The sequence below is a fragment of the Neoarius graeffei genome, chromosome 24 (assembly GCF_027579695.1).
Source record: "Neoarius graeffei isolate fNeoGra1 chromosome 24, fNeoGra1.pri, whole genome shotgun sequence".
Lineage (NCBI taxonomy): Eukaryota > Metazoa > Chordata > Actinopteri > Siluriformes > Ariidae > Neoarius > Neoarius graeffei.
Window position 1 is genome coordinate 30,027,051 of NC_083592.1, and position 144,179 is coordinate 30,171,229.

The 144,179-nt window shown below is 42.1% G+C and overlaps 2 protein-coding genes across 5 annotated transcripts; both read right to left on the bottom strand.

Moving 5' to 3' along the window:
* Nucleotides 1-12,222: 12,222 nt before the first annotated feature.
* si:ch211-117c19.1 (myogenesis-regulating glycosidase) lies at nt 12,223-28,961 on the bottom strand. 3 transcript variants are annotated; one of them, XM_060907010.1, is made up of 4 exons: nt 28,910-28,961; nt 27,228-27,384; nt 16,730-17,141; nt 12,223-16,611 (listed from the first exon to the last, which is right to left on the bottom strand). In XM_060907010.1, exons 3-4 carry the CDS (start codon nt 17,005-17,007, stop codon nt 14,820-14,822), a joined length of 2,070 nt encoding a protein of 689 aa, XP_060762993.1. In that variant the 5' UTR covers nt 17,008-17,141; nt 27,228-27,384; nt 28,910-28,961; the 3' UTR covers nt 12,223-14,819. The 3 variants fall into 3 exon arrangements, with proteins under 3 accessions (XP_060762993.1, XP_060762995.1, XP_060762994.1); XM_060907012.1 differs by lacking the exon at nt 27,228-27,384 and having other exon boundaries at nt 28,910-28,958; XM_060907011.1 differs by lacking the exon at nt 27,228-27,384 and having other exon boundaries at nt 28,891-28,957.
* Nucleotides 28,962-39,867: 10,906 nt separating this feature from the next.
* mamdc2a (MAM domain containing 2a) lies at nt 39,868-103,500 on the bottom strand. Of its 2 annotated transcripts, XM_060907013.1 has the most exons (14): nt 103,220-103,500; nt 102,389-102,508; nt 85,645-85,895; nt 83,661-83,745; nt 83,429-83,566; nt 80,824-81,080; nt 74,346-74,439; nt 73,009-73,155; nt 69,990-70,255; nt 65,860-65,956; nt 50,163-50,318; nt 49,639-49,898; nt 42,605-42,689; nt 39,868-40,656 (listed from the first exon to the last, which is right to left on the bottom strand). In XM_060907013.1, the coding sequence occupies exons 1-14, from the start codon at nt 103,248-103,250 to the stop codon at nt 40,595-40,597; spliced, it is 2,049 nt and encodes a 682-aa protein (XP_060762996.1). In that variant the 5' UTR covers nt 103,251-103,500; the 3' UTR covers nt 39,868-40,594. The 2 variants fall into 2 exon arrangements, with proteins under 2 accessions (XP_060762996.1, XP_060762997.1); XM_060907014.1 differs by lacking the exons at nt 39,868-40,656; nt 42,605-42,689 and having other exon boundaries at nt 49,758-49,898; nt 50,167-50,318.
* Between the last annotated feature and the right edge of the window lie 40,679 nt (nt 103,501-144,179).

Genomic DNA, 144,179 nt, shown 5'->3' on the forward strand with positions numbered 1-144,179 from the left:
GATACATTCTGAGAGAGCTTCGTATAACATCACTCTGATGTCCTTCCAGAAGAATCTATAAAATTCAGTTGTTAAACCATCCAGGCCAGGTGACTTTCCAGAGGACATCTTCAGTAAAACTTTATCTAACTCTTCAATTTTTAAATTGTCCTCCAAAGATTGTTTAAAATCAGTATCAATGATTTTATTACATTCCCGGATGGTATTGAAATGAAAAAGACAATCCAAATCAGAGTGATAAGACTGGTATAATTTGCTATAAAAATCTTTTATTTAAATTATTAATTTGGGCTTGGTTTTCGACGATGCCATCTATTTTCAATTTATGAATTTTCTTTTTTGACTGTCTATGTTTCTCAAGGTTGAAAAAAAGGCGTTTTTTCCCCTTCTTCAATCCAGCGGGCTCTAGATCGTATAAAGGCACCCTTTGCTTTTTCTAAATATAAACTGTCTAATTCACTTTCACTTTTTTAATTCAGCAAGTTCCTCTTGCTAAATTAAAAACCAAAAATCAGGCACCAAATTGAAGTCTCCTCCAATTACGATTTTGTCAGTTGAAGATCTCATACAATCTTTAATTAATTTACACAAGTCTGGGATAAATGTTTTGTATTTACCCCTCTCATTATAGCCATAAACACAAATCAAAATTATTTTATCTTCATTTATGTCAGCAATCACCATCAACCAATGACCGTTAAATGTCATTAATGTGGTTGATTACTTTTCCAGGAAATCTGTTAAATATGATCATAACACCCGCTGAGTGTGATGTCCCATGACTGAAAAAAAAAAATCACCCCACTGTCGCTTCCAGAAATTAACATCCTCTTCAACAAAATGAGTTTCTTATTTAAAAAAAGTTAGTTTTTTGCTCTTTACAAAAAAGAAAAACAGCTTTTCATTTCACATTGCTTTTTAGCCCCCTAGCATTTAACGACATAACAGGCACCAGAACTGTAGTCTTTGAGTAAAGCGTAAGAATTTACAGACGCACAGGAATGAGTCTTTATCTTTAACAGAAAAAATAAGTTGCAATTTACATTCAGAACTTGCCCAATAAAACAAAACAAAAAAAGAAAACATTAGAAAATGCTTGTGTGAGTGAGCTTTGCTTACTTAGGGTCCGCTCTCTGATTGTTAATCAGTGCATATCCTTCTTTTAGGAACGCTCTTTGACCTCTCTTTCTAGCATCCTGTACCAGCGGCCATAGTTTGGAGAAATCCTCTTTAAAGTGAATATGCATCTCCTTACAGACCCTGGCATCTCTGAACCTCTTCCAAACGTCATCTCGGACCATTCTCGTCACAAACTGTATAATAATTGACATCGGAGTGCTATTTGAAGTGACAGCATTGCCTCTCTTACCCAGATGATGTACCGTGTCAACACACTCGCTAAGACGCTCCACTGATATGGGGATCCCTCTTGTCAAAATCCCGATGACGACCTCCCTGGTATTTTCCCCCTCTTTTTCAGGCAAACCGTTCAACCTTAAATTCCATCTCCTTCTATATCGCACTTGTTCAGCAACAGCTTCTTTAAGCCGCATCTTTTCCTCTCAGAGCTCGGTTACCTTTTTCTGCAGCCCGTCAATGTTTTGCTTGATGTCTTTAATAGCTTCTGAGTTAGCCTCAATTCTTGTCTCAAACTTCTTGAGAAGTTCTGTCTGTTGATCCATCTTCAGTGTTTGAACTGCATGTAAAATGGTCTCACACATGCTTTCATCTGGAGGGTTTTGGTCACCTTTCTTTTGTTTTTTTGGATGGGGAGCTTTCACTGGAGTGTGTGACAAGTTAATCTTCTGATCCTTAGGAATTTGCTCATCTAATTCGAGGTCAGCTACATCTTGATCATCACATGCTTCACGAAGAGCGGCCAGGTCATAGTCATGGTCAGCCATAGTAGCTTACTCCCCTGCACTTGATGTAAACTTCTTTAGTGAGCAATAAATATTGTATTTTAGCTAAGAACTTCATAAATGTCATTTTCTTGGTTCGTTCTGAATTGTAAACTGTGTAAAAATCACTTTCAAAGACTAAAGACAAACTAGTTTCACCGTAGCCTGCAATGTGATTCTGCTTACTCCGCCATCTTGGATCCTCTGAGGACTGGCAATTACTAACACTGGCCATTAGGCAGTGTGTATGACTGGTAATTACTAATACTGACCACTAGGCGGTGTGTATGACTGGTAATTACTAACACTGGCCACTAGGCGGTGTGTCATCTCATCTCATTCATCTCATTATCTCTAGCCGCTTTATCCTTCTACAGGGTCGCAGGCAAGCTGGAGCCTATCCCAGCTGACTATGGGCGAAAGGCGGGGTACACCCTGGACAAGTCGCCAGGTCATCACAGGGCTGACACATAGACACCGACAACCATTCACACTCACATTCACACCTACAGTCAATTTAGAGTCACCAGTTAACCTAACCTGCATGTCTTTGGATTGTGGGGGAAACCGGAGCACCCGGAGGAAACCCACGCGGACACGGGGAGAACATGCAAACTCCACACAGAAAGGCCCTCACCGGCCACGGGGCTCGAACCCAGGACCTTCTTGCTGTGAGGCGACAGCGCTAACCACTACACCACCGTGCCGCCCTAGGCGGTGTGTATGACTGGTAATTACTAACACTGGCCACTAGGCGGTGTGTATGACTACACTAGGCGGTGGGTATGATGGCAGGCACGCAGAGGGCCGAACCCATCAGAAAACAGCTCGATGGGTTTCTTTATGTATCCACACTCTATGCCTATGGGGCTCTGCTCATATGGGCCAAAGGTCCGCACAGGAGCTCAGCTACAAGCAGGTTGTTGCTAAAATGTGCTTATATTGTAATTTGTAGATTGGTGTATCATTTCATTATTAACATTAGAGATCCTCTGATTCATTCATTTTCTATACCATTTATCCATTTTGGCGGCACGGTGGTGTAGCGGTTAGCACTGTCGCCTCACAGCAAGAAGGTTCTGGGTTCGAGCCCAGTGGCTGACGAGGGTCTTTCTATGTGAAGTTTGCATGTTCTCTCTGTGTCTGTGTGGGTTTCCTCTGGGTGCTCCAGTTTCCCCTACAGTCCAAAGACATGCAGGTTAGGCTAATTGGTGGCTCTAAATTGACTGTAGGTGTGAGTGTGAATGGTTGTTCGTCTCTCTGTGTCAGCCCTGCGATAATCTGGGTGTACCCCACGTCTCGCCCATAGTCAGCTGGGATAGGCTCCAGCTTGCCTGCAACCCTGTATAGAATAAGCGGTTACGGATCATGGATGGATGGATGGACTTATCCATTGTGGGTTGCAGGTGATCTGGAGCCAATCCCAACTGACATTGGGTAAGAAGCAGGGTTATACACTGGACAGGTCACAGACAGCTATTCACACTCACATTCACACCTAGAGGGAATTTAGAGTCACCACTTGACTTATTCCGCATGTCTTTGGACTTCTTGCTGTTTGGTAACATTTCTAACCACTGCACCACTGTGACGTGACAAAACTACTCGCACACTTAGATGGCCTGTCAGAGTATACTGACAACCACCAAGATATATTCTGCTCCATTAAGAAATAAAATATTCCTGTCAGGTGTCGTCACATTAAAAAAAAAAAAATTGAGAAGGCTTCTTAGCTTCCTTAGACAGCACCTAAGGCCTCTGGGGGCTGAGTTCCTCATACCTTGATGTTCTAGAAATGCCCCTGATGCTCTATATCTAGGGAATGGACACGATATTCTATTTTATTCTATCCACATTCCCTGGATATAAGCAATTGTGAGCTCTGATTCGCTACTCTACTAGTAGGCTATCAGTTCATATACCATGAATAGAGAAAAACAAAATGGTGGTGTGCAGACCCGTTGCAACAAGGTAGGCAGACTTGGCAATTGCCTAGGGCCCCAGCCCTCGAAGGGCCCCCGCTGCCGAACGACTGGTTATGTATTCAATAGCAATGACAACTTTTTGAGCGCGGCAGCGCAGCGCCTAATGACACTTGTTGAAATACCCTAGTTCCAAGGGGAACTAATGCACAACAGCGCCTCCCTACATGCTTTGGCCAAAAAGTGCAATGACAGTCTGTTGTCAACCCCTCAATGCCCATCTCCGTCCAGTCAAGTGGTTGCAGAGCTCATCTCATCTCATTATCTCTAGCCGCTTTATCCTTCTACAGGGTCGCAGGCAAGCTGGAGCCTATCCCAGCTGACTACGGGTGAAAGACGGGGTACACCCTGGACAAGTCGCCAGGTCATCACAGGGCTGACACATAGACACAGACAACCATTCACACCTATGGTCAATTTAGAGTCACCAGTTAACCTAACCTGCATGTCTTTGGACTGTGGGGGAAACCGGAGCACCCGGAGGAAACCCATGCGGACACGGGGAGAACATGCAAACTCCACACAGAAAGGCCCTCGCCGGCCCCGGGGGTCGAACCCAGGACCTTCTTGCTGTGAGGCGACAGCGCTAACCACTACACCACCGTGCCGCCGTTGCAGAGCAACGTGGCAAAAAAAAAAAAATGAAGCGAAATTACCCCTCAGGTAGCCAGAAGAGAAAGAAGAAAAGGGAAGAGGAAGACAGAAAAAAAAGACACTGGTAAGTGAGAATGTACACACTTATTAATACCAAGCGGGTCGACAAGCGGGTCAAATCTGCTGTCCACACTTTCCCAGATAATGCATCCACCTGCCCATTTGACATGCTTGACTACATATACAGTGAGAAGCTACTAGACTTGTACAGCAATTTAAGCATTGCACTACGTTTACTTCTTACACTTCCTGTGTCAGTTGCCTCAAGTGAGAGGAGCTTTTCAGCTCTGAAGTTTATTAAGAACTATATGAGGTCCGCCATGGGCCAAGAGAGGCTCTCCGGACTGGCACTGATGTCAATTGAATGTGATGTCCACAGGTCTTTGGACATGGAGGGTATTGTGGCTGCCTTTGCTGAAGCCAAAGCCCGCAAGCAGCAGTTTTAGACATTTTGCCCATGATTCTAGTTGTGTATTCTTAAATTTTTATGTGTTTTTCTATACCTTTTGCACTTTTCTGTGTGTGCTGGTTCTTATTAAGATTCTTATTCATGTTTGTAATCATTTAATCACCATTTGAAGTTATTTCTACTTGTGTATATACTGTAAATATTTAGTGTTGTGTTATTTGCACATTTTATATTACTTTGTCTTATTTTCATATTTGAGATATATATGTGTGTGTGTGTGTGTGTGTGTGTGTGTGTATTTTGTCTATTCTTGTGTTTAATTGGGTTTGATAATTATTTATAATAATGTAAAGAGTTCATTTATTAAGTAAAAATCGTAAGAATGATTACAATATGTGTGATGTTTATTTATTAAGTCTTCAGGGGGTAGGCGGCCATAAGGCCTTTCGTCGAGGGGGGGATAATTATGGGCCCCAGATCCCCCTTTGCCTAGGCCCCCCAAATAGCTTGAAATGGGCCTGGTGGTGTGTTGCTGAACCAACCAAGGATGAAATTAAAAACTCAACTTGAAAACAAAACCCTAAAAATACAAAAAAAAGCAACAAAATATGGAATGAAAGTATTTGATGGTAAGAACATATATTTTTTATTTTTCAAGAATTATTATTATTATAGCATTTTTCACAAATTGCTCCTGTCATTTCGCAGGTTTGTTTACATTCTAAACGGAAATAATTTTGTTGGACGTTTTGTATAAAGTTTTAATTTATCGAATTTGCAAAAAAAAAAATGCTCCCTTTCTCAAAATCCAGTGAATGTGGATAGAATAAAAGTTATTCCACTCAATTTCATCGTACATGGCTTGTAGCCGACACTATGCTATTCACCTCGTCAGGTATCAGCTCATGTACGACTCGATTTCATGGAATAACTGTTAAATATGTCTGCAGTTATGTGTTACTCCTTAGTATTGTAGAATAAAAGACAATTTGCAATAAACTAATCCATCTGTAGTGGTATAGCAAATAGAAGTAGAGACATACTGCTTTCTCAAGTAAAATCAATTATAAAACACAAATTTGATTGATTGATTGATTGATTGATTGATTGATTGATTATTTTATTCTGAACAATAAAGAAGAAAGATATAAAAATAAAAATTTAAATAAAAAATACAATAATCAAAACATCATCATAAACAAACAGAATAGCGTAGCCACAAGGCAATAACATAATGTTCAGAAAGGATTAGGAAGAAGTAATAACTTATCCAATCCTAACCCTCTATACCACCGCTAATCAAATGTCACTTTCCACCATAATAAACTATATATACAAAAGAAAACAAAAGCAATAAACAAAAAAGAAAACATACCAACATATCAAAACATACCGACATGGTATAATATCGACCAAATCAAATCATATATACAGATACTTATGTTATGCATATATACACACATACAATACATATATACAGTACATACATATACACATACCTATAACTATACACTAAATACAAGAAGACCAGTCACAGACTTACTCTCAATTTCATCATCACCTATATAGTCTGCCTGTCCTCATTCTCATATATTTTTATTAACATGTTTTTATATAATTTTTTAAATAGTTTTATGTTGGTGCTATTTTTGAGCTCATTATCCAGACCATTCCACAATTTCACCCCACAGACTGTTATGCACATACTTTTCATAGTTGTTCTAACATTTACTCTCTTAAAATTCATTTCCCCTCTCAGGTTATACCCACCCTGCCTTTCCATAAACATATTTTGTACCTCACCCGGAAGAAGGTTATGTCTTGCTTTATACATAATTTGTGCAGTCTTGTGTTTAACCAGATCAGTGAATTTCAGAGTGTGTGCTTTTACGAATAATGCGTTTGTATGCTCAAGATATCCCGTATTATTGACAATTCTTATTGCTCTTTTTTGTAATGTGCATAACGGCTGCAGGTTAGATTTGTAGGTATTACCCCATATCTCCACACAGTAGCTCAAATATGGAAGTATGAGTGCATTATACAGAGTATGTAGTGATTTATAGTCCAGAATGTGTCTTGATTTCCCCAAAATTGCAGTAATCTTTGCTATTTTTGCTTTAACATGATTAATATGCACACAAATTTGCACACATAAATAAATAATAGCATGCAAATATAAATTATACATCCAGCATGGGCGGCACGGTGGTGTAGTGGTTAGCGCTGTCGCCTCACAGCAAGAAGGTCCTGGGTTCGAGCCCCGGGGCCGGCGAGGGCCTTTCTGTGTGGAGTTTGCATGTTCTCCCCGTGTCCGCGTGGGTTTCCTCTGGGTGCTCCGGTTTCCCCCACAGTCCAAAGACATGCAGGTTAGGTTAACTGGTGACTCTAAATTGACCATAGGTGTGAATGTGAGTGTGAATGGTTGTCTGTGTCTATGTGTCAGCCCTGTGATGACCTGGCGACTTGTCCAGGGTGTACCCCGCCTTTCGCCCGTAGTCAGCTGGGATAGGCTCCAGCTTGCCTGCGACCCTGTAGAAGGATAAAGCGGCTAGAGATAATGAGATGAGACATCCAGCATGTTCTATTGATAAAACCAGCATTAATGGAATTCATAATTTCCTACAGTCCCATAATGATCCTGTGTCTAATCCACTAGCCCCAAACTGTTCTTTGATTCACAGACATTAATTTTGAAGCCTGTGCAACGTATCTGGACAACATGCCAAGGATAGCTGAAAGAGCAAATGCCCTCTTTAAAAACTCTCCAAAAGGGACTCTGAGGTGGATCAGAGAAGACCTGCTCGTGTTTGTCAAGGGGATGGACACACAGGAAGTGTTCATGTGCTCCACAATCCACCTGGCCTTCTCAGGGGATACAATCCAGAGGAGAGTAAAGGGTACTGATGGACAATGGACAGTCACAAACATTCATTACCCCACTCCCATTTTGGAGTGCAACAAGCACATGGGCGGAGTCGATCTGTCCAATCGGCTTCTACAACATTACTCTACCCACAGAAATCTGTATCATGTTCCTCCACTTTTCAGACATTTCTACAACAAATGTCTGTATCCTCTATTGTGAAATCTCCAACACATGAGGAAAAGAGCAAATGAGCCACAAAAATGTCATTGTTGAACTGATATGCCAGTTTGTGGAGTGGAAAGAAAAAAAAAAAGGAGTTCTTTGCAAAAGGAGCACTGATCATGTTCTTGTGGCAATCACCAGATGAAATAGATGCCAGAAAAATGAAGCCACAGGAAATGTCATCACTGCAAACAAATGAACACAAGTGTTGCCAAGCAAAATAAACCTCCCCTGGCAGCACTTATTTTATACCTATATGTTGATAATGGGCAGCACGGTGGTGTAGTGGTTAGCGCTGTCGCCTCACAGCAAGAAGGTCCAGGTTCGAGCCCCGTGGCCGGCGAGGGCCTTTCTGTGTGGAGTTTGCATGTTCTCCCCATGTCCGCGTGGGTTTCCTCCGGGTGCTCTGGTTTCCCCCACAGTCCAAAGACATGCAGGTTAGGTTAACTGGTGACTCTAAATTGACCGTAGGTGTGAATGTGAGTGTGAATGGTTGTCTGTGTCTATGTGTCAGCCCTGTGATGACCTGGTGACTTGTCCAGAGTGTACCCCACCTTTCGCCCCGTAGTCAGCTGGGATAGGCTCCAGCTTGTCTGTGACCCTGTAGAACAGGATAAAGCGACTAGAGATAATGAGATGAGATGAATGAGATGTTGATAATGGTAATATTTCTCAATCATCAGCTGTCAGATTATAGCTCTATGAAAATCCATGACCTTGAGTTTGACATTTCAAAGATATCCCTTTCATGGTGCCAAATGAAAGCCCATATGGTACTTCCTATAAGTTGATAACGTTAAATATCTGTCTACCATCAACTGTTTTCAAGTTACAGCCCTCTGAAAATCCATGAGCTTGAGTTTGACTTTTCAAGGTCACTCAAGGTCAGAGATCATGGTGCCAAATGAAAAGCCATATGGGAGTTCCTATATGCTCATAATAGGAAACATTTGTCTATCAGAAACCGTTTTTGAGTTATAATGGAAAATGTGTTATTTTGACTGAAAGGTTGACCTTTCTGGTGACCTTCACCTTAACCCAATTATCCCCAAAATTTAATCAGGTAATCTCCAGACCATTGCCCATCTACTCTGAAAATTTTAAGTCAACTGGTGCAACTGTCTAGACGCTAGATTGTTAACAGACAGACACACACAAAAACAAATTAAAGTTTGAAAGAAAACTATGAGAGATATCCCATCATGTAGCATATCAATGGAAGTAGAATTGAAAGATGAACATTTTGGAATTGGTTTACAGTAAATATGATGAATATGAAGGAAGATATCACAGAAAAAAAGATTTTTACCTTTTTGATGACCTTGACCGGATGACCCTCAAAATCTTGGAGGTTCTATTTGAGACCAGTGCCCATCTATCCTGAAAGTTTCATGAAGATTGGTCCAGCCATTTTCCTGTAACGTTACTAACAAAAAAAACAAAGAAACCCCACCGAAAACAATACCTCGCCCCCTGGTGGACTCCATCCCGGGCAAGGTAACAAGAGCCCTGGAAATGTAATTCTTGTGATGTGCCTCTGTCTGATTGCAACAGAAAAGAGGAGTGGCACAAAAAGTATTTTCAAGTCCTCCCCCCCACAAACACACCATCTTACATACATTTAAACGCTCTCAAAAGGATACATTATGCATGTTTGTGGTTTTGAATAAAGTGACTCATTTTGAAAAAAGAAGTCAGAATTTTCTGCATCTTATTTTCTGTGGGATGGGCTCCATCTACAACAGGCTATTAAAGTGGCCGATGAGTGTAGATCATCTTGTTAGGAAGATGATCTCCTTTTTCTCTAATCCTATTCCCATTTTATCACTCCCAGAATTGAGGATCGTTCTTTTTGTAGATATTATGATTGGGCGATTTTCTCCAGCAGATTATGCACTTTATAGAGTGAGAGGAATGTGAGATGGATTTATAACTCAACAATTTCAAACCCATTTCCTCTCAAGGTTTCTTCCTCGTGTCGTCTGATGGAGTTTATCCTTGCCACTGTTGCCACAGGGTTGCTCACTGGGGATAAATTAGGGATAAAATTAGCTCATGTTTAAAGTCTTTAATTTTCTGTAAAGCTGCTTTGCGACAATGTCTCTTCTTAAAAGCGCAATACAAAAAAATTGACTGAAAAGCCATCTTTGATCTGCACCACATGCGTACAATCTCTTTCTGATTGTAGATGTATGCACTTTCACACCAACAGTTGCAAGAGTTGCCTGGAGATCCAGTGATGAAATTTTGGTGTTCTTGGAGACGTCTTTTAGCATCAAACCCTCTGCTTCTGGGCTGTGTTTGCTGGAGCAGCCAGTCCTGGACAAATTGGCAGTTGTTTGAAATCTATGCCACTTGTAGATGATTTTCCTTACAGTGTAATTCATTATTTCTGATAATTTAGAGATCTTTTTAGATCCCTTGCTAGATTCATATGCATCCACAACCTTTTATCTGAGTGCCTTAGAGAGCTCTTTAATCACTAAATCGGCATTTTATTACCTAAAAAACATTTCCAAACTAAGAGGACTTATGTAAAAAAAATGATCTGGAAAAACTTATACAGGGCGGCACGGTGGTGTAGTGGTTAGCGCTGTCGCCTCACAGCAAGAAGGTCCGGGTTCGAGCCCCGTGGTCGGCGAGGGCCTTTCTGTGTGGAGTTTGCATGTTCTCCCCGTGTCCGCGTGGGTTTCCTCCGGGTGCTCCGGTTTCCCCCACAGTCCAAAGACATGCAGGTTAGGTTAACTGGTGACACTAAATTGACCGTAGGTGTGAATGTGAGTGTGAATGGTTGTCTGTGTCTGTGTCAGCCCTGTGATGGCCTGGCGACTTGTCCAGGGTGTACCCCGCCTTTCACCCGTAGTCAGCTGGGATAGGCTCCAGCTTGCCTGCGACCCTGTAGAACAGGATAAAGCGGCTAGAGATAATGAGATGAGAAAAACTTATACACGCCTTCATCTCTAATAGGGTTGATTACTGCAATGGCCTTTTCACAGGCCTGCCAAAAAAGACCATCAAACGACTTCAGCTGGTTCAAAATGCAGCGGCTAGGGTTCTCACACGAACAAAAAGAACAGAGCACATTACTCCAATTCTAAGGTCCCTTCACTGGCTTCCAGTAAGCTACAGAATTGACTTTCAAGCATTGCTGCTGGTGTACAAATCTCTAAATGGTACAGGGCCCAATGACCTCTCTGATATGTTGCAGCGGCCTAACTCAATCAGATCTACCAGATCGCAGCAGCAAAATTTACTGGTAAAACCTGTTGTTAAAACAAAGTGTGGTGAAGCAGCTTTTAGCTACTATGCAGTACAGCTATGGAACCAACTGCCAGAGGACATCAAAAATGCTCCTGCTGTTGGCAGCTTCAAATCTAGATTAAAGACCAAGCTGTTTTCAGATGCTTTCTGCTAAATTATTAATATCATCTTTACATGTTTTAAACTTTACTTAACTTTTACAGTCTCTGCATGTTTTAAACTTTACTTAACTTTTATTCTATTTTATTCTGCTGTTTTTTTTACTGAACTTTTACTTCATTTTATTATTTTATTTCTACTATTGTTGAATTCTTATTTTTTTCTCTCTTCTTCCCCCTTTATTTTATGTAATTTTATTTTCTATTGTTTACGGTTTTGCTTTTACCTCTGTAAAGCACACTGAACTGCCACTGTGTATGAAATGCGCTATATAAATAAACTTGCCTTGCCTTTAAATCTTGGTATGATGACACCACACACTTCAATAGTGAAGAGAGCACCAGACCTAAGATGGCAGGTTTAAATAAGGTGGGTTCCATCTGCAGGAGGTTTGAATCAATGGCACCAAATCTGGAACATCTAAGTCTAAATTTACAGATTTGAAAGTGTGATAAATGTAAGGGTGCATGTCCTTTTTTTGACTAAAATATTTTTATTATGATTGAGCGACTTTCTCTTGCAGATTGTGCACTTTAGAGGGAGAGAAATGTGAGATTTATAACTCAACAATTTCAACCTATTTTCCTGCAGACACTGCAGTTTTATTTCAGCTTCCCTCATTAATCTTTGACTTAACCATTATGCTTCACCACTGAGCATTCCTCTGTGCCATCCACCCATAGCTTGACTTTATTTTGGCCCTCGGAGTCATATAAGTCATTGCAGTGATATACTATGACACACTGTTACCTGCTACACACAAAATGATCTTGAAAAGTAGGTTTATTTGCAAACAATCAACAATAAATAGACTTGACAACTTTCCAGTTTAAATCTGACAGGGAAGGATTATATTACTTTGTTACAGAGGATGGTTCGATTATCTCTTGCTGTTTAAATAATCTGGAAAGGAATTTAATTCACAGTACCATCAGTGGAATACAGACATCATTTTTCTCCCCAATTCAGGCTTCTAAGCCACTTCAGATTTATTATAAATAAATCTTACTGCTCGGTCATTCACCTTAAATTGTTGAAGCAACGGCAAGCAAAAAGCACACAAAACAATATAAAATGCAACTCACAAAATTAATAACCAGCAAGACGGGAGGAAAAAAAACCCTGAACATGAATAACTTGTTTACATATTCACGGTGATGCTGTATACTATGTACATCATGTGTCTTTAGAGCAGTTTCAGAATACTCGCCCTCTGTATGGCATGGTCAGTAGTTTTTGGACATTTTCAAGAATACTAAAGAAAACAGAAAAAAAATACACTTCTGTTTCCTATTAACTGAGGTCTGATGTTTCCTATTGTGCTTTCTTTTTAATGCATTGCTGGTCAAACCAGGTAGTAATGTACCATCATATGTAAAACTCCCAGCGTTCCACTACAACATTCACTTTCCTTGTGATAATGGAATGTGATCAGAATTTACATTTGTCCCTCTCCATTTTGTAGGTTCCTTTCTAATACAGTGCCATTCCAAAGTTTGGACACACCTTTTAATTCAATTTTTTTACTTTATTTTTATTAATTAAGAGACACTTCATGTCTTAAAGTAATGATGGATGATGTTTCTCTTTACTTAGTTGAGCAGTTCTTGACATAATATGGATTACTACAGTTGTGGAATAGGGCTATTTACTGTATTTTTATTATTTATTTGATCTCAAATGCATTAAGAAGGCAGGAAATTGCACCAGTTAACTTTTGACAAGGCACAACTGTTAATTGAAAAGCATTCCAGGTGACTCCCTCACGAAGCTGGTTAAGATAATGATAATAGTGTGCAAAGCATCAAGGTAAACGGTGGATACTTTGAAGAATCTAAAATATGAGACGGATTTTCTTTAACACTTTTGTTTATTGGTGGTATGGTGGTGTTGTAGTGAACACGGTCGCCTCACAGCAAGAAGGTTCTGGGTTCAAGCCCAGGGGCCAACAGGGGCCTTTCTGTGTGGAGTTTGCATGTTCTTCCCATGTCTGTGTGGGTTTCCTATGGGTGCTCTGGTTTCCCCCACAGTCCAAAGACATGCAGGTTAGGTTAATTGGTGGCTCTAAATTGACTGTGTGTGAATGGTTGTTTGTCTCTGTGTCTGCCCTGCGATGATTTCGTGACTTGTCCAGGGTGTACCCCGCCTCTCAGCCATATGGCCCTTTTCCACTACCCTTTTTCAGCTCACTTCAGCCCGACACGGCTCGCGTTTCGACTACCAAAAAACAGCACGACTCGGTTCGCTTCAGCCCTGCTTAGCCCCTAAAACTCGCACCGTTTTGGAGTAGGGCTGAAGCGAGCCAAAGCGAGCCGAGTGAGGCTGGGGGCGTGAGCAGACACTCCCCTGTGCACTGATTGGTGAGGAGGAGTGTCCTCACATGCCCACACACGCCCCGCGAGCACGCTGGGATCTGTACACACCGCAAACCCGGAAGAAGAATAATTACGAATTACGAGAATTTCTGAAGCCTTATGCGCCTCGCCTCATCTATACGCTCTTGCCAGTATCTGTTGGCGTTGTCGGTGACGACAAGCCACAGCACCAAGACCAGCAACACTAACGACTCCATGTCCTCCATGTTTATTGTTTACTATCCGGGTCGTGAGACTACCGCTTAAAAGCTCACTGATGTCACTGTTTGCGCTGCTTAACGACATCACGTGACGTCCACCCACTTTCGCTAACTCCACCCAATGTGTCCACCCACTTCCAGCCAGCACGGTTCAGCGCGGTTGTAGTCGAAATGCAACTCCAACAGCCCCGCTCAGCTCGACTCAGCTCGACTCAGCACCGCACGGCTCAGCTGCGTTTGTAGTGGAAAAGCGGCAATAGTCAGCTGGAATAGGCTCCAGTTTGCCCGCGACCCTGCACAGGATAAGCGGTTACAAATAATGGATGGACTTTTGTTTACCACATAATTCTATACATGTTCTATGTTATTTCCTTAGTTTGATATCTTCAGGATTGTTTTACAATGGAGAAAAATCATACAAATTAGTAGGTATGTCCACACTTTAGACTGGTACTGTACAAAATTAATACATTTCCAGGACTACCAGGAACATGTGACAGAACTTCAATCTTAAAAGGATAAAGCGTACATTTCTCTCAACAGGTAAAATCAAAAGTGGTATCTTCCACTGTCCCAATTTCCATTTCTGAACATTTTTGTTTCTAATGAGAGGTATACAAATTTGTTAAACTGTAAGAAAACATTCAAATATAATTTTACGAATGCTAGTTACAGTGGCATACCAAATACAAGGCACACGAACATGAGGAAAGAAAGTGTGCTTGTTCAGTAGAAGTGAAACAGCCATTTGGGTCTGTTGTACAAACATTTCCCTTTTATGTTTGTATCATCCTGACCACACAAAGTAGGCAATCTCATCCAAGTCCACAGGGTAGTCAGTAAGATGCATCGGCCCTTTGTCAAAAAGTTCACCCTTGTAGCTCCTCCATCTGCCTGCTGGGAGGTAAATATCTCTCTCTTGCTTGCCTGGCTCAAGAACTGGTGCTACCATAAGGTCGTCCCCTATGAGAAACTGTGAATCGATTTTGTAGGCAGCCTCATCGCCTATAGCGATCCACCACAGAGGGCGAATGATAGGATCTCCAGTGTCCAACACTTCTCCAGCAAGTTCGAGCACTCGAGGGGCCACCAGGGTCTCATGAAGTCTTGTAAACTTCCTAGCGATCTCTACAACCTCATCGTCATACAGCCATGGTGGGATGGAGAACTCCATAGTTGGCATAAATGCTAGCAGTTCCAGCCAGCGGATGTAGAGCTCCCGGTCAGGGAGTCCCCGATTTCCTTCAGTGCGGTTTGGGTAAGCATTTCCACCAATCATGTCTGGGAGAACAAACTGGTAACCTAGAATGCTAACAGTTAGCACAGTAGGGATGATTGACTTGAGCCCCAGGCCGTAGCCCCAGACTGAGTCACGGTCAGTGATCCGGAAGAAGCAGGAGATGTTCTGGGATTGATACCCAGCACGCAGTTCAGCACGGTCACTGAAGGGGATCGCCATCTCGCTGTAGCGGCGAGTGAATACACTGGGATCATGCAGGGGCATGAAGGTTCTGAACTGCTGGGGCAGGTAGCTGGTTTCCCCAGCATCAAACTTGAAGGAAGCTATCACGTATTTGTTCTTTAAGGCACGGAGGTGTGAGGCATACCACTCGCGGGTTTCTGGATTGGTGAAATCTAAAATGCCACCAATACCATTCCACCACCGAATCAAGGCAGGCAACTCGCCAGTAGGTTCTCGCACAAAGAGCCCCCTTTCCACTCCAACTCCAAAGTTAGTGGAGTTGTAGTTCACAAAGGGATGGGTCCAGAGGGTGACTTCAAACCCATCATTTCTAAGTTTCTGAAACATACGAGTTGCATTAGGGAACTTGACTGGATCAAATTCGAACTCTCCATAGCTTATCGTATATCGATCATCCAGCTCCAGATGACTGCAGTTGAAGCCATGTGCTTGAATCTCAGACGCATAGGTCAGTAGCTTCTCCTGGTCCACTTCAGTCTTGTGCAAGGCCCATGTGGACCAAATTGGCCACCTAAAAACCGCCTCTGAAGGAACTTTATTGGGTTTGTTAAAATAACGACGGACCATGTATTTATGTATAGAAGTGACATCATACCCAACACAAACCCGATAGCTCAGCTCAGCATGGACAGGCAGTGCAGGGTCAGGCTTATATGGACTGTTGTCGTACCGTGCCTGGAATCGCAGCATCTTGCTGTTCTCATCCCAGCCAAGATGGAAAGGGACCGAGTCATTGATTTTGATAGCAGTTGCATTGGAAGAGAGCCAGTAGCGCTCCAGGATGCCCCCAAAATCTGGCTGATTCGAACTGACATCACTAGTAATGAAAGGTTTGGGTTCCTGGTTTCCCGCAAAAACAATCGGCCAGTGCTGGGACCAGGACTCTGCCCCACCATACCAGTGAGAGCCATTATAGGCCATGGCATGTTCTACAGCACGGTACACATCAAGCTCCTCCCAGCGCACACGGTAACACATCACTGTGTCCTTGGGTCTCACAGTTTCAATGAAGAAATTAAGCTTTCCTCCACTGGATCGGCTGCAACTCAGAATTCTGCCTTCCTTCGAGCACGAGTCCAAATCAAGGGAACCTGACCTGATGAGAGAAAAAAAAAAAATAAACCACCAATCGTGACTTAATTGTACTTGTTCTAAACAAACAAACAGACTGCACGGAAACATGTAAATGAATAGTACCAAATGAATTCACGTACCTAAATGCCATTCGGAAGATGACTGCTCCAGCTTGACTGTGGATGACAAAGCCATCTTTGTTGAGTTCTAGCAGTTCAGTCTTCAGCAGATCTGCCTTACGGAGAGACACAAAATAATAGCACCAAGCTGCCACTGCTGCAATGACTAGCACTGCCCCAAACAAGCTTGATGCAATCAGCTGACGTCCACGCCGATCCACTCTTTTCTTTGGCGGCATGTACTCGCGCATGCCACCAAGGCCAATATCCCCAGCTGTCGCTGGTACAATTTGGTACATCTTTGTAACCTCCAAGAGATACTCTGAGCATTCAGTAAAAGGCTTTTGTTCATTGGTCGGAATGGATGTGCAGGCAGGTACTGCACATTACTTGCCAACACCTTTCTGTTTCACATTCAGAAATCAGCGTATTTCTGTAAGAGACAAGAAAAGGATATTAGCAGAAAGCTACATTTATTGTTACTATTTAAAAATAAGTGCATTATGAAATAAATAACCATAAACAAACCATGACTGATAGCAGGTACCAGATGTAATTAAAATGTTTATATTAAATGTACTTGTTCTTACATTTGGCATGTAACAATTCACTCAAGTCATGATTCAATCCACAATATTGGGTTCATGATTTGATTTACCCATATTTGTATTTTTTTTTGGGAGGAAGGAGAGAGATTAGTAAAGAAAATTATTTCCAAAAAAAAGTCAACATTTATTTTCATATTCTCAATTTCAGTTTTCCTTTTGTTAAATAAATTTAAATAAAAAAAGCCACACATTTCTTTTACTTAATAAACAAACATTCACCAACATTTATAAAGTTTGGAGTAAAATAACAGCCTATTAACTAAAATATTCCTTTTATTAAATATGACAAAATATTAATAACCAGAACTTCAAGGCCATAATGGCTCATCTGGACTGCCATCAAAACCGCCATGACAACCAAAACATCAAACAGAACTGAAATGTGACAACGTGAGAGAGGACCGACCTCCACGACAAATTGTTTACAACAGGAAAATCAAAAGGACTAAATTTTGTTTAAGGGAAGATCGGCCCAAAACATCAATCAGAACTGAACTCGCATGATCAATGAGAGAGGAGATACAATTCTAGTCAGAAGAAAATGTGTTAAGTTGACCTAAGTACTCATGCGTTCGCAAAGATTTGCAATACAATGACCAAGTTTTGTGCAGAAGGTCTAGTTCTTTAAAAAAAAAAATCAGAACTGAAATCCATTGAGAACTGAGGGAGGAAACACAATTTAACTGAAAATAAACAGTTGTAAACAAATTGTTTACAACAGGAAAATAAACAAACAAATGACCAAGTTTTGTTCTTCATGGGAAGAACTACCCAAAACTGAAATTGGATGAGACATGAGAATTCCAGTGAGAGGCCTGGAAAATTCGTTAATTTGGCCTAATTAACTCCTTAGCAAAAATAAATAAATAAAAATTCACAAAACAACGGCTAAGTTTTGTGTGGAGTGATGAGTTCTTTCAAATGGAAATCCGTGGAGAACTGATGGAGGAGATACAATTTAAGTGAATTTTAGACAACAGACGCCACACCATGGTAATAACTCATCAGGCTTACGGACAGAGAGCTAATAACAAATCGGCCTTTCCTTAACCATTTATGAAAACAACTGCTTCCTTTTCTTCTCTTTTCCTCCCTTTTGCTTTCATCAGTCTGCATAAGGAGAGCTCTAATTTCTTATTAAATCTATTAGTGCAATCACAACAGCTCTTTCCTGTTTTAGATCTGTTTGTGTGCATGTGTGTGTTTTCACAGCATTAGAACTGCATTACTTCCACCTTGGGTGAAGTCACACGGATTCCCATTATTTTACATTATTGTGTCCTCTGCTGCCTAAACAACAATTACAGCTAGGAAAAACTAAAGTTATCCAGCCTGATGAACTGCAATTAATTTTTTATTTCATTTCACTGATTCACATTGTCATGAATTTGTATTTGCATTTTGTTTGTTTTTTTTTCAGAAAAAGAGAGTGAGAGAAAGACCAAAAAAAGTGAGGTCTGTAAAGGAATGGCTGTTGATAGTTGTTATAACACAAGTGATAAGGGGAGCTAGCTTGTCTTGTGGATGTTCCACAACGTTAAATGTAACTATAAATGGGTAATTAAAAAAAACAAACAATCTGACTTCATTTTAAGTGAAACACCGTAAATCAAATGCATAGAAAGGAAGCTCCTGACTAGGTCTAAAGTTTATTTGCAAATGCTTTACTAGCAGAATGGACCTTGGGCCATGAATTGAGCAATGTTATTTCACACAGTCCCATGACGGAGCCTCATTGATTTTATAGACCTGTGCTACAAAACAGTCTCACACAGACTGAAAGTCAGCTGAGAAACTGCTTCAGAAAAGATCACAGAGAACTATAAACAGCTCTCAGTATAATGGGCCGTTATGGAGTCCTTAAATAAAGGACGTGGATCTGTGGAAAGTTTACTGGGCAGTAATGGGAGGAGTTTCTAAACCCCGAACGCCACTTTCAAGCTACTCAGCAGAGAAAAGGTTTGTGTCAGCAAATTTCCCCAATCACAGGCATCCTTATTTTTGAAAGTGCTCATTTGAGACTTAGATAAACAGTGTTTATATACAGGCTTGTGTCATTGCCTATCTGACATAAACAAAGGAAATGTGAGACACCACAACAACCCAGAAACATGACAAATAACAAGCCAACACTTCATCCCGGCCCATTTTACTTGTATAGTTTATTTCTGGAAAAAAGTTGTGATTAAATGACGTTAATGGCCCTTTTCCACTACCCTTTTTCAGCTCACTTCAGCTCGCTTCAGCTCACTTCAGCCCGACACGGCTCGCGTTTCGACTACCAAAAACCAACACGACTCAGCTCGTTTCAGCCCTGCTTAGCACCTAAAACTCGCACCGTTTTGGAGTGGGGCTGAAGCGAGCCAAGCCGTGCCGAGTGAGGTTGGGGGCGTGAGCAGACACTCCCCTGTGCACTGATTGGTGAGGAGGAGTGTCCTCACATGCCCACACACGCCCCGCGAGCGCGCTGGGATCTGTAAACACTGCAAACCCGGAAGAAGAAGAATTACGAATTACGAGAATTTCTGAAGCCTTATGCGCCTCGCCTCATCTATACGCTCTTGCCAGTATCTGTTGGCGTTGTCGGTGACAACAAGCCACAGCACCAAGACCAGCAACACTAACGACTCCATGTCCTCCATGTTTATTGTTTACTATTCGGGTCGTGAGACTACCGCTTAAAAGCTCACTGAATCAGTGACATACAGAGCATCGTGGACGAGTTCGCGGAGCGCAAGGCTCGTCGTATGCCCTTCAAATAATGCACGCAGTAGGCTATTGATGTTTTATTATGAGCCATGTACAGTATGTCACCTAATGTTTTTTTGTTTCTGAGTTACATGTTCGTTTGAAGGACTTAATGTACAAAATAACATAGTTGCACCCCGTAGTGTTGAAATTGGTAAACACAGTGCATTCAGTGAGGTTTGCACCGCCCTCCTTTTATTTCTGACTCTTCCTGTCACCGTTGCAGCCTCTGAGCGCTCATTCGTATGCCCTTCAAATAATGTGCACAGTATAGGCTATTGATGTTTTATTATGAGCCATGTACAGTATCCTAATGTTTTTTGTTTCTGAGTTACATGTTCGTTTGAAGGACTTGATGTACTAAATAACATAGTTGCACCCGGTAGTGTTGAAATTGGTAAACACCGCAGTTGCAGACATTTTGTAGCCTAAAATGATGTTATGATAAGCTTTAATAAAGGGCCCGGTCATTTGCCCCGCCCCCGGCCCGGCTCTGACTTGTTCCGCCACTGTCACTGATGTCACTGTTTGCGCTGCTTAACGACATCACCTGACGTCCACCCACTTTCACTAACTCCACCCAATGTGTCCACCCACTTCCAGCCAGCACGGTTCAGCGCGGTTGTAGTCGAAATGCAACTCCAACAGCCCCACTCAGCTCGACTCAGCTCGACTCAGCACGGCACGGCTCAGCCGCGTTTGTAGTGGAAAAGCGGCATAATAGTGCACTAGGAATCAGGGTCATGATGGAGGTATGTAAGGCCAAGTAGACAACTGTATTATAGCGAGTAAGAGACTGAATGATGACTTGGTAGTTGTAAAATAATTAAACATCTGCTGTGTGCTGTGGGATAAAGCAATGAAATCACTTAGGCTGCGTTTACACTGACAAACAAACCCAGTCCCCCCTCCCCTTCCCTCCCACATCTGGCACAGATATTGTCGAATACGTGTAAACAGCTCGGATAGGATTTTTCCACATCAGTCAAACAAGGCTCCAAATCTGAAATGTTGCTGATATCTGGTTAATTTGACTCGCATCTAAATGCTCAAATCCTGTTAATTCTGAAGTCAATCAGCAGTGTTATACAGCAACTGTTAACAAATCAGCCAAAGTGACGCATTTGGCACGCAAACATACATGAATTGTAGAAGGTGGTCTGTGGATAGTCTGTGTAGTCCAGATTAAATAATTAACAATTATTCCACGAAATCGAGTCATACATGACAGGGCTGCAACAACGAATCAATAAAATCGATAAAAATCGATTATTAAAAGTGTTGGCAACGAATTTCATTATCGATTCGTCATGTCGCGCGATTACAAAGTCACAGACCGTTTGAACAAAGTCGTTCTATTTTTAAAAAAGTCTCTGGTTTGAGTTGAGCGCGGAGTTCACACTCCGGAGCAGAAGGTGGCAGTAATGCACCATTAAGCTGGATGCCAGCCAAACAAGCAGAGTTGAGCTCAGAGCGGAGTTGTTTAGAAACATGGCGGAAGCGGAGAAACCAGTGCGACCAAAATCATCTAAAGTGTGGGAGCATTTCACGCTAAACAAAACGAATAACGCCGCTTTTCCACTACAAACGCGGCTGAGTCGGGCTGAGCCGTGCCGTGCTGAGTCGAGCTGAGCGGGGCTGTTGGAGTTGCATTTCGACTACAACCGCGCTGAACCGTGCTGGCTGGAAGTGGGTGGACACATTGGGTGGAGTTAGCGAAAGTGGGTGGACGTCAGGTGATGTCGTTAAGCAGCGCAAACAGTGACATCAGTGATCTTTTAAGCGGTAGTCTCACGACCCGGATAGTAAACAATAAACATGGAGGACATGGAGTCGTTAGTGTTGCTGGTCTTGGTTCTGTGGCTTGTTGTCACCGACAACAGATACTGGCAAGAGCGTATAGATGAGGCGAGGCGCAAAAGGCTTCAGAAATTCTCGTAATTCGTAATTCTTCCGGGTTTATGGTGTTTACAGATCCCAGCGTGCTCGCGGGGCGTGTGTGGGCATGTGAAGACACTCCTCCTCACCAATCAGTGCACAGGGGAGTGTCTGCTCACACCCCCAGCCTCACTCAGCTCGGTTTGGCTCGCTTCAGCCCTACTCCAAAACCGTGCGAGTTTTGGGTGCTAAGCAGGGCTGAAGCGAGCCGAGTCGTGCTGTTTTGAGGTAGTCGAAACGTGAGCCGTGTCGGGCTGAAATGAGCTGAAGCGAGCTGAAAACGGGTAGTGGAAAAGGGCCATAAGTGTGTTACCACCTCAACACCATCTGAGCGTCTGTTTTCTGCAGCAGGAAACAGCCTCCAAGAAGAGAGCGAACCTGAGTCAGGAGCATGTGGACATGCTCACATTTTTGCATTGCAATGCAAAGTGTCTGAGCAAAGGGAGTGAGAGAGAGAGAGTGTGTGTGTGTGTATGAGTTTGTGCATCTGTGTTTTCTGATTTGTATTTTTCTTTATTTTTTTATAATTTATTTATTGTTCTAACCACTCAGATCCCTTTAAAAATATATACCTCTTTTTGTGCACTTTATTTTTAAAAAGCCTATATATTTTTTTTTATTATTTTATTTTTTTACTGCTCAGGGATGATCAAGGATCAACATGTTTTTGCACTAAAGATTTTTTGCACTGTGAATTTTTTTTTTGAATAAAGGGTTGGAAATTAATGCTTTTTTGTTTGTTTTTTATCTGATTCATCGATTAATCGAAAAAATAATCGACAGATTAATCGATTATTAAAATAATCGTTAGTTGCAGCCCTAATACATGAGCTGATAGCACTACGCGCCTCATCGGCTATGGATCTCACAGGATTGAGTGGAATAACTGTTTTATTCTATCCACGTTCACTGGATTTTGAGAAACGGAGTTGTTTTTTTTTTGCAAATTCAATCAGTAAAAACTTTATACAAAACGTCCAACAAAATCATTTCTGCTTAGAATATAAACAAACTGGCAAAATGACAGTAGCAATTTGTGAAAAATGCTATAATAATAATTCTTGAAAAATTAAAGGATACGTTCTTACCATCAAATACTTTCAGTCCATATTTTGTTGCTTTTTTTGGTATTTTTAGGGTTTTGTTTCTGAGTAGTTTTTTTTTTTTTTATTTCATCCTCTGTTGGTTCAGCAACATGTGCCACCATTTTGTTTTTCTCTACTCATGGTATATTAGCTGATATCCTAGTAGTAGAGTAGCCAATCAGAATGCGTGATTGCTCATATCAGGCGAATGTGGATAGAATAAGTTGTCATAAATTTGTGAGCCAATAACCATTCAAAAACAAAAACAACTCAGAGGAGCTACAGGAACTAGGCTGTCCATGAGGACGTTTCTCAGGCCATCGCAGACCAAGGACATGATCCTGGCTCTTATGCCAATGTAAAATTAAATACCTTAAGGCAAAACAAAGCAGATAAAGACCATAATAACCACAGTGGAAACAACAGACGTGTTTATTCTCCACTGTCAAAGGTGTCGTCTTGGGCCAAGTTTACATTAGACCGTATCTGTCTCGTTTTCTTCGCAGATGCACTGTCCGTTTACATTAAAACGCCTGGAAACGCCGGGAAACGGGAATCCACCAGGGTCCACGTATTCAATCCAGATCGTGTCTGGTCCGGTGCTGTGTAAACATTGAGAATACGTGGATACGCTGTGCTGAACTCTAGCTGGTGTCGTCATTGGACAACGTCACTGTGACATCCACCTTCCTGATTCGCTGGCGTTGGTCATGTGACGCGACTGCTGAAAAACAGCGCGGACTTCCGCCTTGTATCACCTTTCATTAAAGAGTATAAAAATATGAAAATACTGCAAATACTGATGCAAATACTGCCCATTGTGTAGTTATGATTGTCTTTAGGCTTGCCATCCTTCCACTTGCAAGTGGTAAGTGACGCGCATGCCCGATATGCACTGGGATCACACACACAGCGGCTCAGTCCCGAATCACTGCTTGTGCACTTCACTCGCGCGCTCTGTGAGCTGCGCAGGGCCGGAGTGCGCACCCTCCAGAGGGCACTCGCTGTTCAGGGCGGAGTGATTTGGAGCGCAGGATGCCTGCGGAGCTGAGCGTATCCGTGTATTGGCGTTGCTGTGTGCACGCGAATCGTGTATTGGCGTTGCTGTGTGCACGCTAATCGTCTTAAAAACATTAATCTGATGATCCGCTGATACGGTCTAATGTAAACCCCACCTTGGTTTCAACCACATTCCTCATGAGACTGAGGTGAACAAAAGTTACGTGATCCTTGACTTACAGAGCAGCAATAAGGGGTCTTTTACTCCTCGTTTGTCTCATTTTAAGGCTATAACTCATGATCATCTGAACTCTTCATACATTTTGAAGAAACTCTATGAAAATAACGTCTTCTACTTTAGGGCTCATGTTCAACCACAATGATACAAAGTTTCAGCTTGGTGCATTTTGTCAGGAGATTGATATAAACACAGTAATCGGATATAGGTCAGGTCCAAGGGTGTCGTCTCCGATAGCAGCTAAACTGTTGTTTTGATGACGTGCGAGCTATGTCGCACGTCAAACACACCTCATGAGTCCACCCACTCATTCACGCCTGTAGCATGCTCCTATAAGCATACATAGCCACCGTCCCACACGCTGAACTAGTGTAGCTACCGAAAAACGTAAGTTAAAAATGAGTGAACAGACACCACCAGCCTCGCAATCTACGTCATGAAATTTAGTTGGTAGGACCTCTTGATCACGTAGGAGGTGGTTTGGGTTTGAAAAGACAGACGTTGCTCCAAAGACAGCAATCTGCAAACTGTCAAATCAGCTGTCATTAAAGACAGCTTGACCATCTGCAAACTAACCGCCATACAGAATATGATATGACGAGTATTTTATTTGCCTTGAATTCAGGTCTTGTTTACATTAAAAGGGCCAGCTCACCCTTCCCAGGCTCCAATTATTTGTTTTGAAAGCATGTAGCCGCTACCTGCCTGCACCAAAACCTCTGCAAATTCACTATTAGTGACCTTTTTCCTTCATCTACATGTCATACGTAGAAGATTTGAACAAAACATGCCTTCTTTAATTCGCGGCTACCTGCGAGACAGCCGAGGTGGCTCAAGTCCATTATAATGGAATAACCATGTACAGAAACAGAACGGATCGTTTAAAAGAATTTAAAATACAAGATACTCTGATCAACTGTAATATGAAATTGAAGACAGTTTAAAGTGTATGGCGTAGGATGTCGCCAAATTGTAGTGGACTGTTTTTGGAATGGGCGGTACGGTGGTGTAGTGGTTAGCACTTGTCGCTTCACAGCAAGAAGGTTCCGGGTTTGAGCCCGGTGGCCGACAAGGGCTTTCTGTGTGGAGTTTGCATGTTCTCCCCGTGTCTGTGTGGGTTTCCTCTGGGTGCTCTGGTTTCCCCCCCAGTCCAAAGACATGCAGGTTAGGCTAATTGATGGCTCTAAATTGACCGTAGGTGTGAATGTGATCATGAATGGTTGTTTGTCTCTATGGTGGTGTTTACATTAGACCGTATCAGCGGATCATCAGATTAACGTTTTTAAAACGATTCGCGTGCACACAGCAACACCAATACACAATTCGCGTGCACACAGCAACGCCAATACACGGATACGCTAATCACATGACTAATTAGATGGCACGTCACATGATCCCAGTGCATATCGGGCATGTGCAAGTCACTTGCAAGTGGAAGGATGGCAAGTGAACACCTTCTCCAGCAGATAAACACACCTGGCTGTGATGTTCATGTTCTCACTGAGTTTAAGCGCCTGAAGGAGGTAAATAAGTTGAAATGTGTAAATAAACCTCAGTGCGGCTCAGCGCTTCCTCCTGCGCTCCAAATCACTCCGCCCTGAACAGCGAGTGCCCTCTGGAGGGTGCGCACTCCGGCCCTGCGCAGCTCACAGAGCGCGCGAGTGAAGCGCACGAGCAGTGATTCGGGACTGAGCCGCTGTGTGTGTGATCCCAACGCCAGCGAATCAGGAAGGTGGATGTCACAGTGACGTTGTCCAATGACGACGTCAGCTAGAGCTCAGCACTGCGTTTCCTCGTTCCTCAATGTTTACACAGCACCGGATCAGATACGAACTGGGTTGAATACGTGGGCCCTGGCGGATTCAAGTTGTTCCACCTGTGGAGTCGTTTCCCGGCGTTTTAATGTGCACGGACAGTGCATCCGCGACGAAAACGAGATGGATACGGTCTAATGTAAACACCACCTGAGTGTCAGCCCTGCGATGATCTGGCAACTTGTCCAGGGTGTACCCCGCCTCTCGCCCATAGTCAGCTGGGATAGGCTCCAGCTTGCCTGCGACCCTGCACAGGATAAGCGGTTACAGATAATGGATGAATGGATGTTTTGGGAATATTACTAGCATTTAAAATGGCAACTCGCTACTGCGAGGAGAGGATTCTGGGACAGGAAGACCAGCCCCTTTAAGAGGAAGTGATTGTTTAAAAATGCTTTCATTAGGAGTTTTTGTTGGTCTTTGTGCACATTTATACAAAGTACATCCTGTAGGCCACTTTGAAAGGGTTACTTGCATTGTTACATCTCAATAATACAAGCACTGTTTGATTTCAATGTTCACTTGGATGCTTCAGTTTTAAGAAAACAAATACAGACCCATTTTCCTTAATATCAGTAGCAAGTAATAGTTAATCTTATTAACAAGAGTGAGCTTGTACAAGACTTTTACAGAAACTTTTGAGAAGGAGGAAAAATATAATCTAATTATTGTTAAACAAAATCTCAGAAAATATTGAAATATATAATTTCTTTGCTGATATCACACACCCCTAGTCAGGTTTACATGTAAACAGACTGGAGTTAAAATATATATAAAATCAGATCCATGTACGTTTTATCTTCGTTTCAGCCATTATAACCACAAAGGAGGTATAGATCTGGAGGGTCCTCAGACATATAGTGTTTTGGTAAACTGGGATGTATGGATGCTGAGTCCCCCACTCGCTTGTTCACTCGAGTTTGTTGACGGTGTAGTGGCTGCTGCTTTATGTCCCGGGGCTCCCTCATGCCTGTGTTACCTTCTGGCTCTCCCCTTTTAGTTATGCTATCATAGTTTTGCCGGAGTCCCTGCTTGTACTCGGTGCAAAATGTATACCGTACCGACTTATTCAGGTGACATTGGGCATACCTAACAACCTGCGTTTTCTCTCTCTTCCCTCTCCCACTGTCTGTCTCTCTGAGTTACATGTCAATCCTGGGATCAGGATGCTGACGTCTTCTGCTCCTCAGACCTGCCTGATCCATCCTGGTGCCCTGTGTCTGGTTGGAGTCTCATCGCATCGCTCCTGTGGAGGACGGCCCAATATGGACAGTTGAAAGTCACACCTGGAGGACACTCTGGACACTTACAGTAATGCTTTTGGGGCTGAGGACTACAGTGGACTTGCTAACTTTAGTACTGCAGTTGTCATGAACAGTTTTGCACTCAAGTTTCCATTAATGAAGAGTTATAACATCAACGAAACTGACTTCATGTTAAAACTGTTAATGTTATAGTCATGTTGTTGTCCAGGTGAGGATGGGTTCCCTTTTGAGTCTGGTTCCTCTGAGGGAGTTTTTCCTTGCCACTGTCGCCACAGGCTTGCTCATTGGGGATAGATCTCATCTCATCTCATCATCTGTAGCCGCTTTATCCTGTTCTCTACTGTTCTACCCCAGCTGACTACGGGCGAAAGGCGGGGTACACCCTGGACAAGTCGCCAGGTCATCACAGGGCTGACACATAGACACAGACAACCATTCACACTCACACCTACGGTCAATTTAGAGTCACCAGTTAACCTAACCTGCATGTCTTTGGACTGTGGGGGGAACCGGAGCACCCGGAGGAAACCCACGCGGACACGGGGAGAACATGCAAACTCCACACAGAAAGGCCCTCGGCGGCCATGGGGCTCGAACCCGGACCTTCTTGCTGTGAGGCGACAGCGCTACCCACTACACCACCGTGCCGCCCCTATTGGGGATAGATTAGGGATAAAATTAGCTCATGTCTTGGGTCATTCAGATTCTGTAAAGCTGCTTTGGGACAATGTCTCATCTCATTATCTCTAGCCGCTTTATCCTGTTCTACAGGGTCGCAGGCAAGCTGGAGCCTATCCCAGCTGACTACGGGCGAAAGGCGGGGTACACCCTGGACAAGTCGCCAGGTCATCACAGGGCTGACACAGAGACACAGACAACCATTCACACTCACATTCACACCTACGGTCAATTTAGAGTCACCAGTTAACCTAACCTGCATGTCTTTGGACTGTGGGGGGAACCGGAGCACCCGGAGGAAACCCACGCGGACACGGGGAGAACATGCAAACTCCGCACAGAAAGGCCCTCGCCGGCCCCGGGGCTCGAACCCAGGACCTTCTTGCTGTGAGGCGACAGCGCTAACCACTACACCATCGTGCCGCCCTGGGACAATGTTTATTGTTAAAAGCGCTATACAAATAAACTTTACTTGAGACAACCACAACAACATTTCCCTCTGTTTATCTCTGACTCAGTGTGCTGTAAACACTTAGCCAGCACTGAATAATAAAGAAAAGTGCTGAAGCTGTAAAAACCTGCTGTCTTCTCATCCCTGTTTATATATTAAAGCTATAGACTCAGTGACACTGCAGTAAACAGCTGTTTACTACCTCGGTATGCAGCGGTTACTAGTTGTTGTCTTAACACGAAGCCCAGCTGACTTACAGAAACATAGTTACAACAAAATACATATCTGTACAAACAAAACAGTAATTAAGAGCCATAAATATATAAAAATAGAGCCGACTGTTATAAAGCCTTCTCACTTTGCGAAGCGGGACTCACTCAGTCACTGCGGTCCAGCTGCAGCAGCGCGAGCTCGGCAAACCTGTTCCGCAACTCTGAAGTTTGAGAAACATCACGTGACTTTTGAAGCTATTTCCCGGTGCATTGTGGGAATGGTAGTGTCCAAAACAACAAAATGGCGGTTATACAATCACAAAGTGTCACAATTCATAACAAAGCTGCACCTCATGTAGAAAGTATTAGATCATTACATTACATTACATTACATTACAGGCATTTAGCAGACGCTCTTATCCAGAGCGACATACAACAAATGCAAAAGTCAGGTACAAGAAGTGCTGAACTTCTAGAAAAGAAAGTTAGTGCCAACTGAACAAGCGACAGAATAATACTTAGTGTCATATTCTGTTGAAGTACCAATACTCAGCAAAGAGTCAAGGAAACAAACCACCCATACAAATGAATCGACAAAGTATGACTAAATAGAAGAAAATTATGAGTAGGGAAAGTGGGGTATTCAGCCCTGTGGGGTATTTGGCCCCGTGGGGTATTAGGCCCCGTGAGGTTTTATGCTCTGTGGGGTATTTGGCCCCTTGGGGTATTAGGCCCTATGAGGAATTATGCCCTGTGGGGTATTATGCCCTATGGGGTATTATGCTCTGTAGTGTATTAGGCCCTGTGGGGTGTTATGCTCTGTGGGCTATTTGGCCCTGTGGGGTGTTAGGCCCTGTGAGGTATTAGGCCCTGTGGGGTGTTATGCTCTGTGGGGTATTTGGCCCTGTGGGGTGTTAGGCCCTGTGAGGTATTAGGCCCTATGGGGTATTAGACTCTGTGGGGTATTAGGCCCTGTGGGGTATTTGGCCCAATGAGGTATTAGGCCCTGTGGGGTGTTATGCCCTGTGGGGTATTTGGCCCTATGAGGTATTAGGCCCTGTGGGGTATTAGGCTCTGTGGGGTATTAGGCCCTGTGGGGTATTTGGCCCTATGAGGTATTAGGCCCTGTGGGGTATTCGGCCCTGTAGTGTATTAGGCCCTACTACATTGAAAATGTATGTAATTTATCCCCAGCATGTCAGACATTATTGCAGATCACTCAGGAGCCAACTGGGAGGTGTGATAACTGAACCCAGTAAAATGAAATAGAAAGTGAAAGTCGGACTCCTCTGCTGGTGGCTTTGTGCCCCACACTTGTGAGGAAGCAGTTAAAAAGTTGACTTGTAGGAAAATTGTTGCACTTTTACCATTGGATTTGATGCCAGTTAATTTATAATTATGTCTGTTTGTTCTATTACACTGTTAATAAAGTAAAATTTTTTATACCATATATTTAAAAAGGGCGGCACGGTGGTGTAGTGGTTAGTGCTGTCGCCTCACAGCAAGAAGGTCCAGGTTCGAGCCCCATGGCCAGCGAGGGCCTTTCTGTGTGGAGTTTGCATGTTCTCCCCGTGTCCGCGTGGGTTTCCTCCGGGTGCTCCGGTTTCCCCCACAGTCCAAAGACATGCAGGTTAGGTTAACTGGTGACTCTAAATTGACCATAGGTGTGAATGTGAGTGTGAATGGTTGTCTGTGTCTATGTGTCAGCCCTGTGATGACCTGGCGACTTGTCCAGGGTGTACCCCGCCTTTCGCCCGTAGTCAGCTGGGATAGGCTCCAGCTTGCCTGCGACCCTGTAGAACAGGATAAAGCGGCTAGAGATAATGAGATGAGATGAGATGAGATGAGATGAGATGAGATGAGAAGATAGCGTGGGACCTCATGCCCCCCTTTCCCCTATTGGTTGGATTTCCATGCCAGTGACATCCCTATGTAGGAAAATAATGTATGACCACAACTGATAACACGTGGAAAGGAGGATAATACACATGGGCACAACTTATAAAGACTTGGGACTGAGATAATTACGTCACAGACACAACTTAAGAAGTTGTGGGAACTTAAGTCATCGACATGATGACTTGAAGGATGGGAATGAGATCAATAAATCATCATATGAGGAGTTGTGGGAACAAGATAATTAAATCATCTCAACTACTTTGTAAGGTGTGAGGATGAGATCATTACATCAAAGGCTTACTGAGTAATTAAGGCATGTGAAAGTCAGAATAAAGCATGGGAATGAGATACAGGAATGAAGTCATTGACATGATTTAGGAAGTTGTTCAAAAGAGATATTTAAATCATGTCTCTGATTTAAGGTGTGGGAATGAGAAAATTAAGTCACAGACATATAGTACCAATCAAAAGTTTGGACACACCTTCTAATTCAATGTTTTTCTTTATTTTTATTAATTAAAAGACACTTCATGTCTTAAAGTAATGATGGATGTTGTTTCTTTTTACTTAGTTGTTCGGTTCTTGATATAATATGGATTACTACAGTTGTGGAATAAGGCTATTTACTGTATTTTTAGAATTTACTGTTTGATCTCAAATGCATTAAAAAGGCAGGAAATTGCACTAATTAACTTTTGACGAGGCACAGATGTTAATTGAAAAGCATTCCAGGTGACTCCCTCATGAAGCTGGTTAAGATAATGCCAATAGTGTGTAAAGCATCATCAAGGTAAACGGTGGATACTTTGAAGAATCTAAAAGGTTAAACATTTTTTTGTTTACTACATAATTCCATATATGTTCCATATGTAATTTCATAGTTTTTATGTCTTCAGTATTTTTCTAGGTGGCATGATGGTGTAGTGGTTAGCACTGTAACCTCACAGCAAGAAGGTTCTGGGTTCAAGCCCAGCGGCCAATGGAGACCTTTCTGTGTGGAGTTTGCATGTTCTCCTCATGTCTACATAGGTTTTTTTGGGTGGTGTGGTGGTTAGCACTATCACCTCACAGCAAGAAGGTTCTGGGTTTGAGCCCAGCGGCCGGCGGGAGCCTTTCTGTGTGGAGTTTGCGTGTTCTCCCTGTGTCAGCGTGGATTTCCTCCGGGTGCTCCGGTTTCCCCCACAGTCCAAAGACATGCAGTTAGGTTAACGTGGGGCGGCCTTGGGCTGAATTGCTCCTGAGCAAGGTACTTAACCCCTGACTGTTCCCCAGGTGCTGTCATGTAGCTGCCCTCTGCTCTGGGTGTGTGTGGGTGTGTTCACTGTTTGAGATGGGTTAAATGCAGAGGATGAATCTCACTGTGCTTGGAGTGTGCATGTGACAAATAAAGGTTCGTTCTTCTTCTTCTTCCTCTGGGTGCTCCGGTTTCCCCCAGAGTCCAAAGACATGCAGGTTAGTGGCTCTAAATTGACCGTAGGTGTGAATGTGAGTGTGAATGGCTGTTTGTCTCTAGTGTCAGCCCTGCGATGACCTGGTGACTTGTCCAGGGTGAACCCCGCCTCTCACCCATTGTCAGCTGAGATAGGCTCCAGCTTGCCCACGACCCTGCACAGGATAAACAGCTACAGATAATGGATGGAGTATTGTTCTACAATGTAGAAAATAGTCAAAATACAGAACAAGTGTTGCCAGGCAAAACAAACCTCGCCCGGCAGCACTTACAGTGGTGCTTGAAAGTTTGTGAACCCTTTAGAATTTTCTATATTTCTGCATAAATATGACCTAAAACATCAGATTTTTATACAAGTCCAAAAAGTAGATAAAGAGAACCCAGTTAAAAAAATGAGACAAAATATTATACTTGGTCATTTATTTATTGAGGAAAATGATCCAATATTACATATCTGTGAGTGGCAAAAGTATGTGAACCTTTGCTTTCAGTATCTGGTGTGACCCCCTTGTGCAGCAATAACTGCAACTGAACGTTTCCGGTAACTGTTGATCAGTCCTGCACACCAGCTTGGAGGAATTTTAGCCCATTCCTCAGTACAGAACAGCTTCAACTCTGGGATGTTGGTGGGTTTCCTCACATGAACTGCTCGCTTCAGGTCCTTCCACATTTCCATTGGATTAAGGTCAGGACTTTGACTTGGTCATTCCAAAACATTAATGTGGCAGCGGGGGCGTGGTCAAGCACCGGTCTGTGACAGGAGGGCGGAGTTAGGGAAGGTAAGTGGCAGAATCACGTCACCTGAGAGCAATTAACCTGTGTTTGTGTGTCTTCCCAGGGACCGCGCCCTATTTAGGGAGGGAGAGCGAGAGCAGAGGAGATCTCTCCCGAACCAGACACCTGATGTGTGTGTGTGTGTCTGGTTTAAACAGATTGTGTTCCCTGAAAAGTGGAAGCAATAAAACGATTTGTTGAACCTGATCTCTGTCCTGCCGTCCTCTGTGCTCCACCCACACCTAGGGAAAGCTACAGTGGTGCCGAAACCCGGGAAATGGAGCACCAACCCAGCAGCCCCATGGAATCCTCCCCGTTCACCGACCTGGTCCACGCCCTCGCCACGGCTCAGCAAAGCCAGCACCAGGCGCTCGTCACACTCCGAAAGGAACAAGAGCGGCGCTTCGATGCCCTGGTGCTGGCCCAGCAAGAAGATCGCAAGGCGTTCCGGCGTCTCCTCGCGTCGGCGGGGCCCACCAGCGCTCCGGCCGCGGGCCCGTCTCCCCTCACCTTAACTAAGATGGGCCCGCAGGATGACCCCGAGGCTTTCTTCACGTTATTCGAGCAGGTCGCTGAAGCCTCGGGGTGGCCGATGGAGCAGCGCGCGGCGCGCCTCCTCCCCCTCCTGACGGGAGAGGCGCAGCTGGCTGCACTACAGCTCCCCGCCGATCGCCGGCTGGCCTACGCCGACCTTCGCCGGGCTGTCCTTCAGCGCGTGGGGCGCACGCCGGAGCAGCAGCGCCAGCGCTTCCGCGCGCTGCGGATGGAGGAAGTCGGCAGCCCGTTCGCGTTCGGCCAGCAGCTCCGGGACGCCTGCTGGCGGTGGCTGAGGGCCGAAGATCGCGACGCCGCGGGAATCGTCGATCAGGTGGTACTGGAACAGTTCATCGCCCGCTTACCAGCAGGAGCCGCGGAGTGGGTCCAGTGCCACCGCCCGGCGTCGCTGGATCAGGCAGTCGAGCTGGCGGAGGATCGTCTGGCGGCTGTCTCGGCGGCAGGACAACAGATGTCGACATCTCTTCTCTCCTCTTCTCTTTCTCTCTCTCTCTCTCTCCCCTCCTTCTGTGTCCCGTCCTCGCCCCATTCCCCCACCGCGGAGGCCGGCACCACCCCTGCCGGCCCGCCGCACCCGCGGTGCCCTCCCGTTTCTCCCTTCTGTGTCTGTCTCTCCCCCACCTCAGGTGAGTGAGCCCCAGAGCACCGGTGCAGAGGGGAAGCCCGGGCAGGTTTGCTGGCGCTGCGGGGAACCGGACCACCTTCAACAGCAGTGCACAGCAATGGAAGTGGGCGCGGTGGTTCGGATCCCCGACGCGCCAGAGGCCGCCCTCGATCGGGCCGGAGCGTATCGCATACCGGTGAGTATCCAAGGGGCTACATATCAGGCATTGGTGGATTCTGGTTGTAATCAGACCTCAATTCGCCAAAGCCTGGTTCAAAACGAGGCATTGGGGGGAGCACAAGGGGTGAAGGTTTTGTGTGTGCACGGGGATGTTCACAGCTACCCTTTGGTGTCGGTCCACATTATTTTCAGAGGGGAAAAATTTATAGTGAAGGCGGCGGTTAATCCTCGCCTTACCCACTCGTTAATTTTGGGGACTGATTGGCCGGGATTTCGGGGTTTAATGACGCGCCTAGTAGAGAGTGGGTCCTGCCAGTTGACAGGGGGAGGTCCCGGTGTCGTTTTGGCGGGAGCAGCTGTCGCAGAGCCGTCTACGTCATCTCCGCGTCAGGGTGAGGAGCCACCGGCCCCTCCTCTTTCTATTGGGGAATCCCTCGCGGATTTCCCATTGGAGCAGTCGCGAGACGAGACTCTGCGGCATGCGTTTGACCAAGTGAGAGTAATCGATGGTCAAACGCTCCCGCCGAACGCCACCCCGTCCTTCCCCTACTTCGCGATTATGAAGGATAGGTTATACCGAGTGACGCAGGACACTCAAACTAAAGAGCGAGTCACGCAGCTTTTGATTCCAAAGAGCCGCCGGGAATTGGTATTCCAGGCGGCTCACTTTAATCCCATGGCTGGACACTTGGGGCAGGATAAAACACTAGCCCGAATAATGGCCCGATTCTATTGGCCGGGGATTCGCGGCGATGTCCGTAGGTGGTGTACGGCATGCCGCGAATGCCAGTTAGTAAATCCAGCGGCCATTCCAAAAGCGCCATTGCGCCCTCTACCGTTAATCGAGACCCCGTTCGAAAGAATTGGGATGGATCTCGTCGGGCCATTAGATCGGTCAGCACGAGGGTACCGCTTTATATTAGTTCTAGTGGACTATGCAACGCAATACCCGGAAGCAGTGCCTCTGCGCAATATCTCAGCAGGCAGTATTGCAGAGGCACTCTTCCGCGTCATCTCCCGAGTTGGAATCCCGAAAGAGATTCTGACTGATCAAGGCACTACGTTTATGTCACGAACACTACGCGAACTGTATGGGTTATTGGGGATTAAGCCGATCCGCACCAGTGTGTATCACCCACAGACGGACGGTTTAGTAGAACGGTTCAACCGCACCCTCAAAAATATCATTAAGAAATTCGTAAGTGAGGACGCACGTAATTGGGATAAGTGGCTCGAACCCTTGCTGTTCTCAGTGCGAGAGGTCCCTCAAGCCTCCACGGGGTTCTCCCCGTTCGAATTATTATATGGGCGTAAGCCGCGCGGCATCCTGGACGTGCTGCGGGAAAATTGGGAGGAGGGACCTTCACAAAGTAAGAATGAAATTCAGTACGTTATGGACCTGCGCGCAAAACTCCACACGCTCACCCACCTAACTCAGGAGAATTTGCGGCAGGCCCAGGAACGGCAAGCCCGCCTGTACAACAAGGGTACGCGCCTTAGAGAGTTCACACCGGGAGATAAAGTACTCGTACTCTTGCCCACATCGAGCTCCAAATTAATCGCCAAGTGGCAAGGACCCTTTGAGGTCACACGGTGAGTCGGGGACGTCGACTATGAGGTGAGGCGAACAGACAGGGGTGGGGCGCTACAGATTTACCACCTCAATCTGCTCAAACTCTGGAACGAGGAGGTCCCCGTGGCATTGGTGTCGGTAGTTCCGGAGAAGGCGGAGCTGGGGCCGGAGGTTCAAAAAGGGAATTTGGCATCACGTACCTCTCCGGTCCCCTGTGGAGACCACCTCTCCCCGACCCAACTCACGGAGGTCGCCCAGTTGCAGGCCGAGTTTTCGGATGTGTTCTCGCCCCTGCCCGGTCGCACTAACCTCATAGAACACCACATAGAGACACCCCCGGGGGTGGTAGTGCGTAGCCGCCCTTATAGACTACCCGAACACAAAAAAAAAAAGGTGGTTCGGGAAGAACTTCAGGCCATGCTCGAAATGGGCATCGTCGAGGAGTCCCACAGCGACTGGAGCAGCCCGGTGGTCTTGGTTCCCAAGGCCGACGGCTCGGTCCGGTTCTGTGTGGACTATAGAAAAGTCAACGCGGTGTCTAAATTCGACGCGTACCCAATGCCTCGTATTGATGAGCTGCTCGATCGACTAGGCACGGCTCGCTTTTACTCGACACTGGATTTAACGAAGGGATATTGGCAGATCCCCTTGACTCCATTATCCCGGGAGAAAACGGCCTTTTCCACACCGTTCGGCTTGCACCAGTTCGTCACACTTCCGTTTGGGCTGTTTGGGGCGCCCGCTACGTTTCAGCGGCTGATGGACCGGGTCCTCCGGCCCCACGCCACCTATGCGGCCGCCTACCTGGACGACATTATCGTTTATAGTAACGACTGGCAGCGGCACCTGCAACACCTGAGGGCCGTCCTTAGGTCGCTGAGACGGGCGGGACTCACGGCCAACCCAAAGAAGTGTGCGATTGGGCGGGTGGAAGTACGGTATCTGGGCTTCCACTTGGGCAACGGGCAGGTGCGTCCCCAAATTAATAAGACAGCAGCGATTGCGGCCTGCCCAAGACCAAAAAGGGGGTGAGACAGTTCCTGGGGCTGGCTGGCTACTATCGTAGGTTTATACCTAATTATTCGGACGTCACCAGCCCGCTGACTGACCTCACTAAAAAGGGGGCGCCAGATCCGGTCCAGTGGACGGAGCAGTGCCAGCGGGCTTTCTCGGAGGTAAAGGCTGCACTGTGTGGGGGGCCACTTTTACACTCCCCTGACTTCTCTCTCCCTTTTATGTTACAGACGGATGCGTCGGACAGAGGGCTGGGGGCCGTTTTGTCCCAGCAGGTGGAGGGGGAGGATCGCCCGGTCCTATACATCAGCCGGAAGCTGTCAGTGCGTGAGGGGCGCTACAGCACGATCGAAAAGGAGTGCCTGGCGATCAAATGGGCGGTCCTCGCCCTCCGGTACTACCTGCTGGGGCGCTCTTTCACCCTCTGTTCGGACCACGCGCCCCTCCAGTGGCTCCACCGCATGAAAGATGCCAACGCGCGGATCACCCGTTGGTATCTGGCGCTCCAACCCTTTAATTTCAAGGTGGTCCACAGGCCGGGGGCGCAGATGGTCGTGGCTGACTTCCTCTCCCGTCAAGGGGGGGGGGGAGTCGGCTGCAGGCCGGACGGCTGCCCGGCCTGAGTCGGGCGGTGGGGGTATGTGGCAGCGGGGGCGTGGTCAAGCACCGGTCTGTGACAGGAGGGCGGAGTTAGGGAAGGTAAGTGGCAGAATCACGTCACCTGAGAGCAATTAACCTGTTTGTGTGTCTTCCCAGGGACCGCGCCCTATTTAGGGAGGGAGAGCGAGAGCAGAGGAGATCTCTCCCGAACCAGACACCTGATGTGTGTGTGCGTGCGTGTCTGGTTTAAACAGATTGTGTTCCCTGAAAAGTGGAAGCAATAAAACGATTTGTTGAACCTGATCTCTGTCCTGCCGTCCTCTGTGCTCCACCCACACCTAGGGAAAGCTACAATTAACTTTATTCTTCTTTAACCATTCTTTGGTAGAACGACTTGTGTGCTTAGGGTTGTTGTCTTGCTGCATGACCCACCTTCTCTTGAGATTCAGTTCATGGACAGATGTCCTGACATTTTCCTTTAGAATTTGCTGGTATAATTCAGAATTCATTGTTCCATCAATGATGGCAAGCTGTCCTGGCCCAGATGCAGCAAAACAGGCCCGAACCATGATACTACCACCACCACGTTTCACAGATGGGATAAGGTTCTTATGCTGGAATGCAGTGTTTTCCTTTCTCCAAACATAATACTTCTCATTTCAACCAAAAAGTTCTAATATGGTCTCATCCATCCACAACATTTTTCCGATAGCCTTCTGGCTTATCCACGTGATCTTTAGCAAACTGCAGACAAGCAGCAATGTTCTTTTTGGAGAGCAGTAGCTTTCTCCTTGCAACCCTGCCATGCACATTATTGTTGTTCAGTGTTCTCCTGATGGTGGACTCATGAACATTAACATTAGCCAATGTGAGAGAGGCCTTCAGTTGCTTAGAAGTTACCCTGGGGTCCTTTGTGACCTTGCCGACTATTACACGCCTTGTTCTTGGAGTGATCTGTGTTGGTAGACCACTCCTGGGGAGGGTAACAATGGTCTTGAATTGCTCCATTTGACAGATTGTGATCTGTCTGACTGTGAATTGGTGAAGTCCAAACTCTTTAGAGATGGTTTTGTAACCTTTTCCAGCCTGATGAGCATCAACAATGCTTTTTCTGAGGTCCTTAGAAATCTCCTTTGTTCGTGCCATGATACACTTCCACAAACGTGTGTTGTGACGATCAGACTTTGATAGATCCCTGTTCTTTAAATAAAACAGGGTGCCCACTCACACCTGATTGTCATCCCATTGATTGAAAACACCTGACTCTAATTTCACCTTCAAATTAACTGCTAATCCTCGAGGTTCACATACTTTTGCCACTCACAGATATGTAATATTGGATAATTTTCCTCGATAAATAAATGACCAAGTATAATATTTTTGTCTCATTTGTTTAACTGGGTTCTTTTTATCTACTTTTGGGATTTGTGTGAAAATCTGATGATGTTTTAGGTCATATTTATGCAGAAATATAGAAAACTCTAAAGGGTTCACAAACTTTCAAGCACCACTGTATTTTATACCTATATGTTGATAATGGTAATATTTCTCAGTCATCAGCTGTCAGGTTATAGTCCTATGAAAATCCATGACCTTGAGTTTGACCTTTCAAAGTCACTCAAGGTAAAAGATCATGGTGCCAAATGAAAGGCCATATGGGAGTTCCTATATACTCATAATAGTAAACATCTGTCTATCGGCAACCGTTTTTGAGTTATAATGGAAACTATGTTCTTTTGACTGAAAGGTTGGCCTTTCCGGTGACCTTGACCTTCACCTTGACCCGATTACCCCCAAAATTTAATCAGGTAATCTACGGACCATTGCCCACCTACCCTGAAAATTTGAAGTCAATCGGTGCAACCATCTAGACGCTAGATTGTTAACACACACACACACACACACAAACCACAATGATTACAACACTTCGCCCTGCTTACTCTGTCACAGGCGAGGTAAAAATCTTTGAACGTGTAGGGATGTATAAACTTTTGGCTGGTACTGTAACTAAGGCTTATGAGATCATTAAGTCATGTTCACATCTTAGTAAGTTGTGGGAACGAGATCAATTATGATAAAGATAAAAATGATAAAAGATCATTTCTGAGTTAAGCCAGATAACTTGACATAATTCTCAGATAAATGGCAAAATTCTCCCACTGGATGGCACCATCTTGCCATTTCCATTATGGCATCTATCCATGTGGAAGAGATGTTTGAGGGGCTAACAGTGGTTTCTTCATCTTTTTTCCCATAGCTGTATAGTAGGATTGCCATTTAGATTTCTAAAACCATTAACACCTGTACATCTTATAAGACGTGTACAAGTCACATGAAAACAGGTTTCTTGAAGGTTTCCATATCAAATGGTGTTTATTCATTTGATAGAATACCATAAAACGTACAACTCATTAACTTATCAAAAGCAAACTAAATCATACAATAGGTACAATGTTTAAAGTCTGACTTATTAATCAAAATGAAATGACCTGACATGATCAGTGACCATAGAAACAATACATTACAATATCATTTTGTTCGACATAAATACACAGTGTCAACAAGAAGTTTTATTATTATTGCTTTTTAAGTATTTATGATATTCAACCATAATCAAATCTTTCACTTCAGCAATATCACAAAAAAGGCAAAATGCTGACTGATGTCAATGAAGAAAATCTATCAAAGGTGCAGTCTGAGATACATCAAAGTGCTTCTAGATCTAATAATCACCTCTTCTAATCCACACTAGTGCCAAAGAATAGATCTCACTGATTTCTGTTTAATTTTTTTTAAATGCCCAGAAAAAATCTAGCTCTTCTTCTAAGGAGCTGTTCAGCCTTAAACTACAGCTTACAAGGCACATACAGTTTCAACAGCCAGGATCAGGGCTTGTCAATGTTTCCATTTCAGCTGCAATCATTCTTGTGGGCCAGCAGAGGGTGAGAAGAATGACAAACTGTGCCTTAAAAATACAAAAAGCATTTCTAAATTTAAGAACGGTTAAGCTAGATTTATCAAAAAATAAAATAAAACAAGTTCCCAAGCTGTCCTTGTGACTAAAAATTCTGGCAAATATTATGTCCATTCCACTAAGAAATCCAATGAAATGTGTCTCTCAGTTTGGTCATGCATAGCAACAAAACAAACAAACAAACAAACAAACAAATACTCCAAACACAGAATATTCCAGTGCTTTCCTCAGTACTCAATCTCATTGAAGTCCTCAGAGAAGCCTGAGTAGGAAAAGCTGTCTCCGAAATCTAAAAGAGAGGAAGAAAGTGTTAAAAGTAATGCATGATGGAGAAAATGAGTTTCTTGGATCTCTTACTGTGCTAACTAAGTACTACAGTCAAAGTCTAATAAGCAGGATGCAGACTTCCTGCTCTTCTATAACCTTGGCTGTTAAAAACTCACAAGTCTGTTGCTACGTCAGTTCTCCATGCATAAGATGCACCAGCATGGTCCTCAATCAATAGCTTGGGAAAGTAACAACCAGGAGTGTTACTCAACTATATGTGATACTGAGATGCAGGCCCATCTTTTGGAGCCCATACATTCATTCTGGCCTGTAGACAAATCCATTATACCCAATGCACTACTTCTGGATGTGACCCAAGCCCATATCAAACATCACCTGCTGCTATTAACAGTGAGTGGAGCTCAGGTCTATTCTGGAGAACCATCCCAGGCTAATATTCGGTTTATAATTTTGTAACGCAATATAAGTTTCTTTGAGATGTATTGGCAGTGTGTGCTATGAAATAATTCTGATCTAATATCTGTCGAGTCATAATAAATATAGTCTTAGAGAGTGATTAAATCATCATTGTGTGCCCTCCGTCCCCTAGTTAACTGGAGCTGGCAATGCCCCGGACACGAGTGCAAAGTATAAACAAGTGTCCCATTTAAGATTGTGAATATGGCGTTTCATTTATCAACCATGCATACACATATAGTTTTGTGTATAACCTGTGCAAGTTTAAATGCAAGGGATGTGATTTATGGAGTTTTTCTTGTACATGAGGAGAGGCAAATATTTACGCACACTCTGGATCAGACCTATGCAGGAACCCCTAGTGGTAGAAAAGTGTAAAATGCCAGTAAACTGATTGTGAAGAGCTCTAATCACACTTACTGTCAATCTTATCAGCATAACTAACAGAGTATTTACTGATTTCGGTGCAGACGGTTGACACAGATGAAATGCAAAGTAAAATCGTATAAAAGGCACATCTAAAGATGGACTGAAATGATTTCATTTGCCCAGTGTTTAGTATATTTCTATTTCTATATTTGCCCAGAGTTTAGTATATTTCTATTCTTGGGTTTTTAACCACGGAGCACATTTCAGTGAGAAACTGGAGACAAGTCTGGCATTTGCCAACCGAGTCAGAGCCAAATAATGACACATCTTACATACAGTCATATCGCTCACCCTGCAATACATTACATTTCCAAATACGGCAGCAGACAAGACAACGATTAGGAGGGATTCTCACATCACTGCAAGTTTTCCCAATGTAATTGGAGAATTCGACACATTTAGACATAAAATTAAACACACACACACTTTAAATTGATTTTTTTTTTAGAAACCACTCGAAGTTCCAAATAAACCTTTTTTTTGTTTTACTCCACTGTCTGTGCTTGTTAAAAAGATGTTAAAAGTATTGTACTTCTTCCCACTCCTTTTTTGAACAATGTGCGGTGTATTGTAATGTCTTAGCTCTTTATGTATTTTATTTATTAATTTTTTTGTCACTTTCTCGTGTTCTTTCTTTTGTATGTACAAATAGTTACATACATTTTTTTATATACATGTTCGAAATAAATAAATAAATTCAAATAAATTCAAAATTCAAATAAAAAGATGTTGATTACCATATATGGTGATTTGGGGGTGTTTTATTATGTAAAGGGGTGTGGCTGTGCACAAACAGAGCAATTTAGAATATATGGGCTTGACCAACATCTACTGTGTACGCCTGTGTATACAAACATATGATAAATGCCAATTTTCTTATGCTTACTGGTGGTTCTTACGCACAAACTTAGAACTTCTTCTGTGCAAGCTTGGATAAATGAGACCTGTTGAGTCATCTCTGTGGTCTATGTATGAAACTAGGTTGCTATTCATTCAAGCTCTATTTAGTCGAGACCTAACTTGGCATAGACGAGACTAGACTAGAGTGCAACACTCGTACATACCTTCACATGGTCCCAATTGGAAAACAATGTCATCAATAGCAATGTCACTTCTTAGTGAAGGGCCTCTGATGGCTTCAAATATAATCTGCCAAAAAAGAGAAAAAAAATTGGAGACAATGCAGACAATAAATGAGAACTCAATACAGTTTGAAATAATGATCAGAAATTGTTTTCTCTAGTTTTTGCCTCAGCCTTGCTTTACCAAGGAAAGTTTACAGAAGTAACCATGGTTCAACATCTGAGTGATGGACCTTCAGGTGGGTTTACTTCAGAACTAGTTGAGTCTTCTCATTTGCTTGTTTCTTTGTCAAGTGCCTTCAATTTTGTTATTTGTACAGCACTTTTAACAACAGACACTGACACAAAGCAGCTTTTATTTTTACAGAAATATACACATTCCAGATATCTCATCTCATCTCATTATCTCTAGCCGCTTTATCCTTCTACAGGGTCGCAGGCAAGCTGGAGCCTATCTCAGTGGACTACGGGTGAAAGGCGGGGTACACCCTGGACAAGTCGCCAGGTCATCACAGGGCTGACACACAGACACAGACAACCATTCACACTCACATTCACACCTACGGTCAATTTAGAGTGACCAGTTAACCTAACCTGCATGTCTTTGGACTGTGGGGGAAACCAGAGCACCCGGAGGAAACCCACGCGGACACGGGGAGAACATGCAAACTCCACACAGAAAGGCCCTCGCCGGCCACGGGGCTCGAACCCGGACCTTCTTGCTGTGAGGCGACAGTGCTAACCACTACACCACCGTGCTGCCCCATTCCAGATATACGTGTTTTCTTCCCCCCCCCCCCAATCTGTCCCTCTGAGTTACATGTTGATCCTGGGATTGAGATGCTGGCCTCTTCTGCCCCTCGGACCTGCTTGATCCATCCTGGTGCCCTGTGTCTGGTCGGAGTTTTATTGCACCGCTCCTGTGAAGGATGGCCCCATGAGGACAGTTGAAGGTTATACCTGTTAAAACTGTTAATATTATAGTCAGGCTGTCTGTTGTTGCCCAAATGAGGATGGGTTCCCTTTTGAGTCTGGTTCCTCTCGAGGTTTCTTCCTCATGTCATCTGAGGGAGTTTTTCCTTGCCACCGTCGCCACAGGTTTGCTCATTGGGGATAGATTAGGGGATAGATTAGGGATAAAATTAGCTCATGTTTTAAGTCGTTCAAATTCTGTAAAGCTGCTTTGCGACAATGTTTATTGTTAAAAGCGCTATACAAATAAACTTGATTTGATATACATTTTAAAAATATGAATTAATAACAAGATCAGCTGGGAGCTACTGCTCACTTACGTATCCCTCCGCTCCTGCTTATATCAGAATGCAAGCAATCAAAGGAGTAGGACACTTATTATGAATGTTGACTTCAACAAATAATTAACCCTGAAACAAGTAAGTAAAGAGCAGTGCTCTGCCCAGGGATTTCAAATAGCATCCTGGTAAAATGTCATTTTGAAATAGCATTTTGCTTCTTGAAATAGCGTCAAAATCCACCCTATATGTTTCATAAATACATTCAGTCAGTAAACAGGAAGTTGAAGTGCGACAGACCTGAAAACGGTATACACGGTATAAAACCCCAAGCTGAAATTTGGTACCAAGTACCGAGTGGCTATGATTTGTTGCTGCTGAGAAAAAGGGTGTTTCAGACGGACGGAAATACGGCGATATGGACGGACAGAGGTAAATAAATCAGCATCCCCACCCTTGGAGCAGGGGTATAATAAATTTATTCCTAATGAGCAAGCCTGAGGTGATGGCAGCAAAGAAAAACTTCCCTGAGACAGGAAGAAATCTTGAGACGAACCAGACTAAAAAGGAACCCATCCTCATTTGGGTGAAAACAGATAGTATGATTATAAATAACTGGCTTCTATAAGTGTGTCCTATATAGTTACAATGTACAACTGTGTCACCAGGAAATTCATTACAGTTTTAGCATGAAGTCTATTTTGTTGAAGGGATTACTGGCAGGCTGCCAGGTAGCTCCGCTGTGTGTACCGTAGTTGTTGATTTTAACAGTCCATCCATCCATCCATTATCTGTAACCACTTATCCTGTGCAGGGTCGCGGGCAAGCTGGAGCTTATCCCAGCTGTTCACTGATGGAGACTTGAGTGCAAAACTGTTCAAGACAACTACAGTCCTAAAGTTATCATGGCGATTGTAGTCCTCAGCCATCAAAACAATTCAAACAGATTAACTTCTGCTCTTCCACATTATTAGCTGATCTACCTCCTTGTAAATTTGCCAGTCCCAGGCACCAAACAGCACACACCAGTCCAATATTTAGGTAGCGCTTAAGACAGACAGTATCCATCTGTCCATTTTCAACTTCAGCCTCAATATTGCTTGCCGTTTTGTGCCACCTTTGTAGTCAATGTAAAATAGTTTAGTTTGTCCACACTAGTATACAATGGCAAACTGTTACTATTAGAGCTGGGAGTTCAGCTCAACCAAAACTTAGTCAGACACCAAAAAAGCAACAGGGCAAAGGATTTTGCAAGGGATTAGCAGCATGCTGCCGGGTCGCTCCGTTGTGTGTAGTTGTTGATTTTAAAAGTCCATCCATCCATCCATCCATTATCCGTAACCACTTATCTTGTGCAGGGTCGTGGGCAAGCTGGAGCCTATCCCAGCTGACTACGGGCGAAAGGCGGGGTACACCCTGGACAAGTCGCCAGGTCATCACAGGGCTGACACATAGACACAGACAACCATTCACACTCATGTGTCCTGCTGCAAGACTCTGCAGCGCATTGTGAGAGCAGCTGAGAAGATCATTGGTGTCTCTCTCCCTTCTCTTATGGATATTTATAACTCCCGCCTCACCCGCAAAGCCATCAGGATTGCAGGTGACCCCACCCACCCATCTCACAGCCTCTTCAGCCTGCTGCCGTCGGGGAGGAGACTGCGGAGTCTCCGGGCCAAAACCAGCAGGCTCAAGAACAGTTTCTTTCACCAGGCGGTCAGGAGGCTTAACTCCCTCCCTGTTCTGCCCCTCCTCCCCCCTCTGCCCCCTGCCACAGATTCTGCTCTAAAATTCAGAAGTAATTCTATTTGGAAAAAAAGATGAAAGACTCAGGATTACCACTATTCTTGACACAAAAGGGATTAAAACTAAAGAAATGGTTAAAAATCTTGGTGTTTTCATTGACAGCGAGCTAAACTTTGACAGTCACATGAAAGCAATCACTAAAACGGCATTTTATCACCTAAAAACATTTCCAAACTAAGAGGACTTATGTCAAAAAATGATCTGGAAAAACTAATACATGCCTTCATCTCTAGTAGGGTTGATTACTGCAATGGCCTTTTCACAGGCTTGCCAAAAAAGACCATCAAACGACTTCAGCTGGTTCAAAATGCAGCGGCGAGGGTTCTCACACGAACAAAAAGAACAGAGTACATTACCCCAATTCTAAGGTCCCTTCACTGGCTTCCAGTAAGCTACAGAATTGACTTTAAAGCATTGCTGCTGGTGTACAAATCTCTAAATGGTACAGGGCCCAATTACCTCTCTGATATGTTGCAGCGGCCTAACCCAATCAGATCTACCAGATCGCAACAGAAAAATTTACTATTAAAACCAGTTGTTAAAACAAAGTGTGGTGAAGCAGCTTTTAGCTACTATGCAGTACAGCTATGGAACCAACTGCCAGAGGACATTAAAAATGCTCCTGCTGTTGGCAGCTTCAAATCTAGGTTAAAGACCAAGCTGTTTTCAGATGCTTTCTGTTAAATAATTAATATTTTTACATTTTTTATAATCTTTACTTTCTCTGCATATTTTAAATTTACTTTAATTTTATTCTATTTTATTCCGCTGGTTTCTTTTTCTTTTTCTCCTTTTTTCTTTTTGGCGTTTTATTATTTTATTTCTACTATTGTTTAATTCTTATTATTCTCTTTTAATTCTTTTAATTAATTGTTTTAGATTAAAAATAAAATTATTTTATGTAATTTTATTTCTCTATTGTTTACTGTTTTTGCTTCTGTAAAGCACATTGAACTGCCATTGTGTATGAAATGTGCTATATAAATAAACTTGCCTTGCCTTGCTCGCACACACCCCTTCAGCATCTGACATGTCATCCTCACAGTTCCCCCCCCAACACACACACACACACACACACACATATATATACATACATCTCATCGTTCATTAACACACTGAACTCAGGGACTGCACATCTCACTTTACCTCGCCCATTTGCACTATTCCGCACTACCTCACCTTAACAGCTGCTAGTTTGTTTATTCTGCTTATTTCATGTTTACCTGCTATACCTCAAGTGCCCTTGACTGTTTGGTTAATTGTACCAATTTGTGTGTGTGTGTGTGTGCGCGTGTATGTATGAGTGTTTAGTCTAGTTAATATCTAGAGTGTTTATACTGTTTATATTGTCTGAGTGTTTAGTCTGTCTTGTTGTTATCTAGTGTTTATACTGCTTATTTATACTGTTTATATTGTTTGAGTGTTTAGTCTAGTTCATATCTAGGGTGTTTTATACTGTTTATATCGTCTGAGTGTTTAGTCTGTCTTGTTCTTATCTAGTGTTCATACTGTTTATTTATTCTGTTTATATTGTTTGAGTGTTTAGTCTGTCTAGTTCCTATCTAGAGTGTTTATACTGTTTATATTGTTTGTTTTTTTCAATTATTCTATTTTTATTTATTGCATTGCCAGTTTGCACCGTGGGTCAGAGAGGACTGATATTTCATCTGTGCTGTATGTCGAGCATGTATAGCATATTTGACAATAAAGTTGACTTGACTTGACTTGATATTCACACCACCGGTCAATTTAGAGCCACCAGTTAACCTAACCTGCATGTCTTTGGACTGTGGGGGAAACCGGAGCACCCGGAGGAAACCCACGCGGACACGGGGAGAACATGCAAATTCCACACAGAAAGGCTCCCATCGGCCACTGGGCTGAAACCCAGAACCTTCTTGCTGTGAGGCGACAGTGCTAACCACTACACCACCGTGCCACCTGATTTTAAAAGTAACTAAATAAATTACACAGGGAAATGAATACTTAAATCTGAGTGAAAAATACCGTAGCGCGTGTGTGTGGAAGAAGAGTCTGGAGACAGAAATCTTAGTTTCTCAGTCGTTAGCCTGTGCTCATATTTTAAGTCGTTCAAATTCTGTAAAGCTGCTTTGCGACAATGTTTATTGTTAAAAGTGCTATACAAATAAACTTCACTTGACATGCTCTCAATAGCACTGGCTTGACCACTTTATTAGCATTCACTTACACTACTGATGAATGACTTGCAGTTAAGCTCGCGTTGGCCTTCGAGAAGGTGGAGGGTGATAAGTTTTTGGTCCCTTCCACTATAAATCAAAATCTGATTGGTTAATTCATCTGTCACTTCCTACATAAACATGCACTGCCATGGCCTTTTGTCCCAGCGATGAAGTCCTAACCAATGAGTGAGCCGGCTCTAAACTCTTCTCAGCCTAGAGACAACAAACAAATCTCATTGGATAACTCGATTTTAATGTTTTCAGGACAGTAACCCTTTCATTTCTGAACCACGTTTGATAGAAAATGAGGCCATATTAGAATTAGAAGAGAATAATTATAATGAAATTATGAAAGAATGAAATAAATTAAATATAACATTTGAAATGCTGATATGTCTGGACCGTCTCTGAAGGACTACAAGGCCCTGACGGTTCCCCTCTGCTAGTATACATGACCCCTGAAAATGTTGCAGTCATACAGATTTCAATTTGATGAATTTAATATACAAACTCCAGCTCAGGTTTTTTTTTTAAGTCCTTTAGTTTCATTTCAAAACTACCAAACATCAACTTCATAGCAACAATCTGTTGTGAAGGGTGCAGGAAAGAAGCTTTCCTAAAAGAACAACCCACAAAATGCACAAAACCAACACGATCATGAACTTACCAAGTGTCACTGCAACGTGTGCTAAGAAAATTGGAACTGTGTACGAGGAAATGCTGTCAGATATGGTGGCAGATCATTGATGACTTGTGGCCGTTTTGTAGCTGGTGCTCTAAGGGCTCTTGTGAATATTGATGACATCATGAAATCAACTAAATACAGTACCATGAAATGTTCTCACAGAGTGGTTGCCTCTGCAAGGAGGTTAAAACTTGGCCATAAAGGACCTTTTAACAAGATGTCCTCAAACATAACTATTTTAACACAGGAATAATTACAGAAGCATAAAATCAGCGCTCTGCAATGGAGATCCCAGTCTCCAGATTTAACCCACTTTGAAAACATGTGTTCTGAATTGAGCAGTCCACATGCGCAAACCTCAGAATTGAAGTGGGTTCGAAAAGTTCTGCATAACCAAGATCCCTCTACAACTGTCTCCAACCTTATTATACATTACAAGAAGATGCTCAGGGCTGTTCTCTCCACAGGAGACTTCACTAAATAATAATTATGGGTGTGCCCATAATTATAAACTACATAAGAAAACTTGTATTTAAGAAAGCCTTTTATGTTTGGGGAAAAAAATTGAGTCAGCATGAAACTGTACATACAGCATCCATTTATGTTTAAGCTTAAACTATCGCTATATTATTTTATGTAGCATTTTATTTCTTTATTTATTACAGTACCATTTGTCCATTTTTAATGAAGGATGCCAGCAATACTCTTACCTCTTACCCCTGACTACACTATGATAAAATGTACTCAGATGACATATTTTCATGTTCAAACAAAACGAAAGAGTGCAAGAAGTGATTATTTTGCTCATTTCCACTAGCCTAACCACACTGATGTCTTATGTGATCAGTAGAGCATCAGGAAAATTCATTCTCAATGTTCAACAAACCATGAGTGAGTCCAAAATATTTCCTCCTTCTCACCATCCTAACCACTTTGATGTCTCATGTGATTGCTGGACCAATAACCTCTGGATCAGTGGACAAAATGTGTGTGTGTGTGTGTGTGTGTGTGTGTGTGTGTGTGTGTGTGTGTGTGTGTGGCGGTGTATGAGAAAATATGACTCCATGCTCTCACATTGTGCTTGCTAAAGCAGTCGTAATCCACAGTCGCCTTCATCCAGGAGATACTCTGCTCTCCTTGTCGTCTCCAGAGCAGCGCCTCTTTGACTTTGCCCTCCTGCCGCAGCAGGACGTTGAGGACGCCTGTTCCCGTACCATACATGTGGTAGTAGAAGGTTAAACACTGTGTCCTGAATGAACCCCGTAGCTCCGGTGTCACCAAGCGTGCTGAGTGTCCAGGCAACATGTTGGATGCCTCAATGTACATGTAGTACCCTTAGAGACATGGTAATGTCAGTTAGACTGCATTAGCTGGCATGATGAGACAAAATAAAATGCTGTCATTGTACTTAATGGAACTGGAAACAGTGGAACTGTAAATGTGACATAGATACAGATTTCAACAAAGGTTGTTGCCTTTAAATGTAATTTATGAATAGATTTGTCTTAATGCACATAATCAGCCTGTGAGAGATTAAAACAAGTAAACACAGAGGTCTGATGTACATTAACAAGCATAAGGTGGATATATTGACTCACCTACCCCTAAGGTATGGTCCCCCTTGGGCCCTGTGTAGGATGTGGGGGTCGGTCCCCTGTTCCGTAACCAGTGTGCTTTCTTATTCCTTTTTTCCTGAGTATATCCACAGTCTCCTGTCTCAAAGTAACAGTGTCCTGGCGGTGGTCGTAAAGGACCTGAAAAACATAGCACATTAATTACATGATCAAAATATCGTGAAAAAGTTCTTTTTTTTCATAATTATTTCAAAAAGGTAAATTTTCATATATTCTATATTCATTACACGTAAAGTAAAATATTGCAAGCCTTTTCTGTTTTAATTTTGATGATTATGGCTTACAGCTCATGAAAATCAGAAATCGAGTATCTCAAAATATGAGAACATTTCATTTCGAGTTTGAGTAAAACAATATAAATACCGTGTATCCCTCGGTCTAGTTCAGTACACACAACCACAGTCATGCTGTCCAGACTGCTGACTTGACAGCTGTCCAAAAGATGATCGTCGATGCCCTCCACAAGGAGGATAAGCCATAGAAGATCATTACTGAAAAAGCTGGCTGGAAAAGGTGCACAAACAACAGGGATGACCACAGTCTGGTCAAGAAAAGTCAATTCAAGAACTTGGGAGAGCTTCACAAGGAGTGGACTGTGGCTGGTGTCAGTGCATCAAGAGTCACCACGTACAGACGTCTTCAGGAAAGGGGCTACAACTGTTACATTCCTAATATCAAACCACTCCTAAACCAGAGACAATGTCAGAAGCATCTTACCTGGGCTAAGGAGAGAAAGAACTGGACTGCTGCTCAGTGGACTTGATAAAACACAGTGGACCAATACCAGCACATGAAATGGCAGCCCAAATCATCACAGACTACAGAAATGTCACACTGGACTTCAAACACATTGGATTCTGTGCCTCTCTACTCTTCCTCCAGATTCTAGGACCTTGATTTCCAAATGAAATGCAAAACTTACTTTCATCTGAAAAGAGGACTTTGGACCACTGAGCAACAGTCCAGTTCTTTCTTTCCAGTTACTGTATTAGGCTGCGGTCATCCCTGTTACTTGTGCACCTTTTCCAGCCAGCCTTTTCAGCAATGACCTTCTGTGGCTTACTCTCCTTGTGGAGGGTGCTGATGATCGTCTTCTGGACAACTGTCAAGTCAGCAGTCTACCCTGTGACTGTGGTTACGTGTACTGAATTAGACTGAGAGGTACATGGTATTTATACTGTTTTACTCAAACTGTGTGTGTGTGTATACACAGTACCAGTCAAATGTTTGGACCCACCTTCTATTTCAATAGTTTTTCTTTATTTTTATTATTTTCTACATTGTAGAAAATGCTGAAGGCATCAAAACTACAAAATAACATGTGGAATTATGTAGTAAACAAAAAAGTGTCAACGAAGCAAAACAAAATGTTTTATATTTCAAAATTTTCAAAGTATCCACCTTTTGCTTAGATGGCAGCTTTGCACACTCTTGGCCTTCTCTCAACCAACTTCATGATGTAGTCACCTGGACCTACCTCAGTCCTGAAGGAGTTCCCTTATATGTTGAGCACTTTTTGGCTGCTTTTCTTTCACTCTGTGGTCCAACTCATCCCAAACCATGTCAAATGGGTTGAGGTCAGCTGATTGTGGAGGCCAGGTCTTCTGATGCAGCTCTCCTTCACTCTCCTTCTTGGTTAAATAGCCTTTACCTAGTCTGGAGGTGTGTTTTTGGTCATTGTCTTTTTGAAAAACCAGTGATAGTCCCATTAAGCGTAAAACAGATGGGATGGCATGTCACTGCATAATGCTGCGGTAGTGATGCTGGTTGAATGTGCCTTCAATTTTGAATAAATTGCCAACAGTGTCGCCAGCAAAGCACCTCCACACCATCACACCTCCTCCTTTATGCCTCACAGTGGGAACCACACATGCAGATACCATCTGTTCCCCTTTTCTGTGTCTCACAAAGACATGACGGTTGGAAGCTAAACTCTCAGATTTGGACTTATCAGACCAAAGTACAGCTTTCCACTGTTCTATTTCAAGTTCAAAGTGTTTATTGTCATATGCACAGTAAGGACATGTCCTCTTGCACAATAAAATTCTTAGTTTGCTGTCCACCATGAATGCCAATTACAAATAAATAAATAGGCGGAAGAAGTAATACAAAGTAAAGGCAAAAATAAAAGCAAAGAAAGCAAAAGCAACAAAAACAAAACAAAAAAAAAATCCATGTTCTAATGTCCATCCCTTGTGTTTCTTGACCCAAGCAATTCTCTCTTATTATTATTCTTATTAGCGTCCATCAGTAGTGGTTTCTTTGTAGCAATTCGACCATGAAGGCCTGATTCACGCCATCTCCTCTGAAAAGTTGATGTTGGCATGTGTCTGCTACTTAAACTCTGTGAAACATTCATGTAGGCTCTGATGTGAGGTGCTGTTAGTTGGCAAACTCTGAGGCAGTGTTGTAGTTGAGTCACTAAACCTCGAGTCCGAGTCCAGTCTCGAGTCCCCAGTGTTCAAGTCCGAGTCAGTCGAGTCCACTATTGATCCAAGTCAAATCCAAGAACAAGACTCCAACCGCACCATTTGACGGTGGCTGTTTTAGCGCCATTAACGTTAGTTTGTTCCTGAATATGATGTATGAACAGGTGACTGTGCATTCTCTTTGTCAGGGAGTGCGAAGTATTCTGTCAGAGATGGTTGGGAGATGGATGTAAGTGCAGAAGGTGTGTTTATTAACACAAGTGAAGACTCATAAACAATCCAGAACAGCAGGCAAAATCGTAAAATGGTGAAACAGGCAATAGATCGAGCGAGGCACAAACAGGCTATTGTAGATTCGGCAGAATCAAAGATGAGGAACAGGAAATCAGGGATCAGGAAACCAAACAAGGAAATAAGGCTCAGTAATGTGTCAGCAATGCAATTCAATACTTCACAAAGTAAGTGTGTTTTCACAGTTTTTATATAGGTGCACTGATTGCGCCTTAATCCTGTGTAGGTGCGAGTCGTTAATGGCATGAGAGAGTCTGCTTGGCGTGCGCGCTGTCTGGAGCGCACCCAAGAGTCTATCTGATGCACGCACCACGGCGCGCAGGTGTGACACTCTTGCACAAAATTAGTACAAAATTAATGTACGTATAAATATCTTATGCCAAATTACAACCCCGATTCCAAAAAAGTTGGGACAAAGTACAAATTGTAAATAAAAACGGAATGCAATAATTTACAAATCTCAAAAACTGATATTGTATCCACAAGAGAACATAGACAACATATCAAATGTCGAAAGTGAGACATTTTGAAATTTCATGCCAAATACAGTGGGGCAAAAATGTATTTAGTCAGCCACCAATTGTGCAAGTTCTCCCACTTAAAAAGATGAGAGAGCCCTGTAATTTTCATCATAGGTACACTTCAACTATGAGAGGCAGAATGGGGGAAAAGAATCCAGGAAATCACATTGTAGGATTTTTAATGAATTAATTGGTAAATTCCTCAGTAAAATAAGTATTTGGTCACCTACAAACAAGCAAGATTTCTGGCTCTCACAGACCTGTAACTTCTTCTTTAAGAGGCTCCTCTGTCCTCCACTCATTACCTGTATTAATGGCACCTGTTTGAACTCGTTATCAGTATAAAAGACACCTGTCCACAACCTCAAACAGTCACACTCCAAACTCCACTATGGCCAAGACCAAAGAGCTGTCAAAGGACACCAGAAACAAAATTGTAGACCTGCACCAGGCTGGGAAGACTGAATCTACAATAGGTAAGCAGCTTGGTGTGAAGAAATCAACTGTGGGAGCAATTATTAGAAAATGGAAGACATACAAGACCACTGATAATCTCCCTTGATCTGGGGCTCCACGCAAGATCTCACCCCGTGGGGTCAAAATGATCACAAGAACAGTGAGCAAAAATCCCAGAACCACACGGGGGGACCTAGTGAATGACCTGCAGAGAGCTGGGACCAAAATAACAAAGGCTACCATCAGTAACACACTACGCCTGCAGTGCCAGACGTGTCCCCCTGCTTAAGCCAGTACATGTCCAGGCCCATCTGAAGTTTGCTAGAGAGCATTTGGATGATCCAGAAGAGGACTGGGAGAATGTCATATGGTCAGATGAAACCAAAAAAGAACTTTTTGGTAAAAATTCAACTTGTCGTGTTTGGAGGAGAAAGAATGCTGAGTTGCATCCAAAGAACATCATACCTACTGTGAAGCATGGGGGTGGAAACATCATGCTTTGGGGCTGTTTTTCTGCAAAGGGACCAGGATGACTAATCCGTATAAAGGAAAGAATGAATGGGGCAATGTATCGTGAGATTTTGAGTGAAAACCTCCTTCCATCAGCAAGGGCATTGAAGATGAAACGTGGCTGGGTCTTTCAGCATGACAATGATCCCAAACACACCGCCCGGGCAACGAAGAAGTGGCTTCGTAAGAAGCATTTCAAGGTCCTGGAGTGGCCTAGCCAGTCTCCAGATCTCAACCCCATAGAAAATCTTTGGAGGGAGTTGAAAATCCGTGTTGCCCAGTGACAGCCCCAAAACATCACTGCTCTAGAGGAGATCTGCATGGAGGAATGGGCCAAAATACCAGCAACAGTGTGTGAAAACCTTGTGAAGACTTACAGAAAACGTTTGACCTCTGTCATTGCCAACAAAGGGTATATAACAAAGTATTGAGATGAACTTTTGTTATTGACCAAATACTTATTTTCCACCATAATTTGCAAATAAATTCTTTAAAAATCAGACAATGTGATTTTTCTGGATTTTTTTTCTCATTTTGTCTCTCATAGTTGAGGTATACCTATGATGAAAATTACAGGCCTCTCTCATCTTTTTAAGTGGGAGAACTTGCACAATTGGTGACTGACTAAATACTTTTTTGCCCCACTGTATTGGCTCATTTGAAATTTCATGACAGCAACACATCTCAAAAAAGTTGGGACAGGGGCAATAAGAGGCTGGAAAAGTTAAAGGTACAAAAAAGGAACAGCTGGAGGACCAAATTGCAACTCATTAGGTCAATTGGCAATAGGTCATTAACATGACTGGGTATAAAAAGAGCATCTTGGAGTGGCAGCAGCTCTCAGAAGTAAAGATGGGAAGAGGATCACCAATCCCCCTAATTATGCGCCGACAAATAGTGGAGCAATATCAGAAAGGAGTTCGACAGTGTAAAACTGCAGAGTTTGAACATATCATCATCTACAGTGCATAATATCATCAAAAGATTCAGAGAATCTGGAAGAATCTCTGTGCGTAAGGGTCAAGGCCGGAAAACCATACTGGGTGCCCGTGATCTTCGGGCCCTTAGACGGCACTACATCACATACAGGCATGCTTCTGTATTGGAAATCATAAAATGGGCTCAGGAATATTTCCAGAGAACATTATCGGTGAATTGTGAAAATCTTTCACCCATAGAAAACATTTGGCGCATCATAAAATGGAAGATATGACAAAAATACTTAAGACAGTTGAGCAACTAGAATCCTACATTAGACAAGAATGGGTAAACATTCCTACCCCTAAACTTGAGCAACTTGTCTCCTCAGTCCCCAGACGTTTACAGACTGTTGTAAAGAGAAAAGGGGATGTCTCACAGTGGGAAACATGGCCTTGTCCCAACTTTTTTGAGATGTGGTGTTGTCGTGAAATTTAAAATCACCTAATTTTTCTCTTTAAATGATACATTTTCTAAGTTTAAATATTTGATATGTCATCTATGTTCTATTCTGAATAAAATATGGAATTTTGAAACTTCCACATCATTGCATTCTGTTTTTATTTACAATTTGTACTTTGTCCCAACTTTTTTGGAATCGGGGTTGTATTATGGCATGTTACAAAAAATAAAGAAAAAAATCAGAGTCCTCATCTCCAATTTACAAGTCCAACTGCAGTTAATGCACAAGTCCGAGTCCAAGTCCGAGTCATCAGTGCTCAAGTCCAACTGAAAAGTATGCCAGGTGACTGCCTCATGAAGATGGTTAAGATAATGCCAATAGTGTGCAAAGCATCACCAAGGTAAACAATTGCTACTTTGAAGAATCTCAAATATGAAACATATTTTGTTTCACACTTTTTTGCTTCCCACATAATTCCTTATACAGTTAGGTCCATATATATTTGGACACTGACACAAATTTTGTTTTTTTACCTGTTTACTGAAACATATTCAAATCATAGTTATATAATGGACATGGACATAAAGTCCAGACTTTCAGCTTTCATTTGAGGGTATCCACATTAAAATTGGATGAAGGGTTTAGGAGTCTCAGCTCCTTAGCATGTGCCATCCTGTTTTTAAAGGGACCAAAAGTAATTGGACAATTGACTCAAAGGCTATTTCATGGGCAGGTGCGGGCAATTCCTTCGTTATGTCACTCTCAATTAAGCAGATAAAAGGCCTGGAGTTGATTTGAAGTGTGGTGCTTGCATTTGGAAGATTTTGCTGTGAAGAAAACATGCAGTCAAAGGAGCTCTCCATGCAGGTGAAACAAGCCATCCTTAAGCTGCGAAAACAGAAAAAACCCATCCGAGAAATTGCTACAATATTAAGAGTGGCAAAATCTACAGTTTGGTACATCCTGAGAAAGAAAGAAAGCACTGGTGAACTCATCAATGCAAAAAGACCTGGACACCTACAGAAGACAACAGTGGTGGATGATCGCAGAATAATTTCCATGGTGAAGAGAAACCCCTTCACAACAGCCAACCAAGTGAACAACACTCTCCAGGAGGTAGGCATATCAATATCCAAATCTACCATAAAGAGAAGACTGCATGAAAGTAAATACAGAGGGTTCACTGCACGGTGCAAGCCACTCATAAGCCTCAGGAATAAAAAGGCTAGATTGGACTTTGCTAAAAAACATCTAAAAAAGCCAGCACAGTTCTGGAAGAACATTCTTTGGACAGATGAAACCAAGATCAACCTCTACCAGAATGATGGAAAGAAAAAAGTATGGCAAAGGTGTGGTACAGCTCATGATCCAAAGCATACCACATCATCTGTAAAACACGGCGGAGGCAGTGGGATGGCTTGGGCGTGCATGGCTGCCAGTGGCACTGGGTCACTAGTGTTTATTGATGATGTGACACAGGACAGAAGCAGCCGGATGAATTCTGAGGTATTCAGAGACATACTGTGTGCTCAAATCCAGCCAAATGCAGCCAAACTGATTGGTCGGCGTTTCATAATACAGATGGACAATGACCCAAAACATAAAGCCAAAGCAACCCAGGAGTTTATTAAAGCAAAGAAGTGGAATATTCTTGAATGGCCAAGTCAGTCACCTGATCTCAACCCAATTGAGCATGCATTTCACTTGTTAAAGACTAAACTTCAGACAGAAAGGCCCACAAACAAACAGCAACTGAAAACCGCTGCAGTAAAGGCCTGGCAGAGCATTAAAAAGGAGGAAACACAGCGTCTGGTGATGTCCATGAGTTCAAGACTTCAGGCAGTCATTGCCAACAAAGGGTTTTCAACCAAGTATTAGAAATGAACATTTTATTTACAATTATTTAATTCGTCCAATTACTTTTGAGCCCCTGAAATGAAGGGATTATGTTTAAAAAATGCTTTAGTTCCTCACATTTTTATGCAATCATTTTGTTCAACCCACTAAATTAAAGCTGAAAGTCTGAACTTCAACTGCATCTGAATTGTTTTGTTCAAAATTCATTGTGGTAATGTACAGAACCAAAATTAGAAAAATGTTGTCTCTGTCCAAATATTTATGGACCTAACTATATGTTCCAGGTCTTATTCCATAGTTTTGATGTCTTCAGTATTGTTCTACAATGTAGAAAATAGTCAAAATACAGAAAAACCTATGAATGAGTAGGCCTAGTAGAACACACTAGATTGAATATATATTTTCCATCGTGTTAAATATTTTTGGTAAAGGATTATGGTTGAGATTTGTTTAAATAAGGAAAACATACATATGTCTTCTATGAAATGTTTAACTCTTTGTCAGGACTGATTCACTGTCCATTCTCAGATTTTACTGGGACTCTGTTAAAAGCAGCATTAGCACTTTATTAAAAGGAATAAACTTGTTTTTTAGAAGCAGTTACTGTTAGACTATAAGTTACTGTCAGCCTGGATTTATATAGATCCATGATCTTAGTACCAATTCAAGTGATCCAGATTGGGTTTTCCATGTCAGATGTAGATTTTTTTTCCAATGAAATAAAAAGTCACAGACATTTCTCACTTCACTAATACTAGGTCTGTGTAGGACTCCTAGTCCCGTCTCTAGGCATGTTCTGTAATGGCTTGTACTCATGGACATTTCAACTTGGACTTAGTCTCAGTGTTGGGCAGAAAGTTTGACCAGAAGATTTGCTTATGAGGCAAATATAAACAACGACGGTAGTTCCCATGTGTACACATATTTCTTAACCTTTTGATAAGTAGCTTTGACTTTTACTAAATTATGCCCCCAAACAGTTTTCATTTTGAACTTAACTTTATGAAAAGCCTCATGGATGGCTCTCTTGAAGCTGCTTCATCAGGCAGACTGTCAATAATCTGAAATATAAAATAGTGTTGATTTGTTACCTTGCCTGCGATGGAGTAAGCGGGGCGAGGTATTGTAATCAGTGCCGTTTGTTTGTTTGTATGTCTGTCTGTTAACAATCTAGCGTCTAGACGGTTGCACCGATTGACTTCAAATTTTCAGGGTAGGTGGGCAATGGTCCGTAGATTACCCCCAAAATTTAATCAGGTAATCGGGTCAAGGTGAATGTCAAGGTCACCGGAAAGGTCAACCTTTTGGTCAAAATAACAAATTTTCCATTATAATTTAAAAATGGTTGCCAATAGACAGATGTTTACTATTATGAGCATCTAGGAACTCTCATATGACCTTTTATTTGGCACCATGATCTTTGACCTTGAGTGACCCTGAAAGGTTACACTCAAGGTCACGGATTTTCAGAGGGCTGTAACTTGAAAATGGTTGATGGTAGACAGATATTTACCGTTATCAACTTACAGGAAGTGCCATATGGGCTTTCATTTGGCACCATGACCTTTGACCTTGACTGACCTTGAAAGGTCAAACTCAAAGTCATGGGTTTTCAAAGGGCTATAACTTTAAAATGGTTCATGATAGCCAGATGTTTACCATTATCAACATATAAAAAGTCCCATATGGGCTTTCAGTTGCCACCATGACCTTTGACCTTGAATGACTCTGAAATGTCAAACTCAAGGTCATGGATTTTCATAGGATTTTCTATAACCTAACAGCTGATGATTGTGATGATTGTGTAAGTGGTTAGCACAGTTGCCTCACAGCAAGAAAGTTCTGGGTTCGAACCCAGCAGCCGGCGAGGGCCTTTCTGTGTGGAGTTTGCATGTTTTCCCCGTGTCTGTGTGGGTTTTCTCCGGGTGCTACGGTTTCCCCCACGATCCAAAGACATGCAGGTTAGGTTAATATGGGACGGCCTTGGGCTGAGGTGCCCTTGAGCGAGGCGCCTAACTCCCAACTGCTCCCCGGGCGCTGTTAGCATGGCTGCCCACTGCTCTGGGAATGTGTGTGTGCTCATTGCTCACATGTGTGTGCATGTGTGTGTTCGCTGCTTCAGATGGGTTAAATGCAGAGAGGAAATTTCACAAGTGTGTGATGAATAAAGTTGTGCTTTCTGTGGTTTCTTTTCTTCTTTCTATATAGGTATAAAATAAGTGCTGCCAGACGAGGTTTGTTTTGCCTGGCAATACTTGTTTCACACTTTTCTTGGTCATTACATAATTCCATGTGTGTTATTTCTGTGTGATTGTCTTTATATTTAGAAGCAATTGCTTCTTATAGAAAACAGGATAATCATTGATGCAATGCACGGATGAAACCAACTAGCTGTGCTTGACCTCAAAAATGGATTTGATGATTTTTGGTCTCAATCTTGACTTATACTTGCTTTCAATTGGACTTGACACCCGTAAGACTCAGTCTTGAGATAATCTTGTCTTGTCCTGGTTTTGAACTTGGTCTTTGGCTTGACAACTGTGGTTCTTATTCAGCCCTAACCTATTTCATACATAGATTTCAACCCATTTCTTTAGGTTTAGCAAGAACAATGTTAATACAGGATGTTCAAAAACTTTTGACTGGTACTATATGGATATCAAAAATGCACAGTTGATGATATGGTTTAATGCACTGTTTCATTATTCTTGGCCATCGACTTTGACATATACAGTAGTATTATGGTGTTTCCAAAAAAAAAAACAACAACAAGAAACATCATTTTAACAGCACAAATCAGCACAAACACATCACAAATAAATGTTACACAGTTCCTTTTTAGATGTGGTGCCAACTAACAAGAGTCCTCATCAAACAAAAGACTGGGTTTGTCACAATAACAATTAGAGCTACAGCCACAAATACACCAGAACCTACTTTTAGGTTCTGGTGTATTTGAGTGGCACGGTGGTGTAAGTGGTTAGCACTATTGCCTCACAGCAAGAAGGTCTGGGTTCGAACCCAGCGGCCGATGAGGGCCTTTCTGTGTGGAGTTTGCATGTTTTCCCTGTGTGGGTTTACTCCGGTTTCCCCCATGTTTCAAAGACATGCAGTTAGGTTAATATGGGATGGCCTTGGGCTGAGGTGCCCTTGAGCAAGGCACTTAACTCCCAACTGCTCCCTGGGTGCTGTTAGCATGGCTGCCCACCGCTCTGGGTGTGTGTGCTCATTGTGTATGTGTGTGTTCACTGCTTCAGATGGGTTAAATGCAGAGAGGAATTTCACAAGTGTGTGATGAATAAAGTTGTGCTTTCCTTCTTGGTTTTTTTTTCCTTTTTAATTTCCATTTCTTAACTTCTGCTGGACAGAAATAAATGGTTCTATCCAAACAGCCACTGACCCTTTAATGTCTGTTTCCACAAAAGCAGATGTCTTCTGTAACTATGGAGAGTATGAGATGATAAACAGCATTTCAGTGTTGCTGGTCGCATGGTTTCAAAACCACATTCAGTTCAACATAACAATGAAGCAATGAGCTACTTTTATACATTTTAAAGGGAAGTATACAGTCATGTAAAGAAGAAAGTACACCCTCTTTCAAGTCTAGGTTTTAAGTGTCAGGACATAATAAAAAAAAAAAAAATCATCTGGTCCTTACCAGGTCTTAAAATTAGTCAAATATAACCTCAGATGACCAATAACACATGACATATTCACCCTGTCCTTATTTATTTAACACAAAGTAAGCCAAAAATGCAGTAGCAGTGTGTGAAAAGTTAAGTACACACTTACTGCTTCCACAAAAATTATGAAGGCAGTTAGCAGCCAAATGTTGCTGATCAAATGAATTTGATTAATCAATCATCAGCAAGTGTGGCCACCTCTTAAAAAGCATAAGTTTTGGCAGTTTGCTGGTCTAGAGCACTCGTGTATGTTAACACAATGCCAAGGAGGAAAGACATCTGCAATGATCTTAGAGAAGCAATTGCTGCAGCGCATCAGTCTGGGAAGGGTTATAAGGCCATTTCCAAACAATTTGAAATCCATCATTCTACTGTGAGAAAGATTATTCAGAAGTGGAAACCATTCAAGACAGTTGCCAATCTTCCCAGGAGTGGACGCCCCAGCAAATTTACTCGAAGGTCAGACTGTGCAATGCTCAGAGAAACTACAAAAAAAACAAAAAACTAACAACTACATCTAGGACTCTACAGGCCACAGTTAGCATGTTAAATGTTAAAGTTCATGACAGTGCAATTAGAAAAAGACTGCGCAAGTATGGCTTGTTTAGAAGGGTTGCCAGAAGAAAGCCTCTTCTATCTAAAAAGAACATGGCAGCATGGCTTAGGTTTGCAAAGATGCATCTGAACAAGCCACAAGCCTTCTGGAACAATGTCCTTTGGACAGATGAGACCAAAGTCGAAATGTTTGGCCATAATGCATAGCGGCATGTCTGGTGAAAACCAAACACCTTATACCAACCATCAAGCACGGTGGTGGAGGGGTGATGATTTGGGCTTGTTTTGTAGCCACAGGGCCTGGGCACCTTGCAGTCATTGAGTAAACCATGAACTCCTCTGTATACCAAAGTATTCTAGAAGTAAATGTGAGGCCATCTGTCCAACAGCTAAAGCTTGGCTGCAACTGGGTCATGCAACAGGACAATGATCCCAAGCACACCAGCAAATCTACAGCAGAATGGCTGAAAAAGAAAATAATCAACGTGTTGGAATGGCCAAGTCAAAGTCCAGACCTCAACCCAATTGAAATGCTGTGGTGGGACCTTAAGAGAGCTGTGCATAAACAAATGCCCTCAAATATGAATGAACTGAAGCAATGTTGTAAAGAAGAGCAGGCCAAAATTCCTCCACAACGATATGAGAGACTGATAAAATCATACGGAAAATGATTGCTTCAAGTTATTGCTGCAAAAGGTGGTTCTACAAGCTACTGAATCATGGGGTGTACTTACTTTTTCCACACTTGGAGTCTGCATTTTCACTTAATTTTTGTTAAATAAATAATGACATGGTGGAATCTGTTGTATGTTGCTTTACACCTGAAGTTGGATTTGCAAAATTTTAGGACCTGGTAAGGATCAGATGATTTTTTTTGTTGTCTTGATTGGTAAAACCATGTAACTGGAAGAGGGTGTACTTTCTTTTTCACATAACTGTATATACTTATATATATTTCTCAGTAAGAAACGGTTCACCAAAATACAATATTACCTCACAGGTATTTAGCAAATACTCTTATCCAGAGCGATGGACAACAAACCCAGAGCAGCCTGGGGAGTAGGTGGGGGTTAGGTATCTTGCTCAAGGGCACTTCAGCCATTCCTGCTGGTCCAGGGAATTGAACCAATGACCTTTTGGTACCAAAGCTGCTTCAAATACTATGGCTTTACCTTGTACAGTACTACTAATAGCAACACCTGGCTTTTTTAGGCCCACTTTACAAGGGGACGGTCTGAAACAAAAACGCAAAAGTCCGTTTTCGTTCTCACTTTTTTCCGCATCTACACGACCGTTTTCAAGGAGGAAATCTGCGTCTATATGGTGACGCATAAATGTGTGGAATTCAATTGGATGTGCATGCCAGGTGGCTAGGTGGTGCTGTGAAAGACCTCCGCTATGTCTGCACGCATGCGCAACGTCTTCCGTCTTGTCTGATCTGCACATCTGCGCCGCGAAAACTTTGACTACTCTGGCTATGGTAAGTAAGAAAGTAAGTAAAAAAGTAAGAGCATACTATACCCACCTCTGTTCATTAAGGGTATATGTGCAGATTCGGTATAGATGTTCGAAGGACTCCTGGACGTTTATTAAAGCTGCCAGAGCAGCTTGAAGGTCCGTTGGATCGATGTAATCAGACATGCTCTTACTTTTTTACTTACTTTCTTACTTCCTGGGCTGGCATGTACAGTATATGACATATGTATGACGTAAACGCGTACCCGACGTGAGCAGATCCGAGCAGAGTTTCGCGTATTGGGTAGTTTAGACGGATATGCAATGGGGGCTGTTTTTAACTTATCCACTCTGGAAGGCGTTTTCAATTTTTTCCATTTTTCAGCCACGGAAATGCCGTCCCCGTGTAGACGAAAGGCACTTCCAATAAAATATTTAGTCGTTTTTACCCGACAGCGTCCTCGTGTAAACGGGCCCTTAGAGAGGGTATATACACTCAATGGTCACTTTATTAGGAACACCTGTACACCTGTTCATTCATGCACTTATCTGATCAGCCAATCATGTGGCAGCAGCACAATGCATAAAATCATATGTGTAAAGTGGACAATGGGTGTAAATATGTACATTTGCTCACCTTTAACTCACTTAGCAAAATGTTTTCCAAATTCCATCTCAGTAGAATATACAGCATAAAAACTCTTATAATAATAAACATGACCACATTTACAGCATTTGGCAGACACCCTTGTCTAGAGTGACTTACATGAATATATCTGAGAAGTTGAAGGTTAAGGGCTTTGCTCAAGGGACCAACAGTGACTCATGACCTTCTGAACAGTACTTGAATATCTTGGGCGGCACAGTGGTGTAGTGGTTAGCACGGTCGCCTCACAGCAAGAAGGTTCTGGGTTCGAACCCAGTGATTGGCAAGGGCCTTTCTGTGTGGAATTTGCATGTTCTCCCTGTGTCTGCGTGGGTTTCCTCCTGGTGCTCTAGTTTCCCCCACAATCCAAAGACATGCAGGTTAGGTTAATGTGGGATGGGCTGAGGCGCCCTTGAGCGAGGTGTATGTGTGTGTGCTCATTGCTCACGTATGTGTGTGTTCACTGCTTCAGATGGGTTAAATGCAGAGAGGAAATTTCACAAGTGTTTGATTAATAAAGTTGTGCTTTATTTCTTTTCTTTTTGCTTAAGCACTGAGTGTCCTGCCCATACATGTCAACCTTTGGTCAATCAAACCTGTATAACCAACCTCCAAAATCCGTATTTCCCTTATAAAATCCGTATAAGATGCAAATTAAAATAATTTACCTAAAATTTGAATGATAATTAACAATGATATATCCCCGTTACTTTTTATTCAATATTAATAACAATAAACCTTCAGAATGAATACAAAGCTCCAATGTCTGACAAAAACACAAAGTGTTATCAGCGTAGTTACGAAGGAAATACTTCGTTGTTTGGAGACAGGTTTCACCGAGCGGCTATTATGCGCGAGACTTCATATTAGCCACAAAGTCAGGAAAATCTGTTCGTAAAATTACGTTATAATGACCAAATACAATGAAAAGTATTTTTCCAGTCTCACCTGTGAAAGGTAATCCCATGTGATCTCGTTTGGACGGTAAACCTGTTGGTACAGTTAAACGCAGCACATGAATCTTTATTCTCTTTATTCTCGGCTACTGTCTAGACGCTATACCAGAGATGGTTGAAGAATCTCCACTTTGCCACATCCAATATGGCGGCGAGGATGACGTATGATTCTACGCAGAAGGCGGCGTCTATGTTTATATGTCTATGACTTCACGGTTGGTGAGATTCTCGCAATGCGGTGTGCGCATGATCAAAAGTGAAACGAAGTCTCGCTACCACAAGATAACGCGCGATTTCATAAGACTCTTTACTGGCTGTCTGTGGTGTACAGTACGTTTGTAAATGTTATGCGCTCTTTTATCATCGTGGGAATTGATTATAGCTCTAAATAAATATTGAAGTTTTTTTAAAGAATCCGTATAACTTTATTTATACTGTATGCCCGTATACTACGTTTATTGAATCAAATCCGTATAAAATACGGGCATTCTGTATAGGTTGACATGTATGCCTGCCTGAACCACTGCCCTCTGACTACCAAACTTTACTGAACAGCACAGACCTTTCTACAAATTCATCAGGCTCGTCGGGGAGGCTGGAGTCAATACCAGCTGACTTCAGGTGAGAGGCAGGGTACACCCTGTCTGCAGTCAGGGCTAACACACAGACAAACACCCTAGGGCCAATTTAGAGGAGCCAGCTGACCTAATCCAGATGTGTTTGGATTGTGGGAGGAAACCAGAGCACCTGGAAGAAACCTGTAGAGAGAACATGCAAACTCCACAGAAAGACCCCAGCTGGCCACAAGTTTCGAACCCAGAACCTTCTTGCTGTGAGGTGACAGTGCTAACCACGGCACCATCTATTCATTTACCAAATTCAGAAAAACACAGTTGCGAAATTTATGAAAGCGAGTCTAACCTGCCGTGATGCTACAGTCTCCAAGAGTGACCTTGATGTCATCCAGTGCTACAAGCCCACATTCCCAGAAGTTTCTGCAGATACTGACGAACACAATCTAAAATAAAATGTTACGCAAGAATGAATGCAATGACTTGGCTTTCTACCAAATGGAAATACAACCAAAACAATAAAAGATATTTCATATGCATTTAAATAGTCAAGTAGGCATACTGTCATAAAAACACTACGATGTGTCCAGTGAATATTCTGAAAGTGTGGGAACATAAAGAAAAGTCTACTGTGAATGTTCATTGAATTCACTATGAATTTACAGTATATTGAGATATTTATGATATACCATTTTGGTGATGCATTTTCATTAGTCCTGTGAGAAGTTAGCAGTTGTCTGTTGCTCTGATGTCACATGGGGACATCACTAGCATAGTTACAATGGTGTTCAATTAAAAATAAGGCCAAATAAAAAAAATAGTGTGTTTCCGGTAACCCGACCGATCGAGAATTTCCGCGTCGAAATTGCCGACCGTAAAGTTTTTATTACAAATTTCCCTCGATATTTTAGTGTAAGCGGCGTTAGTTTGTCATAATTTTTTGTTTCAACGCATTCAAGTTGTGAAAGAAACGATAAAAAGTAAAATGTTTCGCCACTTCTATCAGCCCTCCTGCATAAACATGGAAGCGCACTTGTATACTGAAGGAGGAAGGAAAACTGAGCCGAGCCGCCATTTTGAATCCTCATTCAAGGCTGTAATGCAAATTGCTTCCTTTTCAGTATACAAGTGCACTTCCATGGCAGGGAAAAACACTACATTTTGCCGCCTATGTAGTCCCCTATTTATACAAATAGGAGTCATTCAGGATTCAGCCATGTTTTTGCTCGGTGTTTTTGCTCGACCCAAGTTCTACAGTAGGCTAGGCTAGGCCGTCTGCTTTTAATGGAAGTAGCCTAGCCTAGGACGTTATTTTCACGTTATTTCTTGATAAGGTGTTTTCATGTTATTACATGAAAATATCATGAAATATCGCTTCCGTAGATCATAACTCGAACTCTCGCGATATTTTTTTTATTCGTTTAAAGATTTAAAACACTTATTTTATTATGATGTGTGGTATAAAGGATTCTGTGCCAAAATACTATTTTGTAAGATGTTTACTTGTGTTAATTTTTTCGAACAAAATAAAAAAAAATTAAGAAAAAAAAAACTTTCCTACCTACCGACCTTATTTTAGTATTTCATGTTACCGGAAACACACTTTTTTTTTTTTTTTGGCCTAAGAATATTCCAGTGACATTCAGTGCCATATTAATGAGAAATCCACTATAATTGGACTCAAAGCTGCAGAATACAATGCAGCTAAATTACAGGAGAGAGTCAGCTTGACTAGTTCCTGATCTTCGAGATGATCGATGATGAGTGTGATGTCATTGATGTTGGTATAAACAATGAAAGTTGAAGCTTTAGCAAGCTGGTCTGCTTGAGCAGAGCGTCCAGATGAAGAGATGAAAGAGCTGGACAGACTAAAGGATTAAAGCACTGCTACATCACGCTATTTACGTAGAGATAAATTCTCTTTATTTATTCTCTTGTAAGGCATTACTATCAGTACATAGTCAAAGTGCATTTTGGATAATTAACAGTTATTCCACGAAATTGAGTTGTACATAAGCCATTTACAATGAGATTGAGTGGAATAACTGTTTTATTCTATCCATATTCACTGGATATTGAGAAACAAAGCATTTTTATTGTTATTTTTTGCAAATTTGATCAATAAAAACTTTATACAAAATGTCCGACAAGATAATTTCTGCTTAGAATGTAAACAAACTGGCAAAATGACAGTAGGAATTTGTGAAAAATGTGATAATAATAATTATTATTATTAAAAAAATTTTAAAAAGGCACGTTCTTACCATCACATACTTTTATTCCATATTTTCTTCCCTTTTTTTGTATGTTTTGGGGTTTTGTTTTCGAGTAGTTTTTATTTCGTTCTCGGTTGGTTCAGCAACACGTGCCGCCATTTTGCTTTTCTCTACTCACGGTATTGCTGGGTTTCAGTCACATGACTTTTCTTAGTGGTTTTACCAGAAGTGAAACAGCTGGTGGTCTAAATAGCTGCCGTAGTGTAAACAACTAGTGATAACTTATCAGAGTACGCTCGTAATCTAGAAGCCACTGCTGGCTTTAGATAGATTCAGAAGATTGCTATGTGCAATGGAATCGACCCCTACAGTCTGGGAAGGAAGGATTTGTCATACAATCTGGAAAACTACGCTTCAGTCAAGTTCCCCGACATCTTGAACTATCTGGTGTTGCAGACGTCCTTCTACACCGCAAAACAGATGAAAGCGTGGAAGAGTATGGAGGCTTACAATTTTTTTGTATGTAGCTGGGTAAAGGTCCTCGGCATCAAGTCTCTGCCGAATGAATCCTGTATTGTTTTTGCCTGTACAAGTATGTTTTTTTAAGCTTTTTGTTCGCGTCTTTACAACAAAGCGCTGCAAGTTGAAGTGTAAACAAACAACAGTTGGCTTGATTCTCACTTGTGTTGGCTCTTATCTCTCAGGTAAATCATTCACAAAGATCATCAGAAACCCCTTTAAAGACCTGGATCTTAGTTAAACAAGACGGAGAAGTGATCACGGCGCATTGTAACTGTACGGCTGGGGAAGAATTTTGTCGCGACCTTCATGCATATGGACTTTGTGAGGAGGAAACAAAGAAACAGCTGGGGACTTTAGCGCTTCGTGACTAAAAAAAGTACCGTAAAATAACGACACATAGCAAGAAAAGTACTTGGAAAACACTAAGGCCGTAGCTGAGAGGGAGATACAAACCTTTCACCAAGTGATCACTGCAAACTCGAGCATGCTTCGACTCAGCTCCCTTTGATTTCACTGAGAGGTTCAAAACCCACCTTTCTCGACGTCTTTTTGTGAAATCCTGTGTTCGTTCACCCTTTTTTATTAGTTCATGGGGAACCCTGAAGAAACTTATCAGTTTCACAGTTTGAGCAATTTGAACAACCTTAACCCTTTGGCGACTGACCCCTTGAAAATCGTTCCTCCAGGAACGATGACGTTTCAGTTGTCAAGACAACGGAAAAACTAAAATACAAGAGCATTTTGTTTTGTGCACAAGAGCATTGTGACGTATCTTTCTGTTTTGTATTTTAGTTTTTCCGTTGTCTTGACAACTGAAACATCATCGTTCCTGGAGGAATGATTTTCAAGGGGTCAGTCACCAAAGGGTTAAACAATACAAGTGTAAGGCATTTTTCATGCGAACAATGCACCTTCTCCATACAAACGCTTTGTCAGCTGAGCTTTGGTAGACCACCAGCTAAAGTTTTGAATAACTAATGAGGCGGATGTGACATCACGTGAAACCCAGCAATACGAGCTGATAGCCTAGTAGTAGAGTAGCCAATCAGAGCATGCGATTGCTCATATCCAGTGCGGATAGAATAATGCTGGATATCATCTAATCTTTTGTGTAAATGAAAGTCATATTATTAATATATTTATATAAATTATAATTATATAAATAATATGTATAAGGTATATTATTTATGATTATACATTTTGATAAGCAAGACATTCAGAGTGGATTTTTTCTTTAAGGCTTATACTTGGTCTTATCCAAAACTGGGAGACTTTGGCTCAACTGTTCAGTTATCTTCTTCGAAAATTATTCACTAATAACATATTGAATCCCGAGGCTTACTACAAGAATTCTTTATGTCATTTTAAAAGCTTGATTACAATTGGCCCAGAGTCCTGCAGCATGTCATTTTCCATCTCACGTTAAAACTACAGTATGGCTTAATCTTTAACAGCAAATTTCCAGTGTTTACTGTGAATCTCTTTTCACAACTTTTAAGGACTTGATTTGTCATCGCATAGTTAGAGATGTAGCTTCCATCAATCATTGCGAACTTCCCTTTCATTTCACAGCCAGTAATGTATGCACTAAACTGAAGGAGGATTTAGTTTTGACAGATTTTCACTTATTTAAAAGCAACAGTATAACCTGAACCGAATCACAAATATTAAGCTGAGCTTCTCAAACTTTTTTGGAAGCAATATGTAATTACTGTATAACATTGATATTCATCTTTCTTACCTTAGTTGGCATTGGCCTCTGATATGAAATGTCCACTTCTGTCCACACATCTCTGGAGCTCTCAGACACTGTCCAGATCTTAGCCTGAGCTACGTTCTGCTCATCATAGACATACAAGGCCAGGGTTCTGTCAATCTTCCTTAAGCCATGTAGGGCATAATAGAACCTGAGACAATATTTGTGGTTCCCTGGCAGAAAGGGCCCATGCAGGCGGCTCACATAGCCCATGCGGGATTTGGAACGAGTGTTGGCGAGGAGGAACCAACCTGGAGGACACAGTTACAGTATTGAAAAATCACTTTTTGTGAAATGTGCTGTTTTTTTGTCCTGTGCACTCAGAGATAAAAGGTTTTAGCACCATAAATAAATCAGTGGTTCTCAAAGTTGGGTCTGTGAAGCAGAGATCACAAACCAGCATTATCATTATTATACAAGTCATTACTCTATCCACATTCACTGGATGTGACCAATCGTGCACTCTGATTGGCTACTCTACTACTAGGCTATCAGCTCATATACTGTGAGTAGAGAAAAACAAAATGGCGGCGTGTTGCTGAACCAACCAAGGATGAAATAAAAACCCTACTCGAACACCCCCCCCCCCCCCCCCAAAAAAAAGCAACAAAATATGGAATAAAACTATTTGATGGTAAGAACGTATCTTTTTTTTCAAGAATTATTATTATAGCGTTTTTCACAAATTGCTACTGGCAATTTCGCCAGTTTGTTTACATTCTAATCGGAAATTATTTTGTCAAACGTTTTGTAGTAAGTTTTTATTTATCGAATTTGGAAAAATAAAAATGCTTTGTTTCTCAAAATCCAGTGAATGTGGATAGAATAAAACAGCTATTCCACTCAATCTCGTCATACAAGGCTTATAACCAACTCAGTGTTATGCGCCTCGTCGGCTATCAGCTCATGTATGACTCGATTTCATGGAATAACTGTTAAATATATTTATTATTAAGTTTTTATAGGTGTTAGCTTATATTTGATTGGTCACTTGAAATGACTGGATTTAATCCAAACCTTAATAACGTACAAACAAGTAGGCCTGGAGATAATGACAATTTGACTCTCATAAAGTTCTGAATGGGACGTTCAGGAATCAAACACTATATTACATTACAGTAATTTAGCAGACGCTCTTATCCAGAGTGACGTACAACATACCCAAAGCAGTCTGGGGAGCAGTTGGGGGTTTGGTGCCTTGCTCAAGCGCACTTCAGCCATTCCTGCTGGTCCAGGGAATCAAACCAGCAACCCTTTGGTCCCAAAGCTGCTTCTCTAACTTTTAGGCCATGGCTTCCCCAAGTATGAGTTCAGTAAGTTGCGTGAAATAAACCCAGACAAGGTGATGCAGGACTTGAATCACCCTGAAGGGGCTTATTTCATGAGAACGACCGGCTCGCTGTACATTATCACTTATTACACGGCTACATACTAAAGATCAATAATTTGACAAGAAACATTGATTTAAAAATTATTTTCTTGCTTCCACTAATGATGTGGTCCACAGCAACGGTCTGTTATAAAGAACAAACAGACCGCTGAATGTCGTAATTGACCAATCAGAATTGAGTATTCAAATAAGCTGTGTAATAAATAGCAAAGATATTATTGCACACATACAGATAATGAGATCAATATTTGAATAGTTGGATTATGTTCATAAAATAAAAACATACAGAAGTTGTCTAAAGATGTTTTTTTTTTTTAAATAAAGGTTTCTCTGCCTGAAGAACTTTGAGAACCCATAGCCTCAAGGATTATTAGCTGATCCGGCCAATAGGTGATGAGTTTATGCCATCACATGCTGTCCGTTGTCCGTCCGGCGTCGTCTACATTTCAGGAAAATCGATTCTTCTCTCTCAATTCTTCACCGATTTTTATTCTTTTTAGCAGGAAGATCGGTCTGCCTGGGGTGCAATAGCTTCTACCGAAATTTGCATAATTGCGATTAATAATGAAGATATGGAGTAATTAAGCCTTAACGAGCAGTTTCCACACAAATTGCTTCTTCTCCCTCAATTCTTCACCGATTTTGATTCTTTCTGGCATGAAGGTAGGGATCCCTAGGGTGCATATAACTTCTACCCAGATTTGCTTAATTACAATTATTAATGAAGTTATGGACGAATTAAGCCTTAATGAGCAGTTCAACAAAAATCACTTCTCAGTCAATTCCTCACCGTTTTGGATTCTTTCTGGCAAATAAGTTGGTATTCCTAGGGTGTATATCGCTTCTACAGTATATATAGCTTGTATAAAGTGTATATAGCTTGCAACATTTATTGCACAAGGTGGCCCACTTTAGATCGTTCCTTCTGGACTAGACAGGGCCAGAGTGAGCTACGCCGTCATTGACGGTCTCATTTGTTCATCCCTCTGGAGGAAACTTTAAAAGTTTCACAAAGAACCCAACAGCAAACGGGTTTTGTTTCAGGAAAGTTTCCAAATAGAACTGCTTTATATAGCTAACTCAAGAGTTTCTTTAATGCAAAAGGCATCCACGGTAAATATACTATCAATTTCTCGAGTTTCCTCGGGTCGATAATATCATAACATGTAGTCATTGTGGAAAAAATAGATTACAAGGTCTTCAAAGTATCCTGTAAATATTTCCAGTACTTCTGAAATGTGCACTTGGCAGTTGCTAATAGCAACGCTAGTGTGTGTTCACAAACCAACCAGCAATGCCACACTGCGAAATTAATGCTGTGTAGCAAGTATGTTAACTTGCTTGTTAAATACATAGCTTTAATGAATTTGAATAAATAAGTGAACTCCTAGTTTTCCACAGACCTTGGTCCAAATATGGCACTAGTTTTGCTCGCTCTCTGTGTCAGCTTCGACCGGTTCACTCAGAAATACTGAATATCTTCCTTTGGGAAAATGTCTAGTACTGTGATAAAATACTTTCACCATCTTTATCGTCTGTTAGATTTAAGTAGGGAACTATATTTCCACAAAAAAAAAAGTGGTTGGTGATATTAAAGACCGTCTCACTACATACCGTCGCCGTTAGTGTGGTCTCCAATCCTGTAGGCGTTTGGTCTCACAGACACTCTGTTCCACACAGGGCCTCTGAACTGTTCCTGATAGTACTGACACAAATTCTCCTCGAAATCACAGTTCGCCACGGAGGGGTCAAAGATACGCTCTGGGGGAAGGTTGCACAAGCAAACAACATTAGTCATCAGACGAGGAGAACATGTTTTGAGTTTAAGATCCAACAAAAAAAATGCTGAGCATAATGGTACTTTCCTGACTGTTTAAAGTATGGAAATATTTCATATATCCTCCATGTGTGGGAGGAAAAAACTCATGGCACATGGACAAGTAACACAAGCATGTCTCCTCTGTTAACAGGCAGCAGATTTGTCTTGAGAAGCAGTGATTATTACTGTTTATTACGGTAACTCTCTTAACACTGGAAACACCCTCAAACACATCACTGAGGATTTCTATCTTCTGTCCTTTCCGGGACCCGAATAATAATAAAATCATAATATAAGAAGCACAAAACTTGGAAAAGTAGCAGAAGGGAATGTTCAGGTTTATTTTATTTTTTTTATAAAGTAGGTGACATAAAATGTTTCATGCTCCCCACGTTTTCATGTTTTCAACATACAGTGTTGTGCAAAAGTCTTAGCCCCCTCCCCATTTTTTTCATACAAACTTTGTTCTAGATTTCTATTTTATGACTTCTACATTATCGATTCAAAACATTACAAAAACATTTTAGAGTCCAAGCGTTCATTTTCCAGCACAAAGTTAAATGTTATAGAAAAAAAAAGTTTGTATCTGAGCAGCATATTCCATAAGAGAGCACTTTTCAGATTAAAAAAGAAAACATAATGAAGGCTACGAGGCGTTGGTGCAAAATGAAGAAGCGAGTGTGACCATCAAAGTGTCGAGAAGAACTGGAGCTGGTTCTGTAAGATGCTCAGTAAAACCTACAGCTCGTTTCCTTATAAAACTGCACTCATTGTACCTGAGACTACTATTTTATTTTATTTTTAAAGCAAAGGGTCGTCTCACACCAAATATTGACTTTGTTTCATTTATTATGGCTTACTGATTACTGTTTATAGTATTTTTTTAATGTTGTAACATTTCATTTCATTATTTTTAAGCCATTTTTGGTCGACAGCATGCCTAAGACTTTTGCACAGCACTGTATAGGTTATATTTCTTTTCATTTTAGCAGTGTGAATATTTGACGTTTTCTCCAGTTACCATAAAATACAAAGCATGAAAGCAGCGTTCAGATTAAAGCAGTGTGAGGTTTTGAATCAGGAAGTGCTCCATAATAGGATATTAGTCTTTATGAAACATGCCTATACTGACGTGTTGCGTTGTGGCAGAACTCAGGAGAAAAGGTGATGTCATCCACCGCTACACAGCCGCCATTAGGACTGTTGAACGCTACCTCATACACCACCTTGAGTCACACAAAGAACAAAAGATTATACGTACAAAGCTTAAACATGTCAGACCTATAGCTTGACGAGCTCATGTTTTGGTTATTTCTTCCAAAAACTGTCAAGTTAAACCTATTAGCGCTGAAGCATTCCAGTATAAAAACAATAAGCTGTGGACAGTTGATAAACACCAAACACCATCTGCCTGAGATGATATCCGGACCCCACTCAAACACTCCCTCTTTATTTATATAGAGCTGAAGTGCTGGCTGTACAAACCCAAGCACAGCGGTTGAGACTAGACTTCTGCAAGCTGTTTACAACTACAGAGATGACAAAACCAAGACGACGTTCTCCACTTTCTCCTTCAAGACCACAACATTATCTTGTGAATTTTGTGATCCAGATACATTACATTTGGCATGATAATACTATTACATTACAGTGTAGTGTGTGTCATGAAATATACAAACATATTACCACGTGGTTCTGGTTGATGGAAGATAAGGATGTAATCGAATATGAATACACTGCTCAGTGTGAACAAATGTATTCTAAACAGATACAAATACAGATATGAATAGGAGGCACACTATTTGTTTTTATTCCTTTAATTTTTATTGTATGTTTTCGGAAATCTTGCCAGAAAGGTTGACATGGCATCTGATTGAGATGAGATAAAATAAGTCATGCTCTGTGATGACCTGGCGACTTGTCCAGGGTGTACCCCGCCTTTCGCCCGTAGTCAGCTGGGATAGGCTCCAGCTTGCCTGCGACCCTGTAGAACAGGATAAAGCGGCGAGAGATAATGAGATGAGATAAAAATAAGTCAAGTGAGCAGGAGTTTTTTACTTAAATGCAGGTAAGCGGTCTAATTAACAGTTATTACATGAACTGAAGTCGTAAATGGGCTGACAGCCAATGAGGCGAGTAGCTATAAGCCATGTACGACGAGATTGAGTGGAATAACTGTTTTATTCTATCCACATTCAGTGGATTTTGAGAAACAGAGCATTTTTATTTTTTGCAAATTCGATAAATAAAAACTTTCTACAAAACGTCCGACAAAATAATTTCCACTTAGAATGTAAACAAACCGGTGAAATGACAGTAGCAATTTGTGGAAAATGCTATAATAATAATTATTATTGAAAAATAACAAAAGATACATTTTTACCATCAAATACTTTTATTCCATATTTTGTTCCTTTTTTTTTGTATTTTTTGGGGTTTTGTTTTTGAGTAGAGTTTTTATTTTGTCCTCGGTTGGTTCAGCAACACGCTCCGCCATTTTGTTTTTCTCTACTCATGGTATACCGTATGAGCTGATATCCTAGTAGTGGAGTTGCCAACCTCATATTGCTCATATCCAGCGAATGTGTATAGAATAAAAATGGTCATCGCATAGATAGTATTCTCAAGGGTGTGTCTTTTGTGTCCAAGTCATCAGTGCTCAAGTCCAAGTCGAGTCACAAGTCCTTAAAATTGGACTCAAGTCTGAGCCCTGGACTCAAGTACAACCCCGCTTCCAAAAAAGTTGGGACAAAGTACAAATTGTAAATAAAAACGGAATGCAATGATGTGGAAGTTTCAAAATTCCATATTTTATTCAGAATAGAACATAGATGACATATCAAATGTTTAAACTGAGAAAATGTATCATTTAAAGAGAAAAATTAGGTGATTTACCAGCCATGTTTCCCACTGTGAGACATCCCCTTTTCTCTTTACAACAGTCTGTAAACGTCTGGGGACTGAGGAGACAAATTACTCAAGTTTAGGGATAGGAATGTTAACCCAGCCCTGTGATGACCTGGCGACTTGTCCAGGGTGTACCCCGCCTTTCGCCCGTAGTCAGCTGGGATAGGCTCCAGCTTGCCTGCGACCCTGTAGAAGGATAAAGCGGCTAGAGATAATGAGATGAGATGAGATGAGAATGTTAACCCATTCTTGTCTAATGTAGGATTCTAGTTGCTCAACTGTCTTAGGTCTTTTTTGTCGTATCTTCCATTTTATGATGCACCAAATGTTTTCTATGGGTGAAAGATCTGGACTGCAGGCTGGCCAGTTCAGTACCCGGACCCTTCTTCTACGCAGCCATAATGCTGTAATTGATGCAGTATGTGGTTTGGCATTGTCATGTTGGAAAATGCAAGGTCTTCCCTGAAAGAGACGTCATCTGGATGGGAGCATATGTTGCTCTAGAACCTGGATATACCTTTCAGCATTGATGGTGTCTTTCCAGATGTGTAAGCTGCCCATGCCACACGCACTAATGCAACCCCATACCATCAGAGATGCAGGCTTCTGAACTGAGCACCGATAACAACTCGGGTCATCCTTCTCCTCTTTAGTCCGAATGACACAGCGTCCCTGATTTCCATAAAGAACTTCAAATTTTGATTCGTCTGACCACAGAACAGTTTTCCACTTTGCCACAGTCCATTTTAAATGAGCCTTGGCCCAGAGAAGACGTCTGCGCTTCTGGATCATGTTTAGATACAGCTTCTTCTTTGAACTATAGAGTTTTAGCTGGCAATGGCGGATGGCACGGTGAATTGTGTCCACAGATAATGTTCTCAGGAAATATTCCTGAGCCCATTTTGTGATTTCCAATACAGAAACATGCCTGTATGTGATGCAGTGCCGTCTAAGGGCCCGAAGATCACGGGCACCCAGTATGGTTTTCCGGCCTTGACCCTTACGCACAGAGATTCTTCAAGATTCTCTGAATCTTTTGATGATATTATGCACTGTAGATGATGATATGTTCAAACTCTTTGCAATTTTACACTGTTGAACTCCTTTCTGATATTGCTCCACTATTTGTCGGCGCAGAATTAGGGGGATTGGTGATCCTCTTCCCATCTTTACTTCTGAGAGCCGCTGCCACTCCAAGATGTTCTTTTTATACCCAGTCATGTTAATGACCTACTGCCAACTGACCTAATGAGTTGCAATTTGGTCCTCCAGCTGTTCCTTTTTTGTACCTTTAACTTTTCCAGCCTCTTATTGCCCCGTCCCAACTTTTTTGAGATGTGTTGCTGTCATGAAATTTCAAATGAGCCAATATTTGGCATGAAATTTCAAAATGTCTCACTTTCGACATTTGATATGTTGTCTATGTTCTATTGTGAATACAATATCAGTTTTTGAGATTTGTAAATTATTACATTCCGTTTTTATTTACAATTTGTACTTTGTCCCAACTTTTTTGGAATCGGGGTTGTACTACAAGCCTGACTGATATCCATCTGTCCACTATTTGTGCTACACGTAGCCTATTATATTCCTCACTGTGAATGAGGAGTTACAGTTGTGGTCAGAAGTTTACATACAGTAACATGAATGTCATCTTGGATATGAATGTCATGGCAATATTTGGGCTTTCAGTAATTTCTTTGAACTGTTCTTTTTCTGTGGCAGAATGATTGTACAGCATACATCTTTAATTTAAAAAAACACTCGAATTTGGTGCACAAGTTTTAATTTTCTTTGGGTTTTCTGAAATCAACACAGGGTCAAAATTATACATACAGGATCAAAAATATACATACAGCACACCTAATATTTGGGTAAAATGTCTCTTCGTGGTGGCACGGTGGTGTAGTGGTTAGCGCTGTCGCCCCACAGCAAGAAGGTCTGGGTTCGAGCCCCGTAGCCAGCAAGGGCCTTTCTGTGCGGAGTTTGCATGTTCTCCCCGTGTCCGCGTGGGTTTCCTCCGGGTGCTCTGGTTTCCCCCACAGTCCAAAGACATGCAGGTTAGGTTAACTGGTGACTCTAAATTGACCGTAGGTGTGAATGTGAGTGTGAATGGTTGTCTGTGTCTATGTGTCAGCCCTGTGATGACCTGGCGACTTGTCCAGGGTGTACCCTGCCTTTCACCCGTAGTCAGCTGGGATAGGCTCCAGCTTGCCTGCAACCCTGTAGAGCAGGATAAAGCAGCTAGAGATAATGAGATGAGAGATGAGATGTCTCTTCGTAAGATTCACCTTGACCAAACATTTTTGTTTACTATGAACAAGCTTCTGGCAGAATTCTGGTTGGATATTTCGCGACTCTTCATGGTAGAAGTGGTAGAGTTCAATTAATTTTTTTTTCTTGGCATGGACTCAACTTATGAGCACAGTCCATATATTTTTAATAGGGTTGAAGTCAGGACTTGTTTTAAGCTTAATATTAGCCTGCTTTGTCCTCCACAACCAGCTCTGATGCATGTTTGGGTTCATTGTCCTGTTGTAACTCCCAAGTCCCAAGTCATGTTCAAGTTTCTGATGGTTTATGCTGAAGAATTCTGAGGTAGTCCTCCTTCATTATTCCATCCACTTTGTGCAATGAACCAGTTCCACTAGCAGCAAAACAGCCCCAGAACATGATAATCCTACCACCACCACCAGCTGGTACAGTGTTCCTCTGTACATGGTGGTCATTGTGCCCAAACAACTCAATCTTTGTCTCATCTGACCATACAGCTTTCCTCCAGAAGGCTTTTTTCTTTGTCTGTGTGGTCAGCTTCAAACTTTAGTTAAGCTTGAAGGTGTCAATTTTGGAGCAGGGGGTTATTTCTTGGATAGCAGCCTCTTAGTCCATGGTGATCTGAACTGTAGACAGTGATCCATCAGCTTCCAGTTCATGGCAGGGCTGTGACATGGTGGTTCCTGACCATCTAAACCAATTTCCTTTCAGCTGAGGGTGACAGTTTGGGTTTTCTTGAAGCAAAGTGACTACACTTCACAATAACTTGGATACAACTGTTTGAACTGATCTTGGAATTTGCAGTTGTTTAGAAATGGCTCCAAGAGACATTCTGGAGTTGTGTACCGTATATCTGCAATCCTCTTTCTCAGATCTGCACTGAGCTCCTTGGACTTTCCCATTTTACTGTGTGTTGGTCAATCCAATGAGTGCTGTAAACAAACCCTTTTTATGAAGGCACAGAGAAGCTACCAGCTGTAGTCAATCATGATCACTAACAGGAAGTTAAGAGACCTTGGCCTTGGCAAGATAAGAGACATTTTGGAAGTTTCAGCACCTCTGAATTAATAATCTAAGCGAGTGTATGTAAATTTTTGACCCTGTATGTATAATTTTGACCCTGTGTTGATTTCAGAAAACCCAAATAAAATTAAAGCTTGTATACCAAATTCTAGTGGTTTTTTTTTAATTAAAGATGTATGCTGTACATTCTGCCACAGAAAAAGAACAGTTCAAAGAAATTACTGAAAGCCCAAATATTGCCATGACCTTCATATCCAAGGTGACATTCACGTCACTGTATGTAAACTTCTGACCACAACTGTATGTGCGCCTTGAAAGGAAGGAAATAAGGGAAGAGAAAAAAAAATAAGGTGGTGGTGTGGGGCGGGGGAGGGGGGTGTCATGAGATAAACCATACTAATGAAGGGAATGAAGGAAAACCCTATGGACACTAATATAATGATACGGGATTGGATACAAAGCTATTTTAGGTTACATGTGTATAAAATCTGGCCTTACAAGCATCTGGCTTTTTTCATTTTCTTTTTTTTAATAATTCTGTTCTGTGAATAAATGAGTCTCACAGCTACCTCTTGGCTGCCTGCCTGTTTGACAATCAACAGAAGTTGGAGCTTGCATAACAGGACTTTCCTTCAACACACCAAGATCTTTCAATCCCTAATTCCTACATCTCAGCCGAAACAGGCATCCCAAAGCGATGAAACATATACCAAACCTGAATGTAACAGCTGTTTCTGAATTTTCTACACAACAGCCAGAAAGAATGCTGACCCGCTGTCCGGGTGAACCATTGGAAGCTGCTTTTTTTCCCCCCTGACACTGTGTTTCCATGTGTTTCAGGCTCACAGGCTCACAGGCAGATTGATGGGTCGGCTCCACCGCTGTCCTACATTCCAGCGCCTGCTGTGGCCGGATTTCATTATGAATACTAAGGTAAGAGAAGCAAAGGAAGAACACTAGAAAAACCCTCAGATGGCTTGCAAAGATGAAGTGCAGACATTGAGCTGATCTGTTTAAGCTCATCATTTCAGCAGAATAAAGATTGCACTATTTACAATGTCTTTGTAGTCACATAACATACACTACATTATGCTGTGATTAATTATTGTTGAGAAACCAATTAAATCTGTGTGAGGTGGAAACGTTTTAAAGGAGCAGTTTGTCATTTTTGGAACGTTTTGCTGCCTGCGAGGCATTTTCAACTGCAGTAAAAACGTCGAAGCTGACCCAACTAACTGACCCGATCCTCACTGCTGAAATTCAAAAAAGTTGCATTTTAGTAAATAGTGTCAGAGCTGAGCACTTAGAAAACATTGGCAGTGAAGAACCTAGTGAGATCATGTACAACAGCAAGTACAGTACAACTGCATCAACAATATTATTCACTTAACATTTCTGGCACTGACCTCTGAAGGATGGTGCACCTTTATGTCCACCTGCACTAGTTTCCAGGTGGACGTGGCGTATACATCTGGCCTCCAAATCTCCTCATAGTGGCCCAGCAGGTCTCTAGTGAACACAGAGAAGAAGTTGCCCATGGATTGGTTCCTCTGGTAGTAGAAGGACAAGCAGCCGGACATGGGAACAGTGATCATGGGCGACACAAGTTTTGCCACCTCTTGGAACTCCTTGGTGTAAAGTGAGCTGACATACAGGTAGCGACCTGGTTCAGAACATTAAAAATTATTAGACATACAGGACACTTTTTCGATGGAATAAAAACATCTGTTCTATTCCCTTCTAGCAGGTTTCATTCGTTTGGTTTGATAGCATGCAATATTGTTCACATATCACTTATCCTACGTGTATTCTACCCAATGGAGAATGAGCATTGAATATGGTTTACAATACTGCATGATTATCAAGACATAACATCACACATCAGAAATGTAAAACTTTCGTGCTAGCGAGCAACTGTGACAATTTGTAAACAAACATGGCCACCAGATTTGCTTCGTTAAATACAGAAGATTTTGAGAGAATTTTGAAAGACACGTTGAACACCTGAAAGGAATGCCTCATCTCATCTCATCTCATCTCATCTCATTATCTCTAGCCGCTTTATCCTGTTCTACAGGGTCGCAGGCAAGCTGGAGCCTATCCCAGCTGACTACGGGCGAAAGGCGGGGTACACCCTGGACAAGTCGCCAGGTCATCACAGGGCTGACACATAGACACAGACAACCATTCACACTCACATTCACACCTACGGTCAATTTAGAGTCACCAGTTAACCTAACCTGCATGTCTTTGGACTGTGGAGGAAACCGGAGCACCCGGAGGAAACCCACGCGGACACAGGGAGAACATGCAAACTCCGCACAGAAAGGCCCTCGCCGACCACGGGGCTCGAAGCCGGACCTTCTTGCTGTGAGGCGACAGCGCTAACCACTACTGAAAGGAATGTATAATAATAATAATAATATTGGCTGGCTTTTTTTCATGGTATATCAGATATATTCCATTCAGCTACTCGTCTTCGACTCGTTCAATATCATGCTAGCTGAATGGAATATAGCTGATATATCACTCAACGCCAGCCACTATTATTTAAATATATTATGAATTTCCACATTATATTTCGAGCATCAAGTCTTCTCAATTCTTTATGTGAGACAGACGCAGTTGCTGTTCTGTGAAACTACAGAAGATGAGGCTAATTAACAAACCCTGGGAGATCATTGTGAACTGCAACACTACTGTAAGTTTGAAAAACAATGATTGCTTATCATAACTTTTCATTTACTCAATGCATTTTGATCAAGATTCCACTGTATGTGATTAACAACACAAAAGTATCATGAATACACAATAAAGAGGAATTTTCATCAAAAGGTAATATTTAGAAATGTTTACCTAAAAGAGACAGTTCAAAGTGCTGATTCATTTGTCAATGACACAAGATTATTAAGAGTGTTTATAATCTCATAAGCAACTAGAAGGGCACTTGGTAGAGTGAATGCCTCCGCCAAGCTGCATATTTGGATTTGTATCAAAATCTAATCAATCATTCCTTGGCCCATGGTTCATCTTTCCTCAAAACTCCATCAAAATCTGTTCACTACTTTTTGAGTTATGTTGGAAACAAACAAACAAAAAAAAAAAAACAAAGGCAAAAACATAACCTCTTCCAACAAAGTTGGTGGCAGTAATGATTGGGCTGAATCTGGGGATATGTGACATTTCATAGTACTTTATCATTCAAAGCATAAAGATACATAAATGTCCATAGGCATTCTTCTTCTTTGTCCCATAGCCGGCAAGGGCCATAGGGGCACCACTGATGACACTTTAACAGTCCATCATTGGTGTGTCTAGGGTATTTTAAACTTGGTGGAGTCTATCCCTCTCCAAGCTTGATCAATGGACAATTTAGAGTAGCCAGTTAACCTAACTGCATGTCTTTGGACTGTAGGGGAAACCAGAGAAGCTGGAGGAAACCCACACAGACACGGGGAGAACATACAGACTCCACACAGAAAGGCCTCTGTCAGCCACTGGGCTCGAACCCAAAACCTTTTTGCTGTGAGGCGACAGTGCTAACCACTACACCACCGTGCTGCCCCCCTAGGCATTAAAGAGGAATAAAAAGCTTAACAAATAAAGAATTCTTCCTGTGTCCACATGGATTTCCTCCAGGGTCTCCAGTTTCCTCCCAAAGACATACTAGTATGTGCTAAATTGCCTCTAGGTGTGAATAAGTATGGGAATGTGTGTGTACATGGTGACCTGACATCCTATCCAAGATGTATTCCTGCATCACGCAGAGTGTGCCAAAGATAGGTTCCAGATCTGCCATGACACTGACCAGGATAAAGCAGTCACTGAAGATGAACAAAAAAGTAAAAAAATGGAGTAACTTAGCAAACTAATTGAGAACATAACCCAGGACTCAACATCGGGGATGATGCTGAAGAAACTGCCTAACTCCTGGAAAACCTGACTCATTCAACTATTTCCCAGCACTTAAGAAGTTGTGATTTCCTGAGAATTCTTTCAGTAAATCCACACCTCTATCACTACTCATGGTGTTGTCATATGGGAGGTTGAACTGAGGCTCTCGAGTGAGGCTTCCTCCCATTAACCAGTTCACGTTGGGGTTCCACTGGATTCTGTAGCCACACAAATGATCTTCCTCAAAGTTACACTCTAAAACAGAGCAAGAGACAGTCATGGGTTTAGGTAATACTAGGAAACATAGCTTGTTAAGAGTGCAAGTACAACAATTACTCAAAAGATTTACCTATACAGTAACCGGGAATGATATGAATTTCAAAGATAGCAATGCTGTTTCCTGCCCCTTTGTTGGGCCTGGCGTCCATTAAAAGCTGCATGAAAGTAGAAAGATAGGAGATATGAGGTAATGCGGCATAAAGCTCAAAATCTACACAGACTAATAATCTTTCTTGAATGTCTTGGCAATATTGGTCCTTCAATTATTTGTTTGAACTGTTCTTTTCCTGTGGCAGAATGATTGTACAACGTCCATCTTTAAGACAAAAAAAAGAATTTCTTGCACAGGTTTTAATTTATTTTGTTGTTTTCTGAAATCAAAATTATACATACAGGCTCAAAAAGATACATACAGCACACCTAATATTTGGTTAAATGCCCCTTAGCAATTTTCACCTTGACCACACACTTTTGTTCGCCATCATCAAGCTTCTAGCAGAATTCTGGTTGGATATTTGACCGCTCTTCCTGGCAAGATGGGTAGAGTTCAATTAAATTTGTTGGTTTACTGACATGGATCTGACTTTCAAGTACAGTCCACATATTTTTGACAGGGTTGAGGTCAGGACATTAAGAAAGCCTAGAAAAGCTTAATGTTAGCCTGCTTTTTCCATTCAACAACCAGCTTTGATGTGTTTAGAGTCATTGTCCTGTTGGAACACCCAATTGTGTCCAAGTTTCAACTGTCCAAATGATGGTTTGAGGTCATGCTGAAGAACTTTGAGTCTTGCTTCTTCATTATTCCATCCACTTTGTCTAATCATTCTTAACAGTTGCTTAAAAGATGGTAGAGTTTTCTTTGGGTTGAATGCCTCAGCTTTACTCCTTCAAACATACATCTGGTCAATGTGGCTAAACAACTCAATCTTTGTCTTATCTGACTATAAAACTTTCCTCCAGAAGAGTTTTACTTTGTCCATGTATTCAGCTACAAACTATAGTCAAGCGTTAAGGCGTCAATTTTCGAGCAGCGGCTTCTTTCTTGGACAGCAGCCTCTCAGTCCATGACGATATAAAACTCATTTGACTGTAGACAGTGACACTGGTGTTCTAGCAGCTTCCAGTTCGTGGCAAGTCTGTGCCTTGGTGGTTTCTGAGTTGTTCCTGACCACCTGAACCAACTTCTTCTCAGTTGAGGGTGACTGTTTGGGGTTTCTTCCAGACCTTGTCAAACAAACCCTTTTTTTTTTTTTTTTTTAAAGGTGGAACAGAGAAGCTACCAGCTACAGTCAATCATAATCACTAAATTAAGTGTCCTTGGCCAGTTAAAAGACATTTTGGAACTTTCAGCATCACTGAATTAATAATCTATGTGGGTGTATGTATATATTTTACCCTGTATGTATTATTGTAACCTTTTTAGAAAACAGACATTTCAGAAAACTCAAAATAAATTAAAACTTGTACACCTTTTTTTTTTCCTATTAAAAATGTATGGTGTACTTATTCTTCTCCAGAAAAATAACATTTTGCCATGACATTCATGTCCATAATGAGTGTATGTAAACTATTGACCTCAACTGTAGATGAACACATAATTATACTCATAATAAAAAACATTAAATCTTTCTGAGTGTAGCAAAAGATCACAATAAAACGTCTTACACAATAAATACTGTACATCTAAATTTACAAATCATAGTCTTTATATTCATGTTCATAGCTGTGAAAATGTTACATATGTTTAAATACATCAAAAAAATGATGTATTTGCCTCTGGTGTAAAAAAAATGCAATAAGTAATTTAACTTATAGCCATAATTAAGAACAATAATTAAACAAAATTTATTCACTGTATTGGAAAAACCCCAATAAATACTTCACCTAGCCCAAATAAACAGTGATGGACTAAAATAGCTCGTTTAGAAGGTCCTTTGTGTCCTTTTCAAATGCTAACACTTGACTAAGAGTAATCCAGTGACATCACTTTACCAAACATTTTCACTGTGAGAATTTTTTTTCCCTTTTTCAGCAAGGTCCATGTTGGCTGGTACCTGGTAGGCACTGGAAATTTTGCGGAGGTCCACACTGCCTATTAACCAGCTGTCCGAGGGCTTGTCCATCGTCCATAGCAGGTAGTCGAAGTTCTCACCATCAGGGCGCAGGTGAACCTGAAGTGAGCCTGCCCCAGCGATTTGGTACACTAGACGTAAGCAGCTCCAGTCAAATATTTCAAGCTCAGGACTCACCAAAATGGCTTTGTTGGTCTCACCCATGAGTGAGGAGTCTGCAGTTATGAAGCGACCTGTGAGAAGATTGTAGGCATGTTATCAAACGTAGTCATGTATACACATCTTTTTAATGTATTATTTGGTTAAAGAATGTTATTCAGTAATGGAAATGAATGTCAAAGTCCCTCCCTTGCCAGGTTCTGGTCTTCCCAGACAATCTCCTGTACCAGTACTAACCAGCTCTTGAGGCACAGTGCCGATCTCCGTTTCAGTAGATTGAAACTATCTCTCACCTATTATACAAGGGTTACAGTGGGGGGCTAGTCCTCTAGTAACCACAAGAGTTTGACTCTACATTCACATCTGTATTGCAGCATATCTTGCCAGATGGCAGTAGGTACCACTTTTATGATGGTCTTTGGTATGACCCGACCGTGAGTAGAACTCACGATCTCCTGGTCGAGAGGCAGACACACTAACCACTAGGCTAACTCGTAGTTACACTATATTGCTAAACGTATGTAGACAGCTGACAATCACACTCATATTGTATGTGCATGGCCATTCAGCAACAAGAGCATTAATGAGGTCAGGTACTGATGTTGGCTGAGAAGGCGTGGCATGTAGTCGGTATTCCAATTCATCCCAAAGGTGTTCAGTGGGGTGGAGGTCAGTACTGTGGGCTAGTCACTCCACTTCTTCCACACCAACCTGTGTGTGTGTCTTTATGGACCACACCTTTAGTTCCACGCAAGGGAAATTGTTAATGCTACAGCATCCAAAGACACTCTTAGATGCTTCCAACTTCGTGTTTATTTTACTATGTAGGTGTCTACATACTTTTGGCATCATACAAGCAAACATCATCAAACACTAGAGTTTCCCAAAGTAGGGCTTGCCACCCCATGTCATTTGATTTACACATGGGGTTGTGAGGGTAACTAAACAAACAAGCTCCTTTTTTATTTCATTCATCTGTTTTACAAATTAATATTAGGAATATCATTAACGATGAAGACGGATTTTATGCGCCATTTATTTTTGAAATGTACTTTAAACTGGCACATTCGCACAAGCCATCTCATAACATCCATCCATCCATCCATTATCTGCCGCCGCTTATCCTGTTCTTCAGGATTGCAGGCAAACTGGAGCCTATTCCAGCTGACTATGGGAGAAAGGCGGGGTACACCCTGGACAAGTCGCCAGGTCATCACAGGGCTGACACATAGACACAGACAACCATTCACACTCACATTCACACCTACGGTCAATTTAGAGTCACCAGTTAACCTAACCTGCATGTCTTTGGACTGTGGGGGAAACCGGAGCACCCGGAGGAAACCCACGCAGACACGGGGAGAACATGCAAACTCCACACAGAAAGGCCCTCGTCGGCCACTGGGCTCGAACCCGGACCTTCTTGCTGTGAGGCGACAGCGCTAACCACTACACCACTGTGCCACCCAGCTCATAACAACTGCATTTAAGGTTATAATTGCTGGAGATGAGGTGATGTGGATAATAAATGTGTGGTCCAGACTGCACCACATTAACATCCAGTCTGCATGTCAGAAACCAGGTGTGAGCTAAATCAGCTCTTTTCCCACACATGGGATTACGTAATAAAGAATGATTAATAAATCTGTTAGTCTAAACACCCCAGACCAGACTGATGTTTAGAGCACATATAAATGGCTACACTCGAAATTAAGAGTGTGATTTCAAAATAAAGCTTGGGAAAAATTAAGTAACCATAGCTGAGATGTGATTATGCATTTTACTACCAATAACGTTTCTAACCGTTAATAAGCAATAACAATAAGCAATACCAGACAATGTGCAATATAAAGTGCAATATCTCTCCTGCCGCTGCCCCCTCCCCCCTTTTTTCTTTCCCTCCTTCCCCCCTCCCCCCTTCCCCATATCTTATTCTTTTTATATTTGTATATGTAAATACTTAATTTATTTTAATTTATCTAGAAGTTTTCTCTATTTCTTTTCTCTGTTTATCTGTAATGATGCTGCTGGAATCTTAACTTCCCTGAGGGAACCATCCCAAAGGGATCAATAAAGTTTTATCTAATCTAATCTAATCTAATCTAATCTAATCTAATCTAATCTAATCTAATCATGATGTCCAGATGTTCACCTGCTGAAAGCTATTCTTTCCAGATGCCATCAAAACCTATTTCTTCTTCTCTTTGCATGTTCGATTGTAAAACTTGGCACTTCTCCTGCACCTCAGCTTCACACTTAGGATTTTTCTTGTTTAGTTTATGAGAGAATACCAGACCTTCAAACAGAATATTTTTTACATTTTAAATCTTCTCTTGAACTAAATGTTTGATAAACAAAATCATACTTATACGCCAGGGTTTCCCAAACTAGGGCTTACTACGTCATGTCATTTGATGTACAGTGTCTTGCAAAAGTATTCATCTCCCTTTGTGTTTGTCCTGTTTTGTCGCATTACAAGCTGGAATTAAAATGGATTTTTCGAGGGTTAGTGCCATTTGATTTACACAACATTTAAAGGTGTAATTTGTTGTTTGTTTGTTTTTTACTGTGACACAAACAATAATTAAGATGAAAAAACAAACATCTTGAATGTGCATAGGTATTCACCCCCCCCAAAGTCAATACTTTGTAGAGCCACATTTTGCTGCAATTACAGCTGCAAGTCTCTTGGGGTATGTCTCTATTAGCTTAGCACAGTGGTTCTCAACTGGGGGGGGCGCGCCCCCCTGGTGGGGCGTGGAGGTACTCCAGGGGGGTCGCGAGTAGGCTTCATGTATGGAGGAAAAAAAAAATCTGGGGCTAACAGGCTATAGTAGCTAAGCAGATGCAACACATTTACCCATGTCAAAATGCAGGACATTGGACTATTACATACAAATCAATACTATTATAAAATCTATCATCAATCTATCATAAAATCTTGTGTGTAGGTTATTTTAAGCCCGTGACGCGAACATGACGCAACGTCACGTGAGTGAGTCTGCATACCGTGGCCACCGTGTGAGTGCTTGCCACACACACACTAGTCTGGTTTCTTGCCGAGTTAACTCGTGCCGACTCTCGCTAGTCTACTATCATCAATCCATCGATACAGCGCAAAACCCAAACAGTCTTTTTAAAGACTACTACCCCACACTGTATTTTTGCTTTCCCCATTTCAGCTCTACCCAAATAATTTGTTGTTTTTGTTGTTTTCTTACTGCTAGTCTACTATGGATAATGCTACTACTGCTGCTACTACTACTACTACTAATAATAATAATAATGATAATAATAATAATAATAATCTAGCCCAGGGCTATCTATCTATCTATCTATCTATCTATCGGTCGATATAAGGTGCTGTAGGTCGGGTGGCGTCACTGCGGGTGAGTGTGTTTGGGGGGCGGGGCGAGAAGAGGGGCCCCCAACTGCAATGAACCAGCTTTGGTGGGGCCCAGGTTGCAAAAGGTTGAGAACCCCTGGCTTAGCATATCTAGCCACTGGGATTTTTGCCCATTCCTCAAGGCAAAACTGCTCCAACTCCTTCAAGTTAGATGGGTTGCATTGGTGTACAGCAATCTTCAAGTTATGCCACAGATTCTCAATTGGATTGAGGTCTGGGCTTTGACTAGGCCATTCCAAAACATTTAAATGTTTCCCTTTAAACCACTCCAGTGTAGCTTTAGCAGTATGTTTAGGGTCATTGTCCTGCTAGAACATGAACCTTTGTCCCAGTCTCAAACCTCTGGCCGAGTCAAACAGGTTTTCCTCCAGAATTGCCCTGTATTTAGTGCCATCCATCTTTCCTTCAGTTCTGACCAGCTTTCCTGTCCCTGCAGATGAAAAATATCCCCACAGCATGATGCTGCCACCACCATGCTTCACTGCAGGAATGGTGTTCTCAGGGTGTTGGGGTTGCGCCACACATGGCATTTCCCATGATGGCCAAAAAGTTCAATTTTAGTTTCATCTGACCAGAGAATCTTCTTTCATGTGTTTAGGGAGTCTGCTACATTCTGTTGGGCAAACTCCAAACGTGTTTTCTTAAGCAATGGCTTTTTTTTCTGGCCACTCTTCCATTAAGCCCCGTTCTGTGGAGTGTATGGCTTAAAGTGGTCCTATGGACAGATACTCTCATCTCCACTGTAGATCTTTGCAGCTCCTTCAGTGTTATCTTTGGTGTCTTTGTTGCATCTCTGATTAATGCCCTCCTTGCCCGGTCTGTGAGTTTTGGTGGGTGGCCTTCTCTTGTCAGGTTTGTAGTGGTGCCATATTCTTTCCATTTTGCTATAATGGATTTAATGGTGCTCCCTGGGATATTCAAAGTTTGGGATATTTTTTATAATCCAATCCTGATCTATATTTCTCCACAACTTTGTCTCTGGCCTGTTTGGAATGCTCCTTGGTTTTCATGTTGCTTGCTTAGTAGTGTTGCAGAGTCAGCGTCCTTCCAGAACAGGTTGATTTGTACAGACATCATGTGACAGATCATGTGACACTTTGATTGCACACAGGTGGCTCTTAATCAACTAATTATGTGACTTATGAAGTGAATTGGTTGGACCAGCTCTTATTTAGGGGTTTCATATGAAAGGGGGTGGGTAGAATAAAAATGGTCATCACATACAGTAAATAGTATGCTCAAGGGTGTGTCTTTTGTGCTTTCAGTTAGAGGAATATAACTGTCAAGCAACATTGTTAAAGTACACCATTATACTTGGATGTACATCGGCGCACGTTTGAGAGCACATTTAGCAATTGTTTGTAGGCCAAACAAATGTGTTCTTGATCGAGTAGTTTTCTTAGTGCAATCTGTTTTCGGCACCATTTTAATTGTGGAAAAAGAGGTACTTCATTAGCATTTGTCTGTTCCCTGGGAAGCATCTCTGGGCATAGTGAAAACACACATGGTGAGATTCAGGGGGACAAAAAACCTTGAAGTTGTTTTATGTGCTGACTGAGCAATTAAAAAAAAAAAAACCAGCAGTTTCCTCTCTGCATGTAAGCAATTTCATGGTCTAGAAGTTCCCAAGTCATCAAATAAGGAACTCCTGTCCACCAGACACCCAGACTACATGCCAAGTAGAAGGTGATGTCATTCGTTGACAAGAGTTCAATGAAATGCACATGGAGTAACAGTAAGGAGTATTCCAGTGATAATGAGATAATCTGTTTCAGTGCTCGCCAGACCTAAAGTGACTGGTGTTTATTGACCACGGTACATGCTGACACTCCTGTCCCATCACAATGACTAAAAGAATCCATTATTCATTCAAATTCCCTACATTAATCACATACTGTAACAGTTGTAGCTCAGTGTTTTGGCAAAGCAGGAGATTCAGTCCAAAGCAGACTTCTTTTCCTGATCTTGCTTTAAAAAAAAATGTTGAAAAGACGTTAAAGGGAATCTGCAGGACAACTTAACATGCTTTTAACAATTTCTGCAGCTGTTTGAAAGTGTCTCAAGAAACGAGGGTGGGGTAGTCCCAGACCAACATCTTCAACGACCTCCAGTCCACCACATGTATCATCAACAATGGTATAAACTCAAGTCATTGCTGAACATGAAGGTTTCTAAACTGGGGAGGAAATACCCACCTTGGATTTGTATGCTTTATTTCCAGGAGAAAAACTGCTTCATGCTGCAGGCATTTTCTTTCTTTCAACTGCACTCAAAATAAACGGTGGGTGTTTCCATCACACATTTGGTTTTGGAGTTGCCCAGGAATCTAAACAGTCAAAATCCAGTCTGGGTTTATGCTACTATTTAGCTACACATTGAGGGAAATGTGGCAAATCTACACCATACCCAAAACTAAAGGGAGTGACATTTTTGGCATTCGGGGTGGTTATGACCGCCTGGCGTAGACCAAAAAAGCCTGTTATGAGGTGATTCTGATGTGCTCGTGTCCTTGCATTGCTTCTGCACTGGTAAACTCTCTGTCTCCATTACACAACTGTCCTGGCTACCCATCTTAATGCCAGTGATTGTTTACAATAGCACAAGCTTTTTGGCACAAGAACATTAAAGAGGAAAATCCTTTTTTTTTAGATACAGTCTTGCCTAACAAATTAAAGAACAAGCCAGCAATTGTTGACAATAGCACAAGGTTTTTGGCACAAGAGCATTAAAGAGGAAAATCCTTTTTTTTTTTTAGATACAGTCTTGCCTAACAAATTAAAGAACAAGCTGCTGTTCTTGGACACACTACATGACAAACCACAGAAGGGCTTCAATTAGAAAAATAGGTTATATAAACAAGATGTCAGACACCCAGCTTGCATACAGGCCCAGTTCCAAAGAGCTCAATCTGAAGTTGAAGTGGAGAATTCCTTGGAAGCTAGCTATCACTTGATTAAAGATGTCAGATAACATAGTGTGTTGGAACCGAGGAAGATACTGAATATTCAGGAGGTACTGGAGACACAAGCTCATTACAGCATCATAGTTTATTTATGCCTTAACTGGAGCCACAGAACTTCAGGTGCTGGGCAGAAGGCCTTATGTAACCTGATAAACCTGTCAGTCGACTGGGGCCTTTCTGTTTGGCATTTGCATGTCCTCCTCATACCTGCTTGGGTTTCCTCCAGGTGCTCTGGTTCCCTCCCACAGTTCAAAGACATATGGATTAGGTCAGCTGGTGACTCTAAATTGGACCTCACAGCAAGAAGGTCCTGGATTCGAGCCCAGCGGCTGGCGAGGGCCTTTCTGTGTGGATTTTGCATGTTCTCCCCATGTCTGCATGGGTTTCCTCCGGGTGCTCCGGTTTCCCCCACAGCCCAAAGACATGCAGGTTAGGTTAATTGGAGGCTCTAAATTGACCGTAGGTGTGAATGTGAGTGTGAATGGTTGTTTGTCTCTGTCAGCCCTGCGATGACCTGGTGACTTGTTCAGGATGTACCCCGCCTCTCCAGCTTGCCTGTGACCCTGTAGAACAGGATAAGCAGCTACAGATAATGGATGGATGGATGGATGGTGACTCTAAATTGCTAGTAGAGGCTTTGCACCGTCATGTGACCCCATAGCAATGGTAACTACGCCACCAAGACAGGGGGAACGCTTGTCGTGCTTCATTCAGACAAATTAATTGTTATTGATTGGTATGAGAAGGTTTTGCTGCATTTTTGGACGTGCAAATTGTTTTGAACGAAACAAAGACATCAGATTTTTTTTTAATTTACCAAAAGTAATTCTGGGTATGTGTGTGCTCATTGCTCACGTGTGTGTGTGTGTGTGTGTGTGTGTGTGTGTGTGGATGTGTGTGTTCACTGCTTCAGATGGGTTAAATGCAGAGAGGAATTTCACAAGTGTACGTGTGATTAATAAAGTTGTTCTTCTTCTTCTTCTTAATTCATCATCAGGGGAAAATAGAGAAATTTCTAAATGTAGGAGGGAAAATGGGGGAAAAACATTCAGCGGGACTCGGTGCCAAACAGAGAGGTCAAAAACCCAATGGTATGCTCATTTCATTTCCACGAAGGTAAGAATTCCAAAATAATAATAATAATAATAATAATTTCACAACTACAGCAAGGTGCTCACTGTTATACAGTGAAGTGAACATAAGCAACAACACAGCAGCTCTGCAGAGCTGCTTTCACCGAGGTTCATTTACATTCGGGGATCCTTCAGAGTGCGTTGTGCATGTGCTTGGGACCCAGTCATTATGGGAAACACCTGATACTGATTTGAGTGCAGTCAATGCATGTATATGAGGACACAGAGGCTTTGCAAAGTATTAGCATTATCACTGTCACGTTTGTTTCTAGCCATGTTTATGACTCTGCTTTCGGTTTCGCTTGTGTTTTGTTTTTGTAAATATCACGCCTGCTAATAAACACGCTTCCTGCACTTAGACCCGTCTACCGCCGCATACCTGACACAATACTTCACAAAGTTTCTGTGAAAACAGTGTCCTTATATGCATGTGCTGATTGTGGTCAGATCATCATCAGGCGTTTCCCATAATGACTGGGTCCCAAGTGCTTGCACAACATGCTCCGAAGGATCCCCAAATGTAAATGCACTTTAAGTCCTGGTGAAGGTGAGGCTGTGCAGAGCTTCTGTGGTGCTCATGTTCACATCACTGTATAAGAATGAGCACCACACTGCAGTTGTGAAAATTTTTTTTTTATTCTTATCTTAGTGGAAATTAAGTGAGCATACTATAGGGTTTTTGACCTTTCCGTCCGAGACCAAGTCCTGATGAATGTTTTTTTCACCCATTTTTCCCTTCTACATTTAGAAATCGCTCTAATCTTTTCCCTGATGATGAATTACTTTTGGTAAATTTAAAAAATCTGATGTCTTTGTTTTGTTCAAAACGATCTGCACGTCCAAAAATGCAGGAAGTAACGACTAACTCAGCTGAATGAAGCACTGAAATGTGCCCCATCATGGCGGCATAGTTTCCACTGCTATAGGGTCACGTGATGGTGCAAAGCCTCTACAGGTCTATTGTCTCTGTGTAAACCCTGCAATAGACTGACTACCAATCCAGAGTGTACCCTGGCTTTCACAGAATATCAGCTGGGACTGGCTCCAATTCACCCATGACCCACATTGGATAAGTGATAGAAAGTGAATGAATGAATGATGACCACACTGTGATCTATTCATTTATGTCCCTATTTATTTCTGTATTATATTCATTGTCCTCATCATAATGAGGGGCTGGTAGTCAAAATAAAAGATCTCCAAATCTTTCATTGGCTAATTGATATCATACAGACAACAGAGAGACAGATTTTTGATACTGTTGACTGGATTTGGGTACTCTGCCTGGAGCTGAAGCCAGTTTGCTACAAACTTGACTAGGTACACTCACTGGCCACTTTATTAGGAACACCCATCCACCTCCTGTTTTATGCAGTTAATCAGCCAATCCCTTGACAGCAGCACAATGCATAAAATCATGCAGATACAAATCAAGAGCTTCAGTTAATGTTCACGTCAAACATCAGAATGGGAAAAACTGTGATCTCAAAGTGTGACTTTCACTGTGGCACTGTGGGTGTTGGTTTGAGTCAAATGGACTGGTTTATTTGAGTATTTCAGAAACTGCTGATCTCCTGGGGTTTTCACACACAACAGTCTCTAGAGTTTACACAGAATGGTGCGAAAAACAAAAAAACACAGAGTGAGCGACAGTTCTGTGGATGGAAATGTCTTGTTGTTAAGAGAAGTCAGAGAAAAATTACCAGGGCCGAGTTTCCCAAAAGCCTCTTAACACTAAGAACATCTTAACCAGGAGAGAGAGCATTCATTGTCCTGCTTGCTCGATCATTCAACGATGATCTTTGTGCTATGATGGTTTTGGGAAACTCTGTGCAGATTGGTCCAAGCTGCCAGGAAGGATATAGCAACTCATAGCAATTCTTTACAACTGTGGTGAGCAGAAAAGCATCTCAGCATGCAACAGCAGAAGACCACATTGGGTTCCACTCCTGCAGCCAAGAACAGGAATCTTATGCCGCTTTTCCACTACCAACGCGGCTGAGTTGGGCTGAGCCGTGCCGTGCTGAGTTGGGCTGAGTCGAGCTGAGTGGGGCTGTTGGGGTTGCATTTCGACTACAACCGCGCTGAACTGTGCTGGCTGGAAGTGGGTGGACACATTGGGTGGAGTTAGCGAAAGTGGGTGGACGTCACGTGATGTCGTTAGGCGGCGCAAACAGTGACATCAGTGATCTTTTAAGCGGTAGTCTCACGACCCGGATAGTAAACAATAAACATGGAGGACATGGAGTCGTTAGTGTTGCTGGTCTTGGTGCTGTGGCTTGTTGTCGGTGACAACGCCAACAAATACTGGCAAGAGCGTATAGATGAGGCGAGGCGCATAAGGCTTCATAATTCTCGTAATTTGTAATTCTTCTTCTTCCGGGTTTACGGTGTTTACAGATCCCAGCGTGCTCGCGGGGCATGTGAGGACACTCCTCCTCACCAATCAGTGCACAGGGGAGTGTCTCCTCATGCCCCTAGCCCCACTCGGCTCGGTTTGGCTCGCTTCAGCCCCACTCCAAAACCGTGCGAGTTTTGGGTGCTGAGTAGGGCTGAAGCGAGCTGAGTCGTGCTGCTCTGAGGTAGTCGAAACGCGAGCCGTGTCGGGCTGAAGTGAGCTGAAAAAGGGTAGTGGAAAAGGGCCATTAGAATCAAGAACAAGTTCCTATTAACGTGGCCAGTGAGTGTAAGTTTTGTGAAAATAATAAATATTTTATTTTAAGTCAAAAACATAAATAACATATTTTCTAAGACTTCATGGAAATAAAAGCCAATTACAGATTAGCACTATATTTACATGTTCTTTTGGCCAGTACTTCACATTTTGAACTACAAAACTAAAAAATGTTTCCTCAGACTTTGGATGGTTAATGATTAAATATTTCTAAAGAGATTCCACTTTGTACCTTTTCTGATAGAATCCTTAAAAGGTTTCCCTCGGAGGAACAAGAACTATTTAAGAAGCTACACAGTCCCTTCTCCTTCTGAGAGTGTTGGTATGAATTTATGATTGCAGTAAGCTAAAATGTTTCAGCTTTCACACATTTAGATCAGATGTTCCCAACACTTTACAACACACAACTGACCACAAAGGTTTGCTAACTTACACAACACAACATGTCCAGTGTCACTTCCATGTCTGCAGTGCCCTGTCAAGCAATCTTCAATTTACACGATCCCATTCAGTGGCCATGTCACATTCAAGAAAACCGAGCTCTCCATCCACAGTCACTGGATTTCTTGATCATACATACCTGTTCACAATCACGCATACTTCTTTACAGTGGCGAACCATTACTATTAGAGCTTGGACATCAGCTCAGCCAAAACTTATCCAGACACCAAAAAAGCAACAGGGCAAAGGGTTTTATAAGGGATTAGCAGCAGGCTGCCAGGTCGCTCCATTGTGTGTAGCTGACGATGTTGATTTTAAAAGTAACTAAGTAAATTACACAGTCTGAGTGAAAAATACTGGGGCAAGTGTGCATGGAAAAAGAGTCTGGAGACAGAAATCTTAGTTTCATGGCCATTAGCTTGTGCAACCTGCTCTCAATAGCACTGGCTTGACCAATTTATTAGCATTCGCTAACACTACTGATGAACGCTACACCAGCTGGAAGGTGACTTCACTGCTGTGCTGATGGCGCTGACTCGCAGTTAAGCTCACATTGGCCTTCGAGCAGGCCTAGGGTGATACGTTTTTGGTCCCTCCCACTATAAATCAAAATCTGATTGGTTAATTCATCTGTCACTTCCTACATAAACACACATTGCCATGGCCTTCTGTCCCGGCAGTGAAGTCCTAACCAATGAGTGAGCCAGCTCTAAACTCTTCTCAGCCTAGAAACAACCAACAAAAATATCTCATTGGATAACTTGATTGTAATGTTTTCAGGACAGTAACCCTTTCATTTCTGAAGCAAATCTGATAGAAAATGAGGCCAAATTAAAATTAGAAGAGAATATTTATCATGAACATAACATATGAAAGACTGAAAGCAATTAACAAATGAAATAAATTAAATATAACACTTGAAATGCTGATATGTTTGCGCCTTCTCTGAAGACCTAGAAGGCTCTGACAGTTCCCCTTTGCTCCTTTATATAACCCAGACTCTCAAATATTCTCTATAAGTATTGTACCAGTGATGTTAATAAGTCTTTTGTCATTGCCAGTTTTCTCATTATTTCAATCTCTGCTACCGTACATGTATTGCCCAAGTCTTGTTTATTCCTGTTTGCTGACCACCTGACCTACTCCATGTTTTAAGTATTCCCTGGCTCTTGTGATTGGTTTACCCTTGTTATCTTTTTAATAAAAGCCAAAACATTTTCCTGCATATGTCCATCCACCTTCATGGCAGAAGATGTCACTGATAACATGGACCTAGCAGGTTTCAGCAAACTACATCAGGCTCTCACAGCTCAAGGCCTTGTAGGCCATGAATAACAGCAGCAGATGCTATCCACGCTGCGCTAGGGAATCCCACTAATCAGTTATAACAGTTGGCAGTTCCCAACCAGCAACAGCCATCAATGATTCCCACTTCATGTTTCTCTTAGTCCAGACCAATAAGTATGATTGAGAACCATTCAAATGTCAAGAGTTTTTACTACAGTGTTTGTGGTACTTCTCGTCAGGAGATCAAGTGAAAGGTGGGGAAAGTAAAGCAGACCAATGGTGTTTGACTGCAGTCTTATAATCGAGTCATCAAAATATTTCACCGCGTGTTTAATCCCCCTCCAAATGGCCAAGAAGCATGGTAACATCTCCTGAAACTCAAGCATGGGGAGTGCACTGCAACAGAACATTCACTGGCGTTACACATGATGGATGCTGGAAGCAAATGGAATGAACCTGCTCTAATCATTGCTTTCTGCCAAGATTTAAAAAGTGATGTAATCACAGAACTGGCTTGCACGGACAGCAATGCATCTCTGGATGCTCTCACTGGCCAGACCATACATTAAGATTAAGATATATTGCTCAATGAGACAAGAATAAAGTCCTGATTCAGTCAATGTGGAAAAAGACAGTCTCAGACCGCAGAGCCCATGCACACTGCCAATACCAGACTAACCTCCAAGGAACATCAGAACTGTTTAAAGGAGGGTTTTCTTTCTGCTATTGAAAGCCTTCCAACCACATTGAACAATATTTGACCTGCCCCACATCTACAGAGACTAAACAACATGAGCTGTGTCTGGTCAGGGAAAGTGTTGAGTATGCACTGTGCCATTTCATGCAAACCATTTTGCATAACAGTTATAGTCCACCATTCAGGCAGCATGTTCTCTCTTACAGTACTCATTAACACTAGTCTCCAGTCTTGAGTAGTTCTGTGAGTACAAAGAAGATTTTAGTAAGATTTTAATGCCATGCCTCCACATCATCCTTACAACTGTGCTATAGACCTGTTCTGCCTTGGTATAGTCACTAATCCCCTACTGAATATAAAGCCATGGAAGAATACATCTCTGAGGGCCTACATCAGGGTGACAGGGTTTTCCACATCATCAGCATCCACTGGGTTTTTCCTCATACAGAAGAATGGAGATCCTCCATTGACTACTGTGGTCTGAACCACAATTACACACCCATTACCACTAGTGCCTACTGCTGTAAAGCAGCCATCATTTTCACTAAAACAGCATCTAGCGCCACCTCAAGCCACAATGAATTTCTGGTAATGTCAACTGGCTTGGTCAATTCTCCTTCTGTGTTCAAGCCTCTTCTTTATGATGTCCCTGGGTAAATGCAAAAAAGGGTCCTTTGCATGCTAATGAAAAAAGTATTTTTGGTAAATCTGAAAATTATGTATAGCACTTTGGCTGACACTCACTGTCTTTTAAATGTGCAAAGGGCGGCACAATGGTATAGTGGTTAGCACTGTCGCCTCACAGCAAGAAGATTCGAGCCCAGTGGCCGACAGGGGTGGAGTTTGCATGTTCTCCCAGTGTCTGTGTGGGTTTCCTGCAAGTGCTCCAGTTTCCCCCACAATCCAAAGACATGTGGTTAGGTTAACTGGCTACTCTATTTGTCCATAGATGTGACTTTGTATGTGAATGGTTGAGAGGGCAAAACCTCTATAATAATCCAGTAGAAGGCAACAGGAAACCACTACTGTAGTGTTCCCTAGAAAACTCTGATGGACGTCAGAGCCGGACCTGCCATCAGACAGAACACTAAAGGAAGGAAGATAAACCGTAAATAAAGGTGACCTGACTTAAAAATTGTGCAATCCAAGAGCCACAAGTCACATTCCTGGATTACAATGTAAATAAAGTAAGTGAGTATGGATAATTCTAAAGTAAAGGCAGACACTTCCGGAAAATTTAGTGCCATTGCTGCACCCATCACATCACTACTCAAGGGAGGCTCAAAGAAACTTGTGGAGAACAACCACAAAAGTAAGCCACCCTTATGCAATCCTTTACCACAGCACACAATCTGAAACGTCCAGGCCCTTGTCTGCCCTTTATAATACAGATTCATTGTGGGAACAATTCTCTCCCTGCTTCTGTACTCCAAAGCCTTTTTCTTGAAAAAACTCCCACTTACACAAAGGAATTATGACCTCAGCAAGAGACTATTAAACTGGCACTGGAAGAATGGTCAGACAGTGCAGAATACCTGTTAACTGTATACACACAGCGCTCGAAACTAACGGTGTCCCGATGTCCCGGGGACCATAAAAAATGTCATCGGGACACAAAATTATCATATCTGGGACAATCCCGGGACAATGGAAAAAAATAGATCTAGAGACGACAATTCCCCCGGGGGAAATCGTGAGAGTGATGCAGTGCATGTAACAGTCACAGTTGCCGGAGCTGAGCTGGACTGTATTTTTGTCTCTCTCTGCTCAGCGCGCGGGTGGGGGAGGGGCACACAAAAAGGGCAGCTTTCCGTCAGAGCGCTCCCTCCAAACAACGGGGGTTTACACGAAAACGGAAGGAGATATTCACAAACTTATTTCACATTGAGTGCCACAAGGGTCTCCTGAACACACTGATGTACTTTTTTTGTCTGTAGTGTAAAAATTGAGGTCACTAGAGCGAGTTAAAAACGAGTGGCTTTTCTGATTTAACAGTCAAAGCGCAGCCACGTTTATAATGGCAGTCTATGGGGCTGCGCGCCTGTCCTCTCCTCACTTTCAGGCTTCTCATTCAAAAACTGCAAGTCCTATCATGTAGGTAGACACATTGTGTGAATCAGGACAAGTGTGACTACTACTTTTGAGAAAATTGTGTGTGTAGAGTGAAAATTGGGGCTGAAAACACAGTTTAAATGAGAAAGTTTGAGCTATTTTTCCAAGCTCTCTACACTCTAACTTAACGAGCTCCATTGGTGTGTAACGCAATAAACACCCATTATAAAGCCGGAATTTCTCCAGGTACCCACATGGTGTTTGAGCTGGGACTGATCCAAAAGTATAGAACCTAGCAAAAAGTTGAATGCCAGATCCACAGAGGAGAAGTTTCTCTACGTTTTAAAGTTTGAATCATGTCTCTAGGTGAAAGCATGCCAGAGCAGCGGATGTTTGAAAATGTGTGTAGTTTTTCAAATAATTCCATAGAAATGAATGGGAAATTTATCTAGGTCAAAGAAAATGAAATCAAGCACTGTAAATAATGTAAATGATTTCTATGACTAAAGGTTACAATTAAAAAAAACTTGGATTACATTGCTTTGTTTGCACTTATGATATGACACTTTTATCCAAAGTGACTTTACGGTTTTTTACAGTGTTACAGTCCCTGTAGCAATGTTGGGGTAGGTGCCTTGCTCAAGGGCATTGCATCTATTGATGGTATGGCTGATGGCTTTCAAAACATCTCTGAATGGGGCAACAGGTATATTACATAAAAATGGATAACGGTAATGGTGAAAATGATAAGTTGGGCTTATAAATGCCAACAGATATTCAAGGTACAAGTAGATGAAATGAACATAAAAGGGGTCTTATTTTCAACTAAAGTGTACTGCAGATGTAGTGAGTTGAAACATTTTCTGAATGAGCTAGTTGGCCCCTTTAAATAAATGGGTATCTATTCATACAGTGAGATCGCCAAAGTTTAATAAACTGAAAATGCAATAACTGTAATTTTGAAGTAGATGATGTATAGGGGCGGCACGGTGGTGTAGTGGTTAGTGCTGTCGCCTCACAGCAAGAAGGTCCTGGGTTCGAGCCCCGTGGCCGGCGAGGGCCTTTCTGTGTGGAGTTTGCATGTTCTCCCCGTGTCCGCGTGGGTTTCCTCCGGGTGCTCCGGTTTCCCCCACAGTCCAAAGACATGCAGGTTAGGTTAACTGGTGACTGTAAATTGACCGTAGGTGTGAATGTGAGTGTGAATGGTTGTCTGTGTCTATGTGTCAGCCCTGTGATGACCTGGCGACTTGTCCAGGGTGTACCCCGCCTTTCGCCCGTAGTCAGCTGGGATAGGCTCCAGCTTGCCTGCGACCCTGTAGAACAGGATAAAGCGGCTACAGATAATGAGATGAGATGAGATGATGTATAGGACATGTGTCACTTGTGTTTTGTGACTTATTGTAAAAATGATATAAAGGGTTCAAAATCGCATAGTTACAAACTTCATATGATAATATTAACCACTGGTTATTTCAGAGAGGAAAAAAATGGGGACACTATTGCTTCCATTCGGGACAATACAACACAGAATTCGGGACCACTGGGGGACACAAAGAAAAAAAGTTAATTTCGAGCCCTGTATACACAGATCACAAGAATCTGGAGTACCTAAAGACAGCAGAACATCAAGACAAGTCAGATGGGCCTTGTTCTTCTCCAGGTTTAATTCCCTGATCTCTTATTACCCAGGTACCAAAAATCTTAAAGCAGCTGGGTTTTCACATATTAACCCATCAAGTCTCATCTACAACCAACATACAGCATGAATCTAGTTTTATCTCTACTAACAGTTGGGACATTGACAGAAAGATGAGCTAGGCACGTCAAACTCAAATAAATACATACATAATAAAGTTCCATAATGTTTACAAATGGTTTATTGATTAAAGTACCAACTGGGTCATTTAATAATTACCTTCGTCGTTCACAGTCCAGGTGCCATGCACCGGATCCGAAGTGTAGCCACACGTGCCATTCTTGAAGCTGCAGGATCCGGGCAACAATTGCCGGTGTGCCCTTGCAACCAGCACCGCCACTGCACACACACACACACACACACACACACACACACACACACACACAAAGTGTATATACGCTTTTCCTTATGAGGACCTTCCACTGACGCAGTTATTAATGCAGCTCATTAAAGGAAACCTTTTGCCACTTTTTTTCCCTTATAAATAAAAAAGCAGGTTTCTTAGTGAGGACCAAGGTCAGAACTGTCAGATATTCCTGGCCTTGTGGTGACATGCCCACACACGCTCACACACACTTCTATTTTTGTGAGGACACTCATTGGCATAATGCATTCCCTAGCCCCAACCATCACAACTAAATGCCTAGTTCCAACCCTAGCCCAATCCTAACCTGAACCCTAAAACTAAGTCTTAACCCTCAAATAGCCCTTTGAAGAACTGAGGACCAGCCAAAATGTCCTCACTCTGTTGGTGTTCCGGTCCTCAATATGTAGTATGTACCGGTACAAGCACACACACACACGCGCGTACGCGCCAGTCTTGGAAGGCGGAGAACTGTATAACTGATGAGGCAAAGGCGCACGTTCCACTGCATATCTCCATTTCATTTGCAAAGTAAGAAGCGGTGATGCGCATGCAAGAAACCAATTAAATGCATTTAGAACAATGCCAGAAACAGAACAGATCGGATCTCTAACAGAGCAAAAAGTTCACTTCACCTCCCATTATCTGTACAGTCTCCAGTATTCTAATGTTTTCTAATGCCTTACCCAGAAGAGCTGAAAGATGAAGAAGGCGCATGGCAGATAGAGATCCACTTATTCCGACTGAGTTATCAGACAGGATCGGAGAGATCAGACAGTGAAAGAAGTGCTCAGTGAAGCACCCCTCGTGTCCTGCAGAATGATGGCTTCAGCTGCAGTGTGCATGGTCTGGATGGAGGAGTCTGTGCGCGTCGTGGGCATGCTGTCTGTCTGCAGCTGGAAAGAGGAGGGCCATCTGCAGGATCTCAGGATTGTGTCTCAGTACACAGGAGCCGCATTTCACTCCACTGTGCCTACGTGGGCATTTGACTGGCTAGGTAGTCATTTTAGGGACTCTAAAGCTTATTGAGACACTACTCTCAGACAGCGATGACGCCATCCACCTGCCACGCCCCCTGCACGCGACAAAGTTTTGTTCAGCTTTTTACCTCTGCTTTTCACCTTAGCATTTTACCTCATCTTTTTTTTACTCAGCTTTTTACCTCATCATTTTATCTCAGTTTTTTTTACCTCAGCTTTATTTACTCAGCTTTTTACCTCATCATTTTATCTCAGCTTTTTTACTCAGCTTCTTACCTCATCCTTTTATCTCAGCTTTTTACCTCAGCTTTATTTACTCAGCTTTTTACCTCATCATTTTATCTCAGTTTTTTTTTACCTCAGCTTTTTTACTCAGTTTTTTACCTCATCATTTTATCTCAGCTTTTTTACTCAGCTTCTTACCTCATCCTTTTATATCAGCTTTTTACCTCAGCTTTATTTACTCAGCTTTTTACCTCATCATTTTACCTCAGCTTTTTTACTCAGCTTTTTACCTCATCATTTTAGCTCAGCTTTATTTACTCAGCTTTTTACCTCATTTTAGCTCAGCTTTCTACCTCAGCTTTATTTACTCAGCTTTTTACCTCATCGTTTTATCTCAGCTTTTTACCTGAGCTTTTTTTACTCAGCTTTTTACCTCATCATTTTATCTCAGTTTTTTTTACCTCAGCTTTATTTATTCAGCTTTTTAGCTCATCATTTTCCTCAGCTTTTTTACTCAGCTTTTTACCTTATCATTTTATCTCAGCTTTTTACCTCAGCTTTATTTACTCAGCTTTTTACCTCATCATTTTATCTCAGCAGGTGGCACGGTGGTGTAGTGGTTAGCGCTGTTGCCTCACAGCAAGAAGGTCCGGGTTTGAGCCCCATGGCCGGCGAGGGCCTTTCTGTGCGGAGTTTGCATGTTCTCCCCGTGTCCCCATGGGTTTCCTCCGGGTGCTCTGGTTTCCCCCACAGTCCAAAGACATGCAGGTTAGGTTAACTGGTGACTATAAATTGACTGTGAATGTGAGTGTGAATGGTTGTCTGTGTCTATGTGTCAGCCCTGTGATGACCTGGCGACTTGTCCAGGGTGTACCCCGCCTTTCGCCCGTAGTCAGCTGGGATAGGCTCCAGCTTGCCTGCGACCCTGTAGAACAGGATAAAGCGGCTACAGATAATGAGATGAGATGAGATTTTATCTCAGCTTTTTACCTTAGCTTTTTTTACTCAGCTTTTTACCTCATCATTTTATCTCAGCTTTTTACCTCAGCTTTATTTACTCAGCTTTTTACCTCATCATTTTATCTAAGCTTTTTACCTCAGCTTTATTTACTCAGCTTTTTACCTCATCATTTTGTCTCAGCTTTTTACCTCAGCTGTTTACCTCAGCATTTTAGCTCAGCTTTTTACCTCAGCTTTTGATGGAAGCATTTTATGGAAGCCTGTTTCCCCCACTTGAAAAAAAATGAAGTCATATAGTATGTCATAATCATAATAAGAAGAACTTGTATCATAATTTTGAGATACTATTTCATAATAATGAGATCGTTTTCTCAGAATTCTGACTTAATATCCCATAATTATGAGATAGTAAGTCATCAGACAGTAAATCATAATTATGAGATGAGATAGGATCTCATTATGATGAGATAGAAAGTCAAGATCTCATAATTCTGAGCTAGATAACCATGATTATGAGAAAGCTATCTCATTATTATGATATATTAAGTCATTATAATGAGATCCTAAGTCATAATTATGAGAAATCTTCGCATTAATATGGTGGTGGGAACCAATAAGGATTCCATAGCTTTTAGTAGTATTTTATATATATTATATTTGTCTGTGTTTTGCATGAACTGTTAAATAAATGTTATATAGTTTAAATATGTCAAATAATCAACACCAGATATGCTCAGTTCTCTCTGTTCATTCATACAGTGTGAAGAAGTTCTTATAATAGCACAGTTAGATCCTCCTGCACATATTCTTCAGATATTTTGGGTGACTTGGGTGACATGACTTGTGCCAAATTAGATAATGGTATTTTTAGAATGATAAATATTCTAATAAATATTCTAACTCCTTCATATGAGGGAGGTGACACAGGAAGGCTAATAATTGCATGCTGACACTTGAGACTAGATATAAGTTAAGAAACTGGATTTTGACCCCTCTGATTTCTCCACTTACCTTCAAATCTCTGACACACTTTTTTTTTTTTGAGGTTTTGAATTCTTGATTTCACCCCGCATTTCTATGCCAAACTCTGTTCCAACATTAACATTTTTATCATTATGAGGGTGAGTCAAGTGAAAACCTTTATTTTATTTTGAGTTGTTTACTGCAAATGGATATGTTGATCAGAAATGGGTATCAGGTTTATGGTAGCAGTAGGAGGGGATTTTGAAACTACAGACTTAATGTACCATTTCTCTACTTTCTGTCACACTTTTAATGTTTTATTTCATCTGCTTCTGCAGAAGAGGCTACTACTTTGAGGTTACACAAGGAATCCTGGCCTCCCCTAAAATTTCATTAAAATGCGACAATGAAATGCTTCTAAACTATATATCCAAAAATATGTGGACACCTGACCATCACAACCAGATGTGCTTGTTGGACACTATTTGCTATTATTAAAACCTCCCCTCTTCTGGGAAGGCTTTTCACTAGATTTTGGAGTGTAGCTGTGGAGATTTGTGCTCATTCAGCCACAAGAACATGAGTGAAGTCAGGGACTGATGTTGGATGAGGTGAGGTGGCCTGGTGCACCATCAGCATTCAGATTCATCCCAAAGGTGTCCAACAGGGTTGAGGTCAGGGCTCTGTGTTGGACACTCAAGACCTTACACTCCAACCATGTCTTCAGGACCTCACTTTGTGCAATGGTGGAACAATAGTTACAGTGAAGGGAAATTGTAATGCTACAGTATACAAAGACATCCTAGACATCCTAGATTGTGTGCTTTCAACTTTGTAGCACTCGTTTGGAGAAGAACCACATACATATGTATGGTGTCTATATACTTTTGGTCACATATAGTGTATATTAAATGTAAAAATGCATCTATGTTATCCATCACTTGGTGATTTTTTTTTTAACAAATCAAATGACTACTGCACAACCTGCGTGAAAATCTCCTTTGAAGTCCCTGCCATACTACTGATAGGAATAATCCAGTAAAACCTGGCAACTATGGGTTTCTATGGCAGATTCAGATAGAGTGAGTTTTAATGGGAGGAAAGATTAACACTCATTTAACAACAAGCTTTTAACATCATTTTGGGTCATTTCGGTTTCTGTAGGGATGAATGGGAATGTGTGTGGGTTTGTTTTGCGTAGAAAAACAATAGTTTATTGGACAGTACACTCTTAGTTTGTCTTGTTTGGACACATGGCTTCTCCATATGATGATTAGTAGATCTCTCAAAGTGGCGCAACCTCATAACCAACTGCCAGTCACTGAAACACTAATGAACATGTCTGGCATCTCAAACTTAAACATATCAACACCAGTCAGGCAAACAGAGTGCTTGGAACTGCAGTAACCCAATCCATGAAAGTTTTAGCTTGTTTTTTATTTTTATTTCTTTTGGGGGGGGGGGTTAATTGGTGGGCGGCACGGTGGTGTAGTGGTTAGCACTGTCGCCTCACAGCAAGAAGGTCCAGGTTCGAGCCCTGTGGCTGCCGAGGGCCTTTCTGTGTGGAGTTTGCATGTTCTCCCCGTGTCCACGTGGGTTTCCTCCAGGTGCTCCGGTTTCCCCCACAGTCCAAAGACATGCAGGTTAGGTTAACTGGTGACTCTAAATTGATCGTGAGTGTGAATGGTTGTCTGTGTCTACGTGTCAGCCCTGTGATGACCTGACGACTTGTCCAGGGTGTACCCCGCCTTTCACCCGTAGTCGGCTGGGATAGGCTCCAGCTTGCCTGCGACCCTGTAGATCAGGATAAAGCGGCTAGAGATAAGGAGATGAGATAATTGGTATTATAAATAAGTTGTACATAGTATAAAGTTATGTTTGATGATTTGTGTTTGTTCCAGAATTTTCCATACGTTTAGCTGTCATTACCTTCTTCATTGAAATTTAGTGAGATAAAATCGAAGCTTAGCTGATTTTTAATGTGACAGCAAGCGCCACTAATTTTGTCAACCTGATTTTCTTCTATAAGCGACATCTGTGCTTCCCTTATATTACAAACCAACAGCTTCCACTCTTCTCCAAGTTGTGTGTCTCTTATATTATGATTTTATTATTATAAGCCAATAATATTCTTGTTTAGACTCTATATTATCTCATTTCATTATCTCTAGCCGCTTTATCCTTCTACAGGGTCGCAGGCAAGCTGGAGCCTATCCCAGCTGACTACGGGCAAAAGGCGGGGTACACCCTGGACAAGTCGCCAGGTCATCACAGGGCTGACACATAGACACAGACAATCATTCACACTCACACCTACGGTCAATTTAGAGTCACCAGTTAACCTAACCTGCATGTCTTTGGACTGTGGAGGAAACCAGAGCACCCGGAGGAAACCCACGCGGAGAACATGCAAACTCCGCACAGCCTCGCTGGCCACGGGGCTCGAACCCAGACCTTCTTGCCGTGAGGCGACAGTGCTAACCACTACACCACTGTGCCGCCTCTATATTATTCTATCTTTAATATAAACATAATTTGCAGATACTGTTGCTTTTAACTTCTGTGCTTATGATGCACAGCTATGCTTATCACTGGTGCCAGATTCAGCTGCACAGTACAACCACGCAAACTAAAGACTGTTTAAAAAATTGTTTTCAATTCAGAAATCCACTTGCTTAACCTAATGTATGCACAGTTCATGGGCTTTTTATTATTCTGGTACATTTAAGAGTTATTCCACAAAATCAAGCCGTACATGAGCTGATAGCCGATGAGGCACGTAGCTATAAGCCATGTACAACAAGATTGAGTGGAATAACTGTTTTATTCTATCCACGTTCACTGGATTTTGAGAAACACAGCATTTTTATTTTATTTTTTTTGCAAATTCGATAAATAAAAACTTTATACAAAACATCCAACCAAATCATTTCTGCTTAGAATGTAAACAAACCGGCAAAGTGACAGGAGCAATTTGTGAAAAATGTAATAATAATAATAATAATAATAATAATAATAATAATAATAATAAAATATATGTTCTTACCATCAAATATTTTTATTCCATAGTTTGTTGCTTTTTTATTTTTTGGGGTTTTGTTTTCGAGTAGAGTTTTTATTTCATCCTCAGTTGGTTCAGCAACACTCCACCATTTTGTTTTTTCTCTACTCATGGTATATGAGCTGATAGCCTATAAGTAGAGTAGCCAATCAGAACACACGATTGCTCATATCCAGTGACTGTGGATAGAATTAATCTACATATATATGCAGTATGCACAAAGATAATATACTTTCCATGATATGTAGTAGTAGTAGTAGTAGTTCTAGAAGGTTTATATTTAATTCATTTTATGTTGTTTATTAATGTGCTGTGCTTTTATGATATATTTTGACTATCACACTGAGCACTGGAGGATTGCATATTACTGTAGTCAACAAGTTATGATTAACCTGTATTACATTTCCACTAAATATTTAACTGGAAATAATGACATCCACAATCACTGACTGAAGTATTAATACAGATTATCACGCCAAATTCCATCTTGTAAAAGGTCTCTCTTCTCTATTTTGCAGACCATGTTCTCTGTTTCTCTCATGAGATCCAAAAACTTGAAACATTAACTGCTACCTTTGTTGCTTCTTCAAAGGCCAGTAACAATTTGGATGAGGTCATGGAACAAATCATAGCATTTGGTTTTACAGGGGCTGTATGCTGAAACTGGCATTACGCTGGAGAAGAAGGATCACAGCACAGCCATGCTGTAAGTGGCCTCATGAAGTGATCCAATGGCAGTAAAAGCAACATTATGTCACCTTGTTTCAGTGTAGATATGATTTAGCCTGACATGAGTGTAAACAAGCATGCTCAACTCCAATGGATGCGTGTAAAAAATAAAAACACATGCATTCCGTCGCTGCTCGTGTTTGCTCTCAGGCAGAGAAACAAGGCATTATCATTAACACAATGTTGTGAGTGTGCTAGGCCATTCTCACAGAATGTAAACTTATCTACAGGCCCAGTTAAAGCCCAGTTTAAACAAACTGTGTGCTGTGTAGAGTTTATGGCTCCAGGATCTCCTCAGCTCCCCAACAGGCCTCAGCAGACCTTTGCTCAGTAACAACCTCTTTATGATAGACTTCATCTCATCTCATCTCATCTCATTATCTGTAGCCGCTTTATCCTGTTCTACAGGGTCGCAGGCAAGCTGGAGCCTATCCCAGCTGACTACGGGCGAAAGGCGGGGTACACCCTGGACAAGTCGCCAGGTCATCACAGGGCTGACACATAGACACAGACAACCATTCACACTCACATTCACACCTACGCTCAATTTAGAGTCACCAGTTGACCTAACCTGCATGTCTTTGGACTGTGGGGGAAACCGGAGCACCCGGAGGAAACCCACACGGACACGGGGAGAACATGCAAACTCCGCACAGAAAGGCCCTCACCAGCCACGGGGCTTGAACCCAGAACTTCTTGCTGTGAGGCGACAGCGCTAACCACTACACCACCGTGCCGCCCTGATAGACTTCATGACTTGTTATAATCTATTGCTCAAGTTTTTTCTTCATTAATTGCAGCCAAGAACAAATGTACATTATGATGAGATTTTTCAGAGTTACCAGCATCCGTTATCCATAACCGTTATCCGTAACCGCTTATCCTGTGCAGGGTCATGGCAAGGTGGAGCCTATCCCAGCTGACTATGAGGAGTACACTCTGGACAAGTCACCAGGTCATCGCAGGGCTGACACATAGACACACACAACCATTCACATTCACATTCACACCTACAGTCAATTTAGAGCCACCAATTAGCCTAATCTACATGGCTTTGGACTGTGGGGGAAACCGGAGCACCTGGAGGAAACCCACACAGACACAGGGAGAACATGCAAACTCCACACAGAAAGGCCCCCGTCAGCCACTGGGCTCGAACCCAGAACCTTCTTGCTGTGAGGCGACAATGCAAACTACTAAACCATCGTCCCCCCCACCAGCATCTAGTGCAAACCTTTATTTCTGTTCATTAGGATCTCTTGAGCTCTCTGACAAACAAAATGCCTCTCTCGTATGTGATCAGAGCAGAGTTTGCTGTTCACCTTAGAATCCGTTAAAACTGGTCGTTGAGATTGGATGTAAGGTATGGTCGAATTTTCCAGAGTCACATGCAACTTTTAGAGCTGCCTACCTTCTCTGCAATACTGGAACCCAAAAATTGAGTCTACTGGAAAACCAGATGGAAAAAAAATGTTTTGTCTGCGCCTATACGACACAGTAGGTCTACAGTATGTGAATGTGGAACATACAGTATGTCTTACACTAGATATAAGTAAACAGTTTCCAAGACATATGAGTTGCCATACTAATATGCACACCTGTTAACATATTGGTGTTGGGGTTTGAGTTAAAAATCTTCCCATAAAACTCGATCCTCTTGAATGCAGCTGCTGAATGCCGAGCTGACGAATTTAGTGTGTCTGACCATTAAATGTAATTCAGGATCATTTCTGTCCCTGCTACAGCAAATACTTTCCGCTTTCCTCAACTAAAACAGCATAAAATGATTACCTGAATTAATGTTGCATTAAACCAGCGAAAAGAAAATATTTAATATTAGACACTTTTTTTAATTTCAGGAAATCTGTTGACTGTTTCTTGAACTTTTTCTCATATTTAAGTATTGTGGCATATCATGCGTCAATCATTTTTTTGTTTTAGCGTTCTCCCTGATGGCAGGTCCGCTCTGACGGCATCAAGTCTCCAGGGAAGAATTACAGTAATGGTTTCCCGTTGCCTTCTACTGGATTATTATAGAGGTTTTCTCCTCTCAACCATTCACACACACATTCACACCTATGGGCAATTTAGAATAGCCAGTTAACCTAACCGCATGTCTTTGGACTGTGGGGGAAACCGGAGCACCTGGAGGAAACCCACACAGACACGGGGAGAACATGCAAACTCCACACAGAAAGGCCCCCATCAGCCACTGGGCTCAAACCCAGAACCTTCTTGCTGTGAGGTGATAGTGCTAACCACTACACCACCATGCCGCCCTCAACCATTTTGCACTATATTAATACTATATTATGCCTCATCGTATGCCTATAAACCTTACTACCAGTTTCTGTTAGACATGCCCATAGATGGATTGGCTATGCTGATTTATTTATTTATTTATTTTGTGTGTGTGTGTGTGTGTGTGTGTGAGTGATACCCTGCCATTGACTGCTGACTCATCCAGACTGTATTCCCTCTTCAGGCTCTGTTTTCCAGGGATAGACTCCAAATCCACCGTGACCTTGACCTGAGGTTACTGAAAATGAGTGAATGAATGGATGATAACCACATCAAGTATATTGTTATTATTATAAGCATATTTGAATCTGGCTTGCTTTGAAAAATTTTGAAATATACAAAAATAAAACTGCTTGAGACGCATGGTTTGTATCAGATCGTAACTACTGGGTTATAAATTAAAGCCATAATATCATTGCACTTAACTATCTTGGTGTTGTTTGTTAATAACTTTTAGCTACACAGGAAATTTGCCTGAATAAAATTTACTCAAATTGAAGAAAATTTTTCGAGAGGGACCACATGGTATCTGGCGTAGAGTAAAATTTCTTCAATTTGAGTAAATTTTACTCAGGCAACTACTCAGGTATTATATTTTGCATGATTGTGTTTTATACGGAGAAGTGGCATTTCCTTCAGTCAGCATGAGAATAGACTAACACTGGTACTCTTATGCTATAATTTATTGTATAGACCCCTTCGCAGTAAACGTCACACGAAAGCGGAAATTGCATGCGCAGCCTGGACCCAAAAAAGACTCAGAAATGCCTAGTTGTTGTGTTTTCGGGTGTCAGAATCGTAGCAGTGATGGGGTTAAAATGTTCAGAATTCCAGCAGGATCTCACCCATTCCAAAAAAATCACCGACGTCTATGACTACAAGCCATCAAACGTGTAGACTGGGATGAAAGCACCATCAAAAATGCAGCGCCCACTTCATCACAGGTAAGATCAGGCTATTTATTAAATCTTTCTTTTTTATTCTTTCTAGTCTTCGTTTATTGATGTAGCAAAATACTTTGGTAACGTTTGTCTGATTAGCTGGGTAATAGTTACACAATGTAATGAATATTGTTAGCATGTTAACGCTTAGCATGCAATTTTGTTTGTAGGAGAGGTCTCGCTTGACTCAAGCAGTCCAGATTTTGTGCCATCATTATTTGTGTATGCTGAAAATCACAATTTTAAAGCAAGGATGGAAAGGTAAAATTGTGTGCCCTCACTCTAAATGCCAACTTACTGCTCTAACCTAGCTCCCACCCCATTCAGTTTCATTTCTGGTCTCTGCCTCTCGCTTTTTACGCAGCTCTGATTTCTCTTAGCTGCACTCTTTACACTATCATTCCTTTCATGCCATTACCTCCTGCAAATTGCTGTTTAGTGTTGGTATTTGCTGTTGTAGCTAAAGCCACATTGCCATCACATCACTGGCATAATTTGATTAAAACAATTTCAGTGCCCCTCCTAGAACTGCCACCTTATTGTGGTGGAGGGGTTTGTGTGCTTGAATGATCCTAGGAGCTATGTTGTCGGGGGCATTATGCCCCTGTCAGGGTTTCCCAAGGCAGACAGGTCCTAGGTGACAGGCCAGACTAAGAGCAGTTCACCAAAACCCCTATGGAGAAAAATCCGAGGACCGTGACGTCGCCCAGGATGACGCAGCCGGGGCCCCACCCTGGAGCTAGGCCCGGGGTTGGGGCTCGTATGCGAGCGCTTGGTGGCCGGGCCTTTGCCCATGGGGCCCGGCCGGGCTCAGCCCGAAGAGGTGACGTGGGCCCGACCTCCTGTGGGTTCACCACCCACAGAGGTAGCAGTAGGGGACTGGTGCAATGTGGATTGGGTGGCAGTCGAAGGCAGGGGCCTCGACGACCTGATCCCCGGACACAGCGGCTGGCTGTTGGGACATGGAATGTCACTTCACTGGGGGGGAAAGAGCCTGAGCTTGTGCGGGAGGTTGAGAGGTACCGGCTAGAGATAGTCGGGCTCACCTCCACGCACAGCTTGGGCTCTGGAACCCAGCTCCTCGAGAGGGGCTGGACTCTCCACTTCTCTGGCGTCACCCGTGGTGAGTGGCGGCGGGCTGGTGTGGGCTTGCTTATAGCTCCCCAGCTCAGCCGCCATGTGTTGGAGTTTACCCCAGTGAACGAGAGGGTCGCCTCTCTGCGCCTTCGGATTGGGGAGAGGGCTCTTGCTGTTGTTTGTGCCTACGGCCCAAATAGCAGTATAGAGTATCCGGCCTTCTTGGAGTCCCTGGGAGAGGTACTGAGGAGTGCTCAGACTGGGGACTCCATTGTGTTACTGGGGGACTTCAATGCTCATGTGGGAGATGACAGTGACACCTGGAGGGGCCTGGTTGGGAGGAACGGCCTCCCCGATCTGAACCCGAGTGGTGTTTTGTTATTGGACTTCTGTGCTAGTCATGGTTTGTCCATAACAAACACCATGTTCGAGCATAGGGGTGTCCATAAGTGCACGTGGCACCAGGACACCTTAGGTCGGAGGTCAATGATAGACTTTGTAGTTGTTTCATCTGATCTCCGGCCCTATGTCTTGGACACTCGGGTGAAGAGAGGGGCTGAGCTGTCAACTGATCACCACCTGGTGGTGAGTTGGATCCGCTGGCGGAGGAGGAAGCTGGACAGACCTGGCAGGCCCAAACGTATGGTGAGGGTCTGCTGGGAACGTCTGGCCGAGCACTCTGTTGGGGAGGTCTTTAACTCCCACCTCCGGGAGAGCTTTTCCCAGCTTCCGAGGGAGGCGGGGGACATTGAGTCTGAGTGGACCATGTTCTCTACCTCCATTGTGGACGCAGCTGTTCGGAGCTGTGGCCGCAAGATCTCCGGTGCCTGTCGTGGCGGCAATCCCCGAACCCGGTGGTGGACACCAGAAGTAAGGGATGCCGTCAAGCTGAAGAAGGAGTCCTATCAGGCCATGTTAACCTCCAGGACTCCCGAGGCAGCTGACGGGTATCGGCAGGCCAGGCGTGCTGCAGCTCGGGCAGTTGCGGAGGCAAAAACTCGGAACTGGGAGGAGTTCGGGGAGGCTATGGAGAAGGACTATCGGTCGGCCTCGAAGAAATTCTGGCAAACCGTCCGGCGCCTCAGGAGGGGGAAGCAGTACTCTGCCAACACTGTTTACAGTGCGGGTGGGGAGCTGTTGACCTCGACTGGGGACATTGTCGGGCGATGGAAGGAATACTTTGAGGATCTCCTCAATCCCACCGTCATGTCTTCCACTGAGGAGACTGAGCCTGATGACTCAGAGGTGGACTCGTCCATTACCCAAGCCAAAGTCACTGAGGTGGTTTGCAAGCTCCTCGGTGGCAAGGCACCGGGGGTGGATGAGATCCGCCCTGAGTATCTCAAGTCTCTGGATGTTGTGGGGCTGTCTTGGTTGACACGCCTCTGCAACATTGCGTGGCGGTCAGGGACAGTGCCTCTGGAGTGGCAGACTGGGGTGGTGGTCCCTCTTTTTAAGAAAGGGGACCGGAGAGTGTGCTCCAATTATAGGGGAATCACACTTCTCAGCCTCCCAGGGAAGGTTTACTCCAGGGTACTGGAGAGGAGAATTCGACGAATAGTCGAACCTCGGATCCAGGAGGAACAATGCGGTTTTCGTCCTGGTCGCGGAACACTGGACCAGCTCTATACACTTCATAGGGTGCTCGAGGGTTCATGGGAGTTTGCCCAACCAGTCCACATGTGCTTTGTGGATCTGGAGAAGGCATTCGACCGTGTCCCCCGTAGTATTCTGTGGGGGGTGCTTCGGGAGTATGGGGTTCGGGGCTCTTTGCTAAGGGCTGTCCGGTCCCTGTACGAACGGAGCAGGAGTCTGGTTTGCATTGCCGGCAGTAAGTCAGACCTGTTCCCAGTGCATGTTGGACTCCGGCAGGGCTGCCCTTTGTCACCGGTTCTGTTCATAATTTTTATGGACAGAATCTCTAGGCGCAGCCAGGGGCCAGAAGGAATCCTGTTTGGGAACCACAGGATTTCATCTCTGCTTTTTGCAGATGATGTTGTCCTGTTGGCTTCTTCAAACCAGGACCTTCAGCATGCACTGGGGCGGTTTGCAGTCGAGTGTGAAGCGGCTGGGATGAGAATCAGCACCTCCAAGTCCGAGGCCATGGTTCTCGACCGGAAAAGGGTGGCTTGCCCTCTCCAGGTTGGTGGAGAAGTTCTGCCTCAAGTGGAGGAGTTTAAGTATCTCGGGATCTTGTTCACGAGTGAGGGAAGGATGGAGCGTGAGATCGACAGGCGGATCAGTGCAGCCGTGGTGAAGAAGGAGCTGAGCCAAAAGGTGAAGCTCTCAATTTACCGGTCAATCTACGTTCCGACTCTCACCTATGGTCATGAGCTTTGGGTAATGACCGAAAGGACAAGATCGCGGATACAAGCGGCCGAAATGAGTTTCCTTCGCAGGGTGGCTGGGCGCTCCCTTAGAGATAGGGTGAGAAGCACAGTCACTCGGGAGGAGCTCGGAGTAGAGCCACTGCTGCTCCACATCGAGAGGAATCAGCTGAGGTGGCTCGGGCATCTTTTTCGGATGCCTCCTGGACGCCTCCCTGGGGAGGTGTTCCAGGCATGTCCCCCCGGGAGGAGGCCCCGGGGAAGACCCAGGACACGCTGGAGGGACTGTGTCTCTCGGCTGGCCTGGGAACGCCTCGGTGTTCTTCCCGAGGAGCTGGCCGAGGTGTCTGGGGAAAGGGAAGTTTGGGCTTCCCTGCTTAGACTGCTGCCTCCGTGACCCGGTCCCGGATAAAGCGGAAGAAGACGAGACGAGACGAGACGAGACGAGACAATTTCAGTGTAAAATACGTTCTGTACATGCCCGCACATAACAATCATATGCGTCTAAAGACTTGTAGGCACAAAGTTTTTCGTGGGTGTACACTGAAGTCTTGTCAATAAGGTACGAGTATATATCTGGCCATTGTATACCAGGGAACTTACTAACATCGTCCGTCCACTCTTTAATTAAATGTGGATCCAGTAGGCGATGTCCACTTGTTAGAGTTAACTTATTTATGTAGCATTCTCGATCTTGTAACGACAATTGTTTGGCATAATCTGACAGCTCATAATGCCAGTCTATGTTCTCGATCTTGTAACGACAATTGTTTGGCATAATCTGACAGCTCATAATGCCGGTCTATGGGCAGCGCCATTGTTTCTGGGTCCAGGCTGCGCGCGCATCCTGGCAACGGTCGGTTTGTTTACAAACATGCGAAGGGGTCTATAGGGTGTTTCGAAAAATTTGATCTCATTTCACAATCTAATAACTTTGCCAATTCTTGTTCAACCCACCTCAAGTTTTAACAGCATGTGTGGAAACAGGTCAAAATTTTATGTTTAATGTTTTTTGTTTTTGTCTTTTTAGGTATAGGAATGCCATTCACTGGAAAAGAAAAGGCGTTGTGTATGTTAGAGTACGCTCGAACACAGTCGAACAAGACTGCAGCGTGCATTTATGAGAGAATTCTCTGAAAATGCACCAACTACAATGCAGATTTGGACACGGCATAAAAAGTTCAAAGAGGAAGGATGTCTGTGTGTCTGTGTCTTCAGGCAGCGCGCATATTGAAACATACATGTCAAGTTATACGGTTTCCCCGTATTTTGTACGGGAAAATGCAATTTTTTTGGCTAAAACGGCGTGCACTGATTTTCATACGGGAAAATTACATTTTGTATCAGAGATTTTTTCCCGTTACTCCGAGAACATTTTTTTAGCATCCACCATTTATTTTTTCAAACACGCATGCACAGTGAAACGGAACTATTTTCGATTTATGTGGTTTATAGTTGCACGTGGTTTTCTCGGTCATTTAAGTCCATCGGCTTGGACATGTGATGGCTGCAGAAGTTATGTTCTGCCAATTTCTCATGGAACACAACATCCCCCCGACTGTGGCAAACCATTTTTCGCAGCTAGCGAAAAATTTTTTTTCCCGATTCAAAGACTGCACAGGTAAGCATTTGTGGGGTTTTTTTTAAAGTTTTTACTGTTTGCATGTAGGAAAGCTTCCTCCATTATCATGATAATTTAGGGAGGCGATACTGAGGCTACATCCACACGACAATGGCAACGAGGTTTTATTAAACAAAATATCACGTCCACATGGACAACGGATCAGTAAAATATCAGGTACATATGGCAACGCAACGCTTGCTGAAAATGATGCAATATACATGCCACACCTCTACGTGCGCTGTAAGACGGTCCCATCGGAGACACCAGAACAATAGAAGAAGTAGGACGCATGCGCATAAACCCCTTCTTCTACCCGGTGTGAAGCACTCAGGAACAAACACACAACAACAACAAGAAGATGGCTGCGACTACGCAAGGAAATCGTGCCTTCTGTGTGTACAAATTAGCTTTATTAGTGTGCATAGTTTTATATAACTTCTCATCTCATCTCATTATCTCTAGCCGCTTTATCCTTCTACAGGGTCGCAGGCAAGCTGGAGCCTATCCCAGCTGACTACGGGCGAAAGGCAGGGTACACCCTGGACAAGTCGCCAGGTCATCACAGGGCTGACACATAGACACAGACAACCATTCACACTCACATTCACACCTATGGTCAATTTAGAGCCACCAGTTAACCTAACCTGCATGTCTTTGGACTGTGGGGGAAACCGGAGCACCCGGAGGAAACCCACGCGGACACGGGGAGAACATGCAAACTCCACACAGAAAGGCCCTCGCCGGCCACGGGGCTCGAACCCGGACCATCTTGCTGTGAGGCGACAGTGCTAACCACTACACCACCGTGCCGCCTGGTTCAGTTCAGTTACTTGTTTATTTAAAAGAAAAGCTGTATACAAAAGTGAATGCAATGCAGTGGTTCATACAAAACAGCGAGAGTGCTGCTTGTTCTAGTCATGTGGTTGTGATGTCATCGTAAACAAATTCGTTCTACTCATCCAGACAACCTCGCAACGGTGCTGTTGCCAGATTTTTCCACTCTGGAACCCGTTCTCAAAAAATATCGTTTTGGGGCACCCAAAACGCCGGTGCCGTGTGGACTCCAGGCCAAAACAATAAATAATTTTATCAGATTCACCTGAATCCGTTGCCGTGTGGACAGCCTCTGAGAGTCGCCGTTTATAAAATGGCAACTGTAGTTATCCGGTGAGTCCTGGTTTCGCTTCCCTAAACATTTTAATTGCTGATAGACATTATATGTAGACACAGATGACCAACACCCGTTACTACCATCAGTCATCAGTAAACTGGAAAAGTATTGAATGAAGAGTAATGGTGGTAACGACCGTTGGTAAGCTGTCTCTAAAATGTGTAGTAGGGGATGGAAGCAATTTAACACCATCTACATGTTTGCCGTGCTCTGATTTTCTTTTATTGACCAGGAAAATAATAGATGTATATTGGGGAAAGGTCTTTGATGTAAAAACTGCTCTGGGTGTTGCCAGGTTTCCAATGCTGAAACAACTTTTTACTGCTTTTCTGTGCCTCCCACATAGCAATGCAGATAGTGAGAGGGCTTTTTCACTGGTTAGGAAAATTCATACTGAGTACAGAAAAAATATGGCTGCAGACACATTAACTGCATATCTGCAAATTAAAATGAACTGTGATGAGGAGCTACAACTGCTACCCAAGCAGTGATATTATAGCTAGTGCCAAATCTGCAACATCTTTGTACAACAAAGAACACTCTGAAAAGGAATAAGATTTAAATTCTTGTTATAAATTACTGGGAAGATTTTCAATTTAACTTCATAATTTATTAATATTTTCACTTATGCTTGTTTAGATAATATACTTGATGTGGTTCAGTCATCTTTCGTTGGATCGAACACTGCTTGTGGTGTCAACACTTTTTTCTCAAATGGAACTTTTACTAACCTTCATTTACTGTTTGACATGATTATATATAATTTATTACATGTAACATGCTATTTTAATTAACATACTTACTTAGGGGCAGGACGGTGGTGTAGTGGTTAGCGCTGTCGCCTCACAGCAAGAAGGTCCGGGTTCGAGCCCCATGGCCGGCGAGGGCCTTTCTGTGTGGAGTTTGCATGTTCTCCCCGTGTCCGCGTGGGTTTCCTCCGGGTGCTCCGGTTTCCCCCACAGTCCAAAGACATGCAGGTTAGGTTAACTGGTGACTCTAAATTGAGCGTAGGTGTGAATGTGAGTGTGAATGGTTGTCTGTGTCTATGTGTCAGCCCTGTGATGACCTGGTGACTTGTCCAGGGTGTACCCCGCCTTTCGCCCGTAGTCAGCTGGGATAGGCTCCAGCTTGCCTGCGACCCTGTAGAACAGGATAAAGTGGCTAGAGATGATGAGATGAGATGAGATGAGATACCTACTTAGTACTGCTGTTATATTTCAAGTAATTTTCTTTGGTGGAATGTACGTAATATTGTAGGTGATGTCAACACTTGTCAAATAGAACTTTGTGTAATTGTTATGAACTATTTAATATTAATACATTTTATTTGCAAAATTTACATCAATAATTCTGGTATTACTCATACAGTGTATATTAAATAATTAAGTTTATAGTTCAGTCATTCTCTAGTAGATAATTGTTTACTTGACTGTACATGTAATCCTTTTTAATTCAGTTGTTTTCTCTGGGATCAAAATTTCTTTTTATTCAGTACATGCTTATTTGATCCCGTATATGTTCCCTTATATATATATGGCGGCACGGTGGTGTAGTGGTTAGCGCTGTCGCCTCACAGCAAGAAGGTCCGGGTTCGAGCCCCGTGGCCGGCGAGGGCCTTTCTGTGCGGAGTTTGCATGTTCTCCCCGTGTCCGCGTGGGTTTCCTCCGGGTGCTCCGGTTTCCCCCACAGTCCAAAGACATGCAGGTTAGGTTAACTGGTGACTCTAAATTGACCGTTGGTGTGAATGTGAGTGTGAATGGTTGTCTGTGTCTATGTGTCAGCCCTGTGATGACCTGGCGACTTGTCCAGGGTGCACCCCGCCTTTCGCCCGTAGTCAGCTGGGATAGGCTCCAGCTTGCCTGCGACCCTGTAGAAGGATAAAGCGGCTAGAGATAATGAGATATATATATATATATGGGAAAAGTACAGATTTTGTAAGGGCATGGGTAACTAAAGGTTGACATGTATGTTGAAAATATGTGAAATCGTTCATGGAATCCACATACTTTTGAATTTCTCATTCAAATTTTGAGGAATAAATCTTATATTGCTCAACATTAAGCCTGTTCAGTTTCATTTGCCTAGACTATGTAGTTTCTGGGATATTTACATCGCAAATAATATCAATTTTTTTGAAATACCCTGTATATCTTGCATACTTAAAATGCATTTGCCATAAACAGAGAATACTCTGATATATGAAAGGGCTCTGAGTAAGATGCTTCAGATAATGCATTTTTGTAATTCTGTTTTTTTTTTTATAAACATACAGTATTAGTCAAACATTTGGACACATCTAATTCAATGTTTTTTGTTTATTTTTATTAACTACTTTAAGACACAAAGTGTCTTTTAATGATGGATGTCATTTCTCTTTACTTAGTTGAACGGTTCTTGACATAATATGGATTACTACAGTTGTGGAATAGGGCATTTTACTGTATTTTTCTTATTTACTATTTACTGTTTGATCTCAAACACATTAAGAAGGCAAGCAATTGCACTAATTGACTTTTGACGAGGCACCTATTAATTGAAAAGCATTCCAGGTGACGACCTCATGAAGCTGGTTAAGATAATGCCAATAGTGTGTAAAGCATCATCGAAGTAAACGCTGGCTACTTTGAAGAAGCTAAAATATGAAACAGATTTTGTTTTTTTTAACACTTCTTTGTTTAAAACATAGCTCCATATATGTTCCAGATGTTATTTCTTAGTTTTGATGTCTTCAGTATCGTTCTACAAAGTAGAAAATAGTCAAAAATACAGAAAAACCTATGAATGAGTAGAGTAGGGGTGTACAAACTTTTTGAAAACAGCTGCTTTGCTTAGATATCTTTCAGCATGCGAGTGGGGGGGGGGGGTATGAGGCAGCGATTATGTGGTATGGCTAATGGTGTAGAAGGTAAGATGTGGTTTCACCACATCCTAGGGCTGATTTAGACTTTCATGTCTACAGTATAATTTATGCAAACATTACCAAAGACCATATATCCAATTAGATTACTGGCAATTAGCAGACGCTCTTATCCAGAGTGACAAACAGCACACCCAGAGCAGCCTGGGGAGCAGTTGAGGGTTAGGTGCCTTGCTCACGGGCACTTCAGCCATTCTTGCTGGTCTAGGGAATCAAACCAGCAACCATTTGGTCCTAAAGCTGCTTCTCTAACCATTAGGCCATGACTGATAATTACTTTGTCAGCACATCAATAAAACAATCTTAGAAAAAAAGGGTTAAATCTAGAATGCTACAATCTGATGACTGTATGGTTAAAGCCCCAACACATATAGAATATAGAAGCACCCTTAAATATTATATTATCTGTTATAATTTGAAAGCTCTATATTATAGGTTGAATGATCTATTTGATATAATGATCCTAGAATTCACATAGACGTCACTTAATGACACAGGGAACACACTTGTATCCGAGAGTGTTATAAATAGTTAAATAGTGCTGTGCAGGCAGAGCATAATGTTTCACAAGGCTTAACCTTTCTCATTCTTTTTTACCCTCTTTATTTCCCTTGCAATAATAAGAGAAAGATCCAAAGCTGCATCCTGAACAATCTGCCTCTTTTACAAATTCTCTCTCTCTCTCTCTCTCTCTCCTGCTCTCGCTCTCTGTCTTTCTCGCTCCTACACACACTTTCTGTCTCATCGATCTTTACCACGCAGAGCTTATGTTTGGATAGTGTTTTGTAAATTTTCCCTTGGTCAGGAAGCCCTCTCTCTTCAGCACGGCTCCATGCAGAGATCAGCGCTGAAGTTAATGTGTTTAGTTTGGACCCTTAGCAAAAAGAAGTTTATTCAAGTGTACTATGAGTATACTTATTTTTTACTAAAACTGAGGAAGTACCAGTATACTTGAAGTTGACTTTTTATAAACTATATTTTATATAGTTAAGAATAGTATAGTGAAGTATACTTGGCTTATACTGAAAAGTATAAACAAAAGTCTAAGACTAAGTACATTAACACTACGTTCACACTGCAGGCTGAAGTGACTCAAATCCGATTTTTTCGCCCATATGTGACCTGTATCCGATCTTTTATTGACAATATGAACGACACAGATCCGATTTTTTCAAATCCGACCCAGGCCGTTTGGATATGTGGTCCTAATTCCGATTCCTATCCGATCTTTTCATATGCGACTTCAGTCTGAACCGCCAGGTCGCATTCATCCGACTTACACGTCATCAACAAGCCACAAACGTCACTATTCTGCGCTGAAGTAGGCGGCGGGTCTCTCAAAAAAAGTTACAACAACATGGCTTTGATGTTCCTTTGAACGGAGGTTGCAGTCACTACCCCGCAGAACGCCTGAGCCAAAACCCTTGCCCTCTTCCTTCTCAACCTCCTCCTTAACATCAGGCTATTGTGCATGTTCTGGCTCCGTCGCAACAACAACTGCATCATCGCCAGGTACTCCATGCTGGCTACTGTCATACACAGGAAACTTTAGGTTACTTCCATAAACACTGGCCATGCTCACTGCGTGTGACGTCGTCGTATCCTGCAATGCGCATGCGGAACACTTTTAGGTCGCTTTTCGTTCATACTGAGGATCACATACAAGTCGCATATATTTGTTAATGTGAATGACCTCACAAAAAAATCGGATTTCACAAAAAAATCGGAATTGAGCATTAAGCCTTGCAGTGTGAACGTAGTGTAATACTAAGACTTACACTTATACTTTAAAAGGATAGTTCAGGATTTTTGACATGAATCTGTATGGCATCCCCATCAATAGTGTCGTGCAAACACACTGACTTACCCCTGACAGCATCCTGTGAGTCCAGTTCTTGTCCAGTTTTGGTCCAGACGAAAGTAGTCCGGCAAGTTTGTTGGGGTCACGAAAGTAAAACGTTTTTCGTCTCAAAACAGTATGTGTTCAAAAGAGTGATAGATTTGCATCACAAAACCATTGCCAAATAAAAAGTCAGACCTCGAAATTGCTTGGCACTATTTTCTCTCCCTTCTTATCACTGCGCGCTGCCGCCAGGTGACAGCCACGGCTGTTTAATTCATTGTTTTAGTGATGGGAATTTCGGCTCTTTTTCAGGAGCCGCCTCTTTTGGCTCTTCTTCCTATAAGGAGCCGGCTCTTTCGGCTCCCAAACGGCTCCTGAGATTTTATTTTTGATTTAATTGCTGCAATTAACTAGTTAATTAATTACATTATTATTTATATTTTATCAATAGGATGTTTTCCATTTTATTTTTTAGTTTTTGTAGCCATTGTAAAGCTTTGTAAAGTATAGCAGTGTAACAATGTTCTAGCTATAGAAATAAAACTTACTTACCAATTAATAAATTATTTTCTCACAAACATAATGCAAAACTGTGTTATATTACCAATATAAAACACACAGAAGACATCAACTGTTTATCCTTTATGGTTTTATTTCACACTCGACCTTGAACAAAATGCCACAAAATAAATTATGAAGTATAAATCAGGCCTAAGAAACTATGAAGCAAAGTTGGAAATTATTTTAACAAACACAGAACAATGTGCAACAAAATATGTGGCACCTTGAGCGCATGTAAAAAGAGAAAAAAGTGCCGCACTCTGCTCCACCAGTAATGAGAAGCCGCTGGAACAGCAAATATGCTCCTGTTATAATGACTGCTGTCTCGTTGTATACCGCAGATTAATCTGGCCATGCCAAGGCGGTTGCCGACCGAACCTGGCAATTTATGAGCGACAATTTATATCATGAGCTTTAGGAATTCACGGCAACAAAACAATGATCATGGTTGTCAAATAGACAATCATCCTTCAGCTGAGCTGAACTCTGTCTCTCTCTCTCTCTCTCTCTCTCTCTCTCTCTGAGGCACCTAAGGACAAAAAACTGATTCGGTTCCCCAACTCGGCTCCCACCGAAGAGCCGGCTCCCGTCGTTCACTTCAAAGAGCCGGCTCTTTGAACCAGATCGTTCGCGACCAACACATCACTACATTTAGTTAGTTTTTTTTTTTTTTCTTTTTTATCAGACATCTAATTTTTGGGTTTGTTTACCTGACATGTTTCGACGTACAACTTCCGTCTTCCTCAGAGTGTCACCGGATGTTAATTGGTGACGCATCTTTTATCAGCTGATGTTTCCGAAGGCGTGGCCTTCCTGTCTGGTTTGACAGGTCGGTCACGCCTTATACTGTCTGTTCGTCCCCTGCAAGATGGCACTCCAGGTATGGGAGAGCATGTACGCTCCCTCATCCCGGTTGATGGTCCTCGGGCTTCGCTTACGGATCTCTATGGCCTCCCTGATCCAGCGCTGATGTTTGTTATCTTCTGTGCGGATGACTCTGGCAATCCCCCAGTCCATAATGTGATTTTCCCTTTTACAGTGATCTGTTATAGCTGACTTATAATTTTCCTGTTGTGCCTTTTCTTTTATTGTTCGGGTTTGTCTTGTAGCTGTCTCCTTTTCGCACTCTTTCTTATGTTCATGTTTTCTTGTGTTGAAACTCCTTCCTGTCTCCCCAATATAAGTTTTATTGCATAATTTACATGGAATCTCATATATGGTGTTGCATCTGTTGTCCGGATGTATTCTGTCTTTGGGATGAACCAGGATCTGACGGAGTGTTGTGTGTGGTTTGACAGGTGTGTTAATGTTGTGTTTCCTCATTACTCTTTGAATGCGTTCAGTTATTCCCCTGATGTATGGTAATGTAACTACTCCCCTGTGTTCTTGTTTGTTAGTTTGTTTTTTCTCTTTCTTCTGTGTTTTGTTGTTCTTAACCTGTTCCACCCCTTTGGATATTGCCCATTGTGGATATTGACATGCCTTCAGTGCGTGTTGTATATGTTGTTCCTCCTGTTCTTTGTCCTGTGGATCTGTAATTATTGCTGTGCGTTCATGTAATGTTCTAACTACGGATATTTTGTGCATTATGGGGTGTTCGGAAGTCCAGTTTAAATATTGGTCGGTGTGTGTGGGTTTTCTGTGTACTTTTATTTTGATGTCCCCATCTTCTGTGTGTTGTATTTTTAAATCCAAAAATGCTATTGACTGCTCTGTTTCTTCTTCATGTGTAAATCTTATATTGCCGGTATTGTCTATGGTGTTAAGATGGTCGGTGAGTTGTTGAGTGTGTCCCCTCTTTACTTTTTCCAATATGTCGTCCACATACCGTTTCCAGAGTGTTGGCCTGTATTCCGCTGGTATTGTAGTGAGTGCTTTCTGCTCCAGATCTTCCATGAAAAAGCCGCACATGATGGCTGATAGTGGGTCTCCCATGGCAAAACCTTCCTTCTGTCTGTAGATTGTATTCCTGAACTGAAAGTATGTGGATGTGGCGATGAATTGAAGGAGCTGAGTGATGTCTTGTACGGTGAGGTTTGTGCGTTTCTTGAGCGTCCTGTCTGTTTTTAATTTGTCTTGTACTATCTGTATGGTGGCTTCCGTGGGTGTTCTGGTGAAAAGAGATATGACATCGTGTGAAATGAAAACTTCATCTTGCTGCATTTTGATGTTTTTTAGTTCTTCTGCCAGATGTTTTGAGTTTTTGCAGTGTTGGTCTGTGAGTCCTAGTAATGGTTTAATTATTTTGGTGAGTGCTTTTGATAAGTTGTATGTGACCGAACCAATGCTATCTACTATGGGGCGTAATGGTGTTCCTGGTTTGTGTATTTTTGGTGTACCGTAAATCCTGGGGATGACATTGGCTGTGGGTACTAAATGATTGTAATCCTGCTTATCTATTTTATTTTCATCGAGTAGTGGTTTTAGTAGTGCTTTAAGTTTCTTTTTCTTGTCTTCTGTTGGGTCTTTTTTTAATATTTCAAATGCGTTGTCGCTGAGTAATTCATTCATTTTTCGTTCATATTCATCAGTGTCCATAATAACTGTTGTTCTGCCTTTATCTGCTGGGAGGATTGTGATATCTTTATTTTTAGCTAATGTTTTCATGGCTTTGGCTTCCTGTTTTGTGATGTTACTGGGTGGTGGTTTGGCCGTTTTCAAAATACCAGCTATTGCGTTTCTTAGTGCTGCTTTTTGTCCGTGATCCTGTATTTTCTCACATGCTAATTCAGTTGCCAGAATGAATTCATCGTGTGGTATATTGTTCGGTGTGACAGCGTAGTTGAGTCCTTTTGCTAGTATACTGCGTTCTGCTTGTGAGAGTTTGTACCTTGATATGTTATGAATCCATTTGTCGTTGATGTGTGCGTGCTCCGGTTCTGCCTTCTTTTTCTGTGCGATGAGTTTGTCCAGTTTTCGGATTTGTCGGGTTTTTGTCTCTGTGAATTCCTGTTCGTGTATGTCTGCCAAGTGTCCGTGTATTGCCATTTCCATTTCCTTGTTTTGGGGAAACCGGCGTTTGAAAGTTTCCGTCTCTCTGTGTAGTTCGCTGTTGATATTATTTAGTTTATCCGTTGTGCACCGTATCCGTTCTTTTCTTCAGAGTCATCCGCACAGAAGATAACAAACATCAGCGCTGGATCAGGGAGGCCATAGAGATCCGTAAGCGAAGCCCGAGGACCATCAACCGGGATGAGGGAGCGTACATGCTCTCCCATACCTGGAGTGCCATCTTGCAGGGGACGAACAGACAGTATAAGGCGTGACCGACCTGTCAAACCAGACAGGAAGGCCACGCCTTCGGAAACATCAGCTGATAAAAGATGCGTCACCAATTAACATCCGGTGACACTCTGAGGAAGACGGAAGTTGTACGTCGAAACATGTCAGGTAAACAAACCCAAAAATTAGATGTCTGATAAAAAAGAAAAAAAAAAACTAACTATATATAATATAAGACATAATGAACGTAATCGAAAGACATCACTACATTGTTTACTGCTAGCAAAGTTAGCGACAACATGTCTGACTACGACGGTGAAATGTGTGCGGAGATTCAGCCACATCTTTGTTGCTACAGCCTGGATAGTCGCAAGTGCGCACCATTTTCACAAATATATTATTGTATAGGTTATAGAAGGTGATAAATTTGTCACTGTTCTTGCTCTCAAATTAGCTTGTTAGCGCCGCTGATCTGAACTCCTAATCACTGCCAAACAATGGGAAAGGTGTTGATTCCTGCGCAGATGTCAACATGACAGCGCGCAGTGATACTGAGGAAGAGAAAATAGTGCCAAGCGATTTCGAGGTCTGACTTTTTATTTGGCAACGGTTTTGTGATGCAAATACATCACTCTTTTGAACACATACTGTTTTGAGACGAAAAACGTTTTACTTTCGTGACCCCAACAAACTTGCCGGACTACTTTCGTCTGGACCAAAACTGGACAAGAACTGGACTCACAGGATGCTGTCAGGGGTAAGTCAGTGTGTTTGCACGACACTATTGATGGGGATGCCATACAGATTCATGTCAAAAATCCCGAACTATCCCTTTAATACTAAAACTTATACTTTAGTATACTTTTTACGTTTTTCTGCCACAAAGTATTAATACTTAGTATATCTTGCTCCAAGTGCATAATAAGGTCAAGTCATTGACTCATGCTTAACATTTAATTTATATATTAATATAATATAATGCTGGAGTTTAAAACTTTACAGTATATAGTATGTGTGCTCAATTGCATTATCTTTATGTACCTTAAAATCATACACAAAAACAGAAAAACTTTTGACTTGACTTTATTGATCAAGCTAGTCCCTGTCATAAGGGTTTGGCAGTGGTGTTATGTACATAGCGTCAGCTGTTTCAACAAGAACACATTTTGTTTTGATCATGTCAGGCCAGACAGCATTAACAGTTTCAGGTTTTTTTTAACAACATATAGGAAAGTACTTTGTACATTGATTTGTGAATCTTTACATACAGGGCTGTCTAATCATAAAAGTACAGTACAGATTTTGTTTCTATCTAGTTATTTATTTTTGGTCCCAAAGGTGTGCACTTTTCTTTTACGTTTTTTGACAAGGAAGGACTTTAGTTCTCAGTTGAAGACGCTATGTTTACATTTTTACAAGCATATGCACAAGTTTTGCTTTAACACTTTTTACAAATAAGGATTTGATCTTGGAGAGACCATTATGTTTACATTTTTACATGCAAATGCGCACTTTTTCCTTTCATTTTCTCCAGTAAGGAAGGACTTGATTTCATAGGTCTTTGTTTTTGAAATGTTTGAAAATATATCAAACTTGTTTTCAACATTCTGTCTTGTGATTTTGTAAATGCATCACACTCTTGTGTACATACAGTATGAATAAACTTTAAGAATACTTTAAGGAGTATATTTCCAGTATATAAATAGTAAGCTACAAGTAATATGCCAAGCAAACTTAAAGTATACAGTAACAAGTAAACTAGTGAAATAACCAACGCTTATAACAGTATACTTAAAGTATACAATAATAAACTAAAAATAGGGACTCGAAGTATATAACTAGTACAATGGCAGTATATCGATAAGTGTACTTGTGGTATACTTTAAGCATACGAGAGGGATATACCAAGTACATTGATAGTATATAGATGAGTGTACTTGTGGTATACTTTAAAGTGTACTTTTGCAAACTTAAAATGAACTTTAAAGTATACTTTTATAAACTTGAAATGTTCCAATTTAGTCCGAAAAAGTATTAAATTTGTATACTTTCTAGTACACTAAAAGTACATGGTCTGTAGTATACTTGCTATACTTATACTGAAGCATACTTAATAAAATGAACTTTAAGTATACTACTTTTTGCTAAGGGGAGCCCCAAAAATGAAAATGGAGGGATTAGTGGAAGGTAAATCTTGTACTATCCAGACAAAGCTGCAGGTGATACGAATCAGAATATTAAAACATTTCTCCTCTATTACTTGAGAAGATGAGCTCAAAATTTGTTCCCTTGAATTCTCAAATCTGATTAGTTCGAAAGTGTTAATTAATTTTCAACAGCAGCATGTCACGACAATAATTCACAATAATTCACAGGTTTATATTAACACTGTTAGAAATAGCAGTACAGTAGGAGTCAATTTCTGTCCCCTAAGGTACACTCTACACTAATGTACCCATGAGGACACATTAGTGGACCTCACGGTAACGATGTGTACCTTTTTAGGGCCAAACAGGTACATATATGTTCCCAAGCAGTATATAAAGGGTACAAATACAGTGGTGCTTGAAAGTTTGTGAACCTTCTAGAATTTTCTATATTTCTGCATAAATATGACCTCAAACATCATCAGATTTTCACACAAGTCCTAAAAGTAGATAAAGAGACAGGCCCGGCACAATGGGCGGGCCTTTGGGGGCCGGGCCTGCCCATTTAGTCACGTGGGCCCGCCCTAGTGTGGGCCCACCCACCCTGTCATAGGCTAGGGCCAACAGCTTAACACAATATTTAAAATAAATAAATAAATAAATCGCAGGCTACTACAATTAAACGCTTTTTTTTTAAAAGGGCATAATATTAAAGAAAAAGTCCTTAATTTAAAATGTGTATACATGACACACTGTTTTCTTAACGTTTCGGCCTGTGCCCATCTCGTCAGCCCTTCGCTGTCATGCACTTGGCGTTTGATTTGCAAACTAAGCACTGGGGGTAAGAAACTGGTTTTGACGTTTCAGTTAACCTACAAAACACATCTGTATTAAAGATTAACGTTGTCATGCTTCACAAAACTAAATTTGAGACATAAAACTTTTAATGCGCATGGTTTCACTGAGAAGGGATTCAGTTACTGCAGTTAGGCTTTGTACAGGGAGGATGCGTGTGATGTAATCTTCTGTTGCGCACTCTTAATTGTAAATATCAATCTTAATTTGCTGTCAACATTGATCACAATCATCCGTTTGCGCATTCAGTGTTGGGTATTCGGAACGAGTTTACAACATGACTCGTGCACAAACGGAATACTGCCAATATTCCATATGAAACGGAATATTCCCTGCAAATGCGCTCAGTGACGGACAATATATAGCAGTGGAACAGGGTGTCTGAAGAGCTCAAAATACACCATTTTAGAGTGGTTTTTTTTTTTTCAAAAATTTCTTCCAGGGGAGCATGCCCCCAGACCCCCCTAGTAAAATTGGGTTCACCGATGCGTGCCCACCCCCAGCCAGTGCAATGCCCGGCTACTAGACCGCTTCTGCCGCCGAGTCTGTAAAGGGAGCCCAGTTAAACAAATGAGACAAAAATATTATACTTGGTCATTTATTTATTGAGGAAAATGATCCAATATAACAGATCTGTGAGTGGCAAAAGTATGTGAACCTCGAGGATTAGCAGTTAATTTGAAGGTGAAATTAGACTCAGGTGTTTTCAATCAATAGGATGACAATCAGGTGTGAGTGGGCACCCTGTTTTATTTAAAGAACAGGGATCTATCAAAGTCTGATCTTCACAACACATGTTTGTGGAAGTGTATCATGGCATGAACAAAGGAGATTTCTGAGGACCCCAGAAAGTGCGTTGTTGATGCTCATCAGGCTGGAAAAGGTTACAAAACCATCTCTAAAGAGTTTGGACTCCACCAATCCACAGTCAGACAGATTGTGTACAAATGGAGGAAATTCAAGACCATTGTTACCCTCCCCAGGAGTGGTCGACCAACAAAGATCACTCCAAGAGCAAGGCGTGTAATAGTCGGCGAGGTCACAAAGGACCCCAGGGTAACTTCTAAGCAACTGAAGGCCTCTCTCACATTGGCTAATGTTAATGTTCATGAGTCCACCATCAGGAGAACACTGAACAACAATAATGTGCATGGCAGGGTTGCAAGGAGAAACCACTGCTCTCCAAAAAGAACATTGCTGCTTGTCTGCAGCTTGCTAAAGATCACGTGGACAAGCCAGAAGATTATTGGAAAATATTTTGTGGATGGGTGAGACCAAAATAGAACTTTTTGGTTTAAATGAGAAGCGTTATGTTTGGAGAAAGGAAAACACTGCATTCCAGCATAAGAACCATATCCCATCTGTAAAACAATGTGGTGGTAGTATCATGGTTTGGGCCTGTTTTGCTGCATCTGGGCCAGGACGGCTTGCCATCATTGATGGAACAATGAATTCTGAATTATACCAGCAAATTCTAAAGGAAAATGTCAGGACATCTGTCGATGAACTGAATCTCAAGAGAAGGTGGGTCATGCAGCAAGACAACGACCCTAAGCACACAAGTCGTTCTACCAAAGAATGGTTAAAGAAGAATAAAGTTAATGTTTTGGAATGGCCAAGTCAAAGTCCTGACCTTAATCCAATCGAAATGTTGTGGAAGGACCTGAAGCGAGCAGTTCATGTGAGGAAACCCACCAACATCCCAGAGTTGAAGCTGTTCTGTACGGAGGAATGGGCTAAAATTCCTCCAAGCCGGTGTGCAGGACTGATCAACAGTTACCGGAAACGTTTAGTTTCAGTTATTGCTGCACAAGGGGGTCACACCAGATACTGAAAGCAAAGGTTCACATACTTTTGCCACTCACAGATATGTAATATTGGATCATTTTCCTGGCAGCATGGTGGTGTAGTGGTTAGCACTGTCGCCTCACAGCAAGAAGGTCCTGGGTTTGAGCCCAGCGGCCGATGAGGGCCTTTCTGTGTGAAGTTGGCATGCTCTCCCTGTGTCTGCGTGGGTTTCCTCCGGGTGCTCCAGTTTCCCCCACAGTCCAAAGGCATGCAGGTTAGGTTAATTGGTGGCTCTAAATTGACCGTAGGTGTGAATGTGAGTGTGAATGGTTGTTTGTCCCTGTGTGTTAGCCCTGCGATGACCTGGCGACTTGTCCAGGGTGTACCCCGTCTCTCGCCTATAGTCAGCTGGGATAGGCTCCAGCTTGCCTGCGACCCTGTAAAACAGGATAAGCGGCTATAGATAATGCATGGATGGATAGATCTTTTTCCTCAATAAATAAATGACCAAGTACAATATTTTTGTCTCATTTGTTTAACTGGGTTTTCTTTATCTACTTTTAGGACTTGTGTGAAAATCTGCTGATGTTTGAGGTCATATTTATGCAGAAATATAAAAAATTCTAAAGGGTTCACAAACTTTCAAGCACCACTGTAAGTACCTTAGAGGGTACTGCCCCAGTAACAAGCTGGTGTACCCCTAAAGGTACAGTAATGTGCTTTATTTTCTCAGAATGAATGCACTCGTTCTAATACACTGTTTTATATTAACAGCTCATTCACAGAGACGTCTATGGCGATGTGCCACTTAACGATCAGGAAGTCTTCGAGACAGAGAACCTTCTGTTTTCCAGTCTCTTGGTAACATGACAAGCTGTTTCTTTCTTTTTTTGTTTGTTTCTTTTATTAACTCCATGAGAGAAAAAAAGAGAGGTTGGTGGAGGATCAACTGTTTATAGCTGCTATAATGTACACTATAGGGCCAAAAGTTTGTGGACACCTCACCATATTTCACCATGTTTCTTCCTCAAACTGTTGCCATAAAGTTGGAAGCACACAATTGTACAGAATGTATTTGCATGCTGACACATTACAGTTTCCCTTCACTGGAACTTGGAGGCCGAAACCTGTTTCAGCATGATAATTACAAGCTCCTGAAATCATGGAGACATGGTTTGCCAAGGTTGGAGTGGAATAACTTGACTGTTCTTCACCAAGCCCTGACTTCAACCCCACTGAACACCTTTGGGATGAACAGGAATGCTGACTGGACCCCAGATGTCCTCGCTCATCATCAATGCCTGATCTCACTAATGCTCTTGTAGATGAATGAGCACAAATCCCCACAGCCACATTCCATAATCAAGTGGAAACTCTTCCTAGAAAAGTGGAGGTTATTATAACAGCGAAGGGCGAATGTTATAAAAGTGCATACTCTATGAGTATAATGGTTAGATGTCCATAAAGTGTAAGTGACAACAGGAACTAACTTGTCTTACAGATGTTGCGCAATGGTAAATGTAACTATAAAATATTAATAGTATGATGTCCATCCATCCATTGTCGGTAACCGCTTATCCTGTGCAAAGTCATGGGCAAGCTGGAACCTATCCCAGCTGACTATGGCTGAGAGGCGGGGTACACCCTGGACAAGTCATCAAGTCATCGTAGGGCTGATACATCAAGACAAACAACCATTCAGACTCACATTCACATCTACAGTCAATTTAGAGCCACCAATTAGCCTAACCTGCATGTCTTTGGACTGTGGGGGAAACCGGAGCACCTGGAGGAAACCCACACAGACACGGGGAGAACATGCAAACTCCACACAGAAAGGCCCTCGTCAGCCACTGGGCTCAAACCCAGAACCTTCTTGCTGTGAGGTGACAGTGCTAACCACTACACCACCATGCCGCCCCTAGTATGATGTGTCATTCTTTAATAAATTAAGTAATGAATAAAACACAATAGTGTGTGCTTTTATAGGAAAATAATCAACAATGAGTCACTGGAGTTACTTGTTTCCACCCTGAAGTTGATTATTTTCCTGCAACAGGAAATACTGGACAATGTGCCAACAGTTAATTTGTTTTTATGCCTAATGGTGCTTGGCAGAAAAATGTAAAACAAAATTATAGTGTAACTCAAGACAGTTTTAAATGTTCATCTGATGTCAAAAGCATTCTCACAAATGTGTCACAAAAGATGTTTGTAGATGCTCTTTGTAAAACTTCTTGTGGCTTTTTATAATATTTCTTACAATAACCATAGTGATGTAGATTATTTTAATATGAAGAAAAGTCCAATTATTATGAATATACTTCTTCTTCGTCCCATAGCCAGCGAGGGCCATAGGGGCACCACTGATGACATTAACAGTCCATCATTGGTGTGTCTAGGGCATTTTTTATACTTAGTAGAGCTGATTCCTCACCAAGCTTGATCAGTGGACAATTTAGGGTCACCAGTTAACCTAACCTGCATGTCTTTCGACTGTGGGGGAAACCGGAGCACCCAGAGGAAACCCACGCGTACACGGGGAGAACATGCAAACTCCACACAGAAAAGCCCCCATCGGCCGCTGGGCTCGAACCCAGAACCTTCTTAGTGGGCGGCACGGTGGTGTAAGTGTTTAGCACGGTCGCCTCACTGTGTCTGCATGGGTTTCCTCTGGGTGCTCCGGTTTCTTCCACAGTTCAAAGACATGCAGTTAGGTTAATATGGGACAGCCTTGGGCTGAGGTGCCCTTAAGCGAGGCACCTAACTCCCAACTGCTCCCCAGGCGCTGTTAGCATGGCTGCCCACTGCTCTGGGTATGTGTGTGTGCTCATTGCTCACGTGTGTGTACATGTGTGTGTTCACTGCTTCAGATGGGTTAAATGCGGAGAGGAATTTCACAAGTGTGTGATGAATAAAGTTGTGCTTTCTTTCTTTCTTGCTGTGAGGTGACAGTGCTAACCACTACACCTCCGTGACACCCCTATAAATATACTATATAATGCTATATGACGGAGTAACGAACATCTACAATCTGTCTTCATCTCATCTCATTATCTCTAGCCACTTTATCCTGTTCTACAGGGTCGCAGGCAAGCTGGAGCCTATCCCAGCTGACTACGGGCGAAAGGCGGGGTACACCCTGGGCAAGTCGCCAGGTCATCACAGGGCTGACACATAGACACAGACAACCATTCTCACTCACATTCACACCTACGGTCAATTTAGAGTCACCAGTTAACCTAACCTGCATGTCTTTGGACTGTGGGGGAAACTGGAGCGCCTGGAGGAAACCCACGCGGACACGGGGAGAACATGCAAACTCCGCACAGAAAGGCCCTCGCCGGCCACGGGGCTCGAACCCGGACCCTCTTGCTGTGAGGCGACAGCGCTAACCACTACACCACCGTGCCACCCCTGTAAATATACTATATAATGCTATATGACAGCGTAACGAACATCTACGATCTGTCTTATTAAAAAAAATACAGTTTTAAACTCAAGCAATAAGCAATTGATAGAGATATATTTCTCTTATGTAAACCTTGAACTACTTTGTAAAACCAGTGAATCATTCTGCGGTACATTTACTGAAGTAGATTAAAGAGGAGGGGTTTATTTATTTATTTTTTTAAATAACATATTGCACAATAAGTGCATATAACCTGTAACGCCAAAAGGCACTTCAGGATACTGGCTAAAAAAGTGTGAAAATACAGCATATTTCCCACTAAAGCACCAAAAATGTCTGCAGTGAAGCCAAAGCACATGAGCTCAGGGCACAAGTCTTTAGACAACAAGCAGTCAGCTTTCTGCTAGTCAGCTTTATGGACGACAGCTGGCTCTTATTATCTTATCTCATCTCTTCCCTGCTATCTAGTTACCATGACTACAAAGAGATGCCATTTCTTTAAAAAAAAAACTGATATGACCCAGTTCTTTGAAATAAGAGCAAAATAAGCTCACTGGGAAAAAATTAGCTTTATCTTTCTAGTATTCCACTCTAATCTGTTGTATCTCTGGGCATTGGGCCTATACAGGGTCACAAACCCATTGATTTGTTATGCAAACTTAAATAGGGCTGGAACAGTAAATCTCATATTATACCTTGTATAAATATTACAGTAGCTAAAAGACAGAAGATACGTATACCATTAGTTTCTAAAAGTGATTGCCATTTATTCAATCATTTATGCAAAAGAGTATTCAGAGTTGGCAACTTAAGTGAAAAATGTATGCCGCTTTTTACAAGGGAAATTTGTGTGTATTCAAAGTCAGATTTAAATTGATTGCCTGGATGAACCATTCATTACATTACATTACAGGATTTAGCAGACGCTGTTATCCAGAGCGACGTACAATGAGTGCAAAAGTCAGGTACAAGAAGTGTTGAACTTCCATCCATCCATTATCCGTAACTGCTTATCCTGTGCAGGGTCGCAGGCAAGCTGGAGCCCATCCCAGCTAACTATGGGCGAGAGGCAGGGTACACCCTGGACAAGTCGTTAGGTCATCACAGGGCTGACACATAGAGACAAACAACCATTCACACTCACATTCAAGATCAAGGCCAAGGTCTTTTTATTTGTCATTTCAACCACAGTTAAAACGAAACTACGTTTCTCCAGAACCATGGTGCTACATTAAACATCCCAGGACTCCAAGTCTACATAACAATATAAAGTACAAGAGTGCAACAAGTGCAACACTGCAGACAGTAAATGACACAATAGATAAACAATAAACGGACAATAAATGACACAACAACATAAAGTGCAGACACAAGCAACATAAGGTGCAGAGATGAGTGTGTATATTGAGGTAGTATATGAAAGGAAATAAATAAATAAATGTAAACATTGTGTGCGTGAGAGACATTGTAAAAATGGTCAGGCAATAGTGCATTATTGTCCACTGTGCAAAGACTGCAGTATGAATGGTGTGTTCAACAGTCCGTGAGAATCAGTCTGAGTTGAGGAGTCTGATAGCATAAGGAATTGAAGTAGTGTATGAAAATGGAATAAATAAATGTAAACTCTGTGTGGGGGTGGCACAGTGGTGTAGTGGTTAGCACTGTCGCCTCACAGCAAGAAGGTTCTGTGTTCGAGCCCAGTGGCTGACAGGGGCCTTTCTGTGTGGAGTTTGCATGTTTTCCCCATGTCTGCGTGGGTTTCCTCGGGGTGCTCCGGTTTCCCCCACAGTCAAAGGCATGCAGGTTAGGCTAATTGCTGACTCCATAATTGATCGTAGGTGTGAATGTGAGTGTGAATGGTTGATTGTCTCTATGTGTCAGCCCTGCAATGGCCTGGCGACTTGTCCAGGGTGTACCCCACCTCTTGCCCATAGTCAGCTGGGATAGGCTCCAGCTTGCCTGCAACCCTGCACAGGATAAGTGGCTACAGATAATGGATGGATGGATGGATGGATGGATGGATGGAAACTGTGTGTGTGTGTGTGTGTGTGTGTGTGTGTGTGTGAGACTATAACCACTGTAAGCAGTAGTGTGACATTGTAACTACTGTAAGCAACATTCACACCTACAGTCAATTTAGAGCCACCAATTAGCCTAATCTACATGTCTTTGGACTGTGGGGGAAACCGGACCACCTGGAGGAAACCCACACAGACACAGGGAGAACATGCAAACTCCACACAGAAAGGCCCCCTTCAGCCACTGGGCTCAAACCCAGAACCTTCGTGCTGTGAGGCGACAGTGCTAACCACTCACCACCGTGCTGCCCCAGTGCTGAACTTCGAGACAAGAAAGTTCTAGTGCCAACTGAACAAGTGACAGAATAACACTTTGTAATTTCAACAAACTTACACTATCAAAAAAACAGCCAAGGAAAACAAGCCAACAGAAAAAAAGCCAACAGATATAATAATAATAATAAATTATTATGTCAGTGTTGACCTTTGGGGATTTATTTTTCTCTATTTAGTTGTACTTTGTCAGATCATTTGTATAATTGGCTTGTTTTCCTTGGCTGTTTTTTTATTATTATTTAATTCACCAGTAGTTCAGATCGAGCTGACATTGCTGAAGAAAAATGGGCTTAAAGGTGCACTTAGTAAGATTAGTCTTTTTGTTGTTGTTGCTGTTGTTGGTTAAGATTAAGTTTCTAATGATTTGCGCATTCCGGAACAGGACATCAGCTTTCCAAATGAGTTTTCTCAGCAACTTAATAAACTTTTGCTAAGGGCATGGTTTAATCCATTGTTTTTTTTTTAATTATGTCCTACATACTACTGTATCACTCTCATGGTTGTTGGGAAATGAGGAAATCAGAGACATGCTTGACAACTCAAAGTGCCTTTTATTTTTGGTTTAAAGTTCACTTTTCAGCTAATTTAGTTTGCTTTATGCACTTTAGGCACACACACGTGCACACACACACACACACACACACACACACACACACACACACGGTACTGGGTTGCTCAGCTCTCTCTCTCTCTAGTTACCAGCCAGTAATTTGTATGCATGGAATAAACAATGCTTGTTGAATGATGTTCACTTTGTGCCTTAATCAGTCAGGTTCTCTTTCAGGATCCTGACTCAAGAGATAACATAGAAGAGTGCTTCCACAATACTGCGTGCAGGAATGTTGCATCGAGGCACTGCTTCCGGGTATCATGTTGCATAATCCACTAAGACTAACACAAAGTGACACCATCGTGCAGTTTGATCTAATGATACAACAAGATCCATGACAATTCTTTCAAAGGGGATCTTCATCAGTGGGAATGGGCGCAATGGTGCTTTTGGGGTGGTCGTTGGATTCACCAGCTGATATTCGTGATATTTCAGGCAGCACCTACAAACATCGCTGCGAATGCCCAGCCAATAGAAACGGCTACCAGCTTCTTCTGACTCCTCACTGCCCAGAGCCGACACTCTATCATGCTCCCACTGCCACAACTATCTTCCAGGTTATTTGTACAAGTACAGAATAAAAAAAAAATCACATATTGCACCTTTAAGGCCAAGAATTACAACCCCATTTCCAGAAAAGTTGGAATATTTTCCAAAATGCAATAAAAACAAAAATCTGTGGTTTGTTTATTCATGTGAACCTTTATTTAACTGACAAAAGTACAAAGAAAAGATTTTCAATAGTTTACCTGACCAACTTAATTGTAGTTTGTAAATATAAATGAAGTTAGAACTTGCTGTCTCTAACACACTCAAAAAAATTGGGACAGAGGCAAAATAAGACTGAAACATTTACAGGATATTCAAGTAACACCATTTTGGAAGATTCCACAATAATCAGGTTAATTGATATCATAATTGAGTATAAAAGGAGCAGCACCAAAGGCTCAGTCTTTGCAAGCAAAGGTGGATTGTGCCTTACTCCTTTTGCCAAAATTCATGGGAGAATTGTGAGTCATTTCAAAAAGAACATTTCTCAATGCAAGATTTTCGGTCTTTCAAAATCTACAGTACACAATATTGTGAAAAGATTCAGGGAGGGGGCGTCGTGGCTCAGGTGGATAAGGCGCCATACCATAAATCCGGGGACCCGGGTTCGATTCCGACCCGCGGTCATTTCCCGATCCCTTCCCGTCTCTCTCTCTCCTGCTCATTTCCTGTCTCTACACTGTCCTATCCAATAAAGGTGAAAAAAGCCCAAAAAAATCTTTAAAAAAAAAAAAAAGATTCAGGGAATGTGGAGACCTCTCAGTGTATAAAGGGCAATGTCTGAGACCACTGTTGAATATGCGTGACTTTCAAGCCCTCAGGTGGCACTGCCTGAGAAACCGTCATGCTAATGTGACAAATATAGCCACATGGGCTCAGTAGTACTTCGGAAAACTGTTGTCATTTTACACAGTCTGCCACTGCATCCAGAAACGCAACCTAAAACTGTATTATGCAAGGAGGAAGCCATTCATCACTTCTATGCAGAAACACTGCTGATTTCTCTGGGCCTGAACTCATCTCAGATGGACCAAAAGACATTGGAAATGTGCTGTGCTCAGATGAGTCCACATTTCAGCTTATTTTCTGGAAAACCAGACATGGACTTCTCAGTGCCAGAGATGAACACAACCATCCAGTTTGTTATCAGAGAAAGGTGCAAAAGCCAATGTCTGTGATGGTATGGGGTGCAACAGTGTGTGAAGGTACCATTGATATATTGGGGCATATACTGGGATTTGGGCGGCACGGTGGTGTAGTGGTTAGCGCTGTCGCCTCACAGCAAGAAGGTCCTGGGTTCGAGCCCCGGGGCTGGCGAGGGCCTTTCTGTGCGGAGTTTGCATGTTCTCCCTGTGTCCGCGTGGGTTTCCTCCGGGTGCTCCGGTTTCCCCCACAGTCCAAAGACATGCAGGTTAGGTTAACTGGTGACTCTAAATTGACCGTAGGTGTGAATGTGAGTGTGAATGGTTGTCTGTGTCTATGTGTCAGCCCTGTGATGACCTGGCGACTTGTCCAGGGTGTACCCCGCCTTTCGCCCATAGTCAGCTGGGATAGGCTCCAGCTTGCCTGCGACCCTGTAGAAGGATAAAGCGGCTAGAGATAATGAGATGAGATGAGATACTGGGATTTTAGAGAGACATATTCATCAAGGCAACATCTCTTCTTGGGAAGTCCACGCTTATTTGAGCAGGACAATGCCAGGCTTCATTTTGCACAGGCTACAACAGCATACGGTAGTTTCATAGACACAGAGTGCATGTGCTTGACTGGCTTGCTGCCAGTCCAGAACTGTCTCCTGTTGAGAATGTATGGTGCATCATGAAGAGGAGAATCAGACAACGGTGACTACAGATTGTTGAGCAGCTGAAGTCAAGCAAGAATGGGCAAAAATTCCAATTGCAACAACAACTGCAACAATTAGTATCCTCAGATCCCATGCTATTAAAAAAGTGTTATTAAAGGAAAGGTGATGTAACACAATGGTAATAATGCAAGGGATGTATTATAAGGGATGAAAAAACTCACCTTTTTGGTGCTTGTGTACATCCATTTGGGTATCTGGATTCAGTCAGTTTTTTTTTTGTGCTGGCTATTTCAGAAAACACGAGTTTCAACAAGCCGTTCAGATTTCCCTCCCCTTTCTATGTCACAAGTGGAGCTCATTAGAATTATACCACCTCTTCATCTGAGTATCTCCACTCATAGCTTTAGAATTTCCTTTGTGAATGAATATTCATCAAGAAAATGCCAACTGATTGGCTGGCGGAAGCGGGGGTGTGGTGAGCAGTGGCTCATTATCATTTAAAGGAACATGTGCTCAAATTGGCCATTTTGAACAGGGCTGTTTAGACAGGGGGAGAAGACAGGGGGAGAAGGGAGCTGAGGTGCTTTATCCTTGGGGTATTTTGACCAAAGCATGTCACAGACATTTCATTAAGACCTCAGGGAATTGTATCAACTTGTGGAAAGGGGTATAATATGTCACCTTTAACTCTGGATACAGTCTTTCGAGCTTAATTTACTTGTACAGGGAGTATAGTGTAGCATTAGGTAGCATTGTTGCCTCACAACTCCAGGTTCCTGGGTTCAATCCTGAGCTTAGGTTACTTTCTGTGTGGCATTTCATATGTGTTCCTTGTGTTCATATGGGTTTCCGGGTAGATCTAGATGTATATGAATATGTGTGCATGGTGCCCTGTGATGGACTAGTGTCCCAGACAGGATGAGTTCTCCAGCTTTGCACCCTGTGTTGCAGGGATTGGCTCCACGTCCTTTGAGTGACATAACTGCTAGGATTTAACAACAACCATTATACCTAACTTCCATTGTACTGTAAATGAGTTTTCTCAGAACAGAGAAATGTTTTAAAATTGTTGTTTCTGTTAATCTCACATATGCTACAGATGCTTTAATGCTACCAGGACATTATAGACAGACTTATTAGATATTACAGGTATAAAATGTCTGACCATTCTCAGCCTGTCAGGCTGCTCAACACATTGCTCTCCCAAAACAGTGAACATATCAAGTCCTTTATCGCCAGCACTGCATTGCTAAATAAAATATTATTTTCTGCCCTCATATAGTCTTTATATTTAGTTTATAGTCTGTATATGGTATTTAAATAATATTGGCTGGCGTTGAGTGGTATATCAAATGTATTCTGTTCAGCTAGCATGATATTGAACGAGTCAAAGATGAGTTCCATATCATGCTAGCTGAATGGAATATATCTGGCATACCACAAAAAAAGCCAGACAATATTATTATTATTATATATTCTTTTCAGGTGTTCACCGTGTCTTTCTCTTTCAAAATTCTCTCAGCATCTTCCATATTTAACGAAGCAAACCTGGCAGCCATGTTTGTTTACAAATTGTCACAGTCGCTCGCTAGTGCAGAAGTTTCACATCTCCGACGTGTTGTCTTGACAACCATGCAATATTGTAAACCATATTCAACGCTCATTTTCCATTGGGTAGAGTGACATAATACACATAGGATAAGCGATATGCTAACAATATTGCATGCTGTCAAACCAAATGAATGGAACCCGCGAGAAGGGAATAGAACACGTTTTTATTCCATCGAAAAAGTGTCTTGTATGTATAATAATTATATTTATTATACCCCTGTCTTCCATGTCATCTGATTTTCTGGTCAAGCAGTCACGTGTAAAGTTCAACTGTATTGTGTGTTATGTTTCACCAATACAATCCAAACTGACTTCAGCTGATTGACTTGTAAGTGTTGCATTACGTCTTCCGTTTGTCTGATAAAGCTGCTGCACTCATTATTGAAAACATATTTAACACACCACCACTTGTCCTGAAATCCAAAACCATTACATCATCCCGAAAAATCCCAAAGGATGTCATTACATGACTTATTTATGTCAGACACAACTGTCAAGGCTTGTTCTACTTCACTTTTCCAGTCATTAAATATATCCCTTCTTTCAACGGACATGTTTTCACGTCCACCTGGCAGTTTGAAAGCTAAGAAACAACCAATAATATTAACAATTATTCTTACTTGAAAGACAAAGTGAACTCTGTGTAAAGGGAATCGTAATAATTATGGCTTGTAGGTATGTTTATTGCTTACTGGAGAGCCGTAGCTTCCTTAAGGGGATGTCATGTGACTTTCTCAGCTGTGATCCAAGGATCCAACACTAACAATAGCACACATGCATTCCAGACTGCCCTTTCCAAAAGTTTCCAGTCTGCTCTCCTACCAAACTACTGCCTCCGTTCTGACCACTCGCAATTGGCTGCAATATATAGCTTCACTGCCACAGCTTGGTGTTTAAATTGTCATGAATTTAGAGACGTGTGTAAGGTTTTCAACTAGACTCACATATTCAGCTACTCATTTGGAGCAGCCATTTGCTTTAAAGTAGTGTCTTAAAGTGGTATCTTGTAAAATCACCGATGAATGCCACCATGAAATATACCGCTCACCTGGATGATTACTGGATGATGATTACCCTGGCAGTAAAGCATTTTCTGGTACAAAGAGTCACCAAATGATGCATATAAACACTTATAACTGAATTAAAGAAGGAAGTGTTTGAGATATGTGAATCCTAGTAAGGATAAAAACATAAGAGAACCAGACATAAATGTATGATATGTGACGAGTGAAAAGTGAAATACACTGTACTTGAACTAGTCCAGCTTTAAAAAAAAAAAAAAAACCACTAAAATATGCTCTTAAATAGTGTTTCTATTAGGAACCACTGGACCTTGATCTTCCCAAATGACTCCATCTGCTACACATCCAGAATGACTATTTACACCATTACACTCCACCCTGAAATTAAAGTCATAAATAGAAATTCTAAAAACAAAAGTCTGGTTAAAAAGTCCTGGTTAAAAAAAAAACATCCCTTCTGTTTTTCTCTGAAAGTAACTGGTTAATTAAAATACCAGGGGTTGATTTGTTTGTTTGTTTGTTTTTAAATGAATGAGGACTAACTCATAACATTTGGCTTAAATGGTTATTTCTTTCCAAAAGCACATTCTTT

Bases quoted from the DNA above. Each gene is read 5' to 3' on its own strand.
- mamdc2a (XM_060907013.1), bottom strand. From the start codon at position 103,250: ATGCGCCTTCTTCATCTTTCAGCTCTTCTGG. The intron at 102,509-103,219 runs GTAAGGCATTAG...GTGTGTGTGCAG, and splicing joins TCATCTTTCAGCTCTTCTGG to TGGCGGTGCTGGTTGCAAGG. The intron at 65,957-69,989 runs GTAAGAAAGATG...ATTTTATTTTAG, and splicing joins AGAGGCCAATGCCAACTAAG to ATTGTGTTCGTCAGTATCTG.
- si:ch211-117c19.1 (XM_060907010.1), bottom strand. From the start codon at position 17,007: ATGTACCAAATTGTACCAGCGACAGCTGGGGATATTGGCCTTGGTGGC. The intron at 16,612-16,729 runs GTACGTGAATTC...TTCTCTCATCAG, and splicing joins ATCTTCCGAATGGCATTTAG to GTCAGGTTCCCTTGATTTGG.